The sequence below is a fragment of the Emys orbicularis genome, chromosome 3 (genome assembly GCF_028017835.1).
Source record: "Emys orbicularis isolate rEmyOrb1 chromosome 3, rEmyOrb1.hap1, whole genome shotgun sequence".
Classification (NCBI taxonomy): Eukaryota; Metazoa; Chordata; order Testudines; family Emydidae; genus Emys; species Emys orbicularis.
This window is the reverse complement of record NC_088685.1, coordinates 200594474-200738652: the sequence shown is the minus strand read 5'-3', so window position 1 is coordinate 200738652 and position 144179 is coordinate 200594474. Positions and strand designations below refer to the sequence as shown.

Sequence of the window (144179 nt, the reverse complement as noted above, 5' to 3'; positions counted from 1 at the left end):
GAAAAAACATTTTGCATATGTTCTCATTTACTGGTTGTCTGTTGGTAAGTTAGTCCAGTTCCAGCCAATAAGGGAGAACCTGTTTGATGCTTGTCCTATCAGTGACAGCAGCATTGAGGAACATGAGTACAGCAGCTGGCAGTTGGACAGTGTTGACATGCAGTATATATAAATGTGTTTTTCATCCTAATAAAAACTTCTGTATTAAAGGAAGATTAAGGTTGCAAAATCAAGCACTCAAAAGTAAAAAATGCTAGAATTAAAGCTGCCTGTGCAACCTTAATTCAGCTGCCTTATGTGTACGCATTATGATACAGTCTTTAACTGCATACTATTTTTGACAGTATCCCTTCCTCACTCAGTGCAAAGGATGGACAGCGCTCACTAAAGGGGTAGCTATTTAATATTTCTTTTAATCCTCATCATTCAGAGTGTCGCCCCAGGTCTACTTAACATACACCAGCCAAACCCTGCTTTGAATACAGAATTATTAATTTCCACTATGGCATCTGAGTGCTTCACAAACATTAATTTATTTCCACAACACCCCTGTGAGGTGAGAATATTATCCCCCTTTTAAAGATGGGGAACTGAAGCACAGAGAGCTTAAACTATCAAGTTTCCACTAATTTTGGGTGCCCAACTTGAGAAACCTAGGGCCTGGTTTTTCAGGCTATTTAGTATTTGTACAGCACTTTATATGTTCTAAGTACAGCTCTCAGTGATGTCATTTGAAGCGGTGAGTGCTTGACTCTGCAACATTAGTGTTTTCTTAATACAGGTTTGGGGTTTTGGTGGGAAGAGGGGGTTGAATGTAATTGCCTAAGTTTAAAAAAAACCCTGAAAAAATAGAAATTCCATCATGTTGAAGGCTATTGACTCCTACATGGATCATCAGTAAGGTTGGAACCTTGAGATCCACAGCACAAATCTCTACTACTTGAGCTACTGGTAGCAGTAATAGGTTGTTATCCTCTATGTGGATCAACTAAAGCAAGGGGATGAGACACATTTTGCCAGTGGGTTTCACAGCTCTTTACAGACAGTAGAGGCATGATGAGACTCAGGACTCCCTCCTGGGTTAAGTTCCGGGTTCTGGAAGGCAGTGTTCTCTATTGGTTACAGCTCCTTTTGCCCCACTCCTCCCTTTTTGGCCCCCCTTCTGACCCTGTTCCCCAGCATGTCTCCCCCAGCCTTCTGTCCCACCCTTCTTTGCTTCTACCCCCTTGTTCCCATCCTACTGTCCTGCACCCTGCAATCCCTGGCCCTTTCTGCTTAGTTCAGATGGAATCTTCAGAGGGGTGCCAGCCTCTAACAGTATGTGCATGTGTGAACTGTGATTTTCACAGGCTTATAACCTGCTAAAATTATTGGGCAGATTTTCAGAGAGAGACAGCAAAAGGAACATCCCTGGTACTACCAAATTTCAAGCCCTTACACCAAAGGATGGAGGCACTGGAGCGTCTCAGTGAAATGGTTGTAAGAATACTTTAACAAGGGCAAAACAACGTATTTTTCCCCTAACCTTGTTCTCAGAAGTAGCTAAATCATTTGTGCTGTAACTTTCCAGAAAAATTCAGCCCAAGGCAGATACCCAGCATGGAAAATTTCAGCCTGAATGGTTAAAGTCTGGCTACGTTATAAGCAACTGAAAGTAGGAGCTTATAGTGGGAAGTGTCAGGCAATCCTAACTATAGGCATCATTGCCAGTGCTGCCTATAATCTTTGTGTGTGTGTGTGTGTGTGTGTGTGTGTGTGTGTGTGTGTGTGTGTGTGTGTGTGTGTGTGTGTGCACACGCATGTTTTCTCTCTCTCCCCCCCATACACACAAACACATTGCAATCTCCTACATTTTTAAAAGTGGCTGGTGATTTTAGGTGCCTTAGTTTTTGAATACCCAACTTGAGACACTTTAAAAAAGAGTTCTGATTTTCCAAAAGTGCTGAGCAACCCCTCATGAACACCAAGCCCCTATGAGGTGCCTCAAACTGGCCCCCCAAAACTGAGACAACGAATCACTTTTGAACATTGCCTTTACAAAAGCCTTGAGGCCTTATTTGCAGAATGCAGAGCACCTGCTATGTCAGCTGAAGCCAGTGGTGGCGCCCGTGCTCAGCACCTCTGACAATCAGACGTAAGTATCACTATAAAGGTCAGTGACTATAATCCAGAGCAGCAATGCAGGATTTTCTACAGAGGTTTAGAGAATTGATTGGGTTGTGTGTGAGAGAGCGTTTGTGTGGAATGGCACAATTGGGGATTCAGAGAAGTGCAAGGTGGAGAGGACTGAATACATCATCCAGTCCTCTTCCCTGCTGATGCAAAATCATTCCCTCTAGTGCAATTTTAAAGCTATCATGGACACAGAAAGATAAAGATAATTATTATTATTGCACAGTGGGCAACCTGCAGACTGTGATTTGCCATTGTTTCACAGAGATTTCCAGTGCTACGTGGCCCAGCAGAGCTCCTACATACCGTAGGCAATGAATAGCATACCCCCTTTGAATGGCTGCCACCACACAACTGGGAATGATGGAGAATCACAGCTAGTACTGGCTGTGATAAAAAGACTGTAGCTTAATGACCACATCAGCTCTATCTGTGAGACCAGACCTCTCCTTACCCCACTCCCCAAGAATGTGGAAAGATGATATAGAAGTGTGGCTTTCTGCTGTTAAAGCAGGGAAATGTGCTGTTAACAGTATGATAGAGCATATTCCTACTGGAAAGAAAAAATTGTGCATTCACTCTGCATAAGAAGACTTTTCTTTTAGATGTCTGAGGACCATTTAAGCAACAGCTGTCTTGACTTTTCAACTAACCTGACCTATCCTTTGATGAGTGTAGGCTAAATTCTGCTCTTTGATACGGTTAAGTACTGTAATACTGCTTGTAATGAAAACAAAAGCGTAAGGCCTAGATCCTTTATTCATTGTGATCAATGGAATATCTGCCATCTCTGGAATGATTTATACAGATGTAATCCGTACATCTCATTAGGGATTTCAATAGTTCTGAAAAAAGTGCAATCAGGGAAAGCTACCAAGCCAGACAAACACCCTCAAATCATGCAAGTGTCTTCCAAGGACAGGCTCCCGTCTCATTTGGATGGATTTATGTGCAAGGAGACATGGCACAGAAATGAAAAATGTCGGGTTTTTTTGCAATCCATCATGGAACAGAGCATGGAAGTATACAAGGAGGTTGCTGCTTTGACTGCAAGAAACCTCTGTAAACATGATCACTTTAAACAACTCTTAATATTCTTAACCATTTCACTACTGGTTAATGTCCTTGGTAAAGTTCATTGGGAAACTACATTGCCAGGGGCTACTGCATGTACCAGGTACATCTCACAATAATACCTGACACCATCTTCTAATTCTAGCCCCCTCCAACACTACCTCAAAATAAAAGGAGATAATTAATAAAATATTAAAAAAAAATCCTACCCCAGCAGAGTTTTGACCAGAAAAGAGAACAGCCAGAAACTCCAAGTCCACCAGGGACTTCACTCTTGCTATTGATTTTACATGGAAGACACTCAGATACCATGGTGATGGGCAGCAGTATAAAACTCTCAGATAGATAGATCAGAGCATTCTATTGCAAACCATCAGTACACCCTGTCCTGGGCTGCCATAGGAGAGATGCTGGAGTTGAGCACCAGTAAAGAAGTGGTAACATTTTCCCCTATGCCTGGTGGTAGTGCTCTATGCAGCCATGTGGGATGGAGAATTGAGTTTGAGTCACATATTCTCAGCCTCATGCTCCCTGTGTTTGCTGTACAACAGAGACATCACACAGAGCCTGAGAGGGAAGCAGAAACAGCTGTAGGTGCCAGTTGATTAAAGAAGAAAGTTAACAGGCTTGGGAGGGGAAACTCTCCCTGTGCTAGAAGGATGGAGGTTGCATCCTGGTTGGAGAACGTGGGGGGATCTTCAGACCTTTCGCAGAGACATAGAGCTCCCAACCCAAAGACACAATTTATCATTGCAGTTAATAATATCATTTCAGTGTTCAGGAGATACCAATTTGCAGACTGTGAGAGCAGTGACCCAAAACTTCCCATCAACATCACTAACAAGAAAAACTGTCTAATTAGGAATTTTTATTTTTGACATTGGTGTAAATAACAGGTCTAGAAAAAATGAGACACAGCGACCTAAAAACAGCAGGCCTGACTCCAGGTGTATGTCCTCTGCAGTCATGGACTTGCACTAGTGTGGGAACAAACCCAAGCATGGCAGTGGGCGAGTCCCATTCCTTTGGCTTGCTGTGGTTTGATGCATATTGATGTCTCCCTTTGTGCTCCGGTCTCTATTAGAACATCAGTTGATTTGGTCATGTAATACTGACTATAGAACTCTCCCCGGGATAGTCCTGCCTATATTTACAACACCGAAGATTGGATAGCTGACAGCTCATGGGCCCGATCCTTCTCCCATTGATGGTAATGGCAACACTCCCATTGACAGTACACTTCCCACATATTCTCAGGGGGACGATGTCAGGGAGCCAGCTTACAGAACTATTCGTGACCCGTTTTCGAAACAAGTTGGGTGTACAGATTGTTCCAAACACTGCAGCTTGTGTGGGTCAAACCTAGCTGAAGATTTGGTCCATGGTTCTTAGGAACACCTATCAATGCAGAGTTTTTGTCTTGACCCAGTCGTCCCTTGAAGCGAGTCACTAGGGTGAGTTTGTTTCAGTCTCTGAAGAAAACATTCAACCCTATCTAGTCCTGTCTGGCTGTCAATCGTTTTCATGTCTCACTGGATAAACTAGGCCTAATTTTTCCACTGTCTGGCACCCTCTGTAGTCATTGAAACAATGCAGTGGGGGGCCTTATGAAAAGCTATTGGCAAAAGCAGGCTGGGCCAGAGGCCAAGGTACTGAACTGGGGGTCAGGAGACCCGGATTCTATTCCTGGCTCTGCTGGTTGGTCAAGTCGCTTCCCTTCCTCTCGCTTATCTATTTAGATATTAAGCTTTTGTGCAAAGAGGCTAACAAATGCCACAGACTCAGAATGGGTTCATGTGGCACAGGTGCAGATGGCTACACAAAGAGCAAAGCAGTGAGGAATCCCACTCCCTATTTCCTTCTGGTTTGTTCTGCTGCTTCCAAATCATTCATCACGTTTCTTTCTGCGCCACACAACCCTTACTGATGCATACACGAAACCCTGCCTGGGCCAGAGTCACCGTTGTTTACACCAGTGCAAGATGGGTGTAAAATGTAGCCAAGTCAGAACAGTGGTATCTTACTCCACCTTTGCACAAGGTGCAGGCCAGTGGAGAATCAGGCCTCCTGACTTTTTCTAGCTATTGACTCCACACTATTCGTCTTCCTTCACTTCTTTCTCTTGTTTCTTCTCATCCATCTCCTCTCACTTCACTTCTTTCAATATCCCTTCTCCTGGTCCCGTCTATGCTTCTCTTTGTTACTTAACACAGCTTTTAAGAGGACACAGAAGCATGTTTCTCCTCCATTACAAAACCAACAGCGTACTATGCAACCTGAACATTCATTCAAGGACTGGCAAAATCAAGCTGGCCTCTTCATTTTAGGTCTTGAGCGTTACAAGAGTGCTGCACGTCTGTATACATATACTGTAGTTAGTTAATAGATGAGGCGCCAGTCAGTGGTGCCCAAGAATAGAACCTGAGTTTTGTAGGGCCAATTAAACTTGTTGAGCACTACGTATGGCTGTCTCCGTGCAGCTCTTCATGTCAGTTCTCAAGACTGGGGGCATATCCTGCTATTCATATGTGTAGGATTTCCATTTATATCTTTGGAATGACAGGTACGGCACTGCTGCATTCTGGGGATCTCTGACCTCCTTCAGGCCTGGTAGCTGGTGTATTTTGCTTTTCTAATGATCAGCCAGGAAAACTGTTTTACTGATATTGACTTCCTGTCAAACACAACATTCAGAACCCTTACTTACAACTGCCTTCTGTGCCATCATTGTCAATGTAACTAACATGCTCCCTCTTCCACTGTGAGCATACACTGGGCAAAGGCTGATGTGATGATCAGAGTGTCAGCAGAAAGGGACATCTACTGACGGTGCTAACGAGCATTATTACAGCCAGGAGTACAGCTGCCCTCTTGCTTTGAAAGACTCCCTGAGCTGTAGGGTGATGAGCAATACCCAATGACAGTCACTTTGTGCAATGAAAATTGATGCTGTTTATGAAAGAATTTTATTTTAACCTGATTTTTCTCGGTGAAATATGTGAAAGGAGCCATGGTTGATGGTTCCTACCTGAGACTCCCATTGTGATCACATCACAGGAGCAGGGTGCCACAAACTCACCTGAACAGAGGTGTTGCTTGTTACTTCATTCCAGAACAAACCACTAACTCACCTCTACTTGCTGCACCAGCTAATGTTCCACCCAGGCTTGCAGAGAGCAAACTTTGCATCGCAGCTTCCTGTGCAAACCATAGCCTGGATCATTCCCTCCTGTGATCAAGCCCAAGGAAGTGGCTCTCGGGGAGGACGTCTCAATGAGAATTCCCTCATGGAGAACTGTTCATGTCATTCTGTCAGGGGGACCTTGCAACCCCCACCCATGGAAGAGGCCACAGGGCCTGCCCCCAAACCTGGCAGATCCCCAGTAATCCATGAGAGACCAGCTCCATTGGCGTCACATTACTGGGGGCTCTCCCAACTGCAGCTCCTCCTGCGACCTGGTTGACGGGGCTCTGCTAAGAAGCTAACACAGCTTAGGGTTGTATTATCTATCCTAGGAGTCTTTGCAGAGCCAAAGGAGAATGATGTCCATCTGCTACCCCTCCCCAGCCTGCTCAGTCTCCTCTCCTTCTCCACTCGCTCCCGATGGAGCCTGAGGAGGTATTGCTCATGCTTAATACCATGCTGACCTCACCTGTGCACCTCCCACTGCCTCCTCTTCCTCTGGGCATGTGGCTCAGCCAGCGGGGAGAAAGCAGGCTGGCAGGTATATGCTATATTGCCATCAGGATTCCCATAGGTTTCTGCAGCTCTGGATCCCAACCAGGCCTACACAGGCACCTTGGGCCAGGCAAGGTAGGGAAAGAGGCAGGTTGCAGAGCAAGAGGCACAAGGATGCTGCCAAGCTGTGGCCATAGGCTAGACCAGTAACTTTCCAGAAAGAGCATAGACGAGAGAAGCACCCAACACTGCACACACAACAGAGTTACTAGGGTAACAGTAGCTGCAGGGGGAAGTGAGGCAAGAGCAGCTAGATGGAAGAGGGTATGACAAATGCACCTACGCACTGGAGGAGAACAACAAGTTTACTGAAAGGGCAAATAATATAGAACACCCGTCTCCCTGTCCCATACAACATGAGTTATTGGCTAACTAAAGGCTTGCCTGATGCCTCTGACCAGAGCCACACAGTGCTAGATCTCTAGCAGGGCAAGTGGAGTATCATACAGTAGCTGGTCCTTGTGAGCAGGCCAGACCCAGGGCCCCTGTGTCTGAGCAGGTGGGACCAACTGAGTCAACTAAAGGTTTCAGGGTTATTCGGGGGTTCTAAAGGCCTGTCAGAGGGCCGGCCGGAAGAGGAGGAATGGCTGGGGGCAGGCTGTGCCTGTGGAGAAGACCTGCTGTGGAGTGGAGCTTACGCCTGTGGTGGGTCCCTGAAACAAGGGACCAGGTGCTCAGGGAGGTAGCCCTGGGGCTGGTGTTCCAAAAGGGGAACAGAGCTGGCGGGGACTGGGAAGCTGCTAGAACAAAGGATGAGCTGAGGAACTCTTTTTGTCTGTTCATGTTCTTATGTTTGGATAAGTACACTTATTTAAAGGAGACTGGGCATGGCAGTGAGTGTTTGTTAAGCTGGGGAGAAGCCCTGCTGTGTCACATATGGTGAAGAATGTGGACATGTTGGTTGGCCCCTAATACAAGGAGGCAGGGGTGCTGGAACAAGGGTGGCGAGGGGACCATGTCCCTCCCACTTTTTACCTGCCATAAGGGTGAGCGACAGGAGCGGAGGAGGTGGAGAGGAGCAAGAGTGGGGCTGGGGCCTTGGGGGTAGAGATGGTGCAGAGGCTTGGGGAGAAGGGGTGACGTGAGGGCAGGACCTCGGAGGAAATGGGCAGTGTGAGGGCAGGGCCTCAGGGGGCTGGGGCGGCATGAGGGCAGAGCCTTGGGGGGAAGGGGTGGGGTGGGGCCTTAGGCGTAAACAGGGGGTGGGGCCATGGTTCGGGCACCAGTGGCCCCCCACACTTTTAGGGACTTTCTGTCGCACCTGCAAGGATCTTAGGTGCTCTGTGAAGAAAGGGAAAGCAGAGGCAGGATACTGCAGAGTGACCTGTGGCCATGAGGGGTGGTGGCCATCATAATTACAGGGACATTACAATGAGTGCTGCTGGGTAGCTGCAGTGCACCTACCCTTGGCATGACTCTTTGTTATTCCGGGGAGTTGGGCTCTATTCTCAGTTCCCTGAGTTGCTGTACTTTCTTGGGCAAAGGACTTAATTAACTTCTCCCTTCTTCAGCTTTCCCATCTTTTAAACGGTGATAATGATACTTACCCATCTTTGTAAAGAGCTAATGCTTAGTGATCTGTGAATAAAAAGCTCTAAGTAGCAAACGTTGTTGTTGTTGTTTATAATACCACGGTTCTCCCTGCATCTGTAGATGTTCCCCTATACTGGTAGCATTGTGTTTCATATATGAGACAGAAAAAAGCGGGACCTAGGCATCTAAATACCTTTTGAGGGTCTGGGCCTAACTCCCGTTGGGGGAATTTATGGCCAGGATCCTCAAAGGGCCATAATTATTCTGCCATGTTATCCAACAGTATATTCACCAGGACCTCACATTCAGCATGCTATTCACTTTATGTAGATTCTGTAAAGACTATTAGTATAGCAATGATAATTGAGGCCGCAAAGCAGATTTGTCACAACGTGCTACTGATCAAAGACATCACAAAAGATTCTATTTTTAACTAAGAATCTTAGTAAATAATAGTACAACGTTGATTCAGTACCCAGACAGATAGGACCAAATGTTCCAAAAGCACTAAGGGTCTTTTCATTAATCTTTGCATTGTCTTCAGTGCTTATTGGATAAGGTCCATTGCAGCTAAAACAGTATCCTTTGTTGGCGTGGAGGAATTGCCCAGTCAACAAATATATGACCCGAAATTCAGCCCTGATCTAAGTAGAAGCAACTTCCATAGCTTTGATTTAAGGATATGAGAAACTCTTATGAGTTTTTGCACAATTGGAATCTCCATAATTTTGTTTCAAGGAGATTACACATTCTAAGGATGTCATCAATGGGATTTAAGAGTTTGGTTCAAAGAACTTTAAACCTTCCTAGACACACCCAGAGTAGTCGCTATAGTCTACAAAGGAATAGCTTTCATTCAGGGAGGTTACAAACTCCATGAGTATATTCTGCATATTAGTAAAATGCATCGGCTAAATAGTTCTGGCTGAAGCAATGTATACGTTTTACAGACAGACACGTGACACAATATGGGAAATCTGGGAGCCAAATGGCTCCCACTCAAGAAATAAAGGCACTTGCAATGATAAAGCATTTAGTGTCGCCAGTGGGCTGTATAAGGTAGGGTAGTGCATCCCTTACAATATGCACAGGCCCATTCAACATTCCTTGTAAATGCCATTGAAGTAAACATGGAGTTTACAAAGTCTGCAGGCATTGGCTATGAAACTTAGGAAGTCAACACATGTTGCCTTTGGATCTGAAAATGTCTAAAAGTTATCATTTTGATCCTGAGCACAATGGGCCCCTCGTGACTTTTACAGGGTTGGTCTTGCATACTTTGAAAGCTCTGCTGTGTTTATGACTATAGTTCAAAGACACACTCAAAAGAGATGATCAGTTCTACAAGACTAATATCTCCTATTCAAGAAACATACAAGAGCCACAGAGAGGGGGGAAAGTGACAAATAAATACCTAGCGAATTCAAACAACAAATAGTTCCAAGAAAATCATGATGTGCTCATGGACATTCCATGAGCAGAAAAACATACGGAATTCTTTAAATAAATGTTCTGTGAATGATTCACGCAGCTCTAGTTAAAAGCTCTAGCTCCATACCTAGACAAGCTTTCAGTTCCCATGTAGCCGCTGCAAGTAAATTTAAAAAAGCACCCCTAAGGAAATTCTAAGGTAAAAGAATGAAGATGACAATAACTATAATACCATTAAAGCTGTAAAATAAAGATCTATTAATTCAAAGCATTAGAAGAAGCTGCAGTTATGTAAACAAGTATTTAAAAGTGAAAACATTTGTAGTTAAGTTTCTACAAACACCTTAATACCGAGCCCATGACCGCAATCAGCTGTTCTGCAAGGGAGTTTTTAGAACGGGAGGAGGAGAGCTAGATATCCCTGATTAACATTCTCTAAAAAATTAAGGCAGTAAACACACACACACCCCAAATAACAAGGCAAAACCAAAAAAACAAAACCCAACAACAAAGAAAGCTGCAGGAGTAAAGACAATGCAGGCAGAAGTCCAGCAACAGAGTGGGCGCTATCCAGTTTGATTGCACCGAAGGCAGCATGTATGGTTACCTGCCTTATGGACAGGTGGCATGTGAGTGCATTTGGTGCAAGTAGCTCATGGCCCTCAGAGACTGAGGAGGGGCTCTGGAGACCACAGCGGCTGAACTGGAAGAGAGACAGAGAGGTACATAGATGAGACTTTCCAGGACACAGTAGAGGGATCCCGTCCCACCCCCAGCCTGACAGCCTCTGTGCTGTTGAGGAGGATGAAAGTCTCAGGGAAGGAGAACATCAAAATGGAGCGGAGGTAATGATTCCATAAATGGGACCCTCCCTCCAGATGACGTCATGGTATCCTCTCACCTTGAGGGAAGGGCATCCCGGTTATTAGGAGGAGTTAGGTAATAGTAATGGGGGATTCAATATTAGAAATAAAGATAGCTGGGTTTATGATGACCGGGAAAACCGCATGGTGACTTGCCTGCCAGGTCCAAAGGTTTCAGATCTCTCAAGACATCTAGACAGGCCCATATGTAGTACTGGGGAGGAGCCAGTGGTCATGGGTACATGTAGGTACCAGTGACATAAAGAAAGGTAGGAGAGACATCCTGGAGGCCAAATTTAGGCTGCTAGGTCCTCCATGGTAGCATTAACTGAAATGCTTCCAGTTCCGCGCGCAGGGCCAGTTAGATAAGCAGAACTGCTGGGTCTCAATGAGTGGATGAGACGATGGTGTAGGGAGGGGTTTAGATTTATTGGGAACTGGGAAACCTTTTGAGAAAGCAGGAGCCTATACAGGGGGGATGGGCTCCACCTAAACCAAAACAGAACCAGAATGATGGCATGTAAAATTAAAAAGGTCGTAGAGCAGTTTTTAAACTAAGGGCTAGGGGAAAGCCAATGGATGTAGAGGAGCACATGGTTTGGACAGAGACATCTCTAGGGGAGGATCTATTAAAGGGGATTCTCAATATCCTAGTAAGGAGATGCTGAAAGATAATAAAGTACAGGTAGGATCTGATGACAAACAATCAAATGAAAAAAGGGCCCATTCAATTACATCATGTAATGGCAGACAGTTACAAAGTGACAAATTTTATAAATGCTTGTATACAAATGCTAGAAGTCTAAATACTACGATGGGTGAACGTGAGTGCCTGGTATTAAATGAGGATATTGATATAATGGGCATCACAGAAAATTGGTGTAATGATGATAATCAATGGGACATGGTAATAACAGGGTACAAAATAAGAATGACAGAAAAGGTTGTGCTGGTGGGGAGATGGCACTATATGTGAAAGAAAGCGAAAGCATAGAGTCAAATACAGTAAAAATATTAAATGAACCAAACTGTACCATAGAACCTCTATGGATAGAAATTTCATGCTTAAATAATAAGAATATAGCAGCAGGGACATACTACTGACCACCTGACCAGGGTGGTGATGGTGACTGTGAAATGCTCAGGGAGATTAGAGAGGCTATACAAATAGAAAACTCAGTAATAATGGGGGATTTCAACTATCCCCATATTGACTGGGTACATGTCACCTCAGGACGGGATGCAGAGCTAAAGTTTCTTGACACTATAAATGACTGCTTCTTGGAGCAACTAGTCATGGAACCCACAGGAGGAGAGGCAATTTTTGATTTAGTCCTAAGTGGAGCATAGGATCTGGTCCAAGAGATTAATATAGCTGAACTGCTTGGTAATAGTGACCATAATATAATTAAATTTAACATCCCTGGGGTGTGGGGGGCACACCAAAGAAGCCCACCACAGTAGCCTTTAACTTCAGAAAGGGGAACTACACAAAAAATAAGGAAGCTAGCTAAACAGAAATTAAAAGGTACAGTCCCAAAAGTGAAATGCCTACAAGCTGCATGGAAACTTTTTAAAGATGCTATAACAGAGGCTGAACTTAAATGTATACCCCAAATTAAAAAAAACATAGTAAGAGGACCGAAAAGGTGCCACCGTGGCCAAACAACGAAGTTCAAGATGTGGTTAGAGGCAAAAAGGCATCCTTTACAAATGAATGTAAAAGCCTTATTTAATGCTTTACATTTCAAATGCCTTAACTCTTTCACCTTTTCTGTATCTTTAATAAAAGCTTAAAAGGATTTTTAATAGTGTGTTTGCCATGGTACTAAAGAGTCTGAAGTCTCGGTGTACCAAACCCCCAACCTCGTTTAAAACTCTTTAATGTTGGCCAATGACTGGATTATGTTAACACCTTTAGTGCATATATTCCATCTAAATTAATACAACAGACTCAACTCACCCTCAAACCCCAGCTTTCCACTGTGGTTGAAAGACCACACAGTAGCATACCTTGCTCGTCCTATGTAGTCACGAAATGACACCACTTCCAGGAAGCCAACTACCCCATCTTCTCTCCTTATATGGAGAAGAAACCCCAATATATCTTCAATATTCTCTGAGACCCTGATCCTCCAGATACAAATTACACATCTACCTCTACTGAGTCCACTACACATGGAGTTAGGCTTCAGACCACAGAGTCCTCTTCATTACATCAGACCAGGATATTACTGTTCTCCCTTGGAATAGAGAAGGAAGTGGACATATTTGTACAAACATATTATGCTCTCGTTTGTAGTCAATGATTTAAAAAATTCCTGAAGTTGTAGGAGTTTCAGTATGAATGTATGGCTGGTAGTGGCTGGTGGGAAGGATCAGGTTATGAGTGGAACTTCTACTCTGAATTTCTTCAGTTTCAAATGTTTGCGGGTTTTATAAATAGGGTATAGTAATAATGCTTTAAATTAAAGAACAATACAACCTTAACTCTAATTTATGAAGGGTTTTGGCTGGCAATATAATCAAAATATATTATAGCATTTGATCTTAATGAGATCATTTACCTTGAAAGTTTACAGGTTCTTCAAAAGGTGGTCAGAAGTATGGGCTTTCAGTTTTAGGGCCAAATTTTCAATGGTGCGCACAATAGGTGCACCCACAAAAAGTTTGCACTCGTATTTGTCCCCAGAATGGGAAAATGCACACATTAGAGTGGGTTTCTCCATGCAAATTAGGAGGATCTTTTTTGCAGGCATCTTCCTTTAACATGTGACCTCCAATGAAGATCCCTGGCTCACCATTATATTTGTTATATTAGTGTTGTGTTATAAGGGATTATTCTGGATGGCCTAAGCAGCCTGGAAACCCAGTAAGGCTTCCGTGGGTAAGGGAGTTATTAAGATTCTAATGAACTTAAGTCTCTGAGGGATGTTTACTCAGTCACACCCTGCATGATCGTATGAAAAAGATCAAAGAGTCCTGGAAATGGGTCAGCACGCTGTGATATGACTGGAAACAAATGAGGAGAAAAATGAAAACATTGTACCGTTCTAGAGAAAGGGTAACAATACATTTGAAACTGAAAAATGCAGTTGTGATTGTTCGCTGCAGGGAGGTAAGGTGCAACATGCTTTTGCATTGCAATTGTGGTGTACAGTACTGGGGAAATAATGACCAACATGCTAAGGAAAATGTTTGACCTCTGAATACAAAACCCAGAAAGGCATGCAAACAAAAGCTCTGTGTACTTACATGGAGGGCTAACAATCACTCACTGACCCTCTCTGTAACTCAATGAGCCAGTAAACAAAATCAGCTGGCTAGGTGGACAGGTTTACGGGAGGGGGGGCAAAGGCAAACTAATTCCCTAAGATATTAATATAAATATTGAAAATCCGGTGTGCTTACTTAATAAACTGTCACTGAAAAAAGTCTGGCCTAGTTATCTAAGCTTACTACAGTGCTAGGCTAGCTGGGTTCTAGGCAAAGAAAGATGATTTTGTGCCTAATGCACTGGACTGGGACTCGGGATCTACACAGACACCCTGTGTGACCTTGGGTAAGTCACTTAGCTCTTTGGGTGACAGTTTCATATCTGTAAAATGGGATAATAATACTTTCCGTCTCGGCTTGGCTATTTAGACTGTAACTTTTTCAGTACAGGGTTGTTCCTTTACAATCTGGCCCAATGGGATCCCGAACTCAGATGAGGTCACTACATGCTACTGTAATAAAAATAACAATTGGCAGCATTGTATTCAGTGTTGTTGTAGCCATGTTGGTCCCAGAATACTAGAGAGACAAGTGGGTGAGGTCATAGCTTTTACTGGACCACCTTCTGTTGGTGAGAGAGACAAGCTTTCGAGACACACACAGCTCTTCTTCAGGTCTGTGTAAGCTCGACAGCTTTGTCTCTTTCACCAACAAAAGTTGGTCCAATAAAAGATATTGTTTCACCTACCTTGTCTCTCTAATTACCAGCATCGGTTTTCTGATTTCATCTGTTTTACTTTAACTCTTTTTTAACTGTTTTAACTCTTTTACTTTAACTGTTTTACTTTAATTCTTTCCCTCCCCCCGGGCCATGCACGTTTCTGTAATAGCCCAAAATTCTTAGCTGCTTTTCCGATTCTGCTTTTAGGATGCTTTTCCAATAGTAGACTAGACCTTGGGTTTACACATAAACAAAGCTGTACATGAATACCCCATTTGCTGACATTCTCTGGTGCAATAAGTGAGTTGATGCAAAGTAACAAGAGCATTGGAATAAAAGCTTTTTGTAGCATTGTGGTTATTTTACATCGATGCATAATGTCCACAGGCGCTGTCATTATATTTCATTTTGGTATACTCCATTCAATTCATGTTACTGCTTTTAGACATAACTGATGGATACATCTGAATTACTTTTTAGTAGGGCTGCCAAGCGATTAAAAAAATTAATTGCGATCAATCGCAGTTTTAATCGCACTGTTAAACAATAATAGAATACCATTTATATAAATATTTTTGGATGTTTTCCACATTTTCAAATATACTGATTTCAATTACAACACAGAATACAAAGTGTACAGTGCTCACTTTATATTTATTTTTATTATAAATATTTGTACTGTAAAAGTAAAATAAATCGTATTTTTCAATTCACTTAATACAAGTACTGTAATGCAACCTCTTTATCATAAAAGTTGAACTTACAAATGTAGAGTTATGTACAAAAAATAACTGCATTGAAAAATAAAACAATGTAAAACTTTAGAGCCTACAAGTCCACTCAGTCCTACTTCTTGTTCAGCCAATCGCTCAGACAAACAAGGCTGGTTACATTTGCAGGAGATAATGCTGCCTGCTTCTTGTAGACTACGTTATCTGAAAGTGAGAACAGGCGTTCGCATGGCACGGTTGTAGCCAGTGTTGCAAGATATTTATATGCCAGATACGCTAAAGATTCATATGTCTCCTCATGCTTCAACCACCATTCCAGGGGACATGCGTCCATGCTGATGATGGGTTCTGCTCTATAATGATCCAAAGTAGTGCAGATGCCACCAGCAGAAGGTTGATTTTCTTTTTTGGTGGTTCGGGTTCTATAGTTTCCGCATCGAAATGTTGCTCTTTTAAGACTTCTGAAAGCATGCTCCACACCCCTTGCCTCTCAGATTTTGGAAGGCACTTCAGATTCTTAAAACTTGGGTCGACTGCTATAGCTATCTTTAGAAATCTCACATTGGTATCTTCTTTACGTTTTGTCAAATCTGCAGTGAAAGTGTTCTTAAAATGAACAACATGCTAGGTCATCATTCAAGACTACTATAACATGAAATATATGGCAGAATGGGAGTAAAACACAGAGCAGGGGATATACTATTCTCCCCCAAGGAGTTCAGTCAGAAATGTAATTAACACATTATTTGTTTAACAAGCGTCATCAGCATGGAAGCATGTCTTCTGAAATGGTGGCCAAAGCGTGAAGGAGCGTACAAATGTTTAGCATATCTGGCACGTAAATACCTTGCAATGCCGGCTACAAAAGTGACATTGTAAATAAGAAGCGGGCAGCATTATCTCCCGTAAATGTAAACAAACTTGTTTCTCTTCGCGATTGGCTGAACAAGAAGTAGGACTGAGTGGACTTGTAGGCTCTAAAGTTTTACATTGTTTTGGTTTTGAGTGCAGTTACGTAACAAAAAAAATCTACATCTGTAAGTTGCACTTTCACGATAGAGATTGCACTACAGTACTTGTATGTGGTGAGTTGAAAAATACTATTTCTTTTATCATTTTTACAGTGCAAATATTTATAATAAACATGAATATGAAGTGAGCTCTGTACACTTTGAATTCTGTGTTGTAACTGAAATCAATATATTTGAAAATGTAGAAAAACTTCCAAAATATTTAATACATTTCAATTGGTATTCTATTGTTTAACAGTGCGATTAAAACTGTGATGAATTGCGATTAATTTTTTTGAGTTAATCATGTGAGTTAACAAGCCCTACTTTTTAGCAAGGAAACTGGAGCCACAGTAGCAACCTAAACAAGCAACATAAAGCCATATCTGCTTCAGGATCAGTCACACCTTACAGGCCCAAACCTGATAATCAGCCCATGGAGTCTGGGATGATTTGCAGCTTTGGCTTTGAGTGTGAATGGAAATATTAGTTCTTTGCAGGTGATTTGGTCAGCAGTGTTATGTTTAAAATATGCGCTGACTCTCTAGGAGCATGCACACTGGTATAAACTAACTGACACACAATATTTAAACATGACCGTTGCACCATGGGGCCAGAACTCCATGCTCAGTCATTGTGCTTTAGGCACAGACCACACAGGGCACCATGCTTAAAGATAAGTAAGTCAGGGCAGAGTTTCATTTGGAACAACCTACCAGAGCAAAAGACCCTTGCTATGGGAGCCTATCTCCAGAGTGCAAGCTACAGGACGAGGCTGACCGTCATCAGAAGAACATGTCCTAAGCCTAGAGAAAAGAGGTGGGGAGGCTAAGGCATTGCAAAGGAAACTGGGACAGCAGGAAGTTGGAAGGGGCAAGTGAAAGAGACGGGCGAGACTCACAGATGGGATCTGATGGAGAACCTGCCTTGTTTACTTAGGGATGTGGGAGTCAACAAAGCAGGTTCTCCATCTATGGCAATTATTTGCCCAAGGCACAAACACATTAGAACTGGCCCTGTTCTGAGTTATGTGCAGTAAGTTGTGTTAGATTCTGCCCTTCCCTTTGAAGACTTCTCTGGATACTCTTTCCTTTCTACGGATAAATTGGGCAGCCCTTTCCCTGCACTTCCATACTATTTTTCGAGGATATAATAGGAAAGGAAGAAGCCTGCCTTGCCATCAGACGGTTTTAAATTGACAGACACTCTAAAAATTACTTGACTGTTCAAATAGCGGATGTCCCTATTACCAGCTCCACAATGAACAGAGTTATGGTTTTAGAAGAAACTATAACTTAAGAAGAGCTACGTTCTGTTGAGAAAGAAATTCAGGTACATTTTGTTCACAGCACCCCATCCTTTACTTTTGTGTGTAGTCGTTATTCACTGGCCTGAGGAATATATTGATAATGGATGTGTAGGTCCTGTAGATTTACAAAAGGACCCAAAGATCTATGATTTCCAATAACCAGCCTTCTGAATGGAGTCCCACATTCCTGATGAGTGATCTTCTTCTATGAATGTGCTGTAACAACATAGTCAGGAGTTGCTTTCTTAGGCGGTTAATCGCTTTCATTTGAGAACCTCTCCTCCGAAGTCCCACTGCATCCTGGGAGTGGCGGGGGGGGAGAAGAATGACTTTGTCTGGCAAAACTCTTGCCTGTGAATCGATTGTGATGCAGCATTAATGTTCAAATTGGTGTTTAGTGGTTTTGAAGAGGCAGCATTTTTCAGTGCTTAGAGAAAGAGGCTAAGAGCCTGGGCACTTGATTTCTATGCTGGGCCCTGCCACCGACTTACGGGTTGACCTCACACAAATCCCATAATTTCTCTGTGCCTCTGTCTTCCCATCTGTAAAACTGGAATAATAATACTCGCCTTTGAAATCCTCCTATCAATGATCGTGCCTCTGGGCCCTACCACAACATTAATATTAAATACCATAATGATAGAGATGCTGTTATTAGCATATAATGTGCATGATATGAAGGGCACAATGCAACACAATATTTAAAATATAAAGAAGAAAAGTGTTTTCAGATCACATGGTCTATCTGTAATTATTAATTTGAGTGGCAAATATATTATTCATGTCTGTTACCAGCTATCGTAGTACTCGCACATACGATAAAGAGCCTGCAGTGTTTGCCAGTAATACTAATTTACATTGCTATAGTGCCTTTCATTTGAGGATCTAAAAAAGCTGCATGGGCGTTAATTTATTTAATCCTCACACCTACATGAGCCAAGTAAGAATGCCGTCCCCATTTCATTGATTGTTAAGCTGAGCTACCGCAAGGGTGCTCAAGGTCATAGCGAGTCCGGGGCAAAGCTAGATGCAGGACAATACAATGCACTGATTACTTTGCGTCAACCCACTCGTTGCACCAGAGAACGTCAGCAAATGGGATATTCATGTACAGCTTTGTTTACATATAAAGCCAAAGCCTAGTCTATCACACTGCCTACAGCACAAAAAATATCAGGTCCAACAAGATGGTTAGTGAATGTTTCTTGTGTGAGTGAGCGTGGACTGAGAGGACGAATATAAATTGTCCTCCTTGCCTAGGCCTGGCAAAATAAAAACAAACACCCCCCCCACACACACACAAACAAACCTAGGATCAACATTTTATTTGACTCACAGTCCCCTGCTCTAACCATTAGACTACACTCCCTGAATAGCAAGGAAGAAGAGAATATGCTTGAACTGTTATATTATTCTTATTACTATCATCTTCATCCATATTGCAAATACTTCCAAATCCAAGAGTATTCTCAGGCTTGTGGCTAGGTAAAATATTCTGATTATCTTGTGGTGCATCATTCCTTTAAGATACATTTCAGGGTTAATATGCATACATGCCCCTGCCCTGCTATCCAGCTCTTGATACACTTGTTTGAGGAGATAAGCGAAACAGACGGGTGAAAGCAACAGGTGATGCATTTTAAAGTTAATGAAAAAATTATGCTGCAATACATTTCAAAGCAATTACCAGGAACACTCAATACTGCTCACAAACATGTATGGACAAACACGTTCCCTGTGTCCTAATGACATGGGCTCCACTGTTGCAACTGATAAGCATGGGCTGACTGCTGCAAATGTGCCCTATCAATTGCAGGACTGGGTGCTTGGCTGTTCTTTTAGGAATATTTGGATAAATTGGCTTTGTGGGTGTAGTGCAGGGAGAATCCCATTAGCCACTGAGAATGAAACCCCAAAGCTGCCATCTGTGTTCCAACTCCATTAGTCTTCTGGGTGGGAGTGACCCTCAAATCTAAGCAACACACAACTGAACCAATACGTTCAACAGAAGATTCCTAAACACTCTAATAATGTCTTTTATCCCAAGCCGTAGTGTAGTCAAGGGTAAACAGAGTTTACCCACTTCTCATTTGGGGAATATGGAGTTTAGTTTTAGTTAGTTTACCCTCTTTTTTTTTAACCACTCCATGAGGGATTCCCAAAGGCATTTTATAACCCATATATCTAGGGATCTCTCACCCACTGGCGAAATAAATGCCTCTCACTGAGATCTAATGTAGTCAGTAAACACTGTCAGTGATCCGTCATCCTGTCCCTGCAGACCCAGTAGTTCAATCTGTCTCTGGTGTGGCTGAGGTGGCCAGCATATGGCTTCATAAGCCAGGGGAGCAAGGGGCAGGCTGGGTCCCCCAGAATCGCTACTGACATTTCAACATCGCCAATGGTAAAGTGTCGCTCACGGAAGAACGTCCCCGCTTGCAGCTTTTGGAAAAGTCCTGAGTTCTTAAAGACATGCATGGTCATGCATCATCCCCACCCAGCGCACATGGATATCAGCAGTGGGATAGTCCTACATCTCAAGCCTACCAGAGTGGCGAGGGTGGAGCACTGCCCTCTGCAAAATGGCATCCCCCATGCAGTGCATGTGAGCTGCTACTTTGGCAACCTTCTGAAATAGTACTGGAGTGGCCTTCCAGGCTGTTCCCACTCCACTTCACCACTAGTATCAGTGAAGCACCCACAGTGATCAACTTGGCCTGTTGGGTGACCTTGAGCAAGTCACTTTACCTCTCACAGCCTCTGTTTCCCCATCTGCAAAATGGGGATAATGCTACTGACCCCCTTTGTAAAGCACTTTGAGATCTACTGACGGAAAGTGCTGTATAATAGCAAGGTAGTATTGTTATAAGTGGATAATATGTTTTCTGTGTTGCTGCCTTTTCTTCTTTGTTTACTCACTTTTATCATAAAAAATGAAAACCAAAAAAAATATTTTAATCCTAACGCGAGATAAGGCTGTAACACTACATTATTGAAGGAACAGAAAAGAATTCAATACCAAAAACCTGTGTTAAAATATAGAGAAACCGGTTTTACACAGTCACTGGTAAATCCAGCAATACTCAGTTTCTTAACAGATGTGGGCCCAGTTCCTCAGCCCTGCTCCAGATGCTTAATGAGCCTGATCCAAAGCCCACTGAAATCAGTAGAAAGACTCCCATTGTCTTCAGTGGGCTTTCCATCAGGCCATGGAATCCAGGAGATGAGACTTAAGAAAAGAGATCAAATACCATGCGACTAATGATAAAATCATGAGAGATGGCAACACAGTGTTTTTCAAAGTAAATCCCAAATAATACACAGTACAATAAATCTGCCTTGAGGTCACAAAGACATGGTCCACAACCTATGGATCTCCTGATTCCTATCAGATCTTTGCAACTATCACTTCTGCCTACCCTATGTATTTGGAAGTTATGGATGTGGCTGCGGGAGGACTTTGAAGATCCAAAAGCCTCCTGCCCCTGACTGCTATTCAACCAATAGCTAATCCCATATCTGACTTATATTTATGCACATGTTCTCGGTTCAAGGTGCCTTCTTCTATTTATCAAACACGCTGCAGGATCTATAAATATTTTGCAATACAAATGGACACCAAAGCGTATCCTAACTGAGGATTAACAGTGTGTGTGGTTAAATGACTCATTCATCTAACCCATCTCTTCAAACAGGAGTTTGTTTGGTCCCAGTCAGTGAGAGCTTCGGAGGGCTGATTTCTCCACCACACACATGAGGAAAATGTGAACCCACGAGGCGATACTCATACCAAAACATTTCAGTGAGCAACAAGAAAAGGTTCATAGCGTGAAATAAATGATCCTTTTAATCTGAAATTATAAAACACTCTGTATAAATAACATGTCAGCCAATGATGAAAAACAAACAGCTGGTGTTGGGGTGGATCCTGGACTCCTTTATCAGTCTGTCAGAAAGGAACACAAGTAACGCATGACAATGCACAGTCATGTTAAATACCCGTGCTGTTCTGTTTGTTCTGCTGCTCCATCAATTGCATTGCGTAGGGGTGAGTGTGGGAGGGCGTGTCTATGAACACACCAAATGGTATGTGATGTGTGGAGAGGTCACTTACCCAATTCACCTCAACCATGACATGCAGAAGGGAGAGGCTCGGGAACCCAGCACCGTCCTGAGGAAGAGTAGTTACGCTCACATCCAAGCTCTTACAATGCTGCCTACATTTATACACAACGTTATCGACCCAAACAGCGCTTTCTCTGAAGCTGCTGGTGCTGGACACTGTAGGAGACAGGATGGACCATGGGCCTGACCCGGTACTGCAATTCATATTGGGTGCGCCTCATTATCATCCAGCTTTACACCTTGGAAGTAAATTAAACTAAACCGAATTAAGGCCACTTTAATTCTGAATGACAGTATCCACACAGGGATTTAATGCAGTTTAACTAATCCACTGTAAATTCACACCTTTAGTTAATTCAGATTAACTTTCCTGAGTATCCCCTGTAAACAAACCCTAATATAACAGCAACAGCAGTGAAGGGAAAGGAGAATCAGGCCCAGTATAACACTAGAACAGGATGGCTCATTCCAGTACACTCCACGGAGTTACCAGTACAATAGGAAAGACCCAAGGAAATGAGCTAGGTTCCGGGCCCCTTCAGCAGCACACATTCTCCTTCTGTAGCAACATCTTGATGCTATTCCGCTCCAGTGGAAAACAGAAATGTTAAGGCCACTTTACAACAATGTACAGTCCCCCACAGACACTACCATCCCTCCATCACCTCCTGTCTCATGAATACATGTGAATAAGAACTGAAGGCAAATTTTCTGCTCAATAATGATATAAATGCATACAGTTTTGATGTCTTCCATACCTATCATACCAGTACACAGTGGATTCTCCAGCTCCTGAAGTCTTGAAATCAAGACTGGATGCCTTTCTGAAAGATATGCTTTAGTCAAACTCACGTTGTTGGGCTCAGTACAGGAGTAAGTGAATGAAATGATATGGCCTGTGTTATACAGCAAGTCAGACTAGATGATCGAATGGTCATCAAACTCACCTATAATCTACGCTAGCTACAACATACCAGAAACCCTACCAAAAAGACTTTGGACTTTTTGTAATCATAAGAACGGCCATACTGGGTCAGACCAAAGGACCATCTAGCCCAATATTCTGTCTTCCGACAGTGGCCAATGCCAGGTGCCCCAGAGGGAATGAACAGAACAGGTAATCATCAAGTGATCCATCCCCTGTCGCCCATTCCCAGCTTCTGGCAAACACAAACATCCCTCCCCATCCTGGCTATTAGCCATTGATGGACCTATCCTCCATGAACTTATCTAGTTCTTTTTTGAACCCTGTTATAGTCTTGGCCTTCACAACATCCTTTGGCAAGGAGTTCCACAGGTTGACTGTGCGTTGTGTGAAGATCCAGGCAAGAAGTTTTCATTGACCATTGTGAACACAGCAAATGCATCACCAATGGATGCTGACTCAGTAGCTCATTAGAAATAAATCTCTTACTTACCCATGCCACATTGCATACCCAGGTGCTCTCCTGTTCATACTAATACATGAAAGTCTATTACAGCCCGAGCACCTGAGGGAGATGCAATATCTTCCACTCTTCTCTCACAGCCAGTTGCTGCCCTTCCTTAATTATCCCACTGTTTTGGAGTGTATGTAGGTAGATGAATGAGTAATGACAGGAGTTAGCCTCAGCTGGCAATAAGGACCTCCCATGAGATCCAAAGGCATGACAGATGGGAGCAGCCTCCTCAATCAGTACTGTGCAAGAGGACAGCTTCAGTATTGGAGCAGCACTTTGACGGGTGCATGTGAACTGGTGAGGGTTTGCACTGCCATGGTAGGGCCTAGAGAGGGTTGTGTCCTATAGGGACTGTGATGACCTTCTACATACAGGTGTGATAGGCATTTTCCTGTGGTTGTGGATCTCTCGAGACATCTCAATAGACTTATGTGTAGTGCTGGGGAGGAGCCGGTGGCCATGGTACATGTAGGTGCCAATGACATAGTGAAGGATAGGAGAGAGGGCCTGGAAGCCAAATTTAGGCTGCTAGGTAAGAGATTGAAGTCCAGACCTCCATGGTAGCATTCTCTGAAATGCTTCCAGTTCCATGCGCAGGGCCAGTTAGACAGGCAGAACTGCAGGGTCTCAATGCATGGATGAGACGATGTTGTAGGGAGAAGGGAGTTAGATTTATTAGGAACTGGGGAAACTTTTGGGAAAGGGGGAGCCTATACAGGAAGGATGGGCTCCACCTAAACCAAAATGGAACCAGATTGCTGGCACTTAAAATTAAAATGGTCAGAGAGCAGTTTTTAAACTAAGGGCTGGGGGAAAGCCAACAGGTGCGGAGGAGCACGTAGTTCAGACAGAGACATCCCTTAGGGGAGAATCTATTAATGGAGATTCTCTATGTCCTAGTAAGGAGGAGAGGATGGAAGATAAAATACAGGTAGGATCTGATGAGAAACAGTCAAATGAAAAAGAGTCCCATTCAATTACATCATGTAATGGCAGACAGCTAAAAAGTGACAAGTTTTTAAAGTGCTTATATACAAATGCTAGAAGTCTAAATAATAAGATGGGTGAGCTAGAATGTCTCGTATTAAATGAGGATATCGATATAATAGGCTTCACACAAACTTGGTGGAATGAGGATAATCAATGGGACACAGTAATACCAGGGTACAAAATATACTGGGAAGGATGGAACAGATCGTGGTGGTGGGGAAGTGGCACTATATGTGAAAGAAAGCATAGAATCAAATGAAGTAAAATCTTAAATGAACCAAACTGTACCATAGAAACTCTATGGATAGTAATTCCATTCTCTAATCATAAGAATATAGCAGTAGGGATATATTACTGACTACCTGACCTGGATGGTGATAGTGACTGTGAAATGTTCAGGGAGTTTAGAGAGGCTATCAAAATAAAAAATTTTATAATAATGGGAGATTTCAACTATTCCCATATTGACTGGGTACAAGTCACCTCAGGACGGGATGCAGAGATAAAGTTTCTTGACACCTTAAATGACTGCTTCTTGGAGCAGCTGGTCCCAGAACCCAAAAGAGGAAAAGCAATTCTTGATTTAGTCCTAAGTGAAGCACAGGATCTGGTCCAAGAGGTGAATATAGCTGCACCGCTTGGTAATAGTAACCATAATATAATTAAATTTAACATCCCTGTGGTGGGGAAAACACCACAGCAGACCAACACTGTAGCATTTCATTTCAGAAAGGGGGACTACACAAAAATGAGGAGGTTAGTTAAACAGAAATTAAAAGGTACGGTGCCAAAAGTGAAATCCCTGCAAGCTGCATGGAAAGTTTTTAAAGACACCATAATAGAGGCTGAACTTAAATGTATACCCCAAATTAAAAAACATAGTAAGAGAACCAAAAAAGTGCTACTGTGGCTAAACAACAAAGTAAAAGCAGCAGTGAGAGGCAAAAAGGCATCCTTTAAAAAGTAGACGTTAAATCCTAGTGAGGAAAATAGAAAGGAGCATAAACTCTGGCAAATGAAGTGTAAAAATATAATTAGGAAGGCCAAAAAAGAATTTGAAGAACAGCTAGCCAAACACTCAAAAAGTAATAGCAAAAAATTTATTAAGTATATCAGAAGCAGGAAGCCTGCTAAACAACCAGTAGGGCCACTGGATGATCAAGATGCTAAAGGAGCACTCAAGGACGATAAGGCCACTGCGGAGAAACAAAATGAATTATTTGCATTCATCTTCACAGCTGAGGATGTGAGGGAGAGTCCCAGACCTGAGTCATTCCTTTTAGGTGACAAATCTGAGGAACTGTCCCAGACTGAGGTGTCATTAGACGAGGTTTTGGAACAAATTGATAAACTAAACAGTAATAAGTCACCAGGACCAGATGGTATTCACCCAAGAGTTGTGAAGGAACTCAAATGTGAAATTGCAGAACTACTACTATAATTTAAATCAGCTTCTGTACCAAATGACTGGAGGATAGCTACTGTGACGCCAATTTTTAAAAAGGGCTCCAGAGAAATTACAGGCTGGTGAGCCTGACTTCAGTACCGGGCAAATTGGTTGAAACTATAGTAAAAAACAAAATTGTCAGACACATAGATGAACATAATTTGTTGGGGAAGAGTCAACGTGGTTTTTGTAAAGGGAAATCATGCCTCACCAATCTACTAGAATTCTTTGAGGGGGTCAAGAAGCATGTGGACAAGAGGGATCCAGCGAATAAATTGTACTTAGATTTTTAGAAAGCCTTCAACAAGGTCCCTCACCAAAGGCTCTTAAGAAAAGTAAGCTGTCCTGGGATAAGAGGGAAGGTCCTCTCATGGGTCGGTAACTGGTTAAAAGATAGGAAACAAAGAGTAGGAATAAATGATCAGTTTTGTACTGGGACCAGTCCTATTCAACATACTCATAAATGATCTGGAAAAAGGGGTAAACAGTGAAGTGGCAAAATTTGCAGATGATACAAAACTACTCAAGATAGTTAAGTCCCAGGCAGACTGTGAGAAGCTACAAAAGGATCTCACAAAACTGGGTGACTGGGCAACAAAATGGCAGATGAAATTCAATGTTGATAAATGCAAAATAGTGCACATTGGAAAACATAATCCCAACTATACATATAAAATGATGGGGTCTAAATTAGCTGTTACCACTCAAGAAAGAGATCTTGGAATCATTGTGGATAGTTCTCTGAAAACATCCACTCAATGTGCAGAGGCAGTCAAAAATGTGAACAGAATGTTGGGAATCATTAAGAAAGGGATAGATAATAAGACAGAAAATATCTATATAAATCCATGGTACACCCACATCTTGAATACTGCATGCAGATGTGGTCGCCCCATCTCAAAAAAGATATATTGGAATTGGAAAAGGTTCAGAAAAGGGCAACAAAAATGATTAGGGGTATGGAACGGCTGCCATATGAGGAGAGAGTAATAAAACTGGGACTTTTCATCTTGGAAAAGAGACGTCTAAGGGGGGATATGACTGAGGTCTATAAAATCATGACTGGTGTGGAGAAAGTAAATAAGGAAGTGTTATTTACTCTCTCATAATACAAGAACTAGGGGTCACCAAATGAAATTAATAGGCAGCAGGTTTAAAACAAACAAAAGGAAGTATTTTTTCATATTATGCACAGTTGGTTTGTGGAACTCTTTGCCAGAAGGTATTGTGAAGGCCAAGACTATAACAGGGTTCAAAAAGGAACTAGATAAATTCATGGAGGATAGGTCCATCAATGGCTATTAGCCAGGATGGGCAGGGATGGTGTCCCTAGCCTCTGTTTGCCAGAAGCTGGGAATGGGCAACAGGGGATGGATTACTTGATGATTACCTATTCTGTTCATTTCCTCTGGGATACCTGGCATTGGCCACTGTTGGAAGACAGGATACTGGGCTAAATGGACCATTGGTCTGACCCAGTATGGCCATTCTTATGGTGCAGCCAGGATTAATATTTTCCCCAGCAATGGCCACCACATAGATGGAAAAGTTGGGACCCATATCCTCTAGAAAAAGCCAGTCTTGGCATGACATCCTGCATTATTGGAAGGCAAGACCAAAGACTCACCCCCACCAAACCCCTCTCACTTTTGGAAGTCTAGCACTGTTGCAATGCTAGAGCTATGGACTCCTTGCACATCCTGCGCACAAGAGCTGGGACTCTTCCCAATCTGTGCACAAAGAGAAAGGAAAGTACCTTTTACCCTTCCCCCAATTGGCACACCAGCACAGACAACCTATATTTACACAGAATTATAGACAGCCTGTCAAACCTCTGTCAGGTAGCAGGTTCCAGCCCCCTATGATTTACAATGGCTGAGTTACAAAGCTGGGGATGAAAAGCCAGGGACCCTGACAGATGTATAATGATACCATGAGAGCCTAACTGTCATTCTTCTGAACTCGTTCACATGCGAAACAGTATAAAAAGGTTTGGCTCCAGCCACAGTTTGCTTATACTTTCTCCTGTATCTGCTTACTCATTGCTCAGGCGTTCCAGGTTGTTACTAAATATGGACCCTAGTTCCTTTCCACCCTGAAACCAGGCGAAGCTTCCATGAAACCGGCAAACACCTCACATCTTGACAGCAATTTCATAAAACCACGGTGGCAAGACCAGTCAGTCTATAAACCTGTAAATGAACACAGCCATGTCAGATGTAATGAGGTGAGAAACGCAGGGTAATTATGCCACACCAAAATTGTAATCATGCTGCATTCCTTTTCAGTGAAGGACAACTAAAAATGAGATGCACCTCTTGAAATCCCCAAGGGGAGTAGCACTTGAGATGTGCAGGGTTTACAGGCCCCCGGCAATGGCCTTGTTGCCTGGGTGAAGGGATGCTAAATGTTCCTGAGTTTTGTTCCCACCATGCCACTTCCTGCCTGGCTTTCATGCCTACTGGTGAAGGAGGATTCAATACTCACCTCTCCGTGCAGTAGCTAGTTTGGGGCCACGTACCGCTCACCTAGCCCCCGGTGTTGCAATCAGGTCTGCAAGGCCAGACCCTTGTGTCTGCGCAGAGCTTCACTGACTCCAGTGGGGCTGCACACAGGCACAAGGGTCTGTCCACACATATCTGCCAGGGTCCTTTTCCATAGAGGAGTTAATGGAACTGCTCACGTAAGGGGAGCAGCCTTGGCTCAGAGTTCTCTTTACTGAAGAACATTGTGAGCTCGATTGCAGCATCTACACCACAGCCCTGTGTAGAGGGGGAGCTACATGATTCCAGAATGAGCGGCAGGGAGGTTATTTCTCAAGCAACCACGCTCGACTGTAGGACTTCTTTGCGTGCACAAGGGATCACAAGCCTGGAGCATATAGCTCCTCTGCTGTGCCAGCTACAAGGACTGGTGTAGAGGGTGAGGCTAAGCCAGAATCCTGCCTCCTCCCTGCTCCCTCTGGTGTCTTGCTCCCCAGAGGGAGGAACAGGGGCGAACCTTCCCCCAGCAGCGGAAGGGGGTGAGGTTTTTGTGTGGTTCCCTCATCTGGCACAGTCCCATGCTGGCCCTGTTGTAGCATGAAGCATGCCTTTCAAAGTTCGCATGGGCCACTGTGTAGGGGAGGAGAACAGAAAGCAAAAGGCACAGACTGTCGTGTCCTTTCCTTCCACCTAAAAACGTAAGGAATTTGCTCCTTCATTACCACCTCACAGTGCACGTTGTTTAAACCAAATCCTTCCAGGCCCGAGAGAACAAATGCGACATTTATACTAGCTTCTGTAAACAAGCCAAAACAAATGTAGCGCAAAGAAGCTAGAAGAGCCACGTTTTTATTATTTAATTACACAGCAATGAAAGATTTAGTTTAATTTTTTTTTAAAGTTGTAATAATGACCACGCTTCCTGCTAGAGCTGACCCCTTTCAACATTTGGCCTGAAGGATTTGCCTATATGATTTTAAGTCAGCTACCTCGAATCTTTTTTAAAGGGTCTCCCTCTACAAGGGGGGGAGGGGCTTCCTCTACACCGGGAGCAAGATGGAAGCGGGTGAAATATTTCACAGAAGAGCTCCTCATGCACAGTGTATTGCTGAATACGGGTCCCTGCTCCGTTAAACAAAATTAAAACCCTCAGAGCATATTCTGCTCTTAGTTAGACTGGTACAAACCCTAATGGAGTCAGTGTAACTGAGAGCACAGACTGGCGTCATAGATGGACTGACAAAACCATAAAACTACCTCCCACTTAGAAAATCCTCTTTGTGATTATCTTGTGATTATTCAAATGCACTAAACTTACCACAAAGCCAATAATTTTTAATATATGATGGCACCATGTTACTGAACTGTTTACGAGTTCAATTTCCTAACATGATTTGGGGAAAGTGTTTTTCCAAGCGGTGGATGCCCATAGCTGAACAAACCGGCCCAGATTTGCTCCCGCACTGAGATTTGGCCCGTTATGACTTCCTGATTCTTTACCCCAATTTGTGCCCACTTGGGAAACCGTGAGTATGAAGTTCAGGAGTGCTGAGTGCCTGCTGTTGACTGCAGGTGCTAAGGATGTCTGAAAATCAAACCCAAGGTGTCTGAAACTGGGCATTCAGAAAGGAAAGCACCCCCAAATCATCAGCCATGATTGAAAATTTTGGTCCAATAATTTAATATTTTCACAACATTCGCTTGTTCCCAATAGACTCTTGATATCCTTATGTGAATGAAGATTTAGACAGAGTGAATATTATTATCCAGCCACTTTATTTCGTAGGTGCCTATCATTATGGTATCTAAAACCCAGATAATAGTACAACTACACGCTCACTCAGCACTTCGCAAACTGCAACTAATTAATCTTAATGACACCTTTGTGAGGAGGAGAGGGAGGTAAGTGCTATCAACCCAGTTTTACAGATGGGAAAGCTGAGGCATAGAGAAGTGAAGTGATTTGCCCAAGGCCACACAGCACAGCTAGAATCAGACGTCAGGTCTCCTGACCCCAAGTCAGGCACTCTGAGACCATGATAATGGGAGTGGCATAAGAACCTGAATAGAACAGGAAAAAGTCCCATGCTCAGTCCGCAATACCACGCTGCTCATTATGGTCCCTGCAGAAATCATGTTCATCTGTCCACATTCATGTCACCAAATCCTAGCAGTGGGGGCAGGGGGCTCTTTAAATCCCAGTAGAACACTGAGCTCATGAATAATGCAGTTACCACATTGTCACAAATAGAAAATCAATCATTCTATGATAAATATAGTGAATTATAATAGTCAGAAGGCACTAAGAGCTGTGATTTCCTTAGTCAGTGGTGGCTTTGTAATTCTCTCATTCACACGGGTGCAGCATCATTAAGGTCTCCTTGACTTCAGCAGATTTGTACTAGTGTAACTGAGAGCAGAATGGCTTCAAGAGATTTTATTTTGTGGAGCTAGAATTCCCTATTGCACCACCTTCTGTAAGCAAGAACTCTCCATGTGAGTAGGTGTTAGCCAGGTTTTGGGCCTCTGTAATGAGCAATAAACACCCTATTGATTCACTCAATTAGCCTATGTCATTAGAATGTTTGTAGGGAAGAATTCAAAACACTTGATATATGACATGGGCAAGAGACTAGTATATTACCTAATACCTTGTAGCATCAAATACATACTGAGAGCCTGATGCTGCAGATCTCATTACAATTCAATGAGAGTTTTCCCTCAGTAAGATCTGAAAGATCAGGCCCTTAATATATGAAATTACTTAAAGCCATGGACTGTAAAATGTAAATAAATGTAGCAATAGACATTTGTTTTTCAGGGATGCACCTTTACATAGGCACAGTGGATCTCAGAATAATTCTGAATCAAGTAGTACCACCCCCAAAAAATCATTATAAAAGTAAACAAAATAAACATAAATCTGTATCAGAAAAAGGCCTAATGTACTTACCTGTAGCAGTGTCAAAATCAGTTCCTGCTCCCACTAAAGTCAATGGCTTAAACTCTGACTTCCATGGAAGCAAGATTGGTGCAAAAATGTGGGACGGTAAAAAAGGCAGGGGGGTGTCTGTCACCTCCATTACAATATCCCTCTCTGCAGAAACAGATATCTAGAGGTCCAGGGTTCTGCCCCTGGACAGGGAGTGGGACCATTAGCAGTGTCTGATGACTCCATGACCTCCTTTCTTTCCCCACCCCAAGCCACTCAATTGTGAAGGCAACAATTTAAAAATAAAATGAATCAAACTGTTCAAACAAAATGAACAGCTCTCCAGCTCAACTGCTCCTGATTTTCAGAAACCTCATCTTCAAATCCCCCTGCCCTGACACCTTGGGAGCTGATTCAGGGCCCAGCTCTAAGTACAAGCACTTGGGGTCTTGCTGTCTTCAAAGCTCTACAACCAGGCACAGAGCCTATCTCCTCCTTCAGCAGCATGAGCAGACAGAGACAGAACAGCTGGTCACTCACCAGAACCTCTTCTGCTAGGGCAGGGGTGGGCAAACTATGGCCCGCGGGCCGGATCCGGCCCACTGGCCATTTTAATCCAGCCCTCAAGCTCCCACTGGGGAGCAGGGTCTGGGGTTTGCCCCGCTCCAGCGTTCAAGCCGGGGAGCAGGGTTGTGGGCCGCTCCGCGCGGCTCCCAGAAGCAACGGCATGTCCCCCTTCTAGCTCCTACATGTAGGGGGACAGCCAGGGGGCTCTGCTCCGCACACTGCCCCCGCCCCATGCGCTGCCCCTGCAGCTCCCATTGGCCGGGAACCGCAGCCAATGGGAGCTGCAGGGGCAGCGACTGCGGACGGGGCAGTGCGCAGCAGAGCCACCTAGCTGCGCCTCTGCATAGGAGCCGAAGGGGGGAGATGCCGCTGCTTCCGGGAGCCGCTTGAAGTAAGCGCCGCCTGGAGTCTGCACCCCTGAGCTTCTCCCCGCACCCCAATCCCTTACCCCAGCCCTGATCCCCCTCCCAGCCTCCAAAGCCCCTGATCCCAGCCCGGAGCACCCTCCTGCACCCCAAACCCCTCATCCCCAGCCCCACCCCCGAGCCTGCACCCCCAGCCAGAGCCCTCACCCCCTCCTGCATCCCAACCCCCTCCCCCAGCCCTGATCCCCCTCCTGCCCTCCAAACCCCTCAGTCTCGGCCTGGAGCACCCTCCTACACCCCAAACCCCTCATCCCCACCCCAGAGTCTACACTCCCGCACCCCAATATCATGAGCATTCATGGCCCGCCATACGATTTCTATATCCAGATGTGGCCCTCGGGCCAAAAAGTTTGCCCACCCCTGTGCTAGGGGAACCAGAGAGGGGTCAACTCATGACTCAGTTCACCCTTCTCTGCAAGCTTGGGGTCTACCAAATGTAAAGCCGGCTCTTGGAGTCCCTCTGGAGCAGAGAACTCTTGGCAGCGGGGAATATGATGGAAGCAGAGCTGTGTCTCCAGCAGGAAGGAGCAGAGATCTTAGGGGCGACGACCGAAGCCACAACATCTGAATCCCAGCTTCCAAGATCCCAAAGCTTGAGGGGCATTTGGGTCTGGGCTTTTGTTTTGGCCCATTATAAACACAGGGGCTATTTACAAACGTCTGGTCCAACCCCAGGCTGAGAGGTGGAGGGTGTTTAGATTCGGGGTCTTGGTTTGGGAGACGTTCAGGTGACAAAGGAGATGTTTGGGGGCGGAGCCCAACATAATGCCCCCATCCCTAACCGCTGGAGCGTGTGAAATCCAGGCCCCTCTCTTCCTAAGGCGCTGAACCAAGCGCCCCTTCTCCATGGGGCCCTCGTCCTAGGCAGGAGGCCTGTGAATCGCCGACCCCCGGAGCCTGGCGTTGGCTCTCAGCTGCTCGCCTCCCCTTCCCAGCTAGTGGCGCTGCCGCCCGGCCCCCTCCCCTCCGCGTCAAAGGAGCTGCAAGTGGAACACGCTGCAACAACCTCGCCGAGTCCCCACCCGGCCCCTGCCCCGGGCTGCCCACGGCCGGGGCAGGGCTTTATATGCCGCCTGCCTGGCGAGGCGGCGCAGCCTTCGCTGCTGCCACCTCCCCTGCTGCTGCCACTGCGGCGGCACCAGCCTGTCTGGGTGCACACGAGCCGGCGGGCTTTGCAGGAGCGCCTGGCTCCGGGTCCAGCGCCGAGCCCCCGCCCCCTCTCCAGGCCGGGTCAGCTCCGGCTGCGCCCAGCCCTGCGCGGAGCAGCGCGTCCCGCTCCCTCCCCCCTTCCCGCTCCAGCTGATCCAGCCCCGCGCCGGCCGCCTGCGCCTTCACAACTGCACCGATTCAACAAGATGGCGGGATCCGTGGCGAAGAGGGACGCGCTGGTAAGTGGCCCGTTTCCTGCCTGTTGCCGGGGGGGCACGGCCCTGCTCCTGGGGCTATGCAGAGCGCCCACCCCTGGGACTGAGCCGCTGGGCGTCTAGCGCCGCTCCGGGCACCGGCCGCCGCGTCTCCAGCATACCTGTTAGCGGCACCAGCGGCTGCAGCAGAGCCAGGGCTGGTGCAGCAACCCCCCTCCCGTGAATCGGCCCGGCTGGCTGCGGTTTATGGGTGTGTTATGGTCAGGGAGGATGCGGTGGCTGGGCTGGAGTGCTGAATGGGGGGAGGCAACCCATCCCCTGCTGTGGATCTCCCCCTCCCCCGCCAGGTGGAAGATATTGGTGTGTCTGTGAATGCTCCTGCATGCAGCTGGACATTGGTGGGGTCGGGGGACAGACTATGTGCATAGCTAAATATTGCCTGGGCTCGACATCTGGCTTTTGAATTTGAGCCTGAACACTTCCTGGGAAGTTAAGAGAAGCCCCCTCGGAGAGCAGGAAACACCTTTTGTTTTGCAAAGGAGTTCGGAATATGGACCATATCGAGGAGGTGACTTGAAATTAAATTGGCAAGCTGCAGAGAGACCTCCCCAAGCTGTTATTTGCTGCAGACCGTCCTAATCACAGGCAGGCTCGGTAATAAATGCACAGAAGGAGCGGTGGTTTCTCTGTCTCAGTGTGTGTTCGTTTTGTCTTTAGAAAATAGAGGACGGGCATTTAAACAACTCCTTGGGATCCCCAGTGCAAGCAGATGTGTATTTTCCACGGCTGGTAAATGATTTTTGACTTGCTACCCCTCCCTTTCCTATAATTGTGCTTGTGGTCTGGATTTGGCCCAGTCTGTTTCCAGCTTGGGGGTTCCTCCCTCTGATTCCCTGCTGTTCTTTTCCAGATTGTCCCATTTTGTGGACACATCAAAGGAGGAATGAGGCCAGGAAAGAAGATCTTAGTTATGGGCATGGTGGATCTCAATCCCGAGAGGTAATAACACAGAGGCAGAGCTTGCTTCTGGTTGGCAGGGCTGCTCCAGTCCTGTCTGCATTTTCCCAATGAAGAGCTCCAAGAAAGTACTACGTTCCCATGACAAGAATTTGCCCGAAAACATGCATCATTTCTGAAGACAGCTATTTTTATCAGAGATTATAGAGTGCTGATTTCTCCTTTGACCCATAGAGGGGGCATTTCTTAAAAGGATCGTTGTTTCCCAACATTTTAAAGGAGGACACAATTTAATATAAGAGCAGAGTGTATATTGTGTCTTGGTCCCTTTCTCAACTTTGGGGACTAGCCGTTTCCCATACCCGTTCAGATTTGCTTGTTGAATAAGCTTAGAAATCAGGCGTGCTGCATTTTGGATTTGTTTGCTTCTTTCTTGCCAAGTGAGAGCAGTTTTATTCCTATTTCAGCTTTGACATCAGTCTGACATGTGGGGGATCAGAAGATCCTTCTGCGGATGTAGCCATTGAACTGAAAGCCGTATTTACAGACAAACAGTTCCTCAGAAACTCTTGTGTATCTGGCGAATGGGGCGAAGAACAATCATCAATTCCTTACTTTCCATTTATTCCAGACCAGCCATTTAGGGTGAGTACCACCAGCAGAAGAATATACATCATATTTGACAAGGTGTTACTTGATGGGATAGTGCAGCACATTTTTGTGTGCATGTTCAGAAATCACATTAAGGTACAAGAATTTCTTCTGTTGCGGTAACAACTAAGAGACCTAAAGGCATTAAAGTATTGATCAGCAGTTGTGTGTATTCATGCATATGCTCATATTTGCAGCTCTAGAATATTTTCCCATATAGGCTATAAAATCATAGTGGACATAGTGTTTGTAATTTTTATAGTTAAAGAGGGCTTTATTCAGCCTTGGTGTAACTGTTTGTTTGTCCCCAGTGGAGTTACTCCAGGGTTGATTTTGGCCCATTGTGTTAATAGATTAAAATATATATATATATATATCATTAGTAATTCTGTACCCTGGAGTTAAACAAATCTTATACAATGTAAAGATGTAGCAGTTTGAAACGGATATCTAAGGAACAATCTTGCACTGGCAGGGAGATGGACTGGATTGACCTAATATACTTTCCCATCTCTAATTTTTATGATTATATGAAGACATCTTCGTTAATCATAGCCAACAAAGGGTGCCTCTGCACAGGGCCTTGCTCTCAGCAACCTCAAAGTGCACGGAGAAGAAAGGCAGGCAGGCTGCTTTCTCCATGCAGCTAACCCAGAAAAAGCCTCCCCCCTCTCCCTAGTAATAAAGCCTATCTGACCCCCATAACAAATCCTCCTAAACCATCCTGCCCCAAGATAATCCTCCTCCAATCCCAAAAGCTAACAGTCTTCCACACAGGGTAGGCTATGGAAGCATGCTTCAGGCACTGCCTGTCTGATTTTGCACAAGGCCCCAGAAAGCCTGAGGGTGTGTTGTTTGCTCCTATTAACCTTTAAAAATCATGATTAGACCATATCTCGAGGATCTCCAGGGATCTGTGATGGCCAGGATCATATGGACCCACTCTGTGCCCCCAGCAATCTCACATCCCTGTTTCCTGGCAATATGGCTCTGATGGAAGCTTCGTTACCAGTGACTCCCTCTGACTGCAGCTAGATTAGGGATTCCCTTAAATGTGAGTAGTCACCATGGACAATGCTGTGCAGAACAGATGATACAGCACTAGGCTACATCACTTTTTCAAGGTGTCTCCATAGGGCAGTAGGGGGAGATGATGTGCATCCTTCCTTGACCCCAGGCACACCCAGTGTGGTACCATCCTCTACCTGCTCCAGCTTAACCAGTCCCTAATTTCTTCCCCTGTCATGAATTTCAACACCCAGAGAGTCCTTTGAAGGGAGGAGCAGTGCTGTGGAAGCAACTACCCTTCTTATTCTGCACAGGAGGGAGTAGAAATCCACACATGACCTTGGAGGCATGATCTATCCCTCTGTAATTACATGTTACTTAGCATATGGGGCCTGTTTTTGCCATTATTCCAAACTGGGAACTCCCATTGACCTCAGTGGAACTTTTGTGTGCAGAACAATAGGACTGGGATCCAATATGCTTCTGACTGTACTACTGTACATCTAGAGTAACCTCAAGGATCTCTGTGAAGTAACTCCAGATCTATGAGAGTAATGGAAGGCAGAATTTGGCCACGATGCCCTCACTGGTACATGGTACTTCAATAATCAAATGGCCAACAGTTATCATGTAAAGAATAATTGAGTGACATTTGTGCCCTGGGAAATGAAGCACTCCAGTTACACTGTGAACCTGGTTCATCATTTTTATTTTTTACAGGTTGAAATACTTTGTGAGCACCCCCGTTTTAGAGTATTTGTGGATGGACATCAGCTTTTTGATTTTTACCATCGTATTGAAACACTGTCCGCAATTGACACAATAAAGATAAATGGAGATCTTCGTCTTACTAAACTTGGCTGACCTAGTGAAAACACTGGCTCAGGTGCCATCTTCTATCTGGAAGATCAGTGACAGCTGCGTTTGGACACAACTATCATAGGCAAGCTTCACTGTTTCTTTCCTGTGTGTGTGCAGTAAAGAATATGTTGATAAATTGAACTGATATTTATCCTACTGAAGAAAGCTGTTGATTTATAGACACTGAGCCATTTTTCTTCAAACAGACTAGCCCCTCCATGCAGGATAATCAAATTAGAATGGATTCAGAAAGATTTACAGTCTTGTCATAAGTTGCAGCAGCTATTAACCTTCTCAGAGAGAGGCAATTTCTGAAACAAGTGCTAAAGCCAGCTATTGATCAGCGATTAAACAAAAACATTTTTTTTGCAAATAGTTTCTGCACTGAAGTGGATTAGTGTAGCACAGCACAGGGCCAAATGCTGACATCCTTATCCAGGGCCTGATCCTGTCTCCATTTTAATCAATGGCAAAACTCCCATTGACTTCAGTGGCTCATGACTCATGATCAAAAACGTTCAGTCCTTCAGTTGAGCACAATTCTCATTGATTTCTATGAGTTTTGCCGAAGAAAGGGGCAGATCCTCAGCTGATGTTAATCAGCATAGTTCCATTAACTTCAGTGGAATTAGGCTGATTTATGCCAGCGGAAGAGTTGGCCCACGAACTGTGCAAAAACTGAGTAAGGGCTTCAGGATTTGGCTTGTATATTTTAGTCAGGGTATTTGTATAGAATGTAGATTGTTACAAGTTTTTGCACAATGGAACGTTAATACAGTTTTTGACGCTTACCCGTAGTTTATTTATTTATACTCATCTCTGTATGTATTCTTAGTAAAACTGAACGATTTTACTGACAATTAAGAACAACAAAGTATAAGTATTTTGAATGTACAAATCTCTTAGATTCTTTGGGTAAACTTGATATATCATTATTGAAGCACTACAGGTGTCTTGCTGAACGATCGGTTACGTTCTAGACCCAGAAAGGTAGGGGGTCTGCTCGTGTATTCACTATAGACTGTTTTTCAGGACTTTATAACTTTGCTGTAAATGTTAAGTCTGAGCTAAAGCGATTTAAAAAAAAAAATCTTGTATAGAAGGTTTGTAGGTTTAGTTGTGCTTTTTGAAACTTAGCCTGCAGAATTTAATTCTGTTCTCATCAGTTCATTATGGGCACTAGCCTTTTGGGGGTAAGTGGGAAATTCTCTGCTCGCATAGAAGGGCAGAATTTGGTCTTTGGTATTAAAATTTAAAATAGTGTGTGGACAGCCAAGTTATTAGCACTTGAAAATCAGCTACTGCACATGAATAACTTTTCCAAAGCTTTTTAAATAATAGGTATAGCTCTCTAAACACTGTAACTGCTCTACACTATGAATGAACACAGTAACTTTTCATAGTTTCTTTAGGACTTCATACACTTTTCCTTGGATGTACACAATGGACTACAACAAGTCTTTTTGAGATATTCTAGTCCATGAAATAAACATTTATTTAGACAATTTATAAAAATGTATTATAGGGACTTTTTAAGACATGTATTTTGAAGCCTTTTTTTGTAGCACAACATAAAAAAAAGAAAAAATGAAAAAAAGGAAGAATAATCTCTGAACTATGTTAAATGTATGAAAAAGATCTGGTTTAAGCCAACCAAAACTGAAACATCCAGAGTTAAGGATAGAACACCAATTGTCAGTCAGTTCATTTTGCCCTCACTTTGAGCTAATCTGGCCCTGAATCAGGAAGCCTTAGACAGTGAGCTACAATTCCAACTATGGCCCTGATCCAAAGCTTATTAAAATCAGTGGGAGTCCTTCTGTTGACTTCAGTGGCCTTTGGATGAGGCTCCATATGAGCTAAAAACATAGAGGCCTGATTCGTATCTCACTTACACCAATATAAATGAAAAGTAACTCGATTAAAGTCTGTGGAGTTTTGCTGATGCAAGTGAGATCAGGATTGGGCCCCTAGCCATACAGTGCAAATTAAAGATGGAGTTTTAGCCTTATCTTTGAATTTCTGTGATTTCTCCCTTCCCCGTCCCCCCCATTTAAACCAGAGCCTAAATGTTATTTTCAGGTGATTTTTCTGGTGTGTGACTTTATATGTAAATTGGACTCTGTTTGTACCGCAGGTTGATTCTTGATATGAAATGTTCCTGTCTTGCTTTGTTTTTATCAATTTTACATGATACGTAAGTAATGAAATGACTGTGTCATTTTCAAATGTGTTAAGAATGCTGGCCGTGTTTCAATACAAAAATATATTCTTAAAAATAAAATCTTAGGAAAAGAAGCTTTTACATGAAACCTCTGGATTATTCTCCAGCTTTGAAACTGTTTACAGTTGCAAGGCAGATGCAGGTAGAAGATTAATTATGTTTAGGAAGATACATTAGTAGCCAATTGGTCCAGCATTTTCTCAATCTTGAACATTTGGGGCAGGCTCTTGGGTCTGGTGCTACTTCTTTGTGCCATATCACCAGCAGAATCCAGTCATAATGCTCATGTAACTGGCCCAAGAAGGCTATCGCCAAAGAAAGAACAATCCTCTGATAGCACAGAGCCAGTGTAGGTGCTCTTATGCCACTTCCTGTCCCCACTGTTTGTATAGCTGGGGACAAGAGGCTTGGCTGGGCTATCACTATGCTAAGCTGATCTCTGACTGCATTTTCTGCCCTTTGGGACTATTTGCAGCTGGTATAAGTTATAGCAGCCCCTAGACTGCTGTAACCCAGCACTAGCCCTGTACAGACCAGCAGCAGGACCAGAGAGTGCAAAGGTGAACTTTAAACACATGTCCCTGACAGGTGCTCTGCGTGGATCAGCAGACCCCATGATGTGGCCCATCCAATTCTCCCACCCTTATATGGCTCTTAGTGCTATACCAGTCCCTTATAAGCTACTGTTTTATGGCTCTCCACTGCATTCAAGTCCCTCTTTACAACACACAATACTTTTCTGTCCCAGGAAAAGGCTTATAGGGCCTGATTCCAGTCTTGCCTAGTATAATTCCATTGACTTCAATGGCTAGCCTCCTGATTTACACTGGTATGAGTTTAGAAGCAGGCCCAGAGAGAGAGGGGAAGATCATAAACACATTTATAGTATGTTTGGACTTAGCTTAACATAAAGATCTGCAGCCTTGGATGCTGAGGAAACCTGCAGAAAGTCCTAGTTACAGCTTCCATGCCCATTCGTCTCTTCAGTAGATTCTTGGAAGCCTTTTCATTTTTTGCCATTGAGCAGTTCCAGGCTATAAAGAATCAAGATGGCATGTAAGTAAGGGCCAGATTCTGATTTCCTGGACACTGGCTTTATACTAGCTAACTCCGTTGAGGAGCAACTCTTAACTAATTGATGTGTGGTATAAGTCCGACAAGAATCAGGCCCTACATGTTTCTATTCAGTAAGCTTTAGAACCAAACCCATCACCAGGCCCTTATGTGATTTGATAGGAAAATGCAGAGTATTAATTAGAGATGGGATTATGCTGTAACGCTTGGGTCTGGATTCAAGTTTCCCTGGAATTTGGGGAGTATTCAGCTCTGGGAGTTTTGTTTAACCCTACCTTTAGTATTAGTCCATTGATGTGCTGGATGATCTAGCATTCAGCCTCTGTGGGTCTGACTCTCAAAAAGACTCAGCACCTCCCAATGGGAAGTTTTCCAAAGAGTTCCACTGCCAGCAGTTTGTATTGTTCTCAATAGGAGCTCTTGGGTGCTGAGCTGACCCACTTGGGGTGAGCAGGTTAATAATCTACTAGAGAAACATTTCGCTGCAATGTATTTTGTAAATTTCCGCCTAGTGCCATCAGTTGTTATGATGAGAGGAACCTAATGTTGAATGAATAAAGCCCCATGTGATTAAATACCAATAGGAGTAGATGCTATCCTCTTAACTAGTATAGCTTTAAAATCCACACTGTTACGTTTGGAATTGGCAGTGATAAAACACAACCTGATTTCATTACTGTTTTTTAAATCCAAGAATGTTGTCTACTCAGAAACAGCCTTGAAATACTTCAGCATTATGTAGAGATAGTGTTTCTCTGAAAATACTTTACGGAAATGCCTTTTCTTGGCTAAGCTGTGTAAAATGTTACAGTATGTCTTCTTGCGTTTCTATGTCACAGTTAAAGATATTTGCACTAAACTAGAAGAACATTTTGTACTAAATAGTCTCACGTTGTGTAAGTGAACCTCCAAATTATGTGTGAGATGTTGAATTGCCTCTCGTTTCCATGACCCGCTTGTAAAAAATATGCAGTGTCACTAAACCAATTCAGTGTAAAGTCTGCTTGAAGCAAACGTCTTGCTTGAGGGCTGTTTTGAACGTACGGCGTGTGACATGAGCGAGCGCCTGATTCACCATTCCGCTATGCAAGTTTGAGGCCATTGTAACGCCACTGAGATCAGCGAAGCTGGTGCAACCGAATGGAGAGGCAGGCCCAGAGATTTTGGTGATTACCCTTCATGTGTAGGAGCGGGGTTGAGATTTCATCTTCCATTATTTAAAATTGTGCGCAAGGAGGAAATGAGAACCATGAAGCCAATGACACTGGCTTTCTAGTGGCACAGTGGTAGCACGCTGTGTTGAAATGCTAATGGAGTGTGAGCTCAAAGACAGAGTTCAAGTTCTGTCCCACAGCCCACCAAAGCATACAAGAGTGAGTGAAGCTGAGTTTTTTGAGAAGGTATGTTTGCCACATGCTGTAAGTCCTACATCTCCGCCATGCGCAAATGTTCCTGAGGCTAGTTTTGGAATTTAAGTTTGGAAGACCTGACCTTACTTAAATTCCTAGTTTCCTTGTTTGAAACGGGGACTGAGGGTAAATAAGAAGATAACTTAGGGGAAAAAAGCATGGTAGCCATTCTATTGCAGTAGTCTGTAATGCTGACAATCATATGGTACATCTGACATGGGCCTGTAGCTGCTCCCTGCATGGGCCTTCCATTAAAATCCATGGAAACGCCACGTGCCAAATGGCCCCAGGAGCAGACCCACAGTGCACCGTACCTTGATCACTTAGGTCAGTGACACTGACTTTTCTATATAGAGAACTGCAGCACGATGAGGCCTGAGTCTGCTCTCACCTAGGTGGAAATCAAGAGGAACTTACACTGGTGAAATACCATTGATTTCAGGAAAGTGACATCAGAATCAGGCTGATGGTGACTACAGGCCAAATTCTGACCTTGGATACCTGTGCTCAGCTCCTTAAAATATATGAACTAGATCCTCAGCTGGTATATGTAGGCATGACTTCAATGGAGCTTCACCAATTACACCAGCTGAGGATTTGGCCCTATAGGTCAATTTGCATACACACGTCCCAAGGCAGAATCGAGGTATCCCCTCCCCCGCCGCTTTTTGAAGAGTGCAAACAAATATTTCAAACTCTAATTTCTTAAGCTTAACTGAACTCTAGCAATGGATTCCCTGCTTTTTGCAGAAAAAGTAAAGATTACTCCTTGGTGAGAGGTGCATATTTTTCTGTTTGGTTAAACTGTTTTTCAGGGATGTGTTTGAAAATTGAGCTGTGTAGCTTGTGTAATGTGTTAAAGGAAAAGGTCCAGATTCTGATCTCAGCTACACAATTAATTAGAAAAGTTGTATCTGCGTTCATAACTAGGGCCAACCCAAATGGAAAAAAAAATTAGCTGTAGACACTTTGTCTTGCTTTGATACACCCTCTCAGCTCCTCCCAGCAACCAGTGTGATTTGTATGAAAAATACAATTAGTATAACTAGGGATTGCCTGCTGTATGATAATCAGAACTGTGTGCAACATCAAAATAAAGATGCCCACGTTACTACACATCTTCCCTAGTTTCTGTTGCTAGACCTATTGGATCTGTCTGTTAGCACAGAGCTGTATCACCCTCCTTTTGAATTCAATGACAAAATTCTCTTTGACTTCAGTGGGAGTAGGTCTATAGGAATGAAGATATTTCTATTATTCTGACCTGAAACGTACAAAGTTTGAGCATCAGTTTATAAGTATATTTTATTCTTCAAATTTACTTTGAAATGAGAGTAGGGGAATATTTCTTGCCTGCAGTATGTATTTGAATAGAACCATTAGAAAGCACAGCCTTTCCGTTCTGCAGTAATACAGGTTTGGAGGTGAGCCCAGTGGAAAGCTTCACGTAAGTTACATTCTGATTTTAAAAACAGGTTTGCATGAGATGATCTGGCAATAATAATATGTATTGTTCACCACAAATCTATTTTTATGTGTTGTGCCAATTTGATAATGAACTTTTAATAAGAATAAAACATGAAACTGTTAATTAGTGGTGTCATTTACGTGGATGGTTTATTCTAAGTACACAGCCTCTTTATTTCTTTCAAATGTCATCCTCTAAACATTTTCTAGATTCTTCCCCTAATAAAACAGCAGTGTGGGTTTTTGAAATGAGATTTGCTCCAGATGCAGCTTTGATAGCTGCTTGGGTGAAAAGACTTTTCGGTTCAAATGCACCATCCTGGACAGTCAGGTAACATTCTTAAGGACGAATCCCACTTGCCTTACTCATGCAAAATTCCCATTGACATCGAGCAATGTAAGATAAGCACGACTCAGCTCTTAATGCCAGGACAGCAGGTTTTCTATATGGATGTTTGGCTGTAAGATTTAGGGGCCTGAGTCTGTAAAGCATCACCCAAATGAGCAGTCCTTACTCACGCATGTAGTCCTGTGGACTTCAGTGGGAATACGTTCATGCATAAGGATTACTTTTGTGAGTGAAGCCTGCAGGATCGAGCCCTGGGTCTATGCCAGAAAAGTAACACTACACTATTTCAGCTTTTGACATGAATGATGCTGATTAAAAGCTTGTTTCAGTGCCCATTGAACTCCATTAGGCGTCTTCATATTGACCTAAATGGGCCCAGATCAGGCCTGAAGGCAGTGATGAGCTGCCAAAACGTTAATAACCGGTTCCCTACCGACGACCCGGTAGGGAATTGGGTATTAAGCACCGCCCGGTGAGTATAAGCCCGAGACCCCCCACCCTAACTGCCCCCCACGGCCCCACCCCCTACCCAACTCGCCCCACTCCCTGTCCCCGGACTGCCCCGATCCCATCCACCACCACCCCGACAGACCCCCAGAACTCCCATGCCTACCCAACCCTCCCCATTCTCCATCCCCTGACTGCCCCCCCCCGAACCTCCGCCCCCTCCAACCACTCCCTGCCCCTTATCCAACCCCTCGCCCCGGCCCAGCCCCCTTACAATGCTGCTCAGGGCAGTGTGTATGGATGCTGCGTGGCCTGCTGGAGCTCGTAGCCCCACCCCCTTACCATGCTGCTCAAAGCGGCAGGAGCTGCAGAGCTGCCCAGGAGCGGTCCAGAGCGCTGGCGCCGGGCTCTGCGAGAGGGGGGAAGGCAGGGGAGGGGCCGGGGGAGCCTCCCCAGCCAGGGGATGACACAAAGTTGGGAGGTATTGCCAATTCGGAGAAGGATCGGGATATTCTGCAGGGAGACTTGGATGACCTTGTAAATTGGAGTAACAATAATAGGATGAGATTTAATAGTGAGAAGTGTAAGGTGATGCATTTAGGGATGACTAACAAGAATTTTAGTTATAAGTTAGGGACGCATAGGTTGGAAGTGACGGAGGACGAGAAGGACCTCGGAGTCCTGGTTGATCGCAGGATGACTATGAGTCGGCAATGTGACGCGGCTGTGAAAAAAGCTAATGCGATCTTGGGATGCGTTAGGCGAGGTATTTCTAGTAGGGACAGGGAGGTGCTGCTTCCGTTATACAAGGCGCTGGTGAGACCTCATTTGGAGTACTGTGTGCAGTTCTGGTCTCCTATGTTTAAAAAGGATGAACTCAAACTGGAACGGGTACAGAGAAGGGCCACTAGGATGATCCGAGGAATGGAAAACCTTTCCTATGAAAGGAGACTCGAGGAGCTCGGTTTGTTTAGCCTAACCAAAAGAAGGCTGAGGGGGGATATGATTGCTCTCTTTAAATATATCAAAGGGATTAATACCAAGGAGGGAGAGGAATTATTTCAGTTTAGTAGTAATGTGGACACGAGAACGAATGGATATAAACTGGCCGTGGGGAAGTTTAGGCTTGAAATTAGACGAAGGTTTCTGACCGTCAGAGGGGTGAAATTTTGGAACAGCCTTCCGAGGGAAACGGTGGGGGCGAAAGACCTCTCTGGCTTCAAGATTAGGCTTGATAAGTTTATGGAAGGAATGGTTTGATGGGATAACGTGATTTTAGTCAATTAGGCATTAACGTGCCATCGCGGGTAAAATGAGGGTCCGGCTGTAGAATCTTGCCTGTATGTTCAGGGTTCTACTGATCGCCATCTTTGGGGTCGGGAAGGAATTTTCCTCCAGGGTAGATTGGCAGAGGCCCTGGAGGTTTTTCGCCTTCCTCCGCAGCATAGGGCAGGGGTCGCAGGCTGGAATATTCTGTTGTGGGTGGGTCAGCTTTTGTGGCCTGCATCATGCGGGAGGTCAGACTAGATGACCATATTGGTCCCTTCTGACCTTAAAGTCTATGAGTCTATGAGCTCAGGCGGGCTGGAGTTTGCCCACCCTTTAACAACCGGTTCTAAACCGGCTTCTAAATGTAACAACCGGTTCGTGCGAACCAGCTCCAGCTCACCACTGCCCAAAGGTCTCATACTGTTACTATTAAAGTTATTGTCAAAACTCCAGTTGACTTCAAGGGGAGAAGGATTGGGCCCTATAGCAAACTGTGCTGTAAAAGGTAGAAATGGGTCCAAGTCAAAACCCCAGATCCAAACAGCATTGAATAGCTGGGGAATTTGCATTCAAACTTAGCCATTGTAACCCTTTTCCAATAAAATGTTACATTTTGGCATGGAAAGGAGGTTTTGGAACTGGGAGATGATTTGCCTCTCCTGACCTTTTTGGAGCTGTGGACCAATTTCACACCTGGCATAAGTCATTGCCATCAAAGGGGTTACCGGCTTGCACCCACTTTGAAGCTGGCCCTATCTTTTCCCCACTGTTCTAAACTGAATGTGTATAGTAAGAAATCCCAGCAAACCATGTGAAAGGGGCACTGGCAAATAGTCTTGGTGCACAAATTAGCTTTTGTTAAAAAATAAATAAGTTTCTCTCACATAGGGTGGCCTGACGTTTTGTACTGCACTGAATTATTCTACCGCTGGGGCCCGAAGCTAATGGGAATCTCTCCCTTGACTGGTGGGCTTTGGATCTGGCCTTAAATGCTAAGGCTCACCCTGTGGATCAAGTGCACTTCCTGAGTAAATTAGCTGTGTGCTGGCAGTGGAGGGAAAGTAGCCCTTTCAGAGTGCAGAGCAGCAGCAGACTGTAGACTTAGGGTTTCATTAGCCCCTGGGGCTGCTGCACCCATATTTGTAAGACAGGGAGGGGGTGGCAAAGTTGGCTGGTAGATCTGCATAGGTGTGGGTTCACCTTTCCTTTCCCCAGCCCTGTCAGGACCCAGAGAGCCCCTGCAGATCGCTAGTTCATAGGCAGTACAAACCTCATGAGCCATCTCCCTATATCCACCGTCCTCACACCAGTGCAGTGGAACTATAGTAGCTCTGCTGTATTAAGGGCCCTCAGCACTTGAAGAGAGGGGAGCAAAAATTTCACTAGATGAAAACTGGCCATATTATATCCATCTTGTATGACTGTAAACCACAGTGCTCTTCAGCATATGTTTCAAATGTTGCCCCTGAGAGCTGGATTTTGCATTTAGCTCTCTGATTTAATTGAAAGGTATATCAAATTATATGTAGCCAGCCAGTTCCTGTGCATTGATTATTCCAGCAAAAGTACAGAATAAATCACACTTAAGAAATTTGTTCCTGATCAGTTTGTATTATACAGATGCTAAACCTCCCACTTCAGGCACAGACATTTTAGAAATGTGTATCTGTCTTAGCACACTATTTGGAGAATGCCAATATCTTGGCACAGCAAAAACATTGTACAAAGGCTGCCGTCAGCCCCCAACCGATACCACAGCAGTGAGTGTGATATAAGTGCCCGGAGGGGGAGATTTTCAAAAAGTAGGAATGGGAATTAGATGTCTAACTTCCGATGATTCTCGATGATAGTTGGGTGTCTAACTCCCACTTCAGCCTTGGAAAGTCTTCTGTCTCGATCTAGAGCAGTGGTTCTCAACCTTTCCAGACTACTGTACCCCTTTCAGGAATCTGATTTGTGTTGCATACCCCAAGTTTCACTTCACTTAAAAATTCAGGCTTCGGCTTTAGTCACGCGTGGCAGGAATCAGACTTCGGCTTTCTGCCCTGGGCCCCAGCAAGTCTAACGCTGGCCCTGGTGAACCCCATTAAAACAAACTCACCCACAGTTTGAGAACCACTGATATATAGAGCAGTATAAACAAGTCTTTATATGAAATTTTAGTTTGTACTGACTTCACTAGTGCTTTTCATGTCACCTGTTGTAAAACTAGGCAAATATGTAGATGTACCTACTGGAAGATCTATGGCGTCCCCCCAGGGATACATGTACCCCTGGTTGAGAACCACTGATCTAGAGAATTGATGATGTTATTCCACGTTTTGGTGGAGTGCATCTGAAGCCCATTCATGTGGAGGGATTTACATGCAGAAATACCATTAATGCAGCTACTTACTGCAAATACAGCGGCAGGTATTTTTTAAAGTATGAAATCTGTTCACCGCTCATCTAAATCTGGCTCTGAAATTTCATGTACACATCCTCAGAAGGGTTATACATTTTTCTCTTATGCAGGGATTTAGGTAGGAGGCAGGAGTTCAATTCCCAGACAGGGCTTGTTGGCACAGGCAGGGAATGCTGTGGAGGCAGCCGTCCCAGACTCTGAGTAGGAGGGTGTACCTCAACAAATGCCCCTGCAGCCAACTAAAGATCTTGAGGAGGAGGTGTGTTGCAGCAACAATCCTTCTGGCCAATTAAAGACCCTGTGTTGATGTGACATCCTGTTCCCTGGGCTGACCAATGGTGATTTTGAAATAGAGCAGCAGTAAAGGTTTGGGACGTCTCAGGATTTTGAATAGGGCATGAAGGAATTGGCTTGCCCCAGTAGAATGAAGGTTGGGTTAATTAAAGGAAACTTTCCGTGAGGGTAAATAGTTTCGCCTTTTGGTTGCAGCAATTCAAGTGGAACAGAGAGACCTTCAGTACTAGATGATAATGTATCAATGACATAGGGCCATACCCTGCTTGGTTCCCTCCTCTTGCGCACAGTATCCAAAAGGCAGTACAACAGAAGTGGTTCTGCTGTACTGAAAGTGGGTGTGTGGGCCAAGATCAGCCCCTGTTGGGTGATCCACACCCCCTGTGTACCAGGGAAACAATGTTTTGCAGGGACCTGATCAGAGTTATTGTACAGGAGATTTCAGAGACATGCCCAGCAGCTCTGTGACTGCACAGATCCATTGGCCAAAAGCCACTATGTATGGGGCACAACCGGTGCCCACGGTATTATAATCCATGACGAGTTTAGTAGCAGCTGCAAAGCTGCTGCATGGTTGATTCATAGCCTGGGATAGAGGATTCTCTCTCCCCCCGAGAAACTTCCCATTTACTCAGCCTTTATGCATCATGAACCCTATTCAAAGTCCACAGACTGGAGCCCATGAGGGTATTTCACCCCTAGCAAAAAAGGAATTTTTTAAAAAGCCAACAGGTTCATTACTTACTAGAGATGAAAACAAGATATTTGAATTAAAGAAACACAAAGATAGCATAGATGATGATGCAGACGGGCCTCCTTTCACCGACCAGCGCACGGCGAAAAAGTCACAAGGGGCTGCACAGCGTAACCAATAGCCCAGCTATACAGATTTGGGGTTTGCGGGGCTCGTGCTCCGGTGGTAGCAATGCAGATATTTCCATTTGCACTGGAGCTTGGGCCTTGAGACCTACCTCCTTCGCCAGATTTCAGAGCCAGAGTGGGAATGTCTACACTACTATTATTAGCACCAGAGTGCAAGCCCTGCGAGCCTGAGGCCGTAGACCTAGGCTCTGAGACTTATTGCTATGTGGGGTTTTGTTTTGTTTTGTTTTTTAGCAGTGTACACAAATGCATAGTCAGAGAAAGCCAACCCAGGAGTGACTATGTATTAGTGTACTGAAAGGATCAATAAAAATGTGAGACTTTTCTTCATTCATCACCACTCACCTTCACATACTTTTCTGAATGGTGACAGATAATCTGCACCAGAGAGAAACCTGGATGAAAAATCCTGGCTCCAAAGGAGTTCAAATCTGGATCTGGATCCCAACTTGGAGACACAGACCCGTCTCTTTTCTACACACAGCATCTGAGGCACTTACTACTTCATTCAGACCTGAATATGGTGTTCACTTACATAGCACCTCTCACAGAAGAATCTCAAAACACTTTGCAAACCCTTAATAAGATTCACAAAATATCATTTAATTTGTATTGTGTCATTTTACAGTCAGGAAAACTTAGGAATTAGGTTCTATGTGGCTTTCACAGCCATCAGTGACAGAGCTGGGAATAGATCTATTTATCTAGCTATATTTTAGCACACCCATCACCGAGTGAACCTCTGAATGCAGGCTCCAATCACCAGACAACACTGTTCATTATGATGATAAATATTTAGGGCCAGATTCTTCCACCCTTATTCCTACTGAGTAGTAATATACTCTGCAAGTACTTCCGTTAAAATGAAGGAGACCATTTGCGGAGTAAAGCACTGCTCACAATAAGAACAGAAGTGGCAGAAGTTGGCCCTCAGCCAGTGTGGTCTCTACAGACTCAGTCTTAAAGTTCCATAGTATTGAAATGCATATTTTATTATTAGAATTGTGCAAAAATGCTGGCATTGGGTGCAAACATTTTGTCCTTTAATTCTGGGCCATTTTGTGACCCCACATTTTTGTTTCTTGTCATGAAATGGCTTTTTCTCACATCAAACACATTTAACATTCCACATATTTTTATTCTAATTGAATTTTGTTCAAAAGAAAATGTCAATTCAAAATTATGAAATATTTGTGTATGTCATACCTAAATAGAGCCAACCAGAACCTTCTTTTTCATTCAGAAATAGTCCACAATGAAAAAAACCCCACAAAATTTCAAAGGCACTTTTTCTCCCTCCCCGCAAAATTAGAAAAAATAAATACACAATGATAAAACCTTGCAAACAGAGGTTTTGACATTATGTTAAAAGTGTTTGCATACCACTACTGAAGCATGTTTTAAAATACAATATAAAGAATACAGAATTAAAGATAGAGCATGGAAAATCAGGTCCAAGAACAAGCAGTAATTTGCTGCACCTGTCTTTCAGAAGATGATGTGGCCAACATAGACACACATTCCCATAGACAAAATGATTGGCTAGATCCTCAGCTGGTACAAACTGGCATAGCTCCATTGATTTCAATGGAGGGACACCGATTCATACCAGTTGATAATCTGATCTAATATGAGTTTGTTTAGGGACTCACAATAAAACTAATTACTTTATGCTGTTCAGAAATGCTCTCAGGCAAAAAGACTAACAGGATTCTAATCAGCATATGCAAAGGGAAGCATGTGAGAATCTTAATTCATTGTGTGAGTGAGGGTGTTATACTGCAGGATAAATGACGATGGGTTTCTTTAAGGCTGAAGCAAAAGGAAAATCAGCTACAATTACTATTGCTTTTTATGTTAACAGCTGTATTGATTAGTTTCATCCTGTATGTCACTGGTAACTAAGAAACATGACACATTCTTTTTTGCTATTGTTGGAGGGTAGCAGAGACTGCAATATTTTTAGAAACAGATTCCCACAATGTAATTGTAGCAACTGGATGATCATGTACTCGCATATTAAAACACCAGTGGAAGAATTCATGGGCAACACCACCAACAGTTCTATTCGGAGGGGCGCTGGATAGCTCAGAAGCTTGACAATTGGTGAGGACAGAGCTGTTACCTCTAGGTCTCCAGTTTGAAACTGCACTGATCCTGCACTGGCCAGTATGGAAGAGAAGTGGGAGCCAATGGCCCTTACTTGCCACAGCAAAGAGATGACCCATAGGCAGTCTTGCCAATCTGCTCCCAGCATTCCTCAGTTTTGCACTGTAACACGTTAAAAAGTACATCATGGTGTTGGTGGAGAATAATGGTGGCCATGTGTTAGCCTCCTTATACAGCTGGCCATCAAACTCTGGAAGGTAATAGCTATTAGGGGCAATCATAGATACTTGGGTACACTTGCAGGAGTAACAAGAGATACATGCTTGAGGCAACCGCAGTCGTTAGAGTGAGGAGTCAGACTGTCACTTTTGTATCTTCCATTTCTACATCCTGGCATCTCCTTCAGCCGCTGCATGGTCTGGTCACGGGTCAGTAGACTCAGCAGAAAGCCATTACTCTCTGAAGTAAAGGAGATGACGATCTCAGTCCATCTTAGGAACCTAGGAGTTGCTACGTTGGATCCAGCCATTTGTCCTACTAATCCAATATCATTTCTGGCAGTGGCCACTACCAGCTGCTTCAGAGGATGGGGTAGGCAGTGAGTAGACAGTTATGGGATAACTTTCCCTGGGGGTGGGTTTTCTCCTAATCCCCATTAATTAGAGGTTAGTTTCTGCCCTGAAGCATGCGGGTTTATATCCTATTCAGAACTCCTGAGTTTTATATATTTACTGTTATAACTCTGGATATTCTTGTTTCATATAAAAGTCCAATTCACTTTGGAATCCTGCTGCACTTCCGGCACGATGATATCTTGTGGCAATGAAACTAATCTGCACTGTGTGAAAAAGTATTTTATTTTATCAGTTTTGAATTTGCCACCTTTCAGTTTCACTGAATGCTCCTTTATACTTTATTAGAGGACGGGGTAAATAGAAGATCCCGATCTACTTTCTTTATACCATTCTACATTTTGCATACATTTATCATGCACCCTCTTATTCCTCTCCTCTCTGAGGTAAACCATCCCAATCTTTTTGATCTCTCTTCATCTGAGATTTTCCATACCCCCCAGCAGCACCCTTTTCAGCAGTCTCAGCAAAGGACGGGATGGCCATGGATACTGAATGACTGCCTGCTACCCTAGTCAGCAGTCCTTCCAGGTCACCGCTGAGACACTCTGCTGGACACTATCCTGTTGATGTCCCCCTCAAACACTCTTACTGACTTTATTATTATTTGCATTACTACCATAGTCACAAGGAGCCCCAGTCATGGACAAGGCCCCCACTGTGCTACGCATTGTACAAACACAGAACAAAAAGATGGTCCTGCCGAAAAGAGCTTCCAATCGAAAACGTCAGTGGATTTTAATCAGGACCTGAATACAATCTCACTCCTGTTGCGTTTTCACTTTTTTTCTTTAATGTGGTGGCTTCACTGGTTCTTTCTGCCTCTTACGTCTTCCTCAGTCATTAAGGTTCTGCAGTCAGGACTTGGCTGACAATTCTATTTGAGTGAGGCAGAACAGATTCCAGCTCAGTCTTCCACACCTGGACTGGCTCTGCTGTGCTAACAGTTTTGTCAGATAAGCAAGCAGCTGTGACTCAAACACACATGGGAAGCATGTATGTGGAGTCAGAAACTGCCATTTTTATATAGTCGCCTTCTGCCACAATCACAATTCAACTCCTTGCAAGGGAACCATACTTTACTAATCCACAAACCACAACGCTCCCCGCAAAAATCAGTTTGATCTCATGTCCCAGCAAAGACTTAACAGCAAAGTCATATTACTAGGACTCATTACTTGTACATAATATCTTAAAGCCAATTTACCAGGGGATATTCTCATAAATAACTTAAGCTACATTCAGTAAAATAAGTGAACAAAATACATTGAGTTTTTATGTCTATGTTCCCTTACTAATTTGAAAAATTCAATCATTTGCAGTGGGTCTCCCATTCTTTACTGAGAGCTAGCGATAGCCTGAGATCCTTTGTAAAGTACGCTGAGACACATTGAGTATGGAAGCTCTGAACATAGACTCCTGTTCTATTTTGTTCTATTCCTGGTGACCTATACATAGATATTGACTATCATGTTATCACCGGAGTTATTTGAGAATCTATGGAAGGATGGGTGTGACATGAGATGCGTATTATACCAATAGAATAAAAACCAGCAGGATCTTATTAAGAGGGATAAGGCAAAGATGCCACATTTATTGTAAATATACTGATAAAGCAAAAGATAAAAGTAAACAACGTTGTTTGACTACTTATTTCTTATACACACACACACACACACACACACATAGAGAGAGAGAGAGAGAGAGAGAGAGAGAGAGAGAGAGAGATTCATTCACACAATCATTCATTCAAGTTCTGTATAGGTGTTATAGTTACCAGCCTAGAAGTTGCTCATGCCAAGTTACTGGCCAGGTATCTTGGTCATGAGGATGGAGCCGAGTCTGTGTCAGGTGCACCTGATGCTCCTGGAGGTTGGCAGCAGAACCAGAGACTCAAAGTCATCAGTCTTTAGAGTCCATTCTTATAGGAATTAATTCCTATGTTAGTCTATGGGAACTGTTTCATCCTGCTGTTGCTAAGTCAATCAGCAGATGGCACATTCCTGTTCAAAGTGGCACATTTCTGGTGGCTCCACACTGTCCAAAGTTTGTGTTTTTTATCCTTCCAGGTGATGGGGTGGATCCCAGTTTACCCTCAGGGGGTTGTCTGGTGGTCCTACTTGACACATTCTTTGGCCGATGGATACTCCCTTTTTAGGCTGGCACCTCCCTAACCATTAATGTACATCAAGCATTTATCAACATACATTTCATATCTTAACCATATTTTAATTTACTGTCTCCACCACTTTTGGGGTGTGTGCTAATTCATTTGAGACTCCCGGCCCTTTAATCACAGAGGGTGGGGGTCTGTCCTAGGAGCCGTTGAATGAAGTGAAAGTCACTTAACAGCTTATAGTGTTTGTTTACATTGTATCAATTACTTCAAGAACAAAGTCAATTAACTTGTTTGTAAGTTTTACATAGTAATAAAGTATTTTTTACAGGATAGCTATAATCAATGGTTTCTACAGACAGTAGCTTACAAGTTTTAACAGAAGACCCAAGAGATTTTTGTACTTGGTGAAACTGTTGGATTTTAAAGTGTGGGGGACAAATTATGAGGGGGTCACTGTCACTTGGGGGAATCACTGTTAGTACCTTCTTTTATATTCCTACACGCGTATCCATGACAGCAAACTTTTTTTTAAAAAGTTAAATCGTGTCGATACAAACCACACAATTAGAGTTAACTGGCAGAAGAACAAAGTGTCTCTCAGACCAAGAAAGGTAAATTTCAAGAGATTAAACATTGTCTAACACCCATCTGAGATATACAAATGTAAGATGAAGACCCACCTATTCAGGCAAATCCTGATCACCTGTGTAAAGCCCAAGGAAACTAATTTGGCCCAGGAAGTGTCTGGCCCCAATTTAGGACAATTTAAACAACAGTAGGCATGTGCTTAAGAGCTTTTCTGAATCAGGGCCTTTGTGGGAAAACAGGGAATGGAATCCCCACAGTTACTACTGCAGCCAATGGATTTTACTAGTGGCTCCTGTCCTTGCCTTCTATGTACATGAGGGATTTTAAACAGTGGATCCTTGTAGTCATGGTACTGGACCTTACTGTACTGCGTCTCCTCAGCTAGCTTTGACCTGCCTCCAACCATTCCTCCACTCCTACTGTGTCTGCTCCCCCGTGTACAGTAAACCATTGTTACTTCCTCTGTACTGAGGCCAGATTTTTAGCCCACAATGCTGGAGTGGTGTGGCAAGATTTGGCCAATGGTTCTACTGCTATTTTTTAAGTGTTTGACTGACAGAGCATAGCACAAAAAAGTCCATTCCATTCCTGGGAGAGTTTGAAACTAAGACATATAATTTATGACTTTCATGAGAATGTGGGGCAGAGCGAAGTGAGAGCTGACAACTCCTCACCTAGAGATTGCAACAGATGTTGAACACACATCAGGTGTGTTTACCTTTACCTGAGCTATTCATCCTATTCCTCAAGCATGTCCAAAGGGAAACTCTGGATACCTTCACAGGTGAGTTTCCATTTATGGTCACGGAGCAACTGGCTGTGATGTTTGGCAAACAGATATAAACAATGTGCCAACACTTCCTTCAGTGAGCAGCAACATGTAACTAATGCATATAAACAAAATTATATGTGCATTTATATGGAAAAGATAGCACCGTGACTTGAACATGTGTCAACAGCTTCCCACGCGAGGGCTTCAAAGAGCTACTCTGACTATTTAGTGCAGTAAAGTCTGATGCTTAATCCACAAATTCTCCATTTCAGATTATACCAAGTGGCTGCCTAAATTAGTGAGCAAAGTTGAGAATCTTGTTTGAGTGACTCCTACTAGCCAAAACTTTGTGTCCAAGATTCACAAAAGAATAAAACCAAGCATGCCATAACTAGTGGGGGATGTATGACTCTGATACACATCTCCTAAGTAAAAAAAAAAAAAAAAATACACCACACGAGTGTAAGCAATAGAATCAGCTTTTAGCTGCCAAAGGCAAATGCAAATACATCGTTCACATAATAAATAGACACTAATTATTTTGCTTCCACAGGGGACAACCTATTCTGACAATATGGTGGCTCTGAATGGAAACAAGCCCTGGAATTAATGGACGGACAGCCTACCTGTGACAATATATACAGAAAGTACCTCCTTTTCAATCTGACAAAGAGATGCAAAGACCTTTTACTAAGGTTACCATATTTCAAGTTCCCAAAGAGAAGACACTGCCAGGGGCAGTGGGAGGGGTAATTGGGAGGGGGGTACAGTTGGAACGTGCTGGAGGGGGCATTTGGGGGATGCTGGACGGGTGTGTGTGTACTGGGAGAGGGTATTGGGGGGCGCTTGAGGGGTGTGTGGGTACTGGGAGGGGATATTGGGAGTGCTGAAGGGGTGTGTGGGTACTGGGAGGGGGTATTTGGGGAGTGCCAGGGGTGTATTGGGAGGGGGTATTTGGGGGACACTGGGGGGTACTGGGGATGCTGGAGGGGTGTGTGGGTACTGGGAGGAGGTATTTGGAGGTGCTAGTGTGTGTGTGTGTGTGTGTGTGTGTGTGTACTGGGAGGGAGTTTTAGGGGTGCTGGACGGGGGTGTGTACTGGGAGGTGGTATTTGGGGGGTGCTGGAGAGGTGTACTGGGAGGGGACATTGGGGATGCTGGAGGGATGTGTGTGAACTGGGAGTGGGTATTTGGGGGTGCTGGAGGGATGTGTGTGTACTGGGAGGTGGTGTACTGGGAGGGGAGTATTTGGCAGTGCTGGAGGGGATATTTGAGGAGTGGTGGAGGGGGTACATGAGGCCTCCAGTCACACTCGCGGTGGGGGGCAGTGTTGTGCTCCCTGTCACGGTGGCAGGGAGGCTGTTGCAGGCCAGGGACGCAGCACCAGCCCATCAGTCAGCACCTCCCTGTGGTCCTCTCCCCCTTCCCAAGATGGGGACCTAGGGCCTGGCCCTGTCACCCCTCCCGACTGGGCTCTGAGGCCCCACGGCGGGGCAGGTGACCTGGCCGAGAGGCACTTGGCAGCTCCACTTACCTGGCGGGCCGGATCCAGCAGCTGCGGACGCAGGGGAGGGGCCAATCAGGGTGTGGAGACTGCTCTTTCTGTGCTGCAATGTCTGTTCGGCAACGAAAACTCCCGGACATTTCCTCTTATTTCAAAAATCTGCTCGGACGGAGAGAGGAGAACCTAAAAAGAGGTCATGTCGGGGAAAACCCAGATGGATGGTAATCCTTCCTTTTACACATAAAGAATACAACCAACTCTATTAACTAGAATCTCCATATGATGTGGAAAGAACTTAAAGCATGTAGGGTTTATTTAAGAACTTCTGTTTCATTGCTTTTTGGAGCAGAGGTCTCTAAGAACCTGATCCAACACCCATTGAGGTGAATGGGAATCTTTCCATTGACTTCAATGGGTGTTGAATCAGGCCCTACATTATTAAAAAGAGGTAGACCTCAGAAGAGGCAAAGGGAAATTTTCAACCCCAAAGGTCTGGCTCATCTTTGTAAAGAAAGATAAAGCAGAATTGTATCTACAGAGCCCGCCGGATAGCTCGCTTCAGACTGAGCCCAGACTGGAGAATTTTTTAACCATACCCATTTCTAACTGACCACTGTCTTTCTCCTGTCTCTGAAAGGAGGAAAAGAAAAACAGATCTCAGAATGCTAGATATATATGCTGGAAAGTGGTGAAAGTAGTTTTATCTCCTGGATGTCCCAGCTAAATACCAATCGGGTAACTGAATTACAATCCCCTATGCTAAATTCCCTGGCAGTTTAAATGTAATAAGACAAAGTCAAATACATCCCTTGCTTAACTCCATTGATGCTGGTGGGTTTACACTGGGGATGAATTTTGCCCACACTCTTTCTTTTTTGTCCTGAACTGTTTTGGGTGCAGCATTCTTGGGTGCTGTTTAAAGCCTGCCACCTTTTCACTCAGAAGTGGCTTAACATCAGTGATGGGTGAAGTGATCACTGTATATAAATCTGTTTGTCTAACTCTTGGGAATGTTTGGCTAAAAAGTATAAATATCAGTTACTATTATTAGATGGACACCTCATGGGTGAATGTATGTCACAGAAGCAACGTGCAGGTCACATTCTCATAATAATCAACCAGCACCAACCCAGACTGGCTCTGCCATGATTCCCTTCTTACATAATACTGCAAAGTATTGGCAAGTTACTCACAACAGCCTCTCTACTAAAAACAAAAAGCAGAAAACCTACAGTGCCTCTGAAAAATAGAGGGGAAAGAACCACGGTTTCAGTGACGAGTAACAGCTACTCCAATTGCTTACTCAGCCTTTAGTCTGAATGCATTACATTGAGTGCATTTGCCACCACCCAGGGAAAAGCATGGGCACGAACTCCATTACTCAGCAGATCGGGAATGCAGGCTTTTCATTTTCTTACAGCTGTGTTCTTTATATAGACACGTTAAGCCAAATCCAGAAGTCCTGCTGTGTTCTTACTCAAGCAAATCTCTCACTGACTTCAATGAGAGCTTTGCTCAAGTAAAGACTGAGCAAAGACTTCAGGATAGAGGCTGTGAGAGTCACAAACACCAGTGAATACAGGTGTAATTATCAGCTAATAGGACTTGTTAAATTGAGGAACTTCAGATAGACACTACTTCCTGGTTCTATTCTTTCCTGGGCATATGCTGCCAAGGTGATGGTGGAGGGGCAGGACAGAGCTTAGAAATTCAGTGCCTGATTCTCCTCCCACTTTGACCCATTTCATACCACTGTAACTCCATCACTGCCAGTGGAACTATTTTTGATTTATACTAGTATCTGTGAGGGGGAAAAAATCAAGCCCTCAAATTCCTGGTTAGATTAGGTTTGGATTACACCCTCTAAAGGCACAAAAGTGAAGATGATTGTTTTGACAGACAGACAGTTTTATTCATATTAGGAGTGCATTTTAAAGAGAAAGCCCCCACATTTAGGATGGGTCAGGGAAGGGCTTGATGTTGCCCTTCTGAGTTGGAGAGGTACATGGTCCCCTCTGGAGTAAAGTTATAAAGACATTTTATATAAAAACAGCCAGTTAATTTTAACCCCTGACACACAACAATCTGAACAACAGCTTGGAGATAGAATTTTCATACAGCCAAACAAAATTAGTCACAAAGAGTATGCTACGCACTCCATATTTGGCTAAATGTATATACATGTATCTGCATGTTTTGTGTGTGTGTGTGTGTGTGTGTGTGTGTGTTTGTGTGAACACACCCACACATCTCTGACATTTGAAATGTTTTGACTTTTAATTAATACAATATGACAAGAGTATATATGAGGTGAGTTAGATGTTGTAGCATAGGCATGATGAGTTGCTGAGTTCTTTGATCATGGAACAATATTTTGGTAATGGTCTCCTTGGAGGCCTCTCTTCTAGCAGTCATCTTCTGGTAAAGACTCACCTTCTTTTCTGGTAGTCAAATGATAACAGGTAGTGATAAATGCAAACAGCACCTTTGTGTACTGGTGGTGATGGTCACTTCATAGGAACTGAAATGGTCAAATTCAAGAATAATTTATCAGCCCAAATAAACAGAAGTGCAGGAATAAAACAGGATTCAAAAGCTCAGACAAATACAATGCATTTTCTGTGGGTAGTGCTAGGCTGTCAGGACTACAGAGACTATCTGCTCCTTTCCAGATTACAAACTCACTCTCCATCAGCATCACTAGAAGGAGCTTCCCCAACAACCTGTTACAGTTTTCCATAGCACTTTGTAGAGCCCCATCTGTGCTAGGAGTGAGCTCTGGATCTAACTCAGGTGGAACCTTCTGCCCTTTTCTTAGGATTGATATGAGGAGTTAGATGGAAGAGCAGGCAGGGACCACACCAGCTATAAGCAAACTAGGCAGTTGCCGAGGGCAGCAGGTTTTGTGGAACTGGGAGGCCACAGGGGCTAGCACCCCAGCAATGGAAATATTCTGGGGGGCTGATCTATGTCTCCACCCTGCAATATTTCCTCTGTGTGAGATGAGAGATAAGAGAGCCTAGGTTCTGCTCCTCCTCCAGACCGAGAGCCTGAAGGGAGGGGGTGGGCAGGGAAGCGGCAGCTGGGTGGAGCTGCATCATTTTGGGGATGGAGGGAAAGTTGTTCCCACTCCAGGGCGGGAGAAGCTGCCAGTTGTGCAAAAGCAGCAGTGGAGGCGGGGAGCTGGGCGGGCAGCTGCTGTGGGTGCAGAAGTGGGGACACTATGCTGCTGCTGCCACCCTGACCAGGCCACTTCCTCAGCCTGCTGCTTGTCTCCGAGACCAATGTGAGTGCCTGCCCTGCCACCCTCCGCCATCGCCCTGGGTGCTGCCTGAACTCCCTCAGCACCACACCCCCAGCCCCAAACCTCAGCCCCCCCATTCAAGGCGAGCTTCTGCCGCCTCTGGGGAAAAGCGTTTGGTTTTTTATTTTATTTTATTTTTAAGATCAACAAGATGAGAGATACCCTTATCGATTCTCTTAGCTTAGAAGGCTGTTAGGAACACATGAAGAACAAAGTAAGACAGTGACCACAAACATAGTCACAAGTAGGAATCTTGTCTGTATTATAAGTTTCACTAAGGCTAAGCAGATGATTAAGGCTACAATCACAAACAAGTCCACAAAACCTGAGAGAGCCAATGCAATAGCCAATGCTGTAGTCGTACTCGCATACCCAGAGATACCCTGGCATAGAGTCTGCTGGAACTCTCAACAGGTGGTCATCGATAGAGGGGTGATTCCTGCTGGAGTCTTCCCACCCTATCCATCCCAGGGAACCCTTTTTACCTGTGTCATGACCCTATCATATGCACGAGGGTTCCGATCTCCCTTTCCTTATCTGTATTTCCACAACCCCATAAACTTTCAGGTGGGCCTTGCTTCTTATAGGTTGTTCTCTTAATTCCCCTTATTCTCATTAGCATCTTATTAGTATTTACGTAAATATGTTCCCATGATAACCTGCAGTGAAAGCAGAAATGTCCACGATGTTACAATCAGGGGTCTTGCGGTCTCTACGGGTACACTGCGGCATATTTTCCCAAACATCACCTATTGGCACATTCTTTACAGTAATCTTGTAACTTTGCTGGCAGGGGGTTACTCCTGGGTCACCTACGTATGTCAAGCCTCCTTAGGCCTGAGACCTAGTATGGCTAAGCTGAAATTTTACAGGCCTTAGTTGTAGGCCTTGTATTACAGCCTTACTTTACCTATATACCTAATACACACTCAGCACTTCTAAATTCTTGTCAACCTTATGCTCCTCTGATCCTATCATACTTTTATCTACAACTTAACTCTATGCATCACACATTAATTACATATGAAATAACATATGAGTTAACCACAACAATAGATAGCACAATTAAATGATAAAATGAACTAATTGGCTACACATTGTTGGTAGGTGACACTCTGCTTTCTAGTTACAGCAAAACTGCAGCTTTGTCTGCCTTAATATGTATTGGTCTGAGAGGATGAGCTCCCAAGGGGATTGCCATGCTGTAAGCAAGCACTGCAGTATGAACATTCAGCCAAGTCAGGAGATGTGTAAATGACGCAGGTGTCTCTGAAGTTTTATAAGGGATTTTATCCACATCTTAATGGTGAAATAACCACAGAATAGAAAAAATCTCTTCAACATGCCTTTATGCCGTGCTGCATCTGAAGATGCTGATATGGAAAAAGACAAAAAGAGTTTACCCCTCTTTCAGCCATGGAGAGGATACAAGTATATTCCAAGTTGCCTGAGTGTAGGGGCAATGGGTTCAGGGCCGGTACTACCATTAAGGCAAACGAGGTGGTTGCCTAGGGCGCCAAGATTTGGGGGTGCCAAAAAGCGGTGCCCCCAATTTTTTTTTTACAGTTGCTGGGCTGCCGGCGGCACGCTGACACCTGCGGCTCAGACTCCCTCTCCCCGAGCGCGTGGTCGCCGCTCCACTTCTCCCACCTCCCAGGTTTGCAGCGCCAATCAGCTGTTTGGCGCCGCAAGCCTGGGAGGGGAGGAGAATTAGAGCAGGGGCTGTGTGCTCGGGGAGGAGGCGGAGCAGAGGTGAGCTGGGGTGGGGAGCTGCTGCACGGCTCCCCGGGGGGGGGGAGGAGCTGCCGTGGTGGGAGGGGGCGCTCAGGATGGAGGGGGGGCAGGGAGTTGCCGCAGGGCGGGGGGGGGGGGGCCCGCAAGGTGGAAGTTTCACCTAGGGCGCGAAACTTCCTTGCACGGGCCCTGAATGGGTTAGAACAGGTTTGTGGTACTTTTTCCTGAAGTGGTACAATACAGGGATCTCTAAAGTACTGATAACAAAAAAATAATTTTATTTCAGTTCTAATTCAGGCCCCATCATCTCCTCTGCTGGGCAGTGCACATGGAATCAAATGCGTGTAATTTCTGCCAGACATACCCCAAAAGGACAGCCAATGAGGCATTATCTCCCTAGTCCTCAAGCCTCCAGAAACACCCACCCACACCGCTGAACAGCTCTCAGTAGCAGTTCCTTTTAGTTTAGGGGGAATATCAAGTTGGAGAGGTCATCATTCCCTGGAAAATCCATGCTATTTCCATCTGATTTCTCATCAGTGTTATTCAGAGAAGCATTAATTCTTACAGGTAACCCACACATAACAACATGGTTCCTAAGTGAGCTGTGCTGTCAGGATGGGTTTTACCTGTGGATCTTGGGGATAACTGTGTGGGTGGAGGGCCAAGCATCTTGATTCTTCTGCAGGGGAACAAACTCCATTTGAGAGGATGAAGCACAGTGAACTTCACAAATTTTCACGAGTACATTCCCTCCTCCATGGGACTTTCTATGGGAAGAGACAATAGGGTCCTTCACATTTAAATGGTTTTGTGGATACAATCATTCCAGCACTTCTAATATAAAATTGCAAATTGCACAATTATGCAAATAGCACCAATACAATTTACATATAAATTGCTCATCAGTAGCAATTAGTACATCATTAAATGCACAGAACTGCTGATTTGGGCATTGACCAAGCAAACAGTAAAGACCATATTGCCAAAATATATAGTAGTTGTAAATAATTCCTTAAACACATATGGAGAAATAAATACAAATCTACTCATTGAAAAATGTATGTGTAACACAATATGCAATACAGAAGTGTATGTTCTTCAGGGCTTTTGTCACCATGCCTGTGCCTTCATCACATATAAGAAATGTGCATATTGACTGATGAACCAATAGTGTGTTATTGTATTATCAAATAATTATTAATTTTTTAAAATTAAATGGCGAATATAAATAAAAAAACTGGTCTAATGTAAATCCATTGACTTCAATAGAATTACACCAGCGATGGTATCATGGAGCAGGGCTACAGAGCAGCTCCGTAGCAACCCCTACTGGTCAAATGAGGCACTACAGGTATTCCCTGCCTGAGTTTCCTTCCCCGGCGTGGGTCTCTTCAGTTCTCCACACATGCCAGTCTGTGCTGCAGATGTGGCTTAGCCCTCTGACCAAGTCACAAGCAAAACTTAGCTTCTTCTGGGGTAGTAAAAGTCCAGCTAAAAGTCCCAACAAACAAAAAGGTTCTTCTTCTCTTCGAGGGCTTCTCTTCAGCTGTACCTCTGGGCCCTATTCCCAGGCCTTTTCTGCGCTAACTTTAAAAGTCTGTATTTCTGGGATAGAGTACTCAGCCTCCAGACTAGTTCTCCTGGAGTACTGTTCTCAGCCTCTGCTGGGCTCTGTTACTTGCGTCCTTCCCTGCTTCAGTATAGAGCACACAGTCCCCAAGCTCAGGGCCTTCCACAGGAGCCTGTCCACTCCCTGTGGTTCCAGGGGGGAAACTGATCTCTCTCAGCCCTTTCATAAGGCCCACCTGTCCGTTAAGCTATCACCTGGCCCTCCTTAGGCTCCTGCCTGCCTCAGAATGGGAAGCAGCTAATTAATTATGGCATGAGAGCAGCTAACTCTATTTCCCATTAAAGGGGTCAGTCACCCTGTGACAGCTGGATTTGGCTCATCGTTTTTGTGATGCATACACATCTAAAAAAAGGAGTTCCTCTTTAAATCGTATAGGCTCTATTTTGGCTCTGTTATGGATCCAGAGCTTTGCTGGGAGTGCTCAGCACGGCCTGAGTGGGGGTCCCTAGAGACTGGGGGCCAAATGAACAGCTTCATCTAAGTCAAAAGAATGGCTCTGTGATGGGGCGGCTGCCACTCACTGGTATATAAGGAGTTAAAGCAACCCTGGAGAGGCTGCGCGGGAGGCAGCCAATAAGGAAAAGGTTTGTAGTGGCAGCTAATTAGGGGAAGGTTTATTGGAGGAGCCAATCAGGGCCAGGATGGCCCATATAAGAAGGGGCTGCTGAGCAAAGCAGAGGCAGGCACTCCCTGGAGTTTGAGGGAGGAGGATCATGGACAGAGCAGTGCTGGGCAGGGTCAGCAGAGTATGAGGAAGTTCCAGGCTGATGGCTGCTAAACTCAGGCTCTGATTCAAGGGCTGAGGAGGTGCTGGGGCTGCGGGGAAGTGGCCCAGGGAAGGAGACGGCGGAGTTGGAGGAGGGGCAGTATGTGGCTGCCGGCTATAGGGTGCGTGGGTTGGGACCCAGGGTAGCAGGCGGGTCTGGGTCCTTCCCTGCCCCCTTAGCCTCCACTTGCCACTGAGGGAAGTGGCCAGTGCATGAACTGCAATCTGCCACTGAGCCGAGGGGCTAGAACCTGGAGTGCAGATTGCCACTGAGGCAAGTGGTTGGATGGAGGACTGTTGATCCCCTGGAAGGGGGGAAAGAACCGAATGGGGCACAGCTGGAGGACTGTGTCCATAAGAGTACGACGTGGTCCAGGGAGCAACACGGGTCCTGGATGTGGAGACAGGAGTGACGACGGGTGAGACACCACCTGAGTAGGGTGCACTGGCAACTCTGAGCTAATTCCCAGGATGGCCAGCAGGAGGTGCCGTGGTGGTGAGTTGAATGCCCCCGTCACAGGCTCCCAATTACAATAGTTGAGGATCTGGGCCCCATTGTGCCTGCCCAGAGAAGAGAGCAGGTGTAATGTTGCAGGGGTGCTGAGGTGAGCATGCTTAGGAGTGGTAGCTGCTACATCAGTTCTACAGATATAGCCTGTGCTGGCCTTCAGTGCTGCTCTGCAGCTGTGAGTGAGTGTGTAAGGAGAGCTAGGGTTGTGATCATACCCTAAAATGTTCTCTCTAGGGCCTGGAACACTGCCATAAGCACTGGCTGACTTCTTGTTCCTCCCACCAAGCACGAGCAGCCAAGCCTCATGCAGCAGCATGTGCTTTCTCTTCCCTCTAGTACCCAGATGGAGTCCTACAGATCAGCAGACAATGAGGAAGCAACATGGCATGATACAGCACCCGAATGCAGGATGCTTTATTAGGGCAATGTTTTTTTTTTATGTTCACATACTGATTAGTTAAAACAGAATTTGCAAATGTTTGGACTGCTTGGTTCAGCTGCCTCTAGTCTTTTCTAGTTGCCGCAGCAGCAACTGATTCTGCCACGCCATGGGAATCTTTGATTGATCCTGTACATTAAGTGTGGGGGAAGCTTTCAGCTCAGGACTTTCCCTACTGCTTCATCATTCTCAGCCCCAGAACCTCTGTTCCAGGGTCGCTTTGATTGTCCTGCTTGTTCCTTGCTCCATCCTCTGTTAATCCTCTCCTCCTCCCACTGCTGCTCCATTCTCCTCATTTCTTCCCAAATCCTTCTTCTACAAATTGGGCTGTTCAAGCCCAATTTGTAACATGCTTCTTCAGGGTCTGATCTTGCTCCCATTTACTTGACCTAACTCAATAATATGTTACCTTTACTGCCATTTCTAGGTTAGTATGCAGTGTTGTTGTAGCCGTGTTGGTCCCAGGATATTAGAGAGACAAGGGGAGTGAGGCAATAACTTTTCTTGGACCAACTCCTGTTGGTGAGAGAGAGAAACTTTGGAACTTACACAGAGCTCTTCTTCAGGTCGAGGAAATGTGTTCAGGTTTCTAAGTCAGGGCAGTTGTCTTTGCTAGGGATGTGACTCCACAACAGCTGGAGTAGATGGCGTATTCCTGGATGATTTTTATTGATATTTACAAGGCTAAGTTACACAATGCTAACTGATGTGGGGGGAAGTGTCCAGAAGCTCCTACATCAATATTAATATTCTTGTGAATCAACATCAAAGCAGAGCATTTTAGTCTCCAAAGGCAGGTTATGCTTTGAAAATGTATACACCCTTAAAGTTCAGAAAATGAATGGATGATGGTGCCAGCATTACTGTGTATTGTTGAAATTCAAATAAGCTTCTAAATAGTTGAAATATCTGTGGCTTACACATTCACTTTTAGCAATTTCAGCTCTTCCATGTCTTCAGAATGCTCATAGCACATGCAATTTTGACATCATTCCATAAAGGTCAGCTGTGAAGACTGCTGACACTTTTCTCCATTGCCCCAAAACTCAGGCAGAACTGATTGTTGCAGCCACAGAAATCTCCTTCTGTGACAAGAGAATACTCCTGAACTAAGGAAAATGAATGTCTAGAAAATGTACAATGTAATGGTTGGTCACCTAGTTCTGTGCATGCTGATGCATTTATCTGATTGCCTGACACAGATAAACTAAAACTATCACTACAAAGCCCAGATGTATACACTCCCCTCCATTTTTCAATGTGGAGAGCAGCAATTTGAAGTAAATTACTCCACCAATAGGTAGGCATCCCACTGTACAAGGCAGGGAGTTTTGTCTAAGCATCTTGCTGTCATTAGGAGTTCTCCTGACAGCAGAAGAGGATGCGTGATTAGAACTGGAGCCAACCCTCTGTTAATACGTATAACTCAGTATCTGTGGGTGTAATGGTTAGAAACTTATTACAAGTTATTGCTGCACATTGGCCTCTGTGCCATGAATCAGGTGTCTGGATAGGTTCATGTGGTGCCCAATCAGAAAAGGAATAGGTGTCCCTCGTCAGTCTGAGACTGTGGATGGATATTCATTGAGGGATGTAAGGGGTAATACAGCTCCTATAATTCCTCCACGTTTAGTTGCTCTGTCCTACATGTCTACATTACTATTAAACCCTAGTGTCAGGATAGATTGCTTCCAATAGGCTTTTTAGCAATGATCTTTCTTCTCTGCATTCTGGTGCTGTATCATGCCATGTTGCTTCCTCATTGTCTGCTGATCTGTCTGTTCAGCAAGGAGGCAACTTGACCCTATTGACCACGTTTATATTGGGAGACCTGATGGGATCACAACACAATGTGATATGGCTGCTGACTAATTTTTCTTTTTTAATGTTTAAAAGAAAAATAAACCAGTTCAAAAACTCAATATTAAATGGCGGCTGCACCTATGCAGAAAGGCTTCTTCACATCCTAGAAATTAGACGATTAAAATAAATGTTAATGAAGATTAATGGGGTTTATATTACTATTCAAAGCAGCTCAATTTGAAGGAAACCATTATAATACTTATCACTTACACACTTTTAGTACTTTATATCTTTAGAGTTCTATACAAACCTTAATTGTGAGGTATTTAGGTATTATCCCCAATTTACAGATAAAGAAACCAAGGCATAAAGAAGGAGAATGATGGTTGAAATTTGTTGTGTTTTGTTTAATAAGTAAAATAGAACAATTGTCTTCCCACATTTTCAGTATTGCCAACCCCAAGTGTTCAAAAATCATCAGCCAAGCCCCATAAATTATGAGATTGACTTAAAAATAATAAATGTTGAGTTCTCTTTTTATTTGTCTTGTGGATTTTGAGCCTTTAGAGTACACTCAGTTACATCTCCAAGCTTTTCTCTCCAACCCTGCAGCCTAGAAACGTGCTGTTTTCTTAATGAAAGCTGAGATTCTCACAATCCCATCTCTCTAGGAGTTGGGGCTTTAAGAAAAACAGCAAATTATGGTGAGACTCAGGAGAAAATAGCAAAAGTTAGCAACATTGCGGCAGGTTTAGCTATACGTTTCTTGATAAACTGAACATCCAGTAACCTGCATTTTGCATGTGATGCTTAATAGATTAAGTATGGACTGGGGCCAAATTCATCTGTAGTGTAACTCCTCTAAAATCAACAATTTCTACCACTTTGTGTATGTGGAAAGGGAGAATGGGTCTCTTACTTTTTTGATCCTTTTGTGCTGGCTCCAAAATGGTTATTCCACTGGGCTGCCCCCTGGTGGTCAGTTTGAACTGACGGTTCAGTACAGGCTCTGACAGATGATTGGTATTCAGAAAGAAGCTCACAAACATTAATGCAACCAGTTTCAGTTAACTTTCCCCCATCCTGGCAAAATCAATCTGAGCCAAAATCAAGGAAGCCACAGGCCTTGCAGCCCTCAATAACTTCTGGGATCCATATAAAATAATGGCAGGAACATAAAGATCACTGGATATTTTTGGGAAGTGATGACAGACTTTCAACTCGAGCAGCTGGTTTACATTTTGAAGGTTATCTTTGCAATTAAAACTACTGGATTTACTTGCTTTCTAAGTGGCAGCTGAAATTAGCTGTGACATTTTTAAAGGATACCCAAAACAAGGAGAACAATGCATGGTGGCTCTGCAGGCCCAAAGATCAGGTCGTCTGATTGGAGGCTGCGGTGTTGCAGAATAAAACATTTTGACATTGGTGAAATGAAACAATTCAGCATTACCGAAGCAAAACAATTAGATGATTCTGAATTGATTTTTTTTTTGGAACTTTCATTCTGAGGAAAGTTTCAGCTTTTTGTTCCAATTCAGACAAAATTTCCTGCAGAACAAAAATTTTGGTTTTTGACCAGCCCTATTTGCAGCCTTTGTAGAGAGGCCAATGAAGGGCGATAAAGAATGATCTATCCTTCAATTAGACGTGGTTTCTTCAAGTCAGGGTTGGGACACATAGGTGGGGAAGTGAGGGGAAGCTGCTGTGCCACATCTGTTCTATAATAATGAAAGAGAAGATTGCAGTATCCAGGGCTGTCAAGCCATCATCTTTCATGAACACTAAATTCACACCAGCATGTTACAGGCTCCAAAGTGGGCATCAATTAAACTGCAGGATTTTTATATAAAATTGCCATTTTTCTTAAACCTGACAAATGGTTGGGTTTTATGACAGCTAGGCAGGTGAATCATGATGGTTTGTCCTTGCCATTCCCAATTCCATTCTCACAGGCAGTGCCTGACAGGCAGATTTTATAGTTTCAGAGTTACTGGGGACAAACTTTCTAGGCCTCCAGATATCCAAATAGCAACAGCTGCAAAAGATACATTTGACTATGGCTGGTAAGGAGACTAAGTTCTCTCCTGTCAGGTTAGGATTTAAATACAATGATCCATGAATTCAAGACCTCCAGGCTTCATTGTTGTGTTTCTCTGCACCTAGGTATGAAAACACATACCTTAAAAAAGCTATGAACCTTTAACAACACAGCAGTACATGCACTTAGCAACCCAGGTCACTGGCTGCATGTTACCTTAGTCCTCCGCTGTCTTGCCTGGCTCTCCATGACCTATCATGTCAAAAATCAAGCTTCCAATCCTCATCTTCAAAGCTTTCATGGGATTAGGCTAAATTACATGAGGAACCATCTCACGCTCCATGCTCATGTGCTTCCACAATAGCTATAGTCTACTGGAACAACTGAATTATTATCCTCAAGAACAAAGCTCTGATTCCTGTATGTGAGTTTTCTCAGCAATCAGTCCACAAAATCTGGAACTCCACCCCAGAAGATATCAGGATGACCACGAAGTTCTGAGACTTTAGAGCAAACTGCACACTTTGTCTAGGTATCCTTCTAACACAAGGACCACACAACAAACAAACAAAGTCCAGTCCCTGCTGGTCAGAGAGAAGAAAGACAGAGCAATATATCTTTATATACATACTTTATAATTCTGGGAGGCACAGAGGTTCTGTCTGTGCCATAGTATTTTCATATTGCCGGAGCTGTGGCAACCCCCTAGCAAATCTCTAACATACTTTGAGTCCACTCACAACAGTGCCTACAACAGCATACAATATATCAACCAACTGTTGTGACTGTACATGCTCTGAGCCAGGCTAAGCAATGTTGTATCCATCATCATGTCACTCTGAACAGTTACAATGAGAGTGCAGACAGCATGTGCTAGTGCAGCAGCTGCAATGGTGCAATTAGTCCTCCTAATACAATCCCACAATGCTCCTGTCCAGCCTTCAGTGACAGTTATGAGAGCACAGAGCACTAGTTTCATTACCTGTGAAGATTCCCCCCTCGCCGCTACATGCAGCCCCAAGAAGACCTGTGGTGGTCTTTGGCTGATCCTGATTCTGCCCTCTCCGACCCTGCAGGGCACATCTAAACAGCCAATTTAGATTTTTATTTTCAAATGGAAAAACAGTGTTCCCATTATTTTTTTTTTTTTTTTTTTTTAAATCTTTATTGATGGAGTCTCTCACTGAGTTTGAAGGATGAGCTACAGTCACTTCTTTTGCATCCTGAGCTGAGACCAAAGACCAATTTCATACCTGCAGCCCCATCCGTGAGTGCTACAGGTGAAGACCATCATAGGTGAATGTGTACTGCTTTTAGCTTTATGCCTTACATATCTATCCTTGATTGCAGCAATCTGCGAGCTCTCAAAATCTCTGTCCAAGGTGGCAGAGCTGCCTCCATCAGATCTTGTCATGGGATAAGAGCTCCCAGATTTTTGAGGTCAACAGTGCAAGATCAGAGGTTGGGCTGGAGAGTGTCTTTGTAATGCTTTCTTGGTCTGTGCCTTAACAAGCTTCAGGCTGCAATTCTCCATAAAAGACAGCCTTGGGTATTCTACTGTCAGACATACAGATCTCATGACCGCACCATCTCAGCTGTGGTCTCACTATAAAAGCTTCAATACCTGTGATATTGCAGCACTCAAGGACCTCGATGTTTGGAACCAAACCTTGCCATTTAATTTCAATTATTCACTGTAGACACTATAGGTGGAATTGGATCAAGTGTTTTATGCGGTACTGATAAGTAGTCCAGGTATTGCAGTCAGAGGAATGTGAAACAAATATATTCATAACTGCTTTATACAACAGACTTTGCATTTTTTAAAATACTTTTAACAATATTTCTCTTGATCTTGGTATATTTAAAAAAAAAAAGAGGAAAATAAAAGGTTAGAAAACAGTACAACACTGTAGGCCTGAGTTTGAAAGTGAAGCACATGTGAAATGTCTGTCCCTTGCTATGGGCTTAATCAGGCAGCTGATGCACAAGCATCTCCTGGATACTGGAGACCCGAGACAGACAATACAAAAGGAACAATTAGGAAACCAACAATAAATATATGGGGGTTGCTGGTTGTGATCTTGCTGGAGTTAAACTGGTTTAAAATTAATATCCGAGGCACAGAATCACTAGTGGAACTTCCCAACCCACCCTCAAGATTTCTTTAATAGCAGGTGGCTCTCTATTGACCATTCATTTCCTCTGTCCCCCACTTCCTGCTGCACAGTATAGCCCCCCAATGAGAGCACTGTCACAGATGTGGCAGGGGAATTGGGGCAGCTGAGTTCTGGATAAAGGAGTCTCCCAGAAGGACTTGCCCAGCCTCCATGCTCCCCTTTGGGACTCTTGGCTCTAGATTCTAAGGAGCTCACACGAGAGAAAGAAGCCATTATAGTATGAAAACAACAAAGCTTTCACACCACAACCATTAGCTATATGGAAAAGTAAGGAACTATTCCCTTGCTTGGTTGAGCATCACATGCAGCAGTGCTCTTCAGAATACATTTGTGGGCACCAGTGGGAGGGGGAACAGCCTGGGCAGCTATCCACAATCTCACCATGAAGAGTGGTGTAGACCCTGGGATGCATGCACATTTCCTCAACCAGGACAGAACCGGCTGTGAACAATCATCGGACTAAACCATTGGGACTAGCAGCCAAATACCAAAAATCCAAAGCAACATTATTTGTAGTAATTGTTACAATATAATTATAGTAAGTTGCATGTTATATTGTAATAACGAATGAGCTATAATACTTCAAATTAGTTTTAAATATCTCATATGGAATATATCCTAAGGCCTTGTCTACACTTACCGGGTATTTCGACGGCTGCGGATCGATTTATCGCGTCTGGTGTGGACGCGATAAATCGAACCAGGAAGTGATCCCCGTCGACTGCGGTACTCCAGCTAGACGAGAGGAGTACCGCGAAGTCGACGGGGGAGCCTGCCTGCCGCGTGTGGACCGCGGTAAGTTCGAAGTAAGGTATGTCGAATTCAGCTACGTTATTCACGTAGCTGAATTTGCGTACCTTACTTCGACTTGGGGGGTAAGTGTAGACCAGGCCTAAGACTCATTAGTTATAATGAATGAAGATAATCATTATAGTGCTGCCACTTACACACGGAATGGTATTTTTTGCAGTTTGTTCTACTTAGAACAGTGGGATAGCAACTGTGTTGGGGAACTGCAGATCAGGGAGTCCTGTGTGTGGATTCAGGGCAGTAGTGCACCCAAAATAGGATGGCTAGTGTGAATACACTTCTTCATTACAATTTACACCTTTGCCACTGTGACGGAATACATTCCTACTCAGTATTGTAATGATCTTTGTACAAGGTCTGCTTTATAAGGGATCATTTGAAAACTCATAATTTGCTGGTCAGAGGAAACACATTTTTGTGGAGTTACAAGATTTCCCTGTATGATGTTAAGAGTGCATGTTCAAAACTCACGTAGCGCCAAACAGGCCTGTCTTGAACAAAGGAATGTATATTTCCCTTAACTTGCATTTAAGCTGTAAACACACCTAAGAAGACAAAGGAAAACAGCTGTTGGACTTTGCGGGGGGTCCTGACCTGAAGAGTTTGGTCAGTAACCTTGCTGAAAGCATGTGGTGAGAAATTTTGCTTGAATCAAATATAGTTAAGTTAAGCACTAGAAAGCATTTTATCTTTATTTTTTTGTAACCATTTCAGACTTTTATGCCTAATTACTTGTACTCACTTAAAATCTCTCTTTATAGTCAATACACTTGTTTTACTGTTTTACCTAATCCAGTATGTTTAAGTTAAAGTGTCTGGGTAACTCTATTTAAGATAATTAGCTGGTATATTATTCCCTTAAAGGAATAATGGACTTAATATATTTGTACTGTCCAGGAGAGGGCAATACAGGACATACATTTCTGGGGGGGAAATCCAGGACCGAGGTGGGTTGGAGTCACCCTGCAGTATAACCAAGGCTGGTGATAGCCAGGGTCTAAATGGCAGGCTGCAGTTACACACAGATACTCAGAGTGTGGCTTGTATGCTGAAAGGCTGTTTGTGAGCAGTCCACATTGGAGCCTACAGCAGCAGGGCATTGCAGGGCAGGGGTTACACAGCCCCCTCCCCACACTGGTCTGAATGGTATCCCAGTATGTCACAGCCATCCACCAGCTTCAAGCTGCAACAGTTCAGTTCTCTAGTTCAGAGAAGGCTTAATGTGTGAAATTCAGACTCTGTCTTTGCCACAAAAAAGGTGTATTTTATATCAAGATAATTATCATGATGTAAGCTCCTAGTGAAGACAAGGCACACATTGTCTTTTCCTTGATGTAGGTAGTTGAGGTCAACCTTATACCCTCCATTTGGATACCCCTGCTTGGATGTTTGCCAGGACTAGTTACCTCAAGGTAAAATTTACAGTGGTTTTTTTCTCCACTAGGATTTACATCAAGATAGCTAACTTGAGAGAACCAGTTTCTCTACCCAGCTGCTGAGAGATTAAATGTCTTGAAAGTATAAGTAAAAAAACCAGCTTTTAAGAAAAAGATCCTTAAATCAGGATTTATGGAACAATGTTCTAGTGACCCTCTTATAATTTATAGTGCACACCAGTAATACATTTTTTATAAAGGAAACTTTCAGATGGTGAAAAGGTGTTTTTTATTGAAATTAATGCTGTAATGTGTGGGTTCAGACTCTGGAAATCTGGCCTCTCACAGAACAAATCTATAATAGTTATCACTGTCATAGAGTGAATCTCTTCATAGTGAAAAAATGTGACCTCTTTCAGTCACAGAAGCTTACATAGAAAATATAAAAATACACATCTCGCCACCCATTTCCAGCTACCCATACATATTGTACATAAGTAGTGAGCTTCATCTTCACTTTCTAGGTTGAACACTCTCATGTCTGATCCTGCATTCCATTTTGATTGTTGTAAAGTGAATTTCTGTACAAAATCACAAATCAATGCTGATTCATGGTTCTGATCGTGTGAGCCGTGAAACACTACCAACTCCCATTGACTTGGAGGCTCTCAGCACCTCATAGGCTCAGGCCCATATCTATGCAAGTCATGGCCATGGCATATTATCAATACATATAGTTCCTACAGTAAGTTTAAAAGATGATGATTGGATTTTTTTTAGATTAGCACCTGTAGTTATACTAGCTAGAATGAAATTATTATAAGAGCTATCAACACTTATGGCTGAGGCCATAAACTGATCAGAGCTGGAGTCAGAACTGAACCCATCATGGTACACTGCTGTGCAATTAGGTACATTATGGGGCCTTTAAGACTTTAATAGCCATTGTCAGATATGGGAAGAGATGGGCTGCCTGTCTGTTTGCTTACAACCATTTGTATTTTCCTGTTCTTAAAAGATTTTTTCCTTCCTTGCTTCCAAACAGAATAATCTAAGATGTTTTACCCTGACCTTTTGTAGAGTGTTAAATTATCCTGCTTCCTGGTCTCCTCCTCCAATTTCATTTTTTACTTCCTTTCAGATCAACAGACACTTTATACATGATTTTAGACAGCTATCTGAAAAAACTAGAATAACCACCAGGGGGCAAAATATAATAGCAATAAAACAGCAAATGAATCACATTATTGACTCCAGCTGCAATAACAACATTCGTAACCTGAGAATATAATTTATCATATTTTTACAATGATTTTATATTATTTATTAAATTTAGTAGATTAATTAGGATGACTTTTAAATTCATTTGATCTTTTTTTTTATTCCATATATGGGCCCCAAACCTGCAAAAACTTATGCATATGCTTATTTTTAAGCATGTGAATTCAATGGGATTACTTTCATACTTGAAGTTAACCACATGCCTAGGTCTTTCCAAGGTCAGGGCCGTAATAGTCCAAATTAATCTTTTTTTATGATTATGAGTTTGTATAGCAGGGAAACTGTGGTAGGTGCTGTACAATATATAGTTAGTTCACTGAAGTCAAAAGAGTCGCAGCAGGGAAGAACTGGTCTCCCATTATATGTGTTACTTAGATTCAGGCTATGCAGTTCAAATAACTTTAAGTACTTTAAACTAGGAGAATATTTACTAATACTATGTACAGATTTGCAATTTTAAAAAATATGAATATATTAATTTTATTGCAATTTACATAGTGTGAATACTTACTGTTTTTTCATCAGTATTCTTTCGTGTATAACCTCTTTCACTCATTTTCCAAGGGCTGTTCTCTCTCCATCTCGCTCTAAATCTGAAAGAGAAAATAGAAGATTTTAAAATAAAACAGCCTAGAATCCTCTCTCCCTGACTCTTTACCCTCCACAAAACACACTTCTCCACAGAGGTTTCAGTATTCCTTCTGAACAACAAATAAATAACATTGTAAAACTGAAACTCTGAACAAGCATGGATTACTCAACTAAACTACAGCCTGATTACTGTAGTCACTCTTGTACTCACAGCTGGGTGTTTGTACCCTTCCTCTTCTTCTCCTTAACCTCTGAACATATCCTGAAAACTCTTGTGCATTTTTTGTAATTTCACACTTCAATCTTCTCTCCTCCTCATCCAAATAGCACACTTGCACCCATTTATTCTTTGACACTGGCAGCTCCAGCAGATTCTGCTGCTTGTGAAATGTATGGTCCTAAATCCTGGTGTGCGCTCTGTATACATAGGCCTATGGGGATCCACCTGGGCTGAGCTCTTTGCAGTACTGGAGCCTAAGTATTGTGCCCTAAAGTCACAAAGGATCCAGGTGGAAAGTGGAGTCCTGACTCCTGGAGTCTTTCCTTGAATAGATTTAGAAACACGGGAATATAAGAATTGACATACTGGACCAGACCAGTAGTTCATCTAATCCAGTAACCTGTCTCTGACATTGGCCAGAACACTTTCCCCTGCACCTCCTAATTCTTGCACACCCCATCTGTGGTCTCACAAATTCACGGGAATCTCCTCGTCAACCTCCTCTTGGTGCTGGCCAAGATGGCCATGCATCACTCCCAGAGGAAGCTGGACAGGGGGAGTGGCTCTGGCAGACCAGGTGCCAGCTCATATCAAGGCTCCAGACCTCACTGAACCAGGGCCGGCGCAACCTATTAGGCGACCTAGGCGGTTGCCTAGGATGCTAACATTTGGGGGGCGGCGCCCGCGGCGCCCGGATCTTCGGCCGCCCCGGTCGTCGTCGGTATTTCGGGGGTGGGACCTTCTGCCGCCTCTGTCGGGGGCGGTATTTCAGGGGTGGGATCTTCTGCCACCTAGGGAGGCAAAAAAGCTGGCGGCGCTCCTGCACTGAACACTTACAAATATATAACTGGAAACCAGTCTCGTTTACCTGTGTGTTAGCCCTATCAAAATCAATATTAGATGTTAAGTTGATAAGAATGTGTTTAGTGTTTTATAAAATGCTTGTAGGATGCTGCATACTGTATATTTTTCTCACTCAACTATACACCATATTATAATGTAACAGCAGACATTTGCATTGTATATACCCCTGTCACTACGACCCATCAAATAAGAAAAAAACCTTGTGTAATGCAAATGATGGTCTCTTACAAGAAGATGTTAAATCCTGTTCATTAAACACAAATGAGCCATCCTCGATATCCAGGATCAGACTTTAAGTGCATTCCTCCTCTCCCGTAGCCGCTCAATGAAGAAGGGACCTGCATGGGAACTGTTGCTGTCCGCTTGGGTTCTGTGAGAAGAAGCTATAAATACAAACACAAGGAAAATTCTTTATCTCTGGACTGTTTGGGTTCTAACAGGGTAAAATAACCAAACAAGATGGAGATCCCTCAAGTTACTCTGGGTAGCCCTAAAAGACTTTTGGGAAACGGGCAGATTAATCTCTAGTACCTTTTGAACATATATCTGTGACTCACCTGTACATATATTTTTATCTGCTTTGACCTCTCAATAACTCTCATTCCTTTTTCTTAGGTAATGAGCCTTTAGTTAGTTGGCTAAACTATAGAATTGGCTACCAGCATTGTCTTTGGTGTGAGACCTAAGATGGAGATCAGCCTGGTGAGTGACTGGTCTCTTGGGACTGGGTGCAATGTGAATATTGTGATTTTTTTTTTTTCAGTGTAAGTGCCCATTTATTACATAGTCCATCCAGCTTGCCTGGGTGGCAAGATAGACTGACATGTCTAAGGGGACTGTCTGTGACTCCATTATAAGACTATTGTAGTACTTTGGGAGTTCACATTTGGTCCTGAGTTGGTGAAATTTAACTATAGAACATACCACCAGTTTGGGGTGTCTGCCCTGCTTTCGACAGTCTGTCCTGAGGTAGGCACTCATGGTCGTGAGCCACTGCAGACAGTGTGACGGGGTTACTTCAGTGAGTGTGGGGCCTATTTTGGTCCTTTATCTGATCAGGTCTCTGGGCAGAGTTCCTTCTGAGCAGTATCCACTGACTCGTTAGATGCCTTTGAGGAGCAGTGGGCTCTATCAGTGTTCTTTGCTCAGTGTCCCCTTCTGGTTCCCTGATTTTTAACCTTTAACCTCATCCCCTTTCCTGTTTTCTACTTCATTGTCTCATGTAATCACTTGTGGGCTGGGCTGAGTGGTTCCTCTCCCTTAGATGAGGGGGTGAGCCTTTAGTAGAGGGAGGCCTAGAACCCCTTGGTCCAGTACTCACAAATAGGATATTGGTCATAACCTGATGTTCCAGAGGAAAGTGCAAGAAACCTGACAGAAAACAACCATGGAATAATTTACCCACCAGGAAATTTCAGCCTAACTCCGAGAAATTAGAGGTTGGATTATACCATGAAATGAGGGTTTATAACTCTGGATGTTCTTGTTACTTGTATCCACATCCAGTCCTTTGTGACTCATGATAAGCTTTTGACCTCAATGGTATTTTGGGGCAGTGAGTTCCACAGGCTAATCATGAATTGTGTAAACAAGTACTGTATCTTTTTTTATCGGTTTTGAATTTGCCACCTTCCAATTTCATTGAATGTCTCCCCTTGTCCTTGCGTTATGAGACAAGTAGAACAGAAGATTCCAATCTACCTTCTCCATACAAAATAAAAAATTGTATACTTTTATCATGTCTCCTCTTTTCACCTCCTCTCTAAGGTAAGCAATCTCCATCTTTTCAGACTCTCTTTATAAGAGTCTTTCCATGTCCCTACTCAATCTTATTGGTCCCATCTCTGAACCCTCTCCATTACAACTACATGTCACTTTTTCTGCAGGCAGCAGATCTGGGGAAAGAGAAACATAGTACAAACTCTTCTCCCCCATAACACACTTGGTCTTAAATTTCATGATAGCAAGCCCATAGTCACAAGGTGTTAATTTTCCTTCATTTTTAATTCCTTGGGAGACCACACTGTCCTATTTCTGTGGCGGAGGCTGATAAGTGCCTAGAAAGGCTGAACAAGGGGCTGAGATTTGCTCTGTCTCTGCATGAGCTTGGGTGAGCCACCTGCTCTCTGCACCTCACTCCTGCGCCAGTGGGTGCATTACAGCACCAGCTCTTAGAGTCACGTGATTACATGGGAATCTCAGATTTTATTTTTTTAAAAGATACAATCTCCCATCCTCGTGGCTGGAGTCGAGAAAAATTTGAAAAGGGGAGCACAAATGCTCAGCTACCCAAAGGCAAATAAAAATACCCCCCCAACTTAGTATTTGTAAAAGCCTGGTGATTTTTTAAGCTGATCTCCTGATTCCTTGAAGCCTGACTGGTGACTTTTGAATGCACGGGGCTGCCAACAGGGGCTTCGGCCTCCTGCTCTGCGATGGGGCTAAGGACAGGGCGATGGGCTGGGAGTGTGAGGGCAGGCCGGCTCCAGGTTTTCTGTCGCCCCAAGCGGGGAAAAAAACAAACAAACAAACAAAAAAACGCAGCAGCGCAATCGCTCCGCTCCACTCTTCGGCGGCAGGCCCTTCGCTCCGAGAGGGACTGAGGGACTTACCGCCGAAGACCCGGACGTGCCGCCCCAATAGCGGCCGGAGTGCCGCCCCTTGGTATTGGCCGCCCCAAGCACCTGCTTCTTTAGCTGGTGCTTGGAGCCGGCCCTATGTGGGGGCAGTCACGGGCTGGGCCAGGGCCAGGGCCAGGTCCCAAGGCTGTGCTGGGATGGGGCCGACTGAGGGGCCATCACCCCCCACCCCAGCTTCAGTCCCTGCCAGCTGCAGGCGCAGCCAGATTCCCCTGGGGTGGGGCTCTCGTTCTCTAGGGCCCAGCCTGACCCGCGAATTCACCGTTGCCCTCTCAGGGAAAGGGCAAGGTGCCCAACTTCAGCATGGCCGCTCGGGCTTCCATATCGCTTCATAAAGCCACGTCACAGGCAAACGGGCCGCTCTGCCCTAATCTAAGATGGCTCCTACCGCTACCATAAGGAAAAAGGCCAGTTTGCCCGCGTCCAAGATGGCCGCTGAATCCCCTATTCTTACTATAAGGCGACGTGCGCTTTGCCCGGGTCCAAGATGGCCGCAGGGCGTCGTGCGCGTCCCTGGAAGCCGCTAGGGCCAGGCAACAGGCTGAGGCTTCCGCGCGGCTCCAGCCGCTGCCGGAAGTGGCGTGTCCGCGGTTGTTAGTCGCGTTGCTTGCTGGGAGAAATGGACTAAGTGGGCGGTGGGGGGAGGGGGCTGGGTTGGACCGAGGCGGGTCCTGTTGCTGCGGGCTTTGACATGGATTCCCCCTGATGGCGGCCGCCCCGGGAGGCCCCAGATAACACCGGCCTGGTCCCTGTGCGGAGCCACCCTCTGCCTGGCCATGCCAGGCCCAGCCGCCCCTGCAGGAGGCCGGAGGTAAGAGACAGCCGGGGCCGGGCCGCTGCGCTCGGGTGACAGCCGGGAGGCGGCCGGGTCAGGGCGGAAAGGTGAGACCCTGCCCGCCCCCGCCCCTGGGGAGAGCGTCCCGCTGCCTTCTCCCGAGAGCAGGCGTTGACTCAGGAGACACCCGCCCCCACTTCCCCACGGTGCCATAGCCCCCTCTCCCCACCACACAGACTGGGGGGCACAGGCACTGTTGTGAGGCGACATCCTGGGGGGGGGGGCAAGAAACCCCTCATCTGAGATCACAGGAGCCCCCCACTCCGCCCTTGGAGGGCCCAGAGCCTGCTCCTCTGGTCCTGTGCTAGGTGTGGGTCCGGTTTCTCCTAGGACCGGTGCCAGGCTCTTATCTTCTGACCCAGCGGCTGGTGTGTGAGTGAGTCTGACCAGGGCCTGTAGGTTCCTCAATCGTTTCTTTCCCCACTCCTGTGCCTGGCTGTTAGTGGTGAAGATGGGGAAGGCGGTTTGAAGGGCTGTTTTTTATTTTAGTCTACTGCCCCCTCCCCCAAATGGTGATGGGAACCTTCTGAATTTCACTCTGCTCCCACAGATGAGTTAAGGCTGCTGCAACACTGAGGTAGTGTAGTGGTAAGTGCTGTAGAAAATCTTAAATGAAACAGGTTGCCTCCCTTGATGGCTGTCCTTTGGGTAAATAGATCGCCCTTATTAGAGGCAACTGTCACGTAGATGCCTGCTTTCTGTTTAGTTCTCACTGTACTCTAGTGAAGCCATACATCAACAAAACTCAATTGCTTGCTGGACGCATGTCTCTAACTAAAGGTCAGACAAAACTCTTCTACCTATCTTGGAAGATACTCCAAAGTGTTTGCTTAAGATAGGGGTTTCCTGTTAGAAATGGGATTTTTAGTGCATGTTTTGCTTCTATTTAATTCCATTAAGTGCTATGATTGGAGGATTGGGTAGAGTTGTATATGATATGCTATTGGAAATTTAAATTGTGCTGTGTTGTTAACCAACCAAACTTTTCTTTTTGCCTTTGTATGACAAGGAGTGCTAGACACAATGTTTTAATAATATTCCACAAACAAATTAAGTAGTACTAAAAGTAATGTTATGCTGTTGTTTTTCAAGCAGAGGAAATCTGAAGTGGGCCAAAACAAAATTGTCAAAATGTTAGAATGGTTCTGCTTATTATTACATTTCAGCATATACCTGTTTTCAGTATCATACGTGGCTATTTAACACGCTAGACACCATCTCTAATAAGAAAACAACTTTTGTTAAAGAGTAAACACAGTAATGCTGTAGTTATTTCAAAGTGGACACTGAAGACAAGTGGTTGGCTGCTTGTTAATAGTGGCCCTGCCTGAATGTTTCACTCTTGACAGTTTCAGTTTAATTTCAGTGTACTGCAATATGCAGTTCCTGTTACAGTGAACTTCTGCTCATAAGTTGTTCTGTAGAAAATAAATCATTAAAAGAGGGTCCCACTGTATTACTAAGTAATTTGTTTCTCCCATGGTTTAAATAAAGAACTGCATTTCATTTGAGCTACTTTTTAGAAGTTGAGCTCATTGTAAAGTGGTCTTATTGAGTTCTGATTAAAAAATGCTATTGGACTTCTTCTGAGATGTTAAACTTAATTATTTCCTTTTCGTTTATTCAATAGCCATACTATTATGAAGTAGACTTTTGGAAAACTCAGCCTACTTAAGCATAGGAAAAAATGCTGGGTTATATGCTATGTGAGCGTGTGTATATGCACACAAACTTGCATTTAGGATGGATTGTTTTAAAAAATCTTTTGTTTTAATTCCTCAGTATAACAACTCCTATACCGGAAACCAGAGATGTAACTTAAAGAATACAGTATTAATAATTTTTGGGTGGGAAATGGGGAAGTCACTTTGCTTTTTCTTTTAAGTAGACCTCTTCCTCATGTGTGGTTGAAAGTAAATAAAATGCAGCTAAGAACTTTAAGCAAATTTAAACCACATTAACTTTCATCCGCAGAAAAACTTTGAACTTAAGTAACTAAGCAAGGATACTTAAGCCCAAAACAATACATGTAAATTTGTTTTCTTTGACTGACATTAAAAAAAAAAAAATCAGTTTTTCTCTTTATGTTCAACCCATGCAAACTACAGTGCTCAGCTGCTCCTGTAAATGATGAGGTGCTTGAACAGTGTCTTGTTTTTAAGTGAACTTCTTCGTTATAGTAGTTTCTTCTAGAAATATTTTTTTCTAAATTTAAAGGTTTGGGTTGGTTGCTACAGGGAACAATTATGTATTGGCAAGGATATCAGCAAGGTGACCTAATAGGTCTTTCCATTTCTATGATTCTAATATTTATTAAATGATTTGAATAACTTGTTTAAAACCTCAGAATCCTTTTCTGAATGAACAGAAGGAAGGTAATTGACTCCATTCACATTAGTGTGTTAGGAAGCAGGTAGCTGGGGAAGGAAATGTGAAACCTGAAGTTCATGTTTTCATTAGAAGACAATGGAAAACAGAGTCTGTTGTTTCAAGACCTGGACTTATGCAAGTACTACGTTGTTCTTAATATACCAGCTATATAGATAACATCATCTGATAAATGATGAATGATGTAAGTCTACTCTTGCTAAGCCAGTATAGCACAATACAGCCTCATGGGTTTTTTTCTTGTTATCCGTTGAATGCATGTTTTTGTTTGTTTGTTTGCTTTAAAACTGGTGAGTTGTAGCAACAATAAAGCGGAGACAGCAGTGACTCGTCTGCCTATTGCAGCAGTACTCCATGTACCAAACTTTGAGTGAACCTTAAAAATGAGAATTCACCTCTGGGGCTGTTGTCATCTGCTTCTTGCTTTAGTGCATATTAAGTTTGAAGGGTTTGTTATATGTAGTTCAGAGCATATTGTTCTGAAATATATCTGTAAGAACAGGAGAACATAATTCTAATGGGATGTAATCCAGCACCTAAAATTTATACTTAAATACTGAGTTTCATGCCGAAAAATATTGCTGACTTAATTGAAAACCGTTCTAAAGTGAAACTTCAGAAGCAGTTAATGCTAAAATTTGTGACTCATCTTGTAATATTTATGTATATTATGGATTAGTAGTTTACTCTGTATGCAACAATACAATGTGTATTACTGCAAATCTAGACCTTAAATTGATTCACAGTCACTGGCTGTAGATAGCTATATGAATTATAGAAATACTCATTCTCTGATAGTGAAGTTTTAGAAGATATAGTAACTGAAACTCCGTTATAGATTATTAGGGAAAAGTATTGAATCTGATTTTGTTAAGGGGACACTATCAATTCTCATTGGGCCAAAAATTTACGTTGTGTATTTAAGTTTCCAAAATCTGCTAGGATTAGAAACATTAATTTAAGTGAAATTATTTAACTGTTTTAAAAAATTCCTCGGCCCAACATAATGCTAGTTCCTGAAAACTGTAAAGTAAAATGTTAGTCCTATTTCATTGCCCAATTTGAGTGAAATACAAAAAGTAAAACAGCAAAAATTAAATTTATTAACTACGAAACAATTTAAAATCTAATCTAAGATATTATTAGTAACCCAGGAAAGGATTTTTTTTCTGAAGTTTAAACAACTGAGTCTCTTGAGTTTCTTTTTTTTTTTTTTTTTTTTTTTTTTAGCTAATGGAAGGCTTTGCAGCTTACTGAGACCACAGGCAATTGATGTAAAATGTTTATAAAGGGATTCAAGAGAAAATGGTATTGATTATTTAAAAATGTTGTGTACATTATGTTTTGTAAATACAAGCAGAGATTAACACAGTTCATATTTTTAGACAAAAATGACCATATTGGATCTTAGAAAACAGTTATTCTCAACTGTTCAGTGTGTCCAAGCACTAATGGTGTTCTGGAACTCCTGCAGCAGAAAATCTTACTGTTGTGACAGAGATAGAATCGAAAACATTGATTTATTTTTCAGGGCTGTCAAAGGTAAAACCTTCTTGTGGATTTTACTGTTAAATTGTAACACTGAAAAGAAAATTAGGCTTAGTAATTGAATTTAGAAACAAATATTAATTTATTCCAATTTGATCAGTAACTCTCTTCCTAGGATTGGTTTTTTGGTAAGTAGGACTCGGAGTGTTGGGAATCAGAAGATGTTTTTTTTCTCCTCACTGTCCACTCCAATCATTCTAGAATGAGGAGTGGGTTTATATACTGCATCTCTGATTTTTTAAATAATTTTTTCTTTCATTATTAGCACATCACCAGTGCATTGTCTAATGTTCTGAAGTTATTATTTAGAGGATTAAAAGTAAATATTCAAGGCCATGGCTCTCCTCTCTATTCCTATTCTCAAATGCATCACTTTGGTAATGTTTGCTCTGCTGTTGACCCAGGTGCAGTTGATAATTGAATAACTTGAAATTAGTGCTGGTTCAAGGCTTCTACCATATCTTCAGGGTCATGGGGAAAAAATGAGGATTTAGCTTGATAAGCCAGTAATGAGTAGAGTTATAAGAGAGGAAGATGTCTTTCAGTAGAAAACACTTGGATGCCCTGAGGATCACAAATCTCATTTTTGTTGAGGTGGTTTTTGTTCCCATTTAAAAAAAAAAAAAAAAACCCTGCAAAGGCAGGAATAAAATGCTGTTGAGGAAGGGGAGATAACAGAAGTTAGTGACTGAGTTCATTTCCCTGCCAATGGCAGTTTTTTTTCACCCAAAGCACTTAAATATTTTAGTGATTGGTGCTAAAGAAATCTCTAACAGCACATTTTTTGATCCTTTTTTTTTTTTTTTTTTCTTCTCTAATCTGCTTTCAGGTGTCTCAAGTAATAGGCTTTCTTCACTTCCCCCAGGGAGAATCAAATGTTACATTTTATTGTTGGAATGTCTTGCTAATCAGCTTCAATTTTTCACTTAACTTCTTCCAACTACTTTTAATTATACTTTTTTACCATCTTAAATAGTTCTCCCTCCTTGATGTTTACACCTTTAAATATTTCTCCCCGTTAGCTCTTTTCTTTCCTTATTAGTCAATTCCTGGCCTCCTAATTTTGTAGCTCTTCTACAGCCTGCCTCTGAAATTGGATGCTCAGAACGGAGCACACTATTTTGAGTATTGTCTCAAGAGCTACATAGAAAAGGAGGTAAACCCTTGATGCCTCTGTGTACATTTCCCAACATTACATTGGTCTTTTTTTCCTGCCATGTCACATTACAAACTAGCTGTCGCTGTGTAGTTGACAAAGCCGGGCTGTCACAGGGCAGGTGTGGGGCTCCAGCTAGAGCCTGTCGCCCCTCTGGACTCCCCATTCCCAGCCATGCTGTGTCCGCCCCACTCAGAGTCTGTCAGCTCCCTGGCTCCCAGCCCAGCTGCTGCCTGGGCTCCCTGCTCCGAGCTGGGCTGCACCTGCACCGCGGGGAGTCCTGGTGCTGCCCAGAAGCTCTGGGCTCCCCACCGCGGGGAGTCCTTGGTGCTGCCTGGAAGCTCCTGCTCCCCACCGCAGCTAGGCTCTCTGCAGGGAGCCAAGAGCTGTAGAGTAGTCACTGAGCTCCCCACCGGCTGCCTGGAGGCTGCTGGCTCCCCACAGGGAGGCCAGTGGCTTCACAGAGGCTCCCAGGAGCCACCCGGACTCCAGGCACGGAGCTCGCAGCTGGGAGCCCAACTGTGGCAGGGAGCCGAGAGCCCCAGGAGGCAGCTGGGTTTCCGGCGGTGGGAAGCAGCATGTGGTGCTGAGAGCCCAGGCTCTCAGCCCCCCAGATTGCCCCTCTTAAGTTGGTGGAAGAACTCCTGGTGAGATACGCACCACCAACAAAAGGAGGGTAAAGTGCACTGTTCCCTTTATTTTTTTATGTCTATGTGCGGAATGAATTTTGTTATGTGCACCAATATGGAGTTGATGTGTGACATATCCCCTTCATATTGGTGCACATAACAAAATGCATGTGGTTGGGGGGGCAAGGGGTTCAGAGTGTGGGAGAGGGCTCAGGGCTGGGGCAGAGGGTTGGGGTGCAGGGTGTGTGTGGGCTCTGGGGTATGGCTGGGGATGAGGGGTTTGGGGTGTGGGAGAGGGCTGGGGCAGAGGTTTGGGGTGTAGGCTCTGGGGTGGGGCTGGGGATCAGGGGTTTGGGGTGCAGGCTGCTCTTGGACTGCGGTGGGGAGAGAGGACTCCCCCCAGCCCTCTCTCACCGCAGCAGCTCGGGGCTGGGGGAGAGGTGCCTTTCTGCGGCAGCTCCAGCAGGGCTGCACCGGGCCGAGGGAGGGGCTCCTCTCCCCCAGCCGCAGCAAGTACACAGCAGGTCTGTGCTGGGGCTCAGGGCTGCAGTGGGGAGAGATGCTAGGGGAGAGGCATCTCTCCCCACTGCAGCCCTGAGCCCCTGCGTGGGGTTTGATAGGCAGCTGCACGGCCACGCAGCTTAGAGGGAACTTAGGTAGAGTGGACCTGAACCACCACAGTAATTACTGTGTTGGTTGTAAGTTGACCTAACATAGGTCAACTTAGTTTCTAGTATAGACATGCCCTTAGAAGGAGGTCTGTGGAAGCTGAAGTTGATGTAACTTACGCTTTGTTTTCCAGCCTGTACTCACCTGCCTCCTACACATTGCCTATGAATTTGGCCCACAGTTTAAATATAAAGGAGTCTAAATTGGTGTAACTCTCAAACCATGGAACGAGAAGTAACTAAGGGAACAGTAAATGAATGTGTAAATTTAAAGCAAGGGATAGTCTACTTTAATTTATACTTTCTTCATTTCCAAGTAGTTGGTAGAACATGTAAATTACACAAACTTCCACTCCCTTTATGCTCACACAGTGTTAAGTGCTTCTAGAATGGTTGGAGGTATCTAAGGATGTCTGACTTATACCATCTTAAAAATCACCTCTAAATTTGGCTCGTAGAGTTTGAGATTTATCTGAGGTTATGTCTGCACTACAGTCTATGTCGGCAAAATTGTGTCACTCAGGGATGTGAATATTCTACCCCCCGAGAGACAGAGTCGCTGGCAGAACTGAATTTGGAATTGGGACTTCCCAAACCCATGCTTAGGGCTGGTCCCCACTATGGGGAGACTGACACTGCTGCAATCGATGCAGCAGGGATTGATTTAGCGGGTCTAGTGAAGACCCACTAAATTGATGGCAGAGCACTCTCCGGTCGACCCTGATACTCCAGCTCTCTGAGAAGAGTAAGGGAAGTCGATCGGAGAGCATCTCCTATCAACACAGTGCAGTGAAGACACTAGAGTAAGTCAACCTAAGCTACGTCGACACTAGCTACGTTATTCATGTAGCTGGAATAGTGTAATTTAGGTTGATTTTACCCCAGTAGTGAAGACAACCCCTTAGTCCATTGGACCACTCAAACCTGTCATCTGTCACTCTTTGGCCTCTTTCAGCATTATTGCTTTCCAGTTTTCACTCTCCCATTGAATATTTGTATTTCAGATTAAATTTCTTGAGATGTGTATATACTTTCGTATTTTTTATTTAGAAACTGATGAAACTAAGAGCTGGTAAAACATAACTCGCCTTGATCAAAATTAAATATTCAGAATTATTGCTCTTGTTTGCCTTTAAAATAAAATACAAATGTTCATTTGCATGGTGTTGTCAGTGAATCCTTTCAATAGCAGTAAGTTTGTCAGTAGTTCCAAGGCCTTTATAATTGATAGACATTGAAATATAAAGTTACAAGTTGAAAACTTGAAACCAGTTTGCAACAAGTCATGTAACAAGAAAGTAAGCTTGGCATAACAATTCTTTTGAATGGTAGGTGAAAGACTGTAATGGACCTGCCTAAGAGATAAGTTTGCAGGTTTTAATGGTCCTCATGGAAAACGAGCTCTTTGTACAGGTTCTCCAAACATATATTCTTGCACTTCATGCAGCAATAGTGGAGAACATGTATCTGTATTTTATTTATATATATATATATATATATATATATATATATATATATATATATATACACAGAGAGAGAGAGAGAGAGATAAATAAATAAATAAATAAATAAAGGAAGCAAAACATTATAGACTATACTGAATATGGCCCAAACCAATTTTATTTTTAAAACTTAGCTTAGGTGTGAGGTCAGCTCTGGGAGAAGCTATGTGATTTGCATCACTCAACACTGACCTCTGTGGATCAAAATAACCGCTATGTAATTCAAATGGAAATACAGTCCTCTTCTTTTAACACAGAAGCTGTGGTTGTTGAGAAGGGAGAACTAGGACTCCTCATCATAGTACAAACAGTCTGCTCCTCTAAGGCTATGGCTACACTACAGAGCTTACAGCGGCACAGCTGTGCCACTGTAGCGCTGTTAGTGCAGATGCTGTAAGCAGAAGTCCTGTCGACTTAATTCCTCCAGCCCCTGCTAGCAGCAGTAGCTATGTCCATGACAGAAGCTCTGTCTACACCGACGCTTAGGTAACTTACGTCGCTCAGGGGGTTGCCTTATTCACACTCCTGAGCGACATCACTTATACCAACATAAGCTATAGTGTGTACATAGGGAAGACAGTTGCCTCTTCGTGTTGGAGACTGAGAAGACTTAGAACAAAAAAGACTTAGAACATCACATGATGCTTGTGATATAACCACTGCTTTTTATAATCTTACAGATATGGAAAGATCACTAATGACAGTTAATGTTTTTCTTCAGTATATGTCTGAATAGGCATTGGAAGTTAAAATTCACACTCTATAGGGGAGGATAGGAGTGTGACTCTTCAATCCAGTTCACTTACTGTAGCAATTTTGGGCATGATCTTTCAATTTTTCTGACTTTGAGTATAAAAAGAGAATTGGAGCTGCTCAGAAGGAGGATAACTATTGTTGAAGATACATTTTGTATTGAGAAGAAACTGATCTCTTTGATATATCTAAGTATCATGCTAAAAGTGAGTTTGTGAAAGTGTCCAAGCAAACAGTTTAGAGGTGAACAGTCAAGGACACATTCCATTACCTCACGTTTATAAAAAAAAAAAAAAAAAATTAACTCTACTGCCAGAAATCCAGGTTAGTACAAGCTTCAACCCATGGAAATAATTGCCTCCCTTACATCCTCTCACACGCAGTGGCACTTTCTACAAAAAATAATCCATCCTTATTTTAAACCAATTGCAGATAAAGCTCTTTTCATAAATTCATGTTTCCAGAATTTTCAAACGATTGGATCTTGGAAAAAGCTCTTCTAAACTTCTATTTCAGAGCCATTTTCTCTAAGGGTAGGGTGGGATAATTTTATATATTTCTCTCAAGGAGTTAACCAAGGCACATGTGTCTCTAAATGGCTCTAATTGGGCGGACACAAACCCCACAGAAAGATAGATGGAATACCTGTTTTGCCAGATTGTATAGGCAGTGGTTTTCAACCAGGGGTGCGCAGAGGTCTTCCATGCAGTACATCAACTCATCTAGATATTTGCCTAGTTTTACAACAGGCTACATAAAAAGCACTAGAGAAGTCAGTACAAGCTAAAATGGGACAGACAGTGATTTGTTTATACTGCTTTATATATTAAACTTGGAAATGTAAGTAAAATATTTGTTCCAGTTGATTTATTTTATAATTGTACAGAAAAAAAGAAAGTGAGCAATTTTTCAGTAATAGTGTGCTGTGACACTTTTGTATTTGTATGTCTGATTTTGTAAGCAAGTAGTTTTTAAAGTGAGGTGAAACTTGGGAGTACACAACACAAATCAGACTCCTGAAAGGGGTACAATAGTCTGGAAAGGTTGAGAGCCACTGGCCTAGAGTGTGACTCAGAAGATGTTTAAACTGAGAATAGAATTCTCTATCACAAAAGATAAACCCACAATTCTAGCTCTTAGACTCCATTTGAGATGTCAGACAAAAGCAGGGATTGACAACTAAAGGAATTAATGAAGAAAGCTGTCATGCTGAAAAGCCACAGATTTTACAGAATGTTAATGTCTGAGTGAGTGACAGTGGATTCACTTCAATAGTTTATGGCTTGGGAGGGGAAAGCTGTCACTGTAAATCCTCCTCTTTTTTAGATTCTGAATTTTTAAAGAAATTTAGCCTATGGGCTGAAAATTCTAACGCTTGTTTCCATTTCATAGTGAGAGTTGATAGTATTGCCATCTCTTAAATTGAAAAGTGTAATCACATTCAATTTTTGCCATTTGAGTTAGCCAACCTTAGAGAGAAAGGCATGATTTTTCCACTGAATTTTTAACTTCATATACTTTGTCTTCAAATTCTTGAAAAAAACTGATTTATCCTTTTATGTACTGTGATGCACCTTTCTTATGCCCCTGTGCATTAGTATATACTATGTATGTATGGAGCTCTACTTATGGTTACCATATTTCACATTCCCAATAAGAGGACACTGCCGGGGGGTGGGGAGGGGTTGGAGGGAGGGGGAGAAGAGAACAGTTGGGGGAGCTGAAGGAGGTACCTGCATCAAGGGTACTTACTGGAGGGTGGGGGGTAGTTTCACTCCCTGTCACAGTTGCAGGGTGGCTGGCATAAGCCCATGACGCAGTGACAGCCGTCCCTCAGTGCCTCCATGCAAGACCCCCTCCCAAGGGCTGGGAGCTGGGGCCTGGGTAGGTGGGATCTGGCAACTGTGGCTGCAAGGAATGGACCAATGAGCTGCCAATGCAGGGAAGGGACCAATCAGAAAGTGGACCAGTCAGAGCTCTTTCTGAGCTCCAGCGTCTGCTCTGAAGAAATCTCGGACATTGCCTGTTATTTGAAAAATCCACCCGGATAGAGGCTCAATAAAGAGGCACTATCTGGGAAAAACCAGACGTATGGTAACCCTAGCTCTTCTCTATTTGTTACAGTTGAAACACATATGTGTGATCTCAAACATCAGAGCTTCCAAATAAGTCATATGATATACATGTATGTAGTTGAATATGCAGTTAGGTTATTTTTAAAAAGACATTTATTTTACATGGGGCTAGATTATAAAGTTAAACATACAAACACCAAGACAAGATGCGAATTGGCAAAGTTATGATTGCTGAAGGTCACTGTAACTTGACATTTCTCAAGTCTTGACCATTTAAAATCATTTGCAGATCCTGTTGAAGGATCTGTGCTTTAAACAGTTCCATTGTGTTGCTGTGTACTAATTACTAAACAGTTGATCTATTTTATTCCATTTTAGTGGTGAATTAAGTGATCCCTGTTTCGTTTTTAAAAAGCTTTGAGAAACACTATATATACACGTAAAATCATCTTTGGTAGGGACATTGTCTAGAAATAAGAACTGTTTCTTTTAAATTCATTGGTTTTTGCTGTTAATTTCTCACCTGAAATCCTAATCCGTGGTGTTTGACATCACAGTTTTACTAGCTGTGGAGATAAATGTGGTTTTTGAAAGGATTGAATTCATGTGATGTATAAGAAGCAGGAACAGTGAATCTGATTTCATGCAAATCCCTGAATTTAAAAAAGGCAAATTCTCCACGTGTGGTGATAGTGCAAAATAGATATACTGTAGGCAGAATGTTTTCTAAACAAAAAGCTTTCAAGTTTAAGCAAGGCTTCTGACTCTAATCTTTTGAGGATTAATTTTGGTGCATCTTTCAATTAACATAGAAAATTTGAAATAGCAGCACAAGGGTTTTAACCTTCTTTTGCTACTGAAAATGTAGCTGTCTCAGACTCAGATCGTGTACAGTCAATGTTTTGTGGAATCTCTGGACTTTTTAGTCAATTTGGTGACATTTTAAAAAGTTTGCAGGAAAAATGTTAGCAAGACATTGGCCCATATCTTGCATAAACTAGAAGGTTTCTCTAATTACCTTTCTCCCCCAGTCATTTATTTTCCCTCCCTTTGTTCATATCCATGTACCCTGATGATGCAGATGGAACCCACTTCTCAGCCCTTTGCTGCTTCTCTGCCAACCAGATGGACCACTGAATTGTATAAGGTACTGTTTTCCTGGGACCTAATAGTACTACCTTTACAGCTCTTTAAAAACTTGATGGCCTCTTGAATGAGAAGAGCAAACCAGACTTTTGTTTTATTACTGAACTAACAGAGCTACATACACTTCACAATACACCACATGTTTGTTAGGCCTATCAATATCTATTCTAATGTATTTTATTAAATTTGGGGGGGTGCAGTGGGGAGCTGAGAATCCAGACAGCTGCCAGGCTCCAAGCAGGGAGCTGCGTGTGGAACTGCCAGCCCTGGCTCTCAGGCTCCCACACTGCCCCTCTTAAGTCAGTGGAAGTGCTCCTGGTGAGCACATGCACCACTGACAGAAAGAGGGCAGTGTGGGCATGAACCAGTAATTATTGTGGTGGCTGTAAGTCGACCTATATAGGACTTAAGTTTGTAGTGTAGACATGCCCTCAGCAGTTGTTCTCCTATGTATTTTAAACCTTACTTAAAACCAAGGGCTTGTCTATACTACAGAATTAGGTCGACCTACAGCCACTGCAGTAATTCAATTGGCTGTTGGTGTCCACACTACCCTCCTTCTGCCGGTGGTGCATGTCCTCACCAGGAGCACTTGTACCGACTGAAGTGGAACATTGTGGGATCCTGACAGCTGGGTGTGGGACACTGACAGCTGTGTGGGGCTCACAGCTGGAGCCCTTCACCCGCCCTGGTGTGACAGCCTGAGCTGTGAAATTGAACCCCAGGTGGGGTTCACATCAGGAAGCCTACCAGCAGTGGAAGTTAACATTCTTGTCAATTTCACGGCTCCAGCTGAGTGTGAGGGGCTGCAGAGGGGAGGCAGTGACAGCTGTGAAACTGATAAGAATGACAGTCAACAGCCAATGTAAGTGACAGTGTCTACAGGACAATGCATCTCCCTAACTCCACTGACATTAACTCCACCTCCATGAGAGAGACAGCACTTATGTCGGTGTAGCAGGCCACTTACTTTGGCAGAAGCAGCATTCTAGTGTAGACACTGACATAATTAGGTCGACGTAAGCTGCTTTAAGTCGACCTAACTGTAGTGCAGGCCAAACCTTTGTAAGTGGCTGACGTAAGTGGCCTGCTACAGCAACATAACTACCAGCAGTGAAATTGTCAGTTTCACGGCTCCAGCTGTGAGCGCCAGGTTGCTGGGAGCAGGGACAGTCCTGAAATTGAGAAGCCTGCTGGTAGGCTCCAGGCTGTGAAATTGAGCTGGCGCCGGGCTCACAGCTCAGGCTGTCGCCCTGGGGCGGGTGAGGGGCTCAAGCTGTGAGCCCCGTGTGACTGTCAGTGCCCCACAATGCTCCACTTCAGTCGGTGCAAGCGCTCTTGGTGAGGAGAGGGGACACCAACAGCTGATTGAATTATTGCGGTGGCTGTAGGTTGACCTAAATAGTGTAAACCTAATTTTGAAGTGTAGATAAGTCCTTTGTCTCTGAGGGTATTAGGGGAAAGCATCCTATAGGTGTCCCTTCAGACAGTATGTTCAATGCTTCTTTAACTAATCAGCGGAGGTTATATTGATGAGAGACTGTAACCCTCTCCCATCCATCCCCTATGCTGAGCATGCTGCTTCTGCAGACTCTAACTTCCAGTTTCTACCTATTTAGAGAGGAAAGTTTGAAAAATCTAACAGTTTCCCACAGCATACTGACTTTCTAAAACAAAAAACAAAAAAAACCCCACACCGCCAATTTCTGTATAATAATGGCATTTTCCCCCCACCTGCACCAATAGACTGAAATATGTCCTGCTGAGTGAGATGATGTAAGTTTCTTCCTTTTAAGAAAGAGCCACCCCATATTGGGGCCAGATAACTCCACAGTATGGATTTGATTTTCCTACAAAATATAAACATCAGTACTTCAACTATCTTCCATGCTCTAGTAGTTTTATTCCTGTTTTGCTAGTTGGGATAAAAATGTATGAAAGGCACAATGGTACGTACACATCTAACTCTTTCCAGTTACAGATGTTCTAGCTTGATGGACTGACTTTGCTGTATTGTACTGTCAAGGGGTTTAGCTGCTAACTGAAAATTCAGTGAGCAGAAAGGATGAAGTGATAAAACTGTGCCAGAATTGCCATTGGACTGTCTCATAAAACTAGTTTCAATGACTTTCATAATACGCTTTCTTGACCTGATGATTATTCCTTTTTAGAACAATTTTAGTACAATCTGATTATCCAGAATGGATTCAAAGAAGTGGAGAAATAGCTAGTAAACTAGCTTTTTAAAAATAGTTGTTTTCTGTACTGAAAACCTAAAGATTACTTGGATCTCCTGGGGCTAGGGAACTTCAGTTTCAAGATAACGGAAAGATAGAATGTCAGCACAGTTTATGCAAATCTACATTACAATATCTAATTTTAAAAAAATGTTTTGCAGAACTGTTGGGGTGGTATTTTTAAAGCTTAACGTAAATATTTTAAGAGTATTTTTACTTCAGTAAATCCTTGGACCCTTGAAACTGATGTTGTAAATGTTATTTGTTGCAGTTATGCCATTTTGGTAGTCATTTTGGGTGTTTTTTAAAGAAAGCGTGGCATTACAGATCTGTCTATGGATGGCTTGGAGTGGAGGGGGAAGGAGAACATACAGTACACATGGGAAGCATTGGGTTTAGTTTGCTGCTGCTCCAGTAACTTTTGTAACAAATATTAAACCCTGCAATAATGTGATGGAAAATTACTATTGAGGTTTGCAGTGATGTCACATTTTCAGGGTAATGGCACCTGTGTGTTCCCCTTGAGGGGACCCACTTAAAGATTTCTGACTCCCAGCCATCACCTCTACTGCGTGGAGGCCTGCATCTCACTCCCTTTTAACTGAGGGTTTTAAGGCTGCACAGCTCCCTGACCTATACTTTGATGTCTCCAGCAAACCAGTCTCCCTAAAAGGCCATTTGCTTTCTCTGAGGGCTATGGCCAGTGTATTGCTGGCAGTTACAAGTTGCCATGCACATTTATTCTTAAGGTAAAACATTACAGAGAAAGCATTAAAAAAATAAAATAACCTACACGCAGCTCATGAGAGGTCACCCCCAGCTCCAATATAGGGTTCTAGTAGGCCTCAGTCCTTCAGACCCCACAATTGGGTTTTTCCTGTGGTTACCAAGTTCACATCAGTCTTAAGATCAGGAACCAGACGCGAGGCTGGGCAGATCTACCATTTGATTATATAGTTTGGGCCTTTGGTCTCCAGTCTCCAGAAATGTGTAATCACCAGTTGATGGCCCTCTCCTCATGATGTAGCTTTAGAAAGCTGTTTTTTGTTTGTTTGTTTGTTTGTTTTTCATAACCAAAGTCATGGCATTACCCGTTCCCCAGGAAATCCATTTAACACATATTGGCCCAAAAGTCCATTCTTGTCTGGCACATTTCAATATAGCCATTTTTGTACAGGAAATAAATATTATGGTGTATGTACAGCTCCAATACCTACGTTGAACAATGGTCATGATTTGTGAACAGTAAATGTTACACTTCGTGAGTACTCCTATTTTGTAAAGTGTAAAGACTGGTTTGAAACTTGCATTCTAAAGGAAGAGCCCTGTCTCCCACCAAATTAAATGGCATATACACCTAACCATGTGTAAATAGCAATAAACGCAGTGGGAACTTGCAGCTTATGCAATATTGAAATTTTTTAAACCATTTAAAGGTAAAGATTGAGATTTTCTTTCAAAGTAACTGTTACTAAAGTAGCTTACAGTTTAAGATTAAATAAGTCTATTTATTTCTAAGGTATTTATAAAGCACCCAGTCACCATAGTACCTAGGCACTGAAAACACTAAAATGTGGAGTATAAGACTTCTAAAAAATTGGACCTTTCTGTGGTTTAGTGGCTTTCAGTTGAATATTTTAAAGATAATCCTAGCTTCTGCTTTTGTGGATAAACTTTAATGAAAAGGTTACTTTTGCATTAGGCTTTGATGGTACCTATAGTAGCAGTTCTCAGCTGATGGATTGTGACCTGAAAATGAGTTGGAGCAGTTGCTTAGTAAGTGGTGCACGCTGGCTGAGAACTATAAAATCCTATGAGCTGTAGAATCCAACAGAAGCCTGGGTTTGAGGAGAAGGAACTCTAGGCTCCCACTCACTATCCAGTCAGCTCCTCTCCCCCTTTCCCCTACCATTCCAAAGCTAGGATCCTGTGGAGCTATCTTTGTGAAGAGAGTGCCCTGCAAGAGGGGAGAATTCCCCATTTTTTTGATGTACAACCCATAAAATGGCTTAATATTTTCCTATAATCCTCTACACACCCAAAAGATTGTGGGGTGTAATGTGTCAAGTGTATTTTTCGACATCTTGTGTGTCACAGGCCAAGAGACATTAAGAACCACTGAAGGCCATTTTGACCACCTCTGTAGAGAGTTCCTTAGCTTGTCAAGACAAATGTGTTTCATGTCTTTGGGATTCTTTTTGGTGTTGAATCTTGATGAAATCCTCCAGCAGTTAACAGGAAGTCTTAACTGTGTGGTGATTTTTGTGACGATATATGGGGGGGGGGGGGGGGAAAGGGCACTAGAAAGTTTCACTCATGCTATTTTTGCCCCCTTTATAAAGTCCTTCACAGTCATCAAAGGTCTACATTTTGACCATTCCTCTCAATAATTGGTTTGTTAAAGCTACATCAGACACTTCCTGTCTAAAGCACCGAAATAAATGTGGTGTAATCTGTAGCACATTTTGTGAATACTTTATCTGATGACAGGATACAACTGTTTCCCTTTTCTAATGTTGCCCATGCACTGCTTATATCATTTTTTCTTTACATGAAATGTGAAACAGAATAAAATATTACACACACACTAACAATCTCACTTTTTTACAGTATAACTGTAAAACTGCATAATAAATGTCAGTTTTTTGTCAGAAAAGTAATAATGTCCCTTTTCCCTTTGTAGGTATAAATTAACCTTCTAAAAGGAATTAAACAATGGAACCAGACATAATTCGGATGTACTCTTCTTCCCCTCCTCCACTAGACAATGGTGCTGATGAGGATGACGATGATGAATTTGGGGAATTTGGTGGATTCTCTGGTGTTGGCACTTCTGGCGTAGGTTTTGCTGATTTTGATGCACCAGACTACAGTAATTCAAAGGAGGAATTTATACCAACAAACCATTTTATGCCAATTCATGATTACTCTGACAATGGAGATAGCCTTGCAACCTTTAACTCTGTTAAAAATGGTAAAGATAAAGACTGCATTGCAGAACTTCCTAAACCCGCTAAAGAACTCTCTGATATATCAACTAAAACCAGCAAAGAAAAATGTAAATCTAGAACTTCAGGTACTTCCTTTGATGTTAATCTGGAAGATGTAAAGAGAATAGGGGAACAAAAAGAGAACATTGGAAAAGCAGAGGGTTTCTCCTCTGAAGGCCTTAGAACTGATATGAAAGTTACAGGCCAGGACCAGCAAATAGACACTTGTAATGGTGAGAAACTCCCATGTCTAGAGATTCTAACAAATGGTTTTGCAGCATTGGATTCTGTAAATCCTCAGGGAATAGAAGATCTGGACAGTGTCAGTGACTCAAAGGGACTAAAAACTACTAGCACTCATAGCACCGAGTTAAGTTTAGACTCTGTGCCTAGCCCAGCTGAGGATTTTGCAGATTTTGCTGCATTCTCAAACAATGAAACAATCCATTTAGAAGAACCAGAACATAAAATATGCAAAGTTTTTAATGAAAGAGAAGCACTGAATGTACAGGAAAACCATATAATAAATAGAGTGGCTGAACAAAGTATTATGAAGGAAGAGTCTTCAGATAGAAGCTATGAATATGAAGGAGAGACTTGCACTGAAGATGAGCAGGCTTGCATTTCAGAAACCAGTTTAGTAGATAATGAAGTCGGTAGTAATTGTGAGCAAGACTCTACAGCACTGGACCATAATGACTTCATCATTTGTAGCACACCTCAAACAACTGGGATTTCAATAGGCACTACTGAAAATGCAGAAAACACTGGAAGGCGAAAATATTGTGACAGTGGGAACAGCAAAGAACTTGATTTTTCTAGGGCTGATGATTTTTCAGAAAGTATCAACTTTACTAAAATTCAAAACCCCACCAGTGATCCTGCAGAAGAAACTGATTTGGGTGATTTTGAAGATGTAAAGAATGGTGAAAGTAGCACTGAATTTCTGTCTTGTAGTGATACAAATGAAGATGAATTTGGTGATTTTGGCACAGTCAGTGGTGCATCTCCTGCTTTTATTAGCGATACTCAAGAGTCAGTGAATGATTCAAGTTTAGAAGAATCTTCTGAACAATCTGCACACTTCAGTGAGCCAAGTGGTAAATTTGGTGAGTTTAGGGATATAAATATTGTGTTAACTGTTGACAAACAAAAATTAGATCAGTCTGAACTAAATCAGACATTAGACTATAGAGCTACCAATACGCTTTCTGACTTGGAAGTCCCACCTCTTGCTGAGTTGGAAAATGGAGAGAATAGTGAATTTGGAGAGTTTGATTCAGTGCCAAAACCTCAAGATGAGTGCAGTGCTTTTCAGGACTCTGACGACTTTGCAGACTTTAGTTCGGCTGGTTGTAACCAAGCTGCCGAGTGGAATGCTTTTGAAGATGAACAGAAAGAAAGCTGTTGTTGGGCTGCTTTTGGAGATGAACAAGCTGCTGAATCTCATTATAGAAAAGAGCCATGGCAGTCACATAGGACAGATCCATCTCTTAGTATTGACAGCCCGGTGACCCATCAGACTGAGGGTGTTGCTTTGGCATCTTTCCAGGGAGCTGCCAGTAGGCGAGAATCAGCACCTTCAATTCAGGTAACTTTTCTATATTTTGTCCCTTTTGGGGATTTTTAAAAATTGCTTTATAAGGCTTACATTACTCAAAAGTGTACTTTTTATCTTCTAATCCATTGTGCATGCAATTCTTTCCCAGTGCACATTTTTGAATATGTGTAAAGCAGTAGCTTTTGTGTATTTCACAAAATACTTGTTACGAGAATTTTTATTTGGTTCTTGGAAAATGTATTCCTTCCACAGATATATTCCTCTGACAGATGTAGAACTCCTTTGAAGTTTCCATTATGAGATGCTCTTACAGACTCTCCACTGTGTCATCTTTCAGCTGTTTCATAGATTTACTTACTATTTTGGGGTATAGAAACAGCTTCAGTGGTTTTCATTATCATTTGATGCCCAGATGCAAAATAATACAATGGTGTTCTTTTTAAATAAATACTTTTTAAAAAAAAATTGTTTTAAAGAGAGTAATTGAAAGCTGATAGGTCTCCTACTCCCTGAAATGTAGTCTAAGATAAGTGACCGATAAACTGATCACCAATCTTAATCTTTTTTTAAAAATCTGATAAAAATGTAAAGTGTTTTCCTAAGACTTTTACTTGTCACTTAGTTCCTGTTCATGCTGTCCACTCTGACTTCCTCCTCATGCACAGTCAGTCTGTTACAAAATTGTTCCTGGTCTAGTAGTAAAATATGAAATTCTTTCCCTAATGCTTTAAATCTTAAGGTCACACTATTAGAAAATTAAAGAGTCAATTTTTACGAAAACTCCTATGCAAGACACTAATTTTGGGGGGAGGCTAAACATTTTGGCAAAGGTATTAATATTCAAGAGTGATTTCTTTTGATCACTGCTATACCTAAGCAAGAATATGGGGATAGATGACTGTTCAAAAGATGCTGGTAACATTCATTGCATTTTTGCCTTATTGCTAATTGTGTTACTAAATACTACTTTCTAACTTACTAGCTGGGCTTTTTCTTCAGTCATCTGGCTCTCTTGCACCAGGGTTGATATTTGACTGTAGTTGTACATTTTTGACTTCAGAACAACTGTACTGAGTTTAAATCTCCCTTAGCTGAGCATGTGCAGTGTAGGTATAGCTGTGTTGGTCCCAGGATATTAGAGAGACAAGGTGGGCGAGGTAATTGTTTTTTATTGGACCAACTTCTGTTGGTAAGAGAGACAAGTTTTTGAGAGACACAGTTCTTCAGGTCTGGGGAAAGGTACTCTGAGCATCACAGCTAATTGCAAGGTGGAGCAGACTGCTTATGCTAAAGAATTTGTTCCACCTTGCATTTAGCTGTGCTGCTAAGTATTTCCTTATCTAATTGATAGCATTCTGTATTTGTGTGTTCACAAATTTGTGTGTTCAACGGGATTACTGTTTTAAATGCAGAAACTGCCAGTACTGTGTAGTGGCATGGTGAAGATTCTTTCATGAAGGGGGAAACTGAGTTATTTACCAGTAGCTGGAGTTTTCCAAATGTTGACTTCACCAATCGTCCTTCACTCCTGTTTCTGTCTGAGGTGCATGTATTCTGGACAGGGAACAGGCAGCAAGGTTGCTGTGTCTTCTGAATGTAGTCTTAGAGCCATAAGGTGCATGAATCAAGGGATGTAGCACTGATCTATGCTAACTGCTTTAATGATTCTGGGGTCAATTTTGATGTTGGCTTAACTACAGAAGCTGGCTTGAGTGAGCATTGTATATGGAGAGGAATTATAAGTAACCCAGTTTTGCCAGTAAAATATAGATTATAAATTGGAGGGGGGGGGGGAGGAGTTTAGTTTTAGTAGTAACCTAGTGCAGTGCTTTTGTAAACATAAGATCACAAAGGCACAACCAGGGTGTTTGAGGACAAAATGAAAATCTCTGCTCTGAACGTGTTTGTTTCTGTCAGAAATTTAATGTTTGTAATATTAAACAGATCAACAATGTCAAGTACTTGAACATTATTTAATTAATTGTTGCTGGAATTTGTAATCAGGGCAGCCTCCCTTTAAAATAAATTGTCTAAAGTTGCAGTTTCTGAAGGGGATTTTCCACGCTTGTTGCAAGTAGGACTATGAAGTTGCACAACTTCATTAGTACATTGCTGAAAACAAATATTTTGACACATCCTTTTTAATGGGACATAAAAATATTTTCTTCCCCCCAAAACCAAAGGCTGATGGACAAACATTACATAAGCTGTTTAATATATTAAAAACTTCAAAGCATCCAGTAACGTCTCATTTCAACTGTGAAGATCCAAGAACAGTTGTTGCAATATAGTGTAGGCCTGCTTTTTTTAAGTATAAGGTCCTATTCTGATTAATACATAGGGTTAGACGTGATACTGCACATAGGCTTCTTGGGGCAGAGACTGCCATCTTTCATGTCATGTACGCACTGAGCACATGGACAGTGCTTAACAGTTAATCTAATTCACTGATTGCTATGCAACAAAACCAATAAATCATTTGTTCTTCCCTGAGTGTTGAGATGTGTAGTGCAAGCTATGTCCTATTTTTTTTTTTTTAATATACAGAAAAATCCATTACCACAAACATTTAAGATATTTAAGAACAATCCTCCCACTTCCCAGCACCAGTAAAAAATAATGCTAATAGTTTGGTAGGTGTCTATAGACACCTCCATAGACAAGCTCCCTATCCTGAAAATGCCCTCAGTCTAGGGGCCAGGTCTTGCAAGCCTTGTACACAGATAATTCCACTGACTTCAGTGAAGTTATTCAGATGAGTAATGGCTCACAGAACCACGCACTATATAGAAAGCAGAAAAACAAAGGATGAGGGTGGATGGAATGCAATTTATTATAGGCAGAGCTGGCAGCAACACCTATAATTGAAGTTGGCTAACACTTTGTTACAAGGCCACATAGTCAGTTGCTTGTAATTTGCCAAACTTGAAACATTTGGGAGAATGGATAAGAGGAGATGGAAGAGGTATAAAAAGGGACAAAGCTGGGTGTTGTGTGCGTGGGGGGGGGGGGGGGGAGGCAGGGGCAGAAGGATCTGTATCCACTAGAGTACACTTCTCTCCAGAAACTTCAATAGAATCCAGGATTCCAAAGTCAACACCTTCCTGCTGTCTAACAATTATCTGTGAAACGCACTCGCAAAATGTTTTATTTCCTGCCAATGACTGGTCTACATAGAGAATAACAGCTTACTACTGCTACTTGTTCCTCCACTAGCTGAAGTAGGAGAGGTCTGTGCTGTGGATCTAAAGATGCCAACCCCACTGATATCCCATGGGAGGGTCACTATAGTTTCACAGGATGGAATTTCTGTTTTACAGTTTGCTTTTTAAAAATTTAGGAAACGACATAGAAAAGATCTTAAGGATACAAAGTCAAGCACTTAAAACTAGGCAATGCCAGAAAGCAGGTTGCCTGCACACCATTAATTCTGCCTTCTTGTGCATATAATGCTCCCTTCCCACCTCCTACCCCCACACAGGACCCCTGCCTCATGCAGTGTACAGGATTGGCAGTGCTTGTGGAATGAATTAGGGTTGTGTAGTGAAAAAGGGGTCTGTAGGGCCCTGCCTCATTTATTGCAGGGGTTGGAAGGCAAGGGACTGCAGGAAGAGAGAGACTGTCTCGTGGTTAATACCATTGGATGCCATTTTGGAAAACTAGATTCTATCCCCTTCTTTGAGTTCCCATGTGATCTGAGCAAGTCCCTTTAACTTCAAACTTAAATTTAACTTAAACTTTTCACAGGTGGTTGCTAATTGTGTGTTCATTTTCTGGATCCCCAGCCTGAGACACCTGGTGCCTGATTTGAAGAAGTTTTGAGTGTCACTGTCCCTAGGTAGGCTGCGCTTTTAGATCCTCTTCCAGTTCTCCTGAGTGCACCTCTTGCAAGTGGCAGGTCCATGCCTCCATATCTCTTTGGGCTGAGATGCCACAATCTAACATTCTCTGATTGGGTCTTTGGGCCCCTCCCTGGGTGCCAACTTTGTTACCTAGCAGATCCAACTGGGCTTGGACCCTGCCAAAATTGCCTTTCAGGAGTCTATGCAGTGATACAGAAGCCGCTTGTACAAAACAAAGTAGGATTTATTTGCCCAAACAGTACACAGAATGTAGAGAAGTAGATTTAAAAATCAGAGAGACAAACACCTATTGTCTTACCTACACTTGGTATCCCCCCCCCCCCCTCCCCCTAGTCCTAGGTACACAAGACTTAGCCTTGTTGTCACCCGTTCTGCGGGCACCAAGTTACCAGGGCCGGATTAACCTTTTGTGGGCCCAGCACCAAACACATTTGTGGGCCCCCATGGGGGCAATGGAGCATGGCGTGGGGAGGCTGGTCCCCACAGCGACGGTCTGGCCAGGGGCCATGGGGCATGGCATGGCAGGGGCGGCCCTGCTCCACGCAGTGCAGTGCAAGGGCACTGCTTACAAATCAGCAGTCGCCAGACGCACACTGGCCTGCCCGGCCCTGTGCTACCAGCATGCCCCTTCCCCTCAGGGGCAGAGCCATGCAGCACTGCCCAGCGCTCCACCCCATAAGCCCCCCCCCCTCACAAATGCACAGTGCCCTGCACACCGCCACCTCTACCCAGTGCCTCCCTGCCCACAGCCCCACCACAACTGCCCAGCACCCCCCACACAACCCCCACACCCTAGCACCCCAACACACACAGACCTTCCCCACCACCCAGTGCTCACCAACATACCCCCATTACCTAGCACCCCAAAACAGACCTTGCCCACTGTCCAGCGCTCTCCAACATACGCCTCACAGCCCAGCACTCCAAAACACAGACTCCCCAGAGACCCACTCCCCAAGCCCTGCCCTCTGGCTGCACTCACCGGCCCTGCTGAGCCAGCACAGAGCAGGGAGCCCCTCTTCCAGTACAGTGCTACGGGGCAAGACAGCTGAAGCTCGGGAGCACAGAGCGGCCCCGAGGCCCCACCCAGCCCTGCCTACCTGGCGCTGGTGTCTGCGGCGGAGGAGGCATTTCCTGGTGGGGGGGCAGCCACCGACTTCCCCAGCCCTCCACTTCTGCAAAGCGCCGCAGGGAACTGGAAGCGGACGGTAGGTCACTGGCCCAGAGCAGTAGCGGCTGAGGGCTCCTCTCTGCTGCCAGTGATGGGGGAAGAGAGGAGCCCTTGGCTGGCTGGCCACCAGCTGAGAGGAGCAAGCAGTGGGCGGGGGGAGGGGACAGGGATCGCGTGGAGTCGGTGGGCGGGGCCAGGGGGTGGAGAGAAGCCAGCGGCTCGGGATGCAGTGCGAGTGGAGCAGGCCAGGCTGGGGCCCCTTTTGAGTGTGGGCATGGCACCATTGTAAACCCGGTACTGCATGTTACAGCTTGCTTGCTGCAGACTCTGGCTCTCCTGTCTCAGCCTTGCTGCATGCTGACTGTCTCTGTCTGTCAGCTTCCCACCCAGCTGACTACTTCCTTTCTCCCTCGCTGCCAGAGCACTTTCTTTAACCCTTGAGAGTCTTTTGATCTCAGCCCTAGCTTTGGGAAGAGAAAAATATCTTTATCTGGATGGTTCCAGCAAGGTAGCTTCTTCCACCCAACTGAGGCCCAGCCATTGTTTGAGTTTTCTTAAAGCAGGTACCTGAGAGACTGCCTCATCTGTTGTTGTTTTGCCCTTCATGGGTTCCTTAACAACCTCCCTTTACAGCCTTCTTTGGTTTAACTCTGTGCATTCAATCAGGATACAATATAAAACTGAACAGGGAAACCATGTGATAGAAAATATTCCTAAGAAATGACTGATATTGTCCCAGTTTGGGTCACTGAGCACTCATAATTGCAGCTAAAGTTGATTCGAGTGGTGCTGTGTAACATAAAGTGCTATAAAATTTCCTACGTACTCAGTAAAAATCAGGCCATAGGCATATTACGTTGGGCACCCAAAATTAGTGGACACTTGTAACAATTTTGGTTATGACATTGTGGCTCAGTTCTCCATCTGTAAAATGAGGATAATACCACCTAATTTCACAGGAGGTTTATAAAGATAAATTCATTAATATTTGTGAAGCTCTCAGGTGCTTTGTTTCCTAAAAACAGTCCGCGGGAAATGAGTAAATCTGAACTGAGTGCTGAATTTGAATGGTGTGCAGTAAATAAAACATTGGGGATACAGCGAAAGAAAAGGGACTGGAAAGAAGGTGTACATCTTTAACAGTGAGGTGGATTCTCCATCACTGGCCATTTTAAAATCAAAATGATGTTTTTTTCTAAGATATGCTCTATATCAAACAAATTATTTTGGAGGCATTCTATGGCCTGTGTTACACAGGAGGTCAGACTAGATGATTACAGTGGTCCTTTCTGGCCTTAGAATCAATGAATCTCTGAGGATAAAAAGAAATATTGAATAGCTGTCCGTTCAGTGAGCACCATCAGTTCTTGCTCTGAATGAAGTGGGGGTTCTATGGAAAAATAGTATGTAATCATGTAATTGAAGGCTGTATCACAACATACACGGGGATGAATTAAATTAACAGATTTAAGTTCAGATAACTTGTGAAATTTACAATTAGGGTGACCAGACAGCAAGTGTGAAAAATCGGGACAGGGCATGGTGGGTAATAGGAGCCCATATTTAAAAAAAAAAAAAAAAAAAAGCCCCAAATATTGGGGCTGTCCCTATAAAATTGGGACATCTGGTCACCCTACTTACAATGTAAGTTGTAACCATACATAACAAGTTGTGCATGTTACGACTGCTTATTGCTTCAGTGAGAAACCCTTGCTGACAACAAAGTTCTAAAGTCTGCTAGTAGTATATCAACAAATGAGCCATTAAAGGGCTTCTCTGAATGAAGGAAACTATCTTTTCAAAATGAAAGTCAAGTAGGTCATTTACTTTATAAGACACACAGTTTGACTAGGAGGGACCTGGAAAGGAAGACAAAGTAGAGTTTGTGACCTTTATGGTATCTTGTATAGAAGACCTGGAAAAGAGTATTAAAAAAGTTGGTAAACCTTACAACTAAGTAACAATATCTGTCTTATTTATCCTGTTTTTTTTCTGTCTGATAGTTGAAATGGTAACATAACTTATTGGGAGGGAAAGTAAATTTTACTCAGTGTATTTTTTTAAAAATTTTTAAGTATTTTTTTTGTTCAAATAAGTTAAAACTTATGTAACTTAAACAGATGGAAGAGAAGTTTTGTTTGTTAAAGATTCGGTACCCTCTTCTATTAAGGAATAAGAGCTTACAATAAACATGCAAACCAGGAAGACAAGGCTTGACATTCGTGATATTTGGGGTTTTTTTTTTTTTAAAGCAGGAAAAAAGGTTATCTATCCATCCATCCTGTTCCCATTTGTGGGTAACTTTTTACTTAATTTTCAGTTTGCTCAGCAATTCATTGTAAAAACTTTTTAGTGTCACCTTAAAAATACCACTTTAGAAAAAAAATTCCATGCTTCTTTCTATATAACACCTTATATAATTGAAAAAATTGTATAACTTATATTTGTTGTGATTTATACTAGCCGTTTACTCTTTCAACCTTTGTGCTTTCACAGTGAAAACAGACTAATGTTTTCACTTTCTGATTTGCATGTACCAGCTTAGTGTTTGCAGTGTTTTGAACAGCGAATGCTCTCTTGGAATATTTAAAACCAAATAACTGTCTTTGCTGAATCTTTTAAAGAATTCACAAAGACATCTTACGTTTAGGTTTTTTCTTTTAAAATGTTTAAATATGGGACCAGAAAGGGAAAACTAGTTTTCTTGCCTGTAAGTTTGGCTTCTCCTGGTATGGATATGTTGCTCTGTCATAACCAATGGAGTCCACACTGAAGAGAAAGGGGTAAATTGTTAGGTGTTTAAAGGGAAGTTTGTTTCTTGGGGCAAAGAATCCTTGTTGAAATAACAAGTTGCACCAGTTTAACTAAGGTGGTGTTTTAAAAAAAAATTAGTTAAACTTGTGTAGCTCTGTGTTTGAACAATTGCATTAAACCGACTTTATGACCCTGTTAAATTGATGCAAGAGTGTCCACATTAGGAGAGTTGCAACAATTTTAAAATCCATTTCTAAATCTATTTAGTTAAGCCAGTGCAAAAACTGTATAGGCCAGTCCTTGCAAAAGGCTGTCTCAGAAAGCTACTCCCCTCTTTGGAGGCAAATATACTGGTGACAGCATGGTCAGTTTAGCATAAATCCCAGCACCAGGAGCTTCCAATTTTATTTAACAAAAAAACCTCTGCTTTTTGGACAGAAATATTTGTGAATTAGGTCCACTGCTCTGGAGAGATGACGATCATCGGCGATATACTTTAACATTCTTTACTTTAATCCAAATTTTCTCTTCCTTGCCTTCAGGCCATTGCTCCTTGGTCTTCCATCTTCTGAAACCAAATAATTCTCTTCCTTCATTTAACTTGTGAACTTGAAGTTATTATCAGATCATCAGGGCCGGCTCTAGGATTTTTGCCGCCCAAAGCAAAAACAATTTCCCCCCCCCCCCCCCGTTTTTTAATTACCCCACCCCCGGCCCCGCCTCAACTCCGCCCCTTCCCCAAATCCCCAGCCCTGCCTCCTCCCCCCAGGCTCTCAAGCCTAGGAGGGAGGGGGAGAAGCGGCGCCCGCGCCGCGGCCACTCGGAGTCTCCCCCTCCCTCCCAGGCTTGAGAGCCTGGGAGGGAGGGGGAGCAGCTGTTTCGCGCGCCGCGGCCGCTCGGGATCTCCCCCTCCCTCCCAGGTTTGAGAGCCTGGCAGGGAGGGGGAGACTCCGAGCGGCCGCGGCGCGCGAAACAGCTGATTCGTGCGCTGCTGCTCCCCCTCCCTCCCAGGCTTGAGAGCCTGGGAGGGAGGGCGAGTAGCGGCGCATGAATCAGCTGTTTCGCGCACCGTGGCGCGCGAGCGGCAGCAGCAGCGGAGGTGAGCTAGGGCGGCCGGGGCACATTTTTAGGGGCGGCATTCTGGCGCCGGCCATGCCGCCCCTAAAAATGTGCTGCCCCAAGCACCAGCTTGTTTTGCTGGTGCCTAGAGCCGGCCCTGCAGATCATGTTCCCACAAACTTTTCTCTTCTAGACTATACATTTTGCTGCTTTATTCTCTTCATATGCCTTTGCCTATGCATCATTTTGTTGTTTTAATCTCTGTAGTCAGACCTGAATGTGTACCGTATATACTCGTTCATAAGCCGAATTTTTTAGTAAAAAAGGGAAGCACCAGAGACGGGGGTCGGCTTATGAACGGGTATAGAGAGGGAGAGGTGGGACACAGCCCCTCCCCACAACAGAGGGAGCAAGGACAGCCAGCAGAGACAGAAGGGAAGAGACGGGACCAGAGTCTCTCCACTTCTGGCCACGCTGCTCTCCCCCCAGCCTCCAAAGCAGCTGCAGCCGTGCTGCTCGGCCCCGCCCCCCCAGAGCAGGCTGTGCTGCGGCCACGCTGCCCAGCCCAGCCCGCTGGAACATGCTGCGGCTGCGCCGCCCAGTCTGGCCCGCCGGAGCAGGCTGCAGCCACACTGACCAGCCTGCCAGAGCAGCTCCAGCCAGGTCAGAGACATCCTCCCCTGGCCCTCCCCAGATAAGGTGGGAAGGGATGGGATGGGGAGAGTGTGGGGGTCCCAGGCTAGGAGTGGAGTCATTTGGGGGGTGATCACAGGGGTTACTCCCCTGACTCCCAGCTTCTCTCCACCCTCCCCCCCCCCCAAAAAAAATTTCCCCACCAGTTGCTGTCCCGGCCTGTCAGGGTAAGCAGCTGGCGTGCCGGGACACTTTGTTTACTTAGGTTTACCTCCGTGCCTGCGGACGCTCGAGGTAAACAAACCATCTCGGACCACCAGTGGCTTATCCTGATGTGATGGCCCGGGAGCCAAAGTTTGCTGACCCCTGAATTATAGGGTTGGCTTATGAACGGGTTATAAATTTTTTCCATTTTTACTTATCCATCTTGGGGCGGTCAGCTTATAAACGAACCGGCTTATGATCGAGTATATACGGTAAGTCTTTCAAAAGATTTTTGTGCAGTTAAAGCTAAAACCTTGAATTTCAGTTATTTATCTTAAAAATCCCTCTATTGTTTGGATCTTTTACATAGGAGGGACACTCTTCCCTGCCTTTCCTTCTGTTATACCATGGCAACTGGGAGGCAGCCTTACACTTCCTATATTTGTACGTCATTGAGCTTGTGGCAAGCTCAGTGGAGGCCCCCCCTCCCATGCTCTTTACTTTCAAAGTAACATCTGCCAATGGAGACCAAATTTGTTTCCCTTCAGGGCAAGTTGTAAGGTCTGTCCATTACCCAAGCTTTAAAGGGAAATGGAGGTGTTGAGTGGGAAGGTTTTTAATTTATTATCACTGAAACTCCAAGACTGTGGTTTTGGGATTAATTAGTATTCTGTTTTCATTGGGCCAGTATAGATTTATTATATAAAATGTTTTATTGATAGCCCATGGATAAGATGCATTGTAAAAAGAGAGAAAATGAAGTGTACACCGGGCCCTTAATTTTTTAAAGAAGTTATGGTTAAGGGCCTAATCCTGTGCTCCTTGCTCATTTGAATAAGGGTATACAATTAAGTCCTGTGTTTGGAATTTGGCTACTATCAGTTGTCTCGCCTTCTAATTTTAAAATAAACTGTAATGAGTGGCCACCTTCAGAAGCACTTATACAATATGAACCAAAATCCCCCTCAAGAAACATTGATACTAATGCTAATCAAATAGTAGGTAGCACTTTAATAGACTTTCCAAATAAGAAATGTTATAGAAGTATATTAAACTAATATATACATACTTTATAGTTTAATAGAATAAAAAATCTTCTGTCTTGTAGTGCCTGCATTATTGCAGCAAAATAGCCTTCAACAGGAGCGCCGCCAGCTTTTCTGCCGCCCTAGGCGGCAGAAGGTCCCGCCCTGAAATGCCGCCCCCCACAGAGGCGGCGGAAGGTCCCGCCGCCAAAATACCGCCACGGTCGCCGCTCCCCAAATTATAGTGCCCTAGGCAACTGCCTAGGTCGCCTAATGGGTTGCGCCGGCCCTGGCCTTCAATAAGAGGATCTTGAAACAATTGGCCAGCATATATCCCATATGCAGTTAATAGGTACAAAAGGCCTAAGTTATAATGCCCATGACCCTTAGAATATATATAACTGCTTTGACCCATTTGAGGGGGCACTTATTAACATTTCTTAATCCTGGAAACTAAACAAATTAATCTTTCACTCTCTTTGATTGCCTGGAATATCATAGTTAACTTTCAGGATGACAAGTTATGGTCTAACTCTCTTAATTCTACTTGTTGATTTAAGAAGCCCTCTTTTCTCCTCAAATTCTAATGGTGCATGTGTGCAGAACTTTCAGGAACCATAAATACATCTAGTGCCACAAAAAAGTGCAAACAATTTGTTCTGTTCAACAAATGTCATATTAAATTTTAGAGAGACAAGGTGGGTGAGGTAATATCTTTTATTATAGCTTCTGTGGGTGAGAGAGTCAAGCTTTTAAGCTACACAGAGCTCGTGAGGACGAGCATGTCTCTCTCACAAACAGAAGTTGGTCCAATAAAAGATATTACCTCATCCACCTTGTCTCTCTAATATCCTGGGACCAACATGATTACAACAACAATGCATATTAAATTTTAGGAAGCATACTTGCTGCCCTGTCAAAGCATTGTAGGTAAAGTTCCATATTGAATAATTAGATTTTTTTTTATCTTTACAGTAAGTTATTGTATCACTAGATCATCCAGGAAGACCTGGTACTTGTACACAATGTGTATATATATTTTCCACTATTTTTTCTCCAGTAAAGCAGTTGGATGGGATTTATGAAACAAAAAGGATGTAGTTCTAAAATTAGCAGCAGAATTTTGTAAAGTGTTTATTTTTTGGTAACTCCCTTTCCACCCAGGAGATGCCAACAGTGTCATATTTCCAATTAAATGTAGTTACTCCCTTTAGAGCTATTGCCATTGTTCCCTTGATATACTTGGGTTGCATGAGTCCAGGAAGCTGGAATTCTCCCCAGTTCAGATCTCCCGATTTTCGATAGAAACCTTCCTACTTTCCACAGTACATCACTATAAATAATTGGAGATCCTTCTAAATGTTTTTGTAAGACTTGAATAGATAAAAGCGTGTGCCAAGGATGTTTTGATGAAATAATATCGTGCCAAAGCTGCAGTAACTGTCTTCCTCTCTCAAACTTGTATCTGAATTTGTATGTGGGTGCTGGCAATAGCCTGAGATGAAGTTCTGCTATTAAGGGCTCTTTCTATTTTATTCCTTCTCCTGCTGTCATTTGCACTGCCCTAAAATCAAACCACCAGCTTAGACGTTGACCTGGTTTTCTGAGTGGCGGTAGGTATTCACAGTGGCAGGCACTTTCCTCTTGTAGATGGTTTGTTACTTAAGCAAACCTATTTTTAGTCATTACACCATGGGATTGAGTATATTCCCGAATCTTGACCCTTTCCAGGGAAACTTGATGGTGTGCTACTTTACCAATACGGCTGGGCACCTCTGCTGCCTTCATAGTGAGCATTGCTGTGCATTTCTGATGGACTGTAGCATATATCTTAGGAATGTTAAGTAAACGTCAGTAGTTTGTAAAAGATCATCGGAACTGATGTAGTTTCACACAGAGTATAATACTTAAATTTGAAATAGATTGTTTCTTGTAAAAGCACTAACAGAAAAATTCTAAAAGGAAATAATTAGTAGTGCATTACATTATTTTTAAGCCTGTCCATCCTGACTCCCAGACATATATCAAAAAAGGTTAAGGGTAAAAAATATATGTACGGACACGTTGTCTGCCTTGTTCAAACCTTTGTGCCACTGAGGTGCTTCAAAGGGAGTGGAAGTCACTTGCAAGTCCCCTGCTGCGGATTCACTGAATATGGGAGAATCCCCAGTTTAAAGAAAACCCAGCTTTTGCACCTCCCTGCCTCAGCCCTTGGAGCAGAGGAGTGTGTCAGAATCAGGAGAGTGGCTGGAGCACATTGTGCTCTGGCTATCCTCAGTTGGCATATAGTCCCTTGTGGACTTTAGCCTGATGGTGCAAATTAGAGCTGCCTCCAAACTGCTCTAACCTGGCCTGGGGGAGAATATCAGGGAGTAATAATTGGTTCTCATCTTCCACTGCCCTGGGTAACTATGTGGTGGAGGGGAGCCATCCTTACTAGGCACTCCCTGAAGCTTGGACCGTGACTCAAGCTCCTCTTCTGCCCTGCGGCTCCCACAGCCAAATAGACAATCAGAAATGGAACAGCCAAATGCTAGTCTCTTCCCTGCTGTGCAATGCAGCAGTTGAACAGACAGGGAACGGCAGAGCAGCTGCAACATGGCAAGGGCCATGTTGGAACTGTAAATGAAATGATAGTAAGGATTTCAAAACCTGAGGGGATCGTTATTTTTCTTTAAAAAGCCCCAAACCTGTCCTTTAAAAATACAAAAATTTGTCGTGGTTTAACAATTTTTTCTACACAAAAAGTTGACACTGAAAGTGACCGTACATCAAATGTGTAGAGTAAACTGGAAAGCATATTCTCTGATTTTTCAGTTGCCATAATCTTAGGTGTTCCTTATAATGGTGGTAGGTCAATATTCAGAGAAATGTGAGGGTTTGTTGTGTTTTGCCCCTAAATAGGCGTTTCACTGAAGGTAAAGCTGTCAGGCTCACTCACTCCAGCACCTTTTAAAGGATGGCCTAAAATGTCCCAGCTTCTGTAGGAAGGCAAAAGATATGGTAGAGGAAGCACTCCACTGCCTCATGAGCCCACAGAAATCACCAGAAAACCTTTTGGTCAACTGTTAATGGGAAGAGAAGGGAGTTACTGGGAGGAAGGCCAAGACATAGAACAGTGATATGGGTTAACTTTTTATAGAAGAGCTAAAAATAGAAAATTAGGCTAACAATTATATAAAAATACACTAATCTTGGGGAATGGGGGGAATAATATAGCAAAGTTCATATTTTGAAATGATTATATGTGTAAAAACTCATGTTGCATCCCCTTCTCCCCTCCTTATTTATCTATTTAGATTGAAGCTCTTCAGCTAAATAGGGATCGGTCTCATTTGTAACAAGCCTAGTGCACATTTGGATGCTACTTAAATCTCTAATAATGAATACTCTTTACAAAGCACACAGTATTTGGGAGTATTATGGAAAGAATAAGTGTTGCATAGCAGGTGCCCATATTTATACTATTAGCCTGCTAGATTATAAACTAAGCATGGTTGGGCCAGGACCGTACTTTGATGGAGACCTGATAAATACCTAGATGATGTAGGAAATAGATCTATTCCCTGTGAATTGGTATTGAGCCAGTCCCCTGTCATCAGGGGGAACTTTGCTGTTGCCAGTTCTGTATTTCAGAGGACATTCAAAACCAAGGTCTTGACCACTTGTGTTCAGTAAAGCTCTTACTGTACTTACCATAAGAATGAGGGACATTAACGCACACCCTAACTAAATATCACTTTGAATACTTGCTGCATATTTTTCCTACCAATATTCACCTTGCAGTTTCAGCTAGATATTGTAATAACTTCTTGTGTCAAACTTGTATAGCAGTACTGTCAGTGGTTGGGTATATCACTTAACTACCCCTCAGTTGTTGTGATTCTTAGAGTTACAAAGAGCTTTGTGATCCTCTGACAAAAGTTATTATGTAAAAGTGTATTATAATTTTCTTTGAATGTGAACTATGTATAGTTTCTCATTTGTCTCACTCATCAGATTTTTTTCTTTATTTTTGGAACAAGCAGTTAAAGAAAACTTGAAATACGTTTCTTTGGTGTTTGTTTGTTAGACAACGTTGCTAAGCCGTCTGGAGCGAATATTTGAAGTTTGCTTTCCTTCCATACCTGTTCTTGAAATAGAAGAAGAGATAATTTCCTTGAGCCTTTTTCTGGAAGCCAGCAACAAACAGATGAGAACAGGGGAGACTTTGGCTAACAGTGGGTAAGAAACACTAATATGGCAAACGTAAAGAAAATCAAGTGAATAAAGCTGCTTTTAGTAAACCTAGGTCTTTACACAGATTATAACTTTAAAAACCATGTAGTGATGTATGTCAAATTCTAATGTTTCTGTAAGTGTTTTTAGAAATTATAGGGTAAAAGTTAATCATTGTAGTTCAGTAGGTCTGTTTCAGTGACCATATGTACTGATAGTATTTCATCTAATTGGTGGTTTTTCCTCTACTTTTAAGTGATGTCTAAATGAGATAGTTAATTAGGATGTAGCTTATTACTTACACTTGCTACAAATTGCTGTATTAATTCATGCGTTGATGAAGTCTAAGTAGGCCCTGTTCTGTCTGCTGTGGGCATCATTTTCCAATTATAAGTCTGAATAATAATTGTTCTGAGAATACTATAGCAATTTTAGCTCCCCAGAGTACTAGTGTTTGGGCACAAGTTTAATTGGAATTTATAACATCCGTCACATTAATAATTAGAATGTGTCTAAAGCTGCTGAGTCCTATGCTTCTTCCTGTTGATGATTTGATTTATCCTGGGCTGTGTAGGGAACTTATGGAAGTATGGACAGAGCTGCAGGATATCCATGATTCGTATGGATTGAGATATCAGTGGGGTGGCTCCCACAGCAACAAAAAGCTTTTATGCTCCTTGGGAATCGACACAAGAAATATTGTGAGTTTATCGGTAAAACTTTTAACTGTTTCTTTAGGTGAGCTGTAGGAAATTGAGTTCTGCATGCCTATGTTTCTTTCGGAATGATCACACTTCTTCATTGACATACATTAAAATGAGTTTTTGTGTCCGTATACTTTAGTACTACAGCTTCACAATTCAGGAGAATTTATATTTCCAGTATAAAGTTCATTAAAAGAAAATGAAAACCTTGTTTAGTTATAAATTCATATAGTCTTTGCTCCGATATGAATCTCATAAATATAACCCTAATCCATTGACCCATGTTTTAAAAGATATTAATTTTATTTATAATTAAGACAGAATGGGAGAACTTCTTAAGTCATCCATCTTTTTTTATCAGCTCTTTACAGGCAACAAGAAGCAGCCTGTTATTGTACCCATGTATGCAGCAGGACTGGTAAGTACCGTAGTATGCTTCCCACAAAAACTGTGTATATTCCATAAAAGTATAATCAAATATATAAAGTGCCATTAAGCACCACACAGGCTGAAAGAGATTTTTGTAGTATGCTCAAATACTTGTTGGGAATCAATAGAGTTGTAAAACATGTAAATAACTTGCTTTATTTGTTTAGTAAATTATGCTGAATGATCCAATCTCATTTTGGTGAGAAGAAAATATTATAATGCAATGTGTTAAGGTGTGTATAGGCTGAATAATGACTCTTAGCTTAATCCCATTTTAATATTTAGTGAAAATCCATGAGATTAGAATACAGCTTTTAAAATATTCAAGAAAAAACCTCAGTTAAGAAGTTTAAAGTGGCAGGGTTAAATCCTCAATCAGGAAATGGCAATGTGAACATAGGAATTGCCAAAGTGGATCAGATTATAGGTCCATATAGTCCAGTATACTGTTTCTGACTAACTAGTACTAGATGCTGCTGAGGTAAGTTCAAGAAAACCCATTGTAGACAATTTTACTAAGCAAAGTTTCTTCCCCTATCCCCATCAAACATTACTCTTCTGGCTCATGCAACCGTTACTCTGATCCCTAGTACATAAGTCTGAGTACATGATCACATGCTGTTTCTCAAATACAATATTTTTTCAACATTCTTAGATACATGTGTATCATCTTGTATTGCTATGCCCTATTCCATGTCTGCCAGTCAATGAAAGTCCTGTATGTACAAGATCTGCAGTGATTGAGTCAAGGGCTCCTATGAATTCCTGCCTCATTCAAGGAACACATTGTATAAAGTGGGCATCAGGCCATCCGTCCTTATAGGATGTGCTCCACAGATATCATAGACTGCCTTTGCTCTGAAAGTTGCTTTAAAATGTAAAGGAGGTTTTTCCCTTCAGTGGCTTTGAAATCTAAAGTAATGCTGTGTGATGATGTCATCCATTTTCATTTAAGAATTGCAGTAATTTCTCCATGTTGTCCTGTCTGGCATCTCAGACACCTGGCAATATCTGTAATAAGACAAACATTGACAGACCAAGAATCATAATTTTTCTGATCAGAGTTTTAAAAGCTTTTTCTGTTTATGGGAATTCTTTTTTAAATGTTAATAGGCTATAGAAGAAATTACAACTGTCTGGTACACGTTATGCACTGTTATTTACCAGGAAACATTTTAATATAAAGATTCACAACAGTTCCTTCAGACTTGGACTTATTAAGCCCTATTTGTGCACTGCTTTGTATCAGGATATGCCTATTGTATATTACAGAGGGAGTTTTAAATCTCTTATTAGTAAGCAGTGGCTTATCTTGTGTATATTTAGGAGCAGGACCATCTATTGTACCAGTAAGGTATGTACTTGGCCAATAATATGCATGGTATTAGTCACCCATCACAGCAGCTCACGCCTCATAGAAATCTTTACGAAATTCTTCTTGAAAATATCATCATAGAAGCCACTCTCCTAAATTATTTTTATATAATATACATGCACACGTGTGCACATATGAGTTAATTGTTAAATATAAATAAGCAGTATGCAGATGTCCTTTTAATGCAAAATGACTTACTACAGCCTCTTACCACACAGCTTCAGATGTTCCCTCCATTCTGAAACTAAATTTGGTTTCTTTGCTGATCCAGTGAGTTTGGGTGCTGAAAATTAATTTCCTCATGTGGTGGAACCACTTGACCATTGGACAAGCTAATTTTGCTGGCTAACTTACACAATTTCAACGATATGTGGAACAAACCCATGGTTTGGACATGCTTCTGTGTGAACAGAAGTCTTTTGTATGACTGAATGCAAATTATGCCTGTGACTACACCAATTTTTCTCGCTTATGTGAAAAGAGCTTGAGAGTTCAAAGCCCACTCAGATCATTATCCTAGGCCTTAGAATGAAAAGCCCTGTCTCATTGACCTCTCTGAGATTTTAATCCTTGGCAGTAGTAATAGCAAATCACACAGAAAATAAGGTATTGGAGACAAAATCATGCTACAAAATGACTCAATTCTTATAAATAACCAATTTGTTTTGGGTGGTAAAATGGAGTAAATACTAATATATTACTTTCTCCTGTGCCACTTGATCCTTGTGATAGTCCACTTACAGCAGGAAGGGAAAATGTCATTTGATTATGGAACAATATCTTCTAACTTGTGTAATGTTACTGATCGTAATAAGACTCAGTTAAAGGGTTTGAGTCTCCATCGTTTACTGTAAAATGGTCCCTATGATCCACTAAATAGAGCTGGATGAGGTCTTAAAACATTGAATATGAAAATAGTCCCAGAAATAACATTTGGGAACCACCTACTTCAGAATATTACTATTTAGTACCATATTTTCTGTCTTTCAATGTCTGTGTAGTTCTTGGCGTATATGTACACATGACTCTTATTTTTTTAGGGTATGTTAGAGCCTACCAAGGAACCTCTGAAACCAATATCTGCTGCAGAAAAAATAGCTTCCATAGGACAGACTACCCCTGTATCACCAGAGATGAGCACGTGTACATCTGATCAGTTCCAGGTAAAAAACTGGAAAGCAGGGTGCCTGATCTAGCTTTATAATATTACAGTTCAGGGTTCCAGGGCCAAAGGAATCTGAACATATAAAGGAGTTTTCTCTGCATCACAGTAAATCCCACCCTTGGATCCACCCCTTGTGTGTCTGGAAGGAGTCCCAAAGCTGTCTCTGGCTGCCAGCCACTAACAGGGAGACCTGCATCTGCTAAGAGCCCTGATGACCTTTAATGCCTCTAATGGTTAGCTGCTTTCTAACAACTGACAGTGAATGAGCTCCTGCTGTAATTGTGAAGTGTGCCGTAGCAGCTGGCCCTCTTCTGGCTAATGTTTTTCATTCAAAGTTCTCTCTGGGTTACTTGTACCTTCCCTATCCTTAGTGCCCTTTTCTTTTTGTTTTCATATTTTCTGTATGGCGCCACTTTTACCTGTCTGACAAAAATTTCTTAAACTTTCTAAAGTATAGTTTTAAACTTATGCTTGTTGCACTGTTTTTCCTTTCTCCCTTTCCCTTTATTTTATCTTACATAATACATAGGAAGCAGCCTGGCCAGTTAGAGAAATACCCTGAGTGTAGTCATAAAATGTCCATTACTGGCACGTGTGACTGTCTCCAGCATCTGTCAGTGGAACATTCTGGGGCATCTGAGTCAGTGGGACATACTGAGGCATCTAAATTATGAGCATGTCACCTCAGTTATGCTCAGCACAGATTCAGAGAATGAGGTTCAATACAAACATCCCTCAGAGTTCTGGTCAAGTAAATTAAACCACTCGGCTCCTTTGATTATGCATCAGGCCCATGACTTCTGATTGAAAAAACATCTATGATTCTAGTTCCAGTTGTTCTGGTGCTTAGTCAAGCCACTGGATCAAGCACTTCAGGACTTATTGATCTCCATTAGCAGTTTGTTGTACCATGTTGATTTAGGAATAACAGAGCTGTCATGTCCTGCTGGTGGTGAAAGTGTTTTTCACTGTTGACTCCATTCAGAACAGTCAGTACCCTGGGTGCCCCAAGTGCATCTGTGTTTATGCTTATATCTAGTTATCTCTGTCTTTGTATTCAGCACCATCAGTGTCAATAGTCTCAAAGTGGCCAGATTTGACTCTTGTTTCAGTGATCAATTCATCCCCCATCTAGTTTTGTTTCCAAGTCCTATGGCGAGACTCAGCACCTCAGTTCCCCACTCTCTTCTCCTTCCCTTGACTCCCCTTTTAAAAAAAAGTTGTCTAGAGATCTATCTACATTCCTCTCCTTTTCGAGTATCTTCTACTTTGTATTATGGACATCTGTTGACTTCTTTGGTGGAGTCTGAAGTTGTTATCCTCATCTCAGCGTTCAGGATAACTTTGTGCTTTCTTAGTTGCTTATTGAGATACCTGGAGAAGTTTGATTTTTCAAGAGTAGAGACCTGCTGTGACCCAGACCTTTAGAGAGAAAATTACCAGGTATTCTTTTCTGAAGGTATTTATCATAGCAGTTCCACGCGTACACCTCTTCCCCACTGTGTTGGAGGTAAAATGTAATGACAGAATATATTTTATGCCTTTAGCTATTAGCTGGCATTCTGCTTCGATTAAACTCAATGAGATGAGCTCTTAAAAGGTCCTGTTAATTACATGAAGGGCCACTAGAACTGCTAGTGATGACAGATGCACGCTGCCCTGCTATTGGCCACTGGCCAAAGACAGCTATGGAACCCCCTTCAGCAACATACATGTGAATGATCCAAGAATGGGATCTAAGAACAAGAATTACAGGTAAGAAATTTCTTTGAGTAAGCGATGGCAGGGCACTTAATAAATTAAATTCCATAAAGTGCAATAAAGTAGCTCTGAAGTAGTTTTCTAGAAAGGAAGGAAGGATTTGACAAAACAAAACAAGAACTCTTGTATAGTAAATTTTTTCCAGTGAATACATTTATTTATGATCTAATGTATGAATTGTATACAGTTGTATAGCAAGTCTTTTCTTCCAGTTTTCCAAAAGTCTTGTTTACAGTGCTGTATTTGTGGCAACATTTAAAAGTTGCCAGTATATTTGTATTGCAAGCTTGTTTTGCAACTTTAAGACCGCAAAAATTCTTTTTGTTCAGACTTAATCTCTTAAGTGGGCTATTTGTGTGGAGACAAATGTTTAAATCTTAAACAGTCTCTTTTAAATTAAAAAAGCTCCCGCACAGTGAAACAGCAATAAACTATATTTATAGTGCTCTGGAAGGTAATTGAAAAACAGTTCATATGTTAAACCAGAGAGCTAAATATTGCACAATAAAACTAGGTTTTTCGATTTCCTCTTCCTCACTTCCTTAGCACACCTAAGGATAATTCTCTGACAATTGAACCGACTCAATTGTATCTTTAAACCCCAACCTACAGTCCTAATCTAAGGCTAAAAAAAGCCTACCCCTATAATCAGATTTCTCATACTTTTTGTTGGGCACTTCTCATTAGAGTTAAAACATACTGTTAGGAAAATGGCTGTAAACACCAGGGCTTCCAAAGGATTTTCTGCTTGTAAGGCTGGCAGAGATTAAACTTCCACATCTGATACACATTCCTATTGTTTTTCATCATCTGGGATACCTGTACGGAGCCTTGAATTATTAGTGTTGCTAGAGTAATCCGAGGGCCAAAGCCAAGAGCACCAGGAAATTATTTCTATTTAACTGCATCTGAGGCTACTTCTTCACTACGGGGGGGGGGGGGGGGGGGGTCGATTTAAGATACGCAAATTCAGCTACGCTATTCGACGTATCGCAGCCGACTTACCCCGCTGTAAGGACGGTGGCAAAATCGACCTCCGCGGCTTCCCGTCGACGGCGCTTACTCCCACCTCCGCTGGTGGAGTAAGAGCGTCGATTCGGGGATCGATTGTCGCGTCCCGACGAGACGCGATAATTCGATCCCCGAGAGGTCGATTTCTACCCGCCGATTCAGGCGGGTAGTGTAGACCTAGCCTGAATCTTTTGTCTCCAGCCCCTTTCCTTTGACTTTTAGCAACTATCTCAGAGATGATTCATCTTTCATGACACTTTGTGGATGTTGCCAACATTTATCTACAGGTTATATACATTTTTGGCAGCTTGCTGCTCAGAAACTATCTGAACCAGCAGAATAACTTCCTTGTCCCCAAAAGCAGGACAGTTTGTGTTGGAGCCAATTTTTGCACCTAGGGTCCATCTAACACTTTTCCTCGCTTTTTTGCTAACATTTGAGAGTAAATTCAGTGTTCATGAAAGTGAAAGAGGCTCAGTCAAGGCACTAGTATAATCTTACCCATACAGCTCTGCCAGTGCTCCTAAGTCCTGAACTAAGTTCCCTCTAAGCTGCACGGCTGTGCAGTAGTCTACTAAGCGCCATGCAGGTGCTCAGGGCGGCGGCAGGGAGAGGGGAAACGTGCCCCTCCCCCAGCCCTGACCTGGACCTATCGTGGCCGGGGGAGACATGCTCCTTTCCCGGCCCCAACCCAGCCCCGGCACGGACCTGCTGCAGCCATGGGAGAGGCGCCTATCCTGTGGCCCCAGCCCTGGAGCTGCCGTGGCGGCGAGAGGTGCCTCTCCCCCCCCCCCCCCCCCCCAGCCCAGGTGCTGCTGCAGGGAGAGAGAGCTGGGGGGAGTTCTCTCTCCCCACCGTAGCTCAAGGGCAGCCTGCACCCCAAACTCCTCATCCCCAACCCCATCCCAGAGCCCACACCCCCAGCCGGAGCCCTCACCCCCCACACTCCAACCCTCTGCCCCAGCCCAGAGCCCCCTCCCACACTCCGAACCCCTTGGCCCCACATCCGCCATATGAATTTTGTTATGTGCACCAATATGGACGTGATGTGTCACATATCCCCTCCATATTGATGCACATAACAAAATTCATTCCGCACATGGGTGGGAAAAATTAGAGGGAACGCTGGTCCTGAATCTAAATCCTTTAACAGAGACTTCCAAACTATTTCCAGGGTGATCGTGTGACTAAACGGGGACTGGTAGGAAACCATTAATCCACGTTTTCACTTGTGATTTAAAGCCTGGATTTGAGCTCATTTCTCTCAATGGAAAAATGAGATTCAGTCATGAGTATTTTTAGTAAAAGTCCTGGATGGGTCATGGAGCCGTGATTTTTTGTTTTGTTTTTTGCCCGTTACCTGTCCATGACTTTTACTAAAAATACTCATGATTAAATCGTAGCCTTACTCATAACATACTGGGCATGGCTGTCATAACTGTACCAGCTGCAGGTTCTGCATTGGCACCATTATTCTTCTTTGCCACTAATTTGAGTATTTTCAAATGCTAGTATTTTCACTAAGAGTGAATAAAAATTAGATGTGATTAAATCTTTAGACACCAGGTTGTGAGAGACTGCTTAAAGCATACTCATCAGTACTGGAAACACTGCAAAGGCATTAGGAAGAAAAGATTTCTCCAGGTAAAGCTTTTACCACAAGTAAATACAGAACTTCCATTCACCACTTATTTTTTGGTTTCCAATAATATTTTTCAAGAAGCTAGAGACTTCTTAAAATTTCCCTTTTATTGTATGGAGCTGGCTCAAGCCTCTGACCCTCTACTTTGTGAAATTGCACAACCTTTCAACATTTTGTTCCAACTTTTAGAGAAGGAGGCAATAGTTGATTAAAACAAGAGCCCCCTTCTTACTGAAATAGTCAGAATGTGTCTTAACCTCCAAGAACCTGCTAATAAAGTTTAACTCCAGTAAGACATTCCATATTGATTACCAAAAGTTACAACTGTTCCTGCTGACTCAAGTATAATGAAACAAACAAAATACAATGTATCAAACTTACATAGTTCAAGGCAGATCCTTCCCATTGTTTCTGAAAGCTAATTTCACCGGGGAGCAGAAATGTAACAAGCAAGGCCTATATATACCACGTATTTGTAATGCTGCTTCTGTGGATGTCCTCAGAATACAAATACATGTACAAGTTACACTACAGGTTGCCACTAGTTATCAGGAAGCTAAATATATCCTTCCTTCCCCCCAACCTCCATTACTTGTTCATACTATGTGATCTCTGCATCTTGCTTAACTAACTTAGGTGTGCAGAAGGATTGAACAAAAGGAAATGGAAAGCTAAGGATACTCTCCCAGGAGGAGACCCAGTTTCCATTTTGAGTCTTGCCCTTGGATTTTGTGTGTATGTGTAAATTCTGGCATCCCATCTCTTTGTCATCAGACAGAAAATTTGGGACTTGACTTAACCTTTATTGGTTAGGGTAACATATCACAGGGTTGTTGTAGGCAGTCTTTTCTTTTCAGAGTGTAGTATGCTCCCCAGGTGTGCTGGGGGGAGCCTCTCTCTAGAAAGGAAACATGGGTTCCTTCACGGTGAGTAACTTTCATTTTTGGATATAATTGTGCCAAAGCATACAGAAGTGGAGAACATACTCTTCGTATTTAAAATAAAGAGCCACCTAAGCTAAACTGTTCACAACCTTTCGTGCACAAAGACTGCACTGTATCCAGTTGGAGTAGCAATTTCTCAAATTTTAACGCTGTATTAATGTTTTTGTTTTTGTCACCATAATTTAATTAAATTAACAAAAACCTATTGGGGCTAGGGAGGGTATCTGATCCATTTGATTCATAATTGAACCAGACTTTGAGGTAGACTTCAGGGTTTTTTGAGTGTATTAAGAAAATTTACAGCTCACAACATCTGAAGGTTAAAATATTTGTCTTATGTTCAATTGTCTTATGTTAAATATTTAGGTGCAAAAAAATATTTGTGTGAAACATTTTACATGAACATGAACTGAAATCTGATTTCTGACTTTTCAACTCTAGGAATCTCTACCACCTGTCCAGTTTGACTGGAGTAGCAGTGGCCTTACTAACCCTTTAGATGGTACGTCTCTCCGTAGAGCCTCTAGCACCAGAGCTAGAGTTAAGAAAGCTACAAAGTTCAGACAAACATCTCTCTGCTGAATTTTTTTTTTTTTTTAATATATATTATTTCTTACTCTTAACTTTGGAAATTCAGGCTTTCTTTCTGGTTGGATCTGCCACAAATAAAGCAATCGGTAATGTTAAAACACTAAGAACTAATTAAGATTTTATTTTCCTGCATTTATGCTGAACACACAGTGGCAATATTAACACATCATTATATATTTTCAGATTATAATGAAGATCTGAATGGTTTAGGATTTACATGTTTTACTTTTAAACATGTATTTTTCCCAATGCACAATTATCTGTTTAGACTTCCTTATGAATGGCAAAATTAAGTGTATAGTGGCTACTTCAAAGCACAATTGTTTAACCAAAAACTGTTTGCAAAAGAGACATTTCTTGACCTGGAAGTTTTCAGATTACAAGTATTTTATATATTAAAATGGAAAATGTATAATTTAATGCGTAATCACTTTTGCTTAAACTCAGAATCTAAATGTGTTCAATTATTAAAGAGGTAGCTACGTACATCAACAAACATAGTCGTCTACATAGTTAAATTTACGTAAAATAATTTTATATAGTTTTTTTTAATGGGGAAGTGATTTGTCACACTAACTGTGTGTCTTAAATGTAAGCTGGAGGAGAAGGAAAAGTAACAAGTTTAATAAACTTGTTGGGTGGCAGGTTAGAAACCTGTAAAGAACGTGAGGTTTCTGCTAGCAACAATTATTTCATAATACACAAGTTGCTAAAAAATTAGCTAAAATAAATTACATCTGTCACTACATCAGTGCTATCTAGTAGTGTTGTTTCCAGGATCTGTGGAAAGTAACAGCTTGGATATCAGTACCATGGTGATGAAGGAAAGCCTGGATGGGCCCTTTTGCTGTTGTCCGGTCTCTTATTACTTCAGTCAAATCATCCTGCTTTCTTTTAACAAGCAACTTCTTCAAAATGTATCCTGTTTGATTTCTGTTTCAGTGTTAAAGGGGAACAGTATAACTTACCACTGAGAAGCTGGATGTAATCATGGCATTCATTATGATGTATTTACACTGTTTTAAGCTGATATTGACAGTTCATAACCTAAAACTAGCTAATACAACTTGTCCAGTTTTCAATTTTGTGCTTTAATTGGAGGATCAGTTACATCCTCATGCTAGAAGAATGGTTTGTTTTCTTTGACATTTAAAACCATTCTACTCCTCCTACAAATTGGCCTAAGAATTGTTTCCCTTTAATTGGGCAGATCTCTCTTGCTGGTTCTACTCCATTTTTAGACTGAAATAAATCTTTCTTTCTACTTATAAAGTTACTAGTGTTGAATTATTTGCTGCATTGTACATGAGAAAATGTACATTGAATTAAGTTGTTAACCTCTTTAGAAATTACCAACTAATATTGTAAGCCTTGTTTTCATGTCAATTTTTAAATTGTGTAATGAGTACTAATTATAACTTGCATGTTCAAGTGTGTGTCTTACCCCTTTTTACACATAAACCCCTCCCTTGGCTTACCTTCTATATGGCTGCCTACCAACATGGTCACTGAATTTCAAGCTAGTGGAGGTTCCACTCTTCTGAACCTTGATTTCTTTGGGCCCGTGGATGACAGTAGCTCTAGCAGCACGACCACAATGCCAGGTCAGCAGAGTGTTATAACCACAAATATAGTCTTAAACAATTTACTAAAAGCATGAACACATCACTTGACTTTCCTATAAACAAGGATCTTCTATATTGTATTTCTCTCAAATGTCTTTCTAGTACATTTTTTAATCTGTGTGCTATTTTCTGACATTTGTATTAAGTGCTAAGTATTTAAAAGGTACTGTCAGCTCTGTACTGATGCACATTTAAGGAGCAAATGGCTCTTAAATTCTTAAACATCAGATATGTAAAACTTTCCCACTCTGTTTCAAATGAGAACTTTTGAAAGCTTACTTTTCAGAATAATTCATGTAAAGCAATTAGAACAAAATATAAATATAGTATAAAAAGGTGAGAAACCTTCCCTCTTTTCAAACAAAAGACTATTACAATACAGTTGATTATTGAAATTAATATAGTTGTGTGTGTGTGTGTGTGTGTGTGTGTGTATATCTAGTAACTTGCTGAATGTGTGAACTATATATTTAAGTACTGAGAGATTGGGCATAGCTACCACATGTGACTATCTAAAAATTGTAATTTTGTTCATTGACAGTTAGTACTAATGCCATGATAAAAGATAAGTGTTTTTAATAATATTCGTAGTTGAAAACAAGCAGTTCCATGTTTCTAGGACACTGAAAGCTCAACAAATATTAGACCATTGACTGTAAAAGAAAAGCAATTTCAGCCATGCTTTATGGTTCATTCTCTTGATAAGGGACAAAAGTACCTGTCACTTTCTACTTTGAATAAAATGGGGAAACAATTGAATTCATATTTGTATCATGGTTACATTTTCTTTAATGTGGTTTTGACATGCTTCAAATATTTTTGTGAGCTTGTGAAAACCTGTGTCTAGGATTTTAAGTTTTTATGCTTGAAAGTTGCACTTAAATGCCTGCAAAATGCATTTATTTCTTCATTTTATGACCATTGCTGTATTTCACTTTAAGGGACAACTTCCCTCAGTTCTGAATTATTTGGTTTTTAACTTTACTCTTAATTGCACTCAAATTCACTCCAACCCCCTCTTCAGGAGCCAAATAATGTAAGCATTGTGCAGAGGTGTTGGAATAATGTGATAACAGGTTTGCCATAGAGGTGCGGGGAGCCAAAATAGAGAAGTTTAGAGCATGCTATGACATTTGCATAATTCCTTCAGAGAGATTTTTATAATAGCTAAATTTAAATCCACCAATTAACTTCTCTTTCAGTAGAGTTCACCAGTACTCTACTGGTGAATATTACCAGTAGATATTTTATAAGATGAATGGTAATATACATTCTCATTATCCTGCTGTTGTGGACACTTGAAGTGATTACTACAGTGATGCTTTGGTGGCATTTTATTGCTTTTTGGGTTTTGGTTGTTTTTTTGTTTACAAATGTATCATCCAACTGCAGGTATTACCACCTTCCCTGGTATGCCGTATCGCCATTGCCTGCGGTATTTTCCTGACTTGTTTCTGGGAAAGTCATTTGTTTCCTAGCTTACAGCTCTGTGTGTGTTTTGTGTTTAACTTTGTTTAGGAGCTTTATGTAGAATTTGGTTGGCTAACGTTTCTCAAATAATCTCATTAAGGTTTTGTAGTGCTGCCCACAACCATTCTCTGATCATTTAAAAGGAATATAGAAGATGCACGTTTTTATTTTAAAAAATCCATTTTGACTTATTTTTGAGACAAGTAGCCAATTATTTGTTAAAAAACAAAATTGATGTCAGCAGTAGAAGATTACTTCAGCACCTTTTGGTGATTAAATATTGCCTAGACTCCTCTGTCTTGTCATATCCTGATCCAAAATAACTTTATCTATAAAATGAATGTTAACAATAAATTAAGGGGACTACCATCTCTAATTTATACATCTGTTATGCTATATATGCAGCAGTTTTCTTCATTGCGCTATGCAAGCACATAATTCAGTAGGAGCTACCAAGTAACACAATAAATTGAGCAGTAACTTCAAAAATTGTACTCTGATGCAAGTGAATGCAATAATACTTGTTTTTTAGTTGATAAATGACATAGAAGGTTGTAGCTAACAAGTTATATTTGTCACAGAGCTGCATATCAAAGGGCTCACTCTGATCACATTTTTAAAAAAAATTGTAGCTTTACTATTTATACCTTAATGGGATCTCAAAAGCTTTTGCAAGTCACTCCCCCTACTAGAAGTGGACATTCAATGGAGCTGGGTGTTTTTTGATCATTTCTGAGTTCTGTAAACATCTGATGCTGTTTAAAATGCATGGTATACTGGTCTCAAACTTGGCACATTTTCCCATGTTGTATGTAAATCTGGCTAAGACCTCACTTTATGAGAATTTGGAAAAACAAGTACATATTGACTCATTTTTTTCCTAATGAACAAGTATCAAAGGCAAACACTTAATCCCTTGGTTAAGCCAAAAGGGGGGGAGAGGGTATCAGTTTCAATTATTTTGTCATCAGTTTAATTTATTAAGCACATCTCAAGACTGTTTAGTTTATGCCAGTGATTGATACGCCGGCCACTTCCTGGGCATTAATGACCCAGCAGTGAGGAGCTTATGCAAGATGCAATTGAGGGCTGTTAATCTCATCCACTTGCACCAAGGTTATGGCTATTAGTTACAAAATGGAATTGGAGGAGTAACAGGCATAGCTGGTTTTTAACTGGTGAGGTTTTGAAGTTTGGTATATGTAGAACATTTCTAAAAAATGCCCAGACATTAGCTAATATCTAACATTGCAATCAATTTATAACGGTTAATATTTTTAGATTGTTTATAGGGTTGTCAATTAATCACAGTTAATTCACGCGATTAACTCAAAAACATTAATTGCGATAAAAAACATTAATCGCACTTATAACAATAGAATACCAATTGAAATGTATTAAATATTTTTGGATGTTTTTCTACATTTTCAATATTAATTTCAATTACAACACAGAATAAAAAGTGTACCGTGCTCGTGTTATATTATTTTTGATTACAATATATGAACTGTAAAAATGATAAAAGAAATAGTATTTTTCAGTTCACCTCATACAAGTACTGAAGTGTAATCTCTTTATCGTGAAAGAGTAACTTACAAATGCAGATTTTTTTTTTTGGTTACATAACTGCACTCAAAAACAAAACAGTGTAAAACTTTAGAGCCTACAAGTCCACTCAGTTCTACTTCTTATTCTGCCAATCGCTAAGACAATGTTTACATTGACGGGAGATACTGCTGCCTGCTTCTTATTCACAATGTCACCTGAAAGTGAGAACAGGTGTTCACATGGCACTTTTGCAGCCAGCGTTGCATGGTATATATATGCCAGATATGCTAAACATTCGTATGCCCCTTCATGCTTTGGCCACCATTCCAGAGGACATGCTTCCATTCTGATGATGCTCGTTTAAAAAAATAATGCTCGTTACAATTCTCCGCCCCAAGGATTTTTTTATGTCTCCTGCTCTGTTTTACCCGCATTCTGCATATATTTCATGTTATAGCCATCTCGGATGACGACCTAGCACATGTTTGTTTTAAGAACACTTTCACAGCAGATTTGACAAAATGCAAAGAAGGTACCGATGTGAGATTTCTAAAAATAGCTACAGCACTCGACCCAAGGTTTAAAAATCTGAAGTGCCTTCCAAAATCTGAGAGATGAGGTGTGGAGCATGCTTTTAGAAGTCTTAAAAGAGCAACACTCTGATCCAGAAACTACAGAACCCAAACCACCAAAAAAGAAAATCAACCTTCTGCTGGTGGCATCTGACTTAAATGATGAAAATGAACATGTGTCAGTCCGCACTGCTTTGGATCGTTATCAAGCAGAACCCATCATCAGCATGGAAGCATGTCCTCTGGAGTGGTGGTTGCAGGTTTTTTGTACATAATTCTAAATCTGTAAGTTCAGCTTTCATGATAAAGAGATTGCACTACAGTACTTGTATAATGTGAATTGAAAAATACAGGGTTTTTTGGTTTTTAAAGTGCAAATATTATTCAAAAATAAATATAAAGTGAGCACTGTACACCTTGTATTCAGTGTTGTAATTGAAATTAATATATTTCAAAATGTAGTAAACATCCAATAATTTAATATAAATGGTATTCTATTGTCGCGTGATTACGTTTTTTAATCGCTTGACAGCCCTAATTGTTTAGCTACACAGTACACTGTATAGCTCAGCCTTTAGTTATTTGACATTAATTTTCATTGTAGTTTGAAATACCTTTTTCCTTTGTCTAAACCTGACCATATGTTAAACAAGTGATGGATATAAAATTAAGAGCACTTTGCATTCTAAATTAAGTGATTATTTGTACCCTAAATGCACACTATACTACAATTTAAAAAAATAAGCATTCATAGTTCTGGACAAAGTATATTTAGACTTTAGCAGTTGTACAGGAGATGTATTAAAATCATCCATCTGTACTTGCAATAGTCTTCAGACTAATTATTATATGAGCAGAAACTTTTTTTTTACATTATTTCCCCCTCTTGAAGCATTTTAATAAGTCTCGATTGCCAATGATTTTTAGAAAGAATAAAGGTCACGTGTAAAAGTCCTGTAGCTATTACTTTTGATGACTGTTGTACGCCACCACTTAAGAGGCAATCAGCCGAATTTTGCCCAAAACTATGCTGGGTTTTTGTGGTTTTGTTACAGCATTTCATAGAAGGCTTGTTTGTATTTTTATTCTTTGGGATTTAATGGCTTGCTATTAGAATATAAAAATCATTCAAGGTACAATGTCAAAATAGGTATGGCTTAAGATGGTAAAAGCTGGAAAATTAAGATTGAAGAATCCACTTACTTCAATAATTGGTATGCTCTAAACATGTGTGAGAGAGAAGAAAATAGAATGGGTCAAGGATTTAGATATAATTATAAATCTATGCTACTTTACAATATGTACTGTAGATTCAGTGAAGTGGAGTTAAGAATGATTGATCTTCCTCACTTTCATCAATTTTAAGCCAAGCTCTTATTACTTAATATGATATCATGTGGTTTAATAATGAGTTTGTGCAATACACTACGTAATCTTATTTGAAGCCCACTGATTTATTGTCACTATGAAACATTCATTTTTAAAACTTGATTTTGTATTTTTTCTACTTCTAAATGGCAGCTAAGCTGACTTGTTCCAATCAATCACTTGTTAAATTATTTTTTAAATAAAAACTAGTTGTTAAAATGAATAAATGTTAAATATTACACCTCCAAAATTTTAACTGTGCAAGATGCACTCTAATGAGCAAACCAAACTCTTAATGTTGGTTGCCCATAGGCTGAGACCTTGTATGCCAAATGTAAGTCCACTTTTCTACATTTTTCTAGTGCAGTTGTAAGCCACTGAAAGGGGGTGAGGAGAGGTTTGGAAACATTGACAAGTTCTGTCATGTTCTCTTACAGTATTTTGTTGAAATTTTAAATCACTCAGATGTTTACAGAAAGCGAAGCCTTTAGCATCTTGGTCTATTGCTAATTATGATGTATTTGCATCCAACCATCACTGATTATTATTTTATACTATAAGGTGTGGATCCAGAGTTGTATGAGTTGACAACTTCAAAACTGGAAACCTCCAATGCAAGCAGCAAAGTGACCGATGCATTCGCAAGGCTCATGTCCACAGTAGAGAAGGCAAGCACATCTACAAGGTAAATCATGGTGACCAGTTAAAAATTTTAAAAAACAAGGATTGGTCAGTGGCTGAGAAATGAAAGGCTGTGCCTTTAGATTCCAAGTCCTTGAATGAAACACATTTTATGTTAGTAAATACGTTAATGAAGACTAGTCCACATCACAAAATCATCATCAAAATAGGGGGAAATCTGTGATGATTTAGTCAAATCAGGAGACAATTAAAATGAGCTAGTGTGTGCATATTAATTTTCTCTATCAGAATTTAATTATTTGTAAAGATACCAAGCATGACTGGACCAGAAAAGGAGACTCTCTCAGGAAAATCATTGGCTGCTAAAAATGAGAGGATAAAGTGAGTTCTGACAAACTTAACTATAGCGCTTACCAGTTCGGTTTCACGTTGATTTAGAGGAGTCAGCTCTAACAGGTCAGTGTGGGAGAAGCTCATTTTTGTTGTGCTTACTCTACTTAATCCACAATATGGAGAGTTGTACTTGCTTTCAAGCGAGAGAAGTGAGTACAAGGGGACAAACTGCACATTAAAAACCAGCTTTATCTGTGGATCGCTCCACAGCAACTGCCAAACGCAGTGTATTTAGGAATAAGCATGTACTTCATGGACACTGCTTTTTCTTTATGTACAACCTAAATCAGAACCTTTCGGTTACATATGTATCCCTGAAGACTTGTGTATCACATTAGAGCAGAACAAGCACTCCTTATTCATAAGAACTAGTTCACATTTTTATGGCTTATTCAATGATTGTGTATCTTAGCTCTGTCCAGAGAGATCCCATTGCTATCTAAAATTCAAATGTGTAAATTCATGAATTTACTAGCATCACTTAAAACAATATTTTCTTTCAGAGTGACCCTTTAAAATCTTCCAGTTGCTGAGTAGGAATGTATGCCTTATGTATTTATAAAATATCTGTAAACCAGAGGTTCTCAAATCATGGGGTGGCCCTCCCCAGGGAAGCACAGGAATGGTCAAGGGACACGTGAGCTGTGTGCTGACTTTTTTTGTTTGTTTGTTTGTTCTCTTTTTTTAAAGAGCTCTGGCTGTCAGCCCCGGATGACTGGGGCTTGCGCAGAAGGGCCGTGCACACTCAAGAGCGGGGATAAAGGGACAGCCAATGCCCTGTCACCCCAGCTCAGGATCTCCTCACTGACCCCAATCCCCTCACTGGGAGGAGGCTTGGACTCCCCCTCTCCCCAATCCCTCACTGGGAGGCAGCCCAGACTTGGCCTCTCCTCCCCCCCACCCCAATCCCTCACCAAGAGGTGCAGCCTGGGCTCCAGCTGTCAGCCCCAGGGTGGCAGCAGCAGTGCAGAAGTAAGGGTGGCAATAGGGTGCTAAGTCTGCTGTGAAAAGTGATGGCAAATATCACTTTTCACATTGCCACCTTAGTTCTTGCTGCTGCTGGTGTGTGCTGCCTTCAGAGCTGGGCGTCCAGCCAGCAGCTGCTGCTGCTGCTCCGCTCTGCCTTCAGAGCTGGGTGGTAGTGCTCTATTACTTCCGGGGGGGGGGGGGGGGAGCGTAAACGACAACAGACACAAAGGGGGGCCCAATCAAGTAAGCTTGAGAAGCACCGTATTAAGCATATTAAGTTTAAAAGGGTAGTAACACATACTAAGTAAGCAACGTTCTGAATAACTTTTTCTGATTTATGTTTTGCAAAAAAAAAAAACCGTATTCTGTGCTTCCACTTAATATGACATTTATTGTAGAATTATGCTGTGATATGAATGGTATTTTGCAGTTTAATACTTTGATTGTGTTTAGACTAGGGTTTTTTAAACACCAAACACTAGATGTTGAAAGCACTCTCTATAGAGTTTTTTCTGAGTCTGTGGAGTATATTTTTACTGTTTCTCCACAGTGTGAAAATACCAGAAGCTGATGTTTAAAAAGAACTTACAGCAGTGGTGGGCAACCTGCGGCCCACGGGCTGCATGCAGCCCATCAGGGTAATCCGCTGGCAGGCTGCCAGACAGTTTGTTTACATTTGCACGGCTGCCTGCAGCTCCCAGTGGCCGCAGTTCGCCATTCCCGGCCAATGGGAGCTGCGGGAAGCAGCGCAGGCCACAAGGAAGTTCTGGGCCCCGCTTCCCACAGCTTCCATTGGCCAGGAACGGCGAACTGTGGCCACTGGGAGCTGCGGGCGGCCGTGCAAATGTAAACAAATTGTCTCACGGCCCGCCAGTGGATTACCCTGATGGGCCGCAGGTTGCCCATCACTGACTTACAGTGACAGTTATGAAATTTCAACTGTGAACCATTAGGGGGAGCCCTAAACCTCAGAGCTGTCTTGGTTTTTGTTTAACAGTACTGTATATAGCAGGGCTGAAAATCTAGCATCTTCTTGGAAATACAGTAACTTTTTTTTGAAAGTTTACCTCAAAATGGTCAAAGTACTGAATAGAAAAGTAAAATTTTTAGTCTTCCCGTGTAAGAGAACAATGCTCACTTCCTAATAGCTGTAGAGTGGTTTTCCAGATATTTTAATAAAAGCAGCTGAAAACTCACAGAAAAGCTTGCAAACTCCAAGGTGCATGTAGTGCTCAGAAATGTCTTTTGTTTACTCTAGTAAGTCTGTCTATAGATTTACACTTGTTTACCTGGCAGGCTTTTCAAAATGTCAGTTCAGTTTTTACAAAGTGGTAGAAAGTCTTATTCAAACGAATGTCTGTCGGCACACTACATTGTTGCATTTGATTGTGGGCTTTTTGGTTCAGCATCCAAAGTATGGTAGGAACTTCGCAAGCAGCAGGTCACCCCAAGTAGTAGCCTCCTGGTGTTTAAGCATAGAGACTAACAAGGGACATCAGAGTGCAAAAAAATGGAGTAACATGGCCGTGCAGTAGTTTTAATAATACCCACATTGCCTTAGCATTTTTTTTTTTAGATTGTTTCAAGTTTTTGAAGGAGAGGGGATTGATGATGTGGTAAAAGCAAGGAAACAAAGGTGGTGAAAGTAATTTTGGAGGCAAGAAGGTGAAGGTAAGGACGTGGTAGGATGTATATGAAGAGGATGAGGATAAAGACGAGGAAAAGTAGAGGTATATGAAGAGGCAGAGGGGAATGAGGTAGGCCAGCCTACAGATAAGGGGTTGTGATGGAAATGGAAGTTAGTATCAAATACAAATATTGATTATGGTGACACGAGGAGGCTATAACTTCTGGTCTGGTGTTTGGGGGCTTTTATGGCCTGCCACAGAAGCTGCACATGCTGATCCAACCAACATATGTTGCGAGTAACTTAGGGCTGCTGGAGTTTGATGCCCCAGATTAGTGTATGTGGTGGAGAGTAAGGTGTGGGTTGGCAGGCCTTCCCTTTATCCTGTTCCCTGGTGCTGGTGGCTATGCGAGGAAGCTTCAGGAGCTTGTGGGGGGAAAAGAAAGGGACCTTAGAGTGCGGTTAATCCTGGGTGCATGGGTGAGGGCTGGTTTGGAGCAGCTGGGATCTGAAGTTTCCAGTCTTAATTTTATTTTGCAACCAAAATTCAACTATTAAATCTGAATTTAATAATTAGCAGTGATTGGCTGCTAGTGTTTTTTTTAATTAATCCCATCCCCTCTGAAAAAGAAACATTCTGTATATCCTTTATTTTTTCTGAAATTTTTTGAACCCAAGATCTGGGGGGGGAACAAGTGAGATGGGTAAACTGAAAGTTTAGAAACCTGTTGTGGAAATGTCAAGTGACTTCCTCAAGCCACAAGGCCCCCTCATTTGTGTGAAGTAGCACCATTTTCATCCACAGCCTGGTTGCTCACAATTATACAGGTACTTCCTCAAAAGGGGGGTGGGAGGGAATTGACAAAATAGTTCCTTACGTATTGGTATATTAAACTTGAAGATAAACAAGCTAAAATGGAGAATCTATGATCCTGTAAAGCATACTGCTGAGACTCTGCAATCATGCAGAACACCATAGAATTGTCAGAGTCAAAAGTTTATCTACTGCCTTGATGAAAGAAAATGGAGGGTGGAGACCTTGCCAAGAAATGGCTGAAAATCTCATTCAAGCTTAAAAAAATATTTACTGATGGGCACTGCTGAATGCTGCAGACTAGCTTTTTAAAATTAGGGTGTGTCATATATCAGCCCATTGTTGCAGTTGGTGCTGGTATTGTGATAATATCCACAATGCTTATTCTAAACACACAAGACAGTCAGTGTCTTGGACAATATCAAAGTCAATAAATACTAGAGGTTGGGAAAAGGGGATGAAACATACAAGCAGAGAGGTCCAGTTGTAGGCTGGAACATGTACCGGTAGGTCCATATTTGTTCGGAGGCAGTGGGGGTGGTTAAACCACTCTCCAGTTGCCTTCCTGCCTAGCAATTATTAGCAGGCTAATTTCTTGTTGGGCCTCACACAAGTGCATGCTTAAAGATCATTTTAACAGTGAAGGGGTAGTGGCCTAGCATATCTCCTTGTGGAAGGTTGTTCGTTCCTTAGGAGGTACCATGGAAGAAAATACAGAGATTGTTGTGAGAGAAACAGAATGGGGCATACACATTCTGCAGATGGCATCTTAAGAAATTCTATCAAGAAGTAGCCTGCCTTCAGCCGTGTTAGGTTTCAGAGATGGTAAGAAATCTTGTGAAGTACAACCACCACCAAGGATCCATTCACTCATGTCAATCTTATGACTCAAGCTGAAAGACATGCATTTTTCCCATAAGGAGAACTGAAGAATGCAGGTACAGAAGCACTTCTCCTATTCCCAGGAACACTATCATTTAATGAACAGAATAAAACAAACCGAATAAAGTCCAGACCAGTGAGAGAGAGAGAGGTGGGATATGGTTATAGATATACATGGTGCTTTAAAAGCGACAGTTGCACAAAGCTGAAAAAACAACGAGGAGTCCTTGTGGCACCTTAGAGACTAACACATTTATTTGGGCATAAGCTTTCGTGGGCTAAAACCCACTTCATCAGATGCATGGAGTAAAAATACAGAAAGCAGTGTGTGTGTGGCTGTGTGTGCGCGCGCACACACACCACATGAAAAGATGGGAGTTGCCTTACCAAGTGGGGGGGTCAGTGCTAACGAGGCCAATTGAATTAAGGTGGAAGTGGCCTATTCTCAACAGTTGTCCAAATAAATTTGTTAGCCTCTAAGGGCTTGGCTACACTTGAAACTCCAATGCGCTGCTGCGGGAGCACTCCCGCGGCAGCACTTTGAAGTGCGAGTGTGGTCGCGGCGCCAGCGCTGAGAGAGAGCTCTCCCAGCGCTGCAGGTACTCCACCTCCCCGAGGGGATTAGCTTACAGCGCTGGGAGCGCAGCTCCCAACACTGGGGCACTGTTTACACTGGTGCTTTACAGCGCTGTAACTTGCTGCGCTCAGGGGGGTGTTTTTTCACACCCCTGAGCGAGAAAGTTGCAGCGCTGTAAAGCGCCAGTGTAGCTAAGGCCTAAGGTGCCACAAGGACTCCTCATTGTTTCTGCTGATACAGACTAACACGGCTACCACTCTTAAACCTATCACAAAGCTGAAAACAATTATAAACCAAATCAGTCGGAGAAAGAATTTAATCAGGAAAAGGTGACTGATCATTCGGAACACTTTTTCTAGATGCCCCAAAAGCCACAATCGAGGAAGAAGGCTGTCTTAGTTTAAAAAAAACAAAAAAAACCAAAACTCATTTAGAGGGCAAGTGAAGGCACCTATAAAAAATTAAAATTAGCACATACAAAAAAGGGAAAACTGATAGTAATGATATAGACTCATAGACTTTAAGGTCAGAAGGGACCATTATGATCATCTAGTCTGACCTCCCGCATGATGCAGGCCACAAAAGCTGACCCACCGACTCCTGGAATAATTCTCTCCCTAGACTCAGCAGTTGAAGTCTCCAGATCGTGATTTAAAGACTTCAAGTCGCAGAGAATCCTCCAGCCAGCGACCCCTGCCCTATGCTGCGGAGGAAGGCGAAAAACCTCCAGGGCCTCTCCAATCTACCCTGGAGGAAAATTCCTTCCCGACCCCAAATATGGCGATCAGCTGAACCCCGAGCATGCGGGCAAGATTCTCCAGCCAGACCCTCCGGAAAAAAGTTCTCTGTAGTAACTTTTAATATCCCATCATTGACCATTGTTACTAATTACCAGCGATGGCACGTTATTGACCTATTGACTAAAATCACGTTATCCCATATAAATCAGAAGCTAGGAATTGTAGAAAATTGATGAGGGAAGCAAAGGGACACAAGGAGAAATCCTATGGCCAACAGAGTTAAGGACAAGAAGAAGGAATTTATAGGAAGTATACTAGAAACAAAAATAATTCAAACAATGAAATTGATTCGTTAGAAAATGGAAATGGTAGACTAACACTTCTGCATTTTCTGCATTATTATTGATAAAATATTTGGGGGGGAAATAGATGATGTAGTCATATTAAATGGTAACACTCTTTTCATTCCACTAGTATCTCAGGTGATATAAAATAGCAACTACTCAAGTTAGACATTTTTTAAATCAGCGGGTCTGAGTAACTTGCATCTAAGAATTTTCAAACAGCTGGCAGAGGAGTTCACTGGACCATTAATGTTGGTTTTCAATAAGTCTTGGAACACTGAGGAAGTTCCAAAAGACTAGAAGAAAGCTAATGTTGTGCCAATATTTAAAAAGGGTAAACAGGATAACCTGGGAAACTATAGACCTGTCATTCTGATGTCAATGCTGGACAAGACAATGGAGTGGCTGATATAAGATTTGATTAATGAAGAATTAAAGGAGGATAATATAATTATACCAATCAACATGGGTTTAGGAAAAATAGATCATGTCTAACTAGATACCTTTTTTGATGAGATTACAAGTTCGGTTGATAAAGCTAATAGTATTGATGTAATATATTTAGACTTCTGTAAGGCATTTGCTTTGGTACTACATGACATCGTGATTAAAAAAACTAGAAAGATATAAAATTAATATGGCACACATTAAATGGATTAAAGTCTGGCTAACTGCTGGGTCCCAAAATGTGATTGTAAATGGGGAATCATTTTATCAAGTGGGTGTGTTTCTAGTGGGATCCCTGAAGGGATTGGTTCTTTGCCTTATGCTATTTAACATTTTTATTAATGACCTGGAAGAAAACATAAAATCATCATTGATAAAGTTTGCAGATGACCTAAAAATTGGGGGAGTGATAAATAACGGAGGATAGATCACTGATACAGAGTGATCTGGTGAGCTGGACTCAAGCAAACAGTATGCATTGTAATATGACTAAATGTAAATGTAATACATCTAGGACAGTACAGGTCTGTCTCATCTTACGCTGGGGTTACGTTCCGCAGTCAGCGCCTAAAGCGAAAATCACGTATAGTCAAAATTACATTGAGTATAATGGCGGGCGGAATCGCCCGCACTACAGAAACAGTATTTAAATTATTTTTCTCTTTTTTTTTTTTTTTTTTTGCCGACCGCGTAAAGCTGAAATCGCACATGTTGAATGCACCTAAGATGCGACAGACCTGTACTTACATGTAGGCTGTACTTACACAATGGGGTACTCTATCCTGGGAAGCAGTGACTCTGACAAAGATTTGGGGGTAATGGTGGATAATTAACTGAACGTGAGCTTCCAGTGCAATGTGGCCAAAAGAGCTAATGGATGCATAAAGAGGGGAATCTTGAGTACGTTATTTTACCGCTGTTTGACCACTGCTGAAAATAGTGTGTCCAGTTTTGGTGTCAACAGCTCAAGAAGGATGTTGATAAATTGGTGAGGGTTCGGAGAAGAACCATGAGAATTATGAAAGGAATAGAAAACATGCCTTATGTGATAGATTCAAGAGGGTCAACTTTTTTAGCTGAACAAAGAGAAGGTTAAGGAGTGATTTGATTAGTCTAAGTACTTAATGGGGAACAAATATTTAATAATGGGCTTGTCAGTGTAGCAGAGAAAGGCATGATGCTTGGAAGTTGAAGCTAGACAAATTAAGACTGAAAATAAAGCATACATTTTTAACAGTAAGAATAATTAACCATTGGAACAACTTACCGAAACTTGTGGATTCTCCATCTCTGACAGTATCTTAAATCAAGATTGGATGTTTTTTCTAAAAGATAAGCTCTCGGAGTTATTTTGGGGAGGTTCTGTTGCCTGTGTTGTACAAGAAGTCAGACTACATGATCACAGTGGTCGCGTCTGGCTTTGGAATTTATTAAAGTTGACAAATGCTATTGTGGGATTCAGCATCATTAGAAAAGTTACTGGCTAGGATTAATGCAACTGTCATGGCTCTTTGTACGACTTCCATCAAAGCTGGCCTCGTCAACCCTACAACTATTAGGCAATTTAACATGTCTTGAGAGGGATAAAAACAGTTTGCATTTTTACTACTTCAGATATTTAAGTTTAGGAGTCGTGGAATATAAAACCCTGCTGGGCAGTTGTAGTGGTTTTATCTGCCTACAGTGCTCGTTGCATTCAGAAACCAAGGCCATACAAAATTTAGTAGCATTGAAGCTCAAACGATGGTGGTGGTTGTAGCCAGAACTGTACAATACAATAGAACTGTATTGGTTATCTGGGAGGACAGGCTAAGTTGCAGAGCACGCCAAGGCTGTGTCTACACTACGGACCTTACATCGGCACACCTGTGCTGTGCTGCTGTAAGGTCTCCTGTGTAGCCACTCTGTGCCAGCGGGAGAGAGCTTTCCCGCCGGCATAATTAAACCACCCTCAACAAGTGGCAGCAGCTGTGTCGGCAGGAGAGTGTCTCCCGTCCATACCAGCGCTTGTGTGGGTGAAACTTATGTCAGTCAAAGGGGTGGTTCTTTCACACCCCTGACCGACAAAGGTGCTAGTATAGACAAAGCGTAAGTATGTAAGTGCTTGCAAACTGGAAGGAAAGCAGATTGTTGCATTCATGTAAATGTGTGCACTTCAGACTCTGTGGCATTTTGGGGGCGATGTTGCAGGCACTAGGCATTAAAGCTCTAGGTGGTGGCAATGCCCTTTTGCCTAGCATAGTTTGTACTTGTCAGAGACTGAGCGCCAGTAGATGCAACACCAATCATATTTCTATGACATTTCTTATATAGTAGAACCTGTTGAGCAGAGAATGAAGCGGATAAATAGCAAGAAGTTTGGGAACTCTCTGTATGCCAGACCAGCATCAATAGCAGTTTCTGTAATTGTGATCTTTGAATCAACCCTCTCCCCGCTTACTTCCTCTTTCAAACTGTCCCTTGTTGGATACAACTGCCAATCTGCTATCACCACTGTAGCACAGGAGTTTGCACCTTGAGAGGGCTGTGGTAATTCATCACTAGATTGTGGTCTAGCAGCCTATTGTATTTGCCAAATACTGATAATATACTGGTTGATGACCACATTTCAACAGCTCAGAGATAAGGTGCCCTCCAAGGCCAAGTAGAGCTCTGAGTGTAAAATAGGAAAGGAAGGAAGCACATATTGGTTTTTCTACTCCTTTCTTCACTAAATCTAGTGCACAGCTTTGTTTATCCTCCTGAATTTGGTAATCTGCCTAGTCAGTGGCTCATGAAATTCCACTGCAGCAGAGAACAGAAATCTCACTATTCTAGTGAAGGAAGCTCATGGTTAGCATCCAGGCTGCCTGGATGGTGCTTTCAGGTGGCAAACCAAAATGACAGCTCAGCGTCAACACAGTGGCTAGGTATGTTGAGGATGAGTTTGAATCCAGAGTTTTGGGCCTCTCTCCTGTTTAAGAAGCCCTGGGGAAACTGCTGAGGCAACACACTAAAACCCTTGCTTTCTCACGATCCTCTGAAGGAGTGGTACTGACAGGTGCTGAAAAGAGCTAAATCTAGCCCATCTCATTGGAAGAATTAATGCTGTAGATATGGGCTCTAAAATTGAGCCTGGGAAAGGACAAACGAGTTATAAGGAAATCTCTAATATGTTCTAGTTCATCTGTCTGATTTCAGGCCTTTGCCTTTCTGTTCTGTCCTCAAAGAAGTTTGAAAGTAAAGCAGGGGTGGCCAACCTGAGCCTGAGAAGGAGCCAGAATTTACCAGTGTACATTGCCAAAGAGCCACAATAATACGTCAGCAGCCCCCCATCAGCTCCCCCCCGTCCCGCCAATCCGCGCCTCCCCCTCCCTCCCCGCACCTCCCAATCGGCTGTTTCGTGGTGTGCAGGAGGCTCGGGGTGGGGGGGAAGGAGCAAGGGCACGGCAGGCTCGGGGGGGGGGTCGGGAAGGAGTGGAGTGGGAGCAGGGCCTGTGGCAGAGCCAGGGGTTGAGCAGTGAGCACCCCCCGGCACATTGGAAAGTCGGTGCCTGTAGCTCCAGCCCTGGAGTCGGTGCCTATACAAGGAGCCACATATTAACTTCTGAAGAGCTGCATGTGGCTCCGGAGCCACAGGTTGGCCACCCCTGAAGTAGAGCTTGCTTGTAGTAGACGTGTAAAATATTCACTGAGAAAGCAGTTCCAGTGTCTTGACAGGGGACATCTCCTATAGTGCTCCATAGTAACATTCAGTTCTTCTATCAATGGTCAGCGTTCCATAAGATCAAATATGGCTCTGTAAGGGATGTTTTGTAACAATTAGTCAAGGTCTCATTCTATTTGAAGAGTAAATTAGGTGTTTGAAGGAAAACTCTCACTGGGTTATGCCAAATGCCCAGTGACAAAGGAGTGAAGGGACATGGGGCATGATGCCTTTATTAATTTGTATTTAATAACTCTTGTGAACAATGCAGGAGGAAAAGAGTTGAGAACATAATACAAAACGTAAAGGTGATTGCTTAAATTATATTCAACAGTAGAAGCATCTTAATAGTACCTGCCCTCCTACAGAAAAAGGACTTGGTAAAATATTATGGGTTATTATTGGGTGCAGCCACTAATTATGTATCTGGATTGCATCTAGCAGGCCTCCAAGCCTCCTTTCAGATGTTCCTCTTTTGGATGAAAAGATTTCTCTGTATGTTAATGATAGTACTCCTGCTATCTTACCCAAAGGCTAAAGTTATAATTATTTCTCACATAAAGTGAACAATCCCATGATGGTGCATCGGAACTTGCAAAAATGTAACGTCTGAGTAGGAAACCAATTTCCTTCATTAAAATAACGTTTGAAACTCTGTGCCAAACTTCCATGTGAGGTAATGTTGCAATTAGGCAGGATATCATTTGTATTGCTTTACAGAAGTGGTCTTACCTCAATCAGTGGCTCTTTCTCCAGGAATGTCAAGTAATGGATTAATGCACTCTTTCTCTTCTTAACAGGAAGCCTAAAAAGGAAGAACATCTTAGTGAAGAGGCTGCCAAGGTGATTTCTAGCCTTCCTGACTTAACTTTCATGCATGCCAAGGTGTTGATGTTCCCAGCCACATTAACACCTTCAACACGCTGCCAAGAAAAGGTAGACTAAGTGATGTGAATTGGACACTTTCTATTGATTTTATTTTTTCCCCTCTGGGTCATAAAAAGCAATCTTGCTTTAATTAAAAACTTCAAGTTCAGATGATTTGTTGGTAAGCAGCACTAGAAAGGTATACATAGTAATGTATATTTATTTACATACCGGAATCTAAATTTATATTAGAAAAAAGTGTAAATAATTGGGGGTGAATCTTTTTGAAGATTTATTCTTTTTGTTGTGCTGGGATGTATACATTTCTGTCTTTGTGAAATACACTGGTGTCCTTCTTACAAAACTTTAAAAAATTAAAAAAAAAAAAGTTCCAATCTTCACTCGCTGTGAAATCCCCTTTCAGTGTTTTCAGATTGTATCAAGTGTCTTAATTTCTTTTCTGCATATATTAAAATATTTCATTTTAACTGAAAAAGCCTAAAAGGTCACATGGGTTTTTGTTTGGGATTTTTTGTTGGGGTTTTTTTTTGGGGGGGGGGGGGTTCAGCTGTTTCTTTAAAACAGGCAGTTCCTTCTATTTGATCAACCTAAATTTTTTTTATTTGTTTTTTTATCTCTTCAAACTTTAACAATATGGCTATACACTATATAGCCTTTTGAAAGGTATATTGTCAGTACCTTTTTGTGTTAAGTTCTGGATCACTGTGTAAACACTCTGTCTACATTTAATCAATTTGATTTGGAAAAGAAGGACCAAAACTATGAATGTCTTACAATGAGATTTACCTGTTACAGTTTTTGTTCTGTTGTACCACTATTCCTATGTTTGATTTTGCACAGTGTAAAATGACATAATCATAGATTGCTATGGTTTAGGCTGTATATACAGTAAAAACTATGGGTTGTAAATGTTTGGGGAAATTCCTATGGAAAAATAAAGCTATGTAGAAGAACCTCTAACAAGGTTAATGTGCATGCCCAAGGTCTTTTGAAATTTAAGTGTGTAAATTTCCTTTTAGCTTACACAAAATAAAATAATTTAAAAGATGTGTATAGTCTGATATCTTTTTATGCAGAGTTTCACATATGCTTACTCGTTTTTTATAATGCTAAGGGACAATTTGATATGCTGTACTGGGAGAGCATACAATAAAACCTCTCTTTGGCTTCGGGGCTGCACCGGGCCCACAACACACTTTCTTGGGACCTACACAAGGAAAAGCGAAGCATGGTTTAATTGTGTCCAGCCTCTGGATTGAGTCAGCTTTTCTCTTCTGACACAAACTTGCTCTCTGTTAGGGCACTGTGGCATGAAACAAGTTAGTGAGTCTGATTACAACATGACGTCTTCACAGTAAATTGGCAATGCTGAACAGGTAGGGGAAGCCAACTATACCAGCCAACTTCCGAACAATAATTAAAAATGCTAGTGTCGTATTTCCTTAATTTCTTTGACGTGTAAACGTTGAATGTCATTGTCCTGTTGTAGCTCTTTCAAGAATAATATCTTTGGTGGAGGGGTGAGAGGAGGACGGTTGTTCCAGCCCCCACTGATTTCAATGGAATCAGATAGGGCTCAGTGAGCTAGCACATCCTTCAATTAAGAGAGGCACCAGGGATGTAAACTGTCCACATCTAACATGTAATCTCAGTTCTTCACTTAGCTATTTATAGTACCAGTATTAACCACCAATTCATCAGTTAATATTCAGTTCTGAGAAATCTCCAACAAATGTGCCTCTTCTTCCTGGGCCTCGTTGTCCGACTGTCCAAAATTTTGGTCATAACCATGTAAATTCATTCTGATGTCATTGGCCAGTAGCCAAGTCCAGGAATACATCTTCACAAAATTCAGCCTGTTAAATCTAAATCAGTGGTTCTCAAACTGTGGGTCGGGACCCCAAAGTGGATCACAACCATGTTTTAATGGGGCTGCCACGGCTGGCGTTAGACTTCCTGGGGTCCGGGGCTTAAGCTGACACCTGAGGGCTTCAGCCCTGGGCGGCAGGACTCAGGTTACATGCCCCCACGCCAGAGGTGGGCAAACTACGGCCTGTGGGCCACATCCGGCCCACGGGACCCTCCTGCCCGGCCCCCTGAGCTCCTGGCCTGGGAGGCTAGCCCCTGGCCCCTCCCCCGCAGCCTCAGCTCACTGCGCTGCCGGCGCAATGCTCTGGGCAGCGGGGCTGCGAGCTCCTGCCGAGCCAGGCACCGCAGCAGCAGAGCCTCGGCCTGACCCGGTGCTCTGTGCTGCGTGGTGGCGTGGCTGGCTCCTGCCGGGCAGCACAGCTGTAGCGCCGCCAGCCACCAGTGCTCCAGGCAACGCGGTGAGGGGGGTTGGATAGAGGGCAGGGGAGTTTGGGGTGGTGGTCAGGGGGCAGGAGTGTGGATAGGGGTTGGGTCAGTCAGAGGGCGGGGAACAGGGTGGTTGAATGGGGGCAGGGGTCCCCGGGGGGCAGTCAGGAAGGAGAGGGGGACAGTCGGGGCAGGGGTTCCAGGGGCGGTCAGGGAGAAGGGCAGGGATCCCCAGGGGGCAGTCAGGAATGAGAGGGGTTGGATGGGGTGGCGGGGGGCAATCGGGGCCAGGGGTCCATGGGGGCTGTCAGGGGATGGGGGGGTTGGATGGGGCCATCAGGGGGCGAGAAGTAGGGGGAGGTGGGATAGGGGGTCGGGCCATGCCTGGCTGTTTGGGGAGGCACAGCTTCCCCTAACCGGCCCTCCATACAATTTCAGAAACCCAATGTGGCCCTCAGGCCAAAAAGTTTGCC

At 42.7% G+C, this 144179-nt stretch overlaps 2 protein-coding genes across 3 annotated transcripts; both read left to right on the top strand.

The window, feature by feature from the left end:
- The first annotated feature begins 33273 nt into the window (after window positions 1-33273).
- On the top strand, window positions 33274-37936 carry LGALSL (galectin like). Its single transcript, XM_065401848.1, is given in 6 exon segments — window positions 33274-33471; window positions 33473-33595; window positions 34289-34360; window positions 34482-34570; window positions 34996-35173; window positions 36908-37936. Coding segments are annotated over 6 exon segments (804 nt in total). The 3' UTR covers window positions 37052-37936.
- Window positions 37937-79437: 41501 nt separating this feature from the next.
- Window positions 79438-141626, top strand: AFTPH (aftiphilin). 2 transcript variants are annotated; one of them, XM_065400377.1, is made up of 11 exons: window positions 79438-79594; window positions 91419-91484; window positions 96404-98301; window positions 113053-113204; window positions 113773-113899; window positions 114264-114320; window positions 116747-116869; window positions 122671-122731; window positions 124341-124424; window positions 129965-130088; window positions 141324-141626. In XM_065400377.1, the coding sequence occupies exons 3-11, from the start codon at window positions 96436-96438 to the stop codon at window positions 141466-141468; spliced, it is 2739 nt and encodes a 912-aa protein (XP_065256449.1). In that variant the 5' UTR covers window positions 79438-79594; window positions 91419-91484; window positions 96404-96435; the 3' UTR covers window positions 141469-141626. The 2 variants fall into 2 exon arrangements, with proteins under 2 accessions (XP_065256449.1, XP_065256451.1); XM_065400379.1 differs by lacking the exon at window positions 124341-124424.
- Window positions 141627-144179: the final 2553 nt, after the last annotated feature.

What these genes read in the sequence shown, in the direction of transcription:
- AFTPH (XM_065400377.1), top strand. Translation starts at nt 96,436, where the DNA reads ATGGAACCAGACATAATTCGGATGTACTCTTCTTCCCCTCCTCCACTA. An exon ending in GAATCGACACAAGAAATATT is followed by an intron (nt 113,900 to 114,263) that starts GTGAGTTTATCG and finishes TTTTTTTATCAG; the next exon opens with CTCTTTACAGGCAACAAGAA. An exon ending in CCATGTATGCAGCAGGACTG is followed by an intron (nt 114,321 to 116,746) that starts GTAAGTACCGTA and finishes TTATTTTTTTAG; the next exon opens with GGTATGTTAGAGCCTACCAA.